Source organism: Rhinolophus hipposideros, assembly GCF_964194185.1.
Source record: "Rhinolophus hipposideros genome assembly, chromosome: 6".
Lineage (NCBI taxonomy): Eukaryota > Metazoa > Chordata > Mammalia > Chiroptera > Rhinolophidae > Rhinolophus > Rhinolophus hipposideros.
The window spans coordinates 20,352,345-20,496,523 of record NC_138052.1 but is presented as its reverse complement, the minus strand read 5'-3'; the positions used below and the strand labels follow the sequence as shown (position 1 = coordinate 20,496,523).

The 144,179-nt window shown below is 35.9% G+C and overlaps 1 protein-coding gene and 1 long non-coding RNA gene across 3 annotated transcripts; one reads left to right on the top strand and one right to left on the bottom strand.

Annotated features, from left to right (window-relative positions):
* Nucleotides 1-55,991: 55,991 nt before the first annotated feature.
* Nucleotides 55,992-114,683, bottom strand: SPOPL (speckle type BTB/POZ protein like). Of its 2 annotated transcripts, XM_081050735.1 has the most exons (11): nucleotides 114,543-114,683; nucleotides 75,759-75,895; nucleotides 75,448-75,569; nucleotides 75,051-75,202; nucleotides 73,056-73,183; nucleotides 67,298-67,475; nucleotides 67,161-67,216; nucleotides 65,638-65,760; nucleotides 64,029-64,171; nucleotides 63,889-63,942; nucleotides 55,992-60,265 (listed from the first exon to the last, which is right to left on the bottom strand). In XM_081050735.1, exons 2-11 carry the CDS (start codon nucleotides 75,834-75,836, stop codon nucleotides 60,121-60,123), a joined length of 1,179 nt encoding a protein of 392 aa, XP_080906861.1. In that variant the 5' UTR covers nucleotides 75,837-75,895; nucleotides 114,543-114,683; the 3' UTR covers nucleotides 55,992-60,120. The 2 variants fall into 2 exon arrangements, with proteins under 2 accessions (XP_080906861.1, XP_080906862.1); XM_081050736.1 differs by lacking the exons at nucleotides 75,759-75,895; nucleotides 114,543-114,683 and adding an exon at nucleotides 71,154-71,250 and having other exon boundaries at nucleotides 75,448-75,541.
* Nucleotides 114,684-114,994: 311 nt separating this feature from the next.
* LOC308498511 lies at nucleotides 114,995-140,329 on the top strand. Its single transcript, XR_013993485.1, has 3 exons — nucleotides 114,995-115,388; nucleotides 131,952-132,108; nucleotides 138,378-140,329. It is a non-coding gene; the product is annotated as an uncharacterized lncRNA (long non-coding RNA).
* The last annotated feature ends 3,850 nt before the right edge of the window (nucleotides 140,330-144,179 follow it).

Genomic DNA, 144,179 nt, shown 5'->3' with positions numbered 1-144,179 from the left:
CTACTAACAGAACTAAAGGGAGAAATTGACCAAAACACAATTATACTAGGGGACTTAAATACATCATTGACAGCTATGGATAGATCATCCAAACAGAAGATAAATAACGAAATCACAGCCCTAAATGACACATTAGATGAATTGGACATAATTGACATATATAGAGCACTTCATCCTAAAACATCAGACTATACATTCTTTTCTAGTGTACATGGAACATTCTCAAGGATAGACCATATATTGGGACACAAAATCAGCCTCAGCAAATTTAAGAAGATTGAAATCATACCAAGCATATTCTCTGATCACAAAGCTTTGAAATTGGATATCAACTGCAAAAAGAAAGCAGGAAAAAACACAAATACATGGAGATTAAACAACATACTTTTAAAGAACGACTGGGTCAAAGAAGAAATTAGAGGAGAGCTCAAAAGATACATAGAAACAAATGACAATGAAAATACATCCTACCAAAATTTTTGGGATGCCGCGAAAGCAGTTTTAAGAGGGAAATTTATATCATTACAGGCCTATCTCAAGAAACAAGAAAAATCCCAAATAAATAACCTCATGTTACACCTTAAAAAACTAGAAAAAGAAGAACAAGCGAAACCCAAGGTCAGCAGAAGAAAGGAAATAACAAAAATCAGAGCAGAACTAAATGAAATAGAGAACAAAAAGACAATAGAAAAAATTAATGTGACAAAAAGCTGGTTCTTTGAAAAGATTAACAAAATCGACAAACCCTTGGCTAGACTCACTAAGATAAAAAGAGAGAAGACACTAATTAACAAAATCAGAAATGAAAAAGGGGAAGTTATCACGGACACCACAGAAATACAAAGGATTATCCAAGAATACTATGAAGGACTATATGCCACCAAATTTAATAACTTAGAAGAAATGGACAAGTTCTTAGAAACATATAGCCTTCCAAGGCTGAATCATGAAGAACTGGAAAATCTTAACAGGCCGATCACCAGTAAGGAAATTGAATCAGTCATCAAAAACCTTCCCAAAATCAAAAGTCCTGGACCAGATGGCTTCACCAGTGAATTCTACCAAACCTTCAAAGAGGATCTAATACCAATCCTGCTCAAACTCTTCCAAAAAATTGAAGAAGAGTCAGTACTCCCTAACTCATTTTATGAGGCCAACATTACCCTGATACCAAAACCTGGTAAGGACAACACAAAAAAAGAAAACTACAGACCTATATCTCTGATGAATACAGATGCTAAAATCCTAAACAAAATTCTAGCAAATCGAATACAACAATGCATTAAAAAGATTATTCATCACGACCAAGTGGGGTTCATCCCCGGGGCACAAGGATGGTTCAACATTCGCAAATCCATCAATGTGATACATCACATAAACAAAATAAAGGACAAAAATCATATGATTCTATCAATTGATGCAGAAAAAGCATTTGATAAGATACAACATCCATTTATGATTAAAACACTTACTAAAATTGGTATAGAAGGAAAATACCTCAACATAATAAAGGCCATATACGACAAGCCCTCAGCTAACCTCATAATTAATGGTGAAAAGCTGAAGCCCTTTGCTCTACGTTCAGGAACACGACAAGGTTGTCCCCTATCACCTCTGCTTTTCAACATAGTGTTAGAAGTCCTCGCCAGAGCTATCAGGCAAGAGAAAGAAATAAAAGGCATCCAAATTGGAAATGAAGAAGTTAAATTGTCACTCTTTGCAGATGACATGATGCTATACATAGAAAACCCTAAAGACTCCACCAAAAAGCTATTAGAAACAATCAATGAATATAGTAAAGTTGCTGGCTACAAAATCAATGTACAAAAGTCCATTGCTTTCCTATATACCAACAATGAAATCTCAGAAAAAGAGATAGAAAAAACAATTCCTTTTGCAATTGCAGCAAAAAGAATAAAATACCTAGGAATAAACTTAACCAAGGATGTGAAGTATTTATATGCTGAAAACTATAAGACATTTTTGAAAGAAATTGAAGAAGACACAAAGAAATGGAAAGACATTCCGTGCTCATGGATTGGAAGAATCAACATAGTTAAAATGGCCATATTACCCAAAGCCATATACAGATTTAATGCAATCCCCATTAAAATCCCAATGGCATTTTTTAAAGAAATAGAACAAAAAATCATCAGATTTGGTTGGAACCACAAAAGACCCCGAATAGCCAAAGCAATATTAAAAAAAAAGAACAATACTGGAGGTATCACACTCCCTGATTTTTCCTCGTACTACAGGGCTACAATAATCAAAACAGCTTGGTATTGGCGGAAAAACAGACACATAGACCAATGGAATAGAATTGAGAACCCAGAAATAAAACCACATAAATATGGACAGATAATTTTTGACAAAGAAGCTAAAAACATACAATGGAGGAAAGACAGCCTCTTCAATAAATGGTGCTGGCAGAATTGGATAGCTACATGCAAAAGAATGAAACTGGACTGCTATCTGTCACCATGTACCAAAATTAATTCAAAATGGATCAAAGACTTAAGCATAAGACCTGACACAATAAACTGCATTGAAGAAAACATAGGTACTAAACTTATGGACCTTGGGTTCAAAGAGCATTTTATGAATTTGACTCCAAAGGCAATGGAAGTAAAAACTAAAATAAACAAATGGGATTATATGAAACTGAAAAGCTTCTGCACAGCAAAAGAAACTATTGACAAAATAATGAGGCAACCAACTGAATGGGAGAAGATTTTCGCAAACAGTTCCTCTGATAAGGGGCTAATATCCAAAATATACAAGGAACTCATGAAACTCAACAACAAAAAAACAAACAACCCAATTGAAAAATGGACTGAGGACCTGAAGAGACATTTCTCCAAAGAGGATATACAAATGGCAAATAGACATATGAAAAAATGCTCAACATCGCTAATCATCAGAGAAATGCAAATGAAAACCACAATGAGATATCACCTCACCCCAGTCAGAATGGCTTTCATCAACAAAACAAATAGTAACAAGTGTTGGAGAGGCTGTGGAGAAAAAGGAACTCTCATACACTGTTGGTGGGAATGCAGACTGGTGCAGCCGCTATGGAAGGCAGTGTGGAGGTTCCTCAAGAAATTACGAATAGAATTACCATATGACCCAGCAATCGCTCTCCTGGGTATCTACCCCAAAAATATAAAAGCATTTCTCTATAGAGACACGTGTACGCCAATGTTCATTGCAGCTTTGTTTACGGTGGCCAAGACATGGAAACAACCAAAATGTCCTTCGATAGATGAATGGATAAAGAAGTTGTGGTACATATACACAATGGAATACTATTCGGCGTTAAGGAAAGGTGATATAGGAACATTTGTGACAACATGGATGGATCTCGAGAGAATAATGCTAAGTGAAACAAGTCAGACAGAAAAAGCAGAGAACCCTATGATTTCACTGATATGTGGTATATAAACCAAAAAGAACAAGACAAACAAATGAGAAACAAAAACTCATAGACACAGACAATAATTTAGTGGTTACCAGAGGGTGAGGGGGTGGGGGGTGGGTGATGAGGGTAAAGGGGATCAAATATATGGTGATGGAAGGAGAACTGACTCTGGGTGGTGAACACACAATGGGATTTGTAGACGATGTGGTGCAGAGTTGTACACCTGAAATCTATGTAAATTTGCTGACAGTTGTCACCCCAATAAAATTAATTAAAAAAAAAAAAAAAAAAAAAAAAAAAAAAAAAAAAAAAACAAGAGCCTGCCAAAAGTTAACCTGAATGGAAAAAACCATGACTCAGCAGAGCTCAGTAGGAACTTCAAGGGTCCTTCTGATGTATAATCGGCCCAGTTAAAAAAAAAAAAAAAAGACTATCCAATACTACAACTAGAAAGTACAGAATTCATAGAATTTCACATATTTTCAGGAGAAAAAAGTACTGCCTTTTTTCAGAGTTTGCATTTTCCAAGTGATTTCTAAGTGCTTTTAATATGGAGGGCAATAACTTGGGCTTTTTTTTTAATAGTACATAGCTAATTACCAGACATTCCAGTACTGCAAGCATTTAATGCCTACATAAAACATGGGGCCATAATGAAGATAATTGAAAGTATGACTTTCATCAATATTTAATTAGCATTTGGTACTAACTCATTATTTTGGTACAATTAATTTGACATTCATTATATGTACTGAACAGATTTCAATCCAGAGGGTTGTTTTATTGACGAGACGTGTAAAATCACATGTCCAAAGGTAACAGTATGAAATATGGGGGAGATGATTGACAGTGTAATCTAGTTCTGAATAGCAAAGCCTAATACATTAAAACCAAATAAGCATGTTTATTTTACAAGGCAAATCCAGTACTAATAAAAATCCTGACCTTGCTCAATCAAGTCAGGGATGGGACCCCACTGTTTCAGCACAAGTTTCGGGGTGTCAGCTGTTGCACTAGTGTGATGAAACATTCAGAGTAAGGGCATATTATTGGTCACCTGAGATCAGAAAGTTAAAGAGCTTGCAGGTCTGTACCATCTAAGAAGCTCAAGGTATTAGCCTGCCACAGACAAGGGATTCTGCAGCAGGAGAGCAAAGAACACAGGGCTAGGATCCAGGATGGTATGTCAGTTGCAGAGGTACAAAAAAAATAAAATTTAAAAAACTTTTCTCCCATCGTCTATGTTCTTCTAGCTGGACTAATAATCAAATTGAACGCAGACAGATTATCAGGAGAAAGTGTCCAAAGTTTATTATACGGATATACATTTGGGGTGCCATACGAATAGAGACCCAATTGAGGCATTGGACAGTTGAGGTTTGCATGCCATTCTGAAGCTAAGAAGAAGGGGTAGGGTTGTGGTTTGGGGTTCAGGAAAGTAATTCACATGGAGAAGGAAAAGCAAATATTTGGTAAATAAGTGTCTGTGGGGCCATCTTTAACAATGGGAACAAATGGGTGCTGCTTGGTTTATCTCTGTTTATCACACACTAGTTTGTATTAAATTATAGTTATATCTGGAACAATATCTCCCTTCCTGGAGCAGCTCCTCTTTCTAAATTCCTTTAGGCAGGAAAGGGGGAGGATCAAATTTCTTTCTGAGTCTTTTGTTCTTTAATAACCAGCTTAAAATCAATATCCCAAAAGGCATGTATTGAGGTGGTAAACTCTACTTCCCTTCATAGTCCTGTGATATAACCACTCGTTAGCCTTTGGGCAAGTCATCCAATGTCCCCATGGCTCAGTTTCCACACATGTGGAAATGGTAACTAAACCCCATAAACCACTGTCTCTCAAACCATCTGTGGTGAAGGGCCAGTTTTGTGTCTTTCATTTGATTTTGTTTTTTAATGTTCAATTGGCTGTGAATGGATAGGTCTTTAAAATATGATTTTTTTTAAAAAAGAAGAACTGAAAGTACTACTTGCTTAACACTGTTCTGGGCACTGATGTGAAGACACAGCAAATAAAAACACAACCAAGTTTCCTGAGTCAATGAACCTTATACTGTAGAGGAAAGAAACAGAAAAAAAAAAAAAAAAAGTAGATAGGTAAGCCAATAAAGAAAAAAGATAATTTGGGGTAGTGATAACGAATGTGAGGAAAATAAACCAGGTCATGAGTCAGGGGCATGATAGGGAATGATGAGCAGCTTTTAACTGGATGGTCCTGATGGGGTCTTGAGGCACGGACTTTGAAAGTTGAGCTTGGATGGCAAGAAGAGCCAGGCTCACCTAAATCTCAGGGACGAGTGCTCCAGGCATCTTTATGGAGTGCGCATTACATGTATCTACACTAGGGTTGCAAAGATTGATATGATACAGCACCTGCCTTTGAAAAGGTCATTTCTAATTAATATTCATAAATAATTAGAATATCTTAATGTAAGGGAATCTAGATATTGTATTGCCCTCTGGATTTGATTATTTAAAAAAATATTGACAGCACCTTTGTTGAGAACAGACATAAGAAACACCCAAACCTGTAGAGAATTTTTATGTTTGTTTGGCCCATATGATGACATATGCCAGGGAACAAGATCTCTGATACTCTAAAGAATAAGAATTTTGCAGCTTCTTTTATGCTTTTAAAATTAAGGAGGGAACGTAAGGAAGATTACATGGAGGTAGGAGAAGCAAGACAAGGATTGGATTACAGGATAGTTAACCGGATTATGTGCTCTTTTGAGTGTTGTTAGGGCTTATTTCAAAGGGGTGTTAACCTAAATGCACAGAAACAATGGACAAGGCTGCTTCAGGCAAACACTCAAACTTTTAGTAAAAATGTTATAGGCCTGGGGTGTGACTATCCACCATGACCTGCCTAGTTCCGAGTTTATGATCAAATCATGCTGTGAGGTTACTTTCCACAGAACCCCCCCCTTTTTTTTTTGTCCACAGCACCTACTATGTACCATGTCCTCCTCTAAGCAATTTTCATATATTCATAGAGACCCTACAAGCAGGTTTGATAATGACTATTACAATATTATTATTACTGAACAGTTAATAAAAAGGCACAGAGTAGGTAATTTCCAAAATTCACAGTTAGTAAGTGGGAGAGACAGAACTGAAACCCCAATAGCCTGATGTCAGACCCAGCACACTTGACCTTTTGTATGATACTGAAACTACTCTTTACTGTGTTAGTAAATAAATCCTTCCTGTGTGGAATTCAGAGATCAATATGTAAACAAAACAAAACAAAACAAAACAAACAAAAAAAAAAAAAACGAGGTGCTTTTTTTATTTTGTAACCACATTTTCTATGCCAAGAGAGTATTTTCTAAATATTCTCTTTAACAATTTTACAAAATAAGTTATATATTCCTCATTAAAATAATTTCTAACTTAAAAATAGAATAAACAAATAAAATGAAAAGGCATATAAAATAGAGGTCCAATTTTCTTATGATTAGATTTAATAGATGTAAAATTACTCTCTCAAATTGCAGTAACAGTTTCTATACCCTTATTCTCATTTTTTGTCTTTATCTTGTTGTGTATTGGTAAACATTTGTGGACCACACTTGAGGTGCACTGCTTTAGACTTCTCTCAGGAAGAACTAATGTAATGGAATCGATTTTAAAAAGAATTTGAAAAAAAAGTAAAAAGCATTCAATGAACATGAGATGCTACTTCTAGAAAAGAAAGCTGTAGTAGCTTTTGGGTGCAGGGAGGAGACCGTGGCTTTTCTTATCCTTTAAGTAAGAAACAACAATGGTCCCCAATTTTGAGTCAGTCTCCTGTCTGAGATTTCCTGGGTCACATGTTCAAGAAAAACACAATTATTTTATGTTGAGTCCTCTTGTAAACAGAAGGGGAATAAACTAAATGAACGAATTGGTATGCTAATTATATGTACATATATCAAAACCTTTGAAAAGCAGAGAGAAGTCTGCTTTATAATATTCTAAGCTAGATGTTGTGTGTTTTTTTGTGATTGTTTTGAGTTTAAATTGACATAAAACAAACGGCACATGTTTCAAGTGCATAGTATAAATTTTGCCATATGTATATACCCATGAAACCATCACCACAATCATCATAATGAACATACGCGTCACCCCCAAAAGTTTCCTCAAATTTTCTTTAATCCCTCCCTTGCTGCCCCATTCCCTCACCTCCACCCCATCCCCCAACCCTGTGGTTTTGCTTTCAACACTATAGATTAGTATGCATTTTATAGAAATTTATATATTTGGAATCAAAATATCCACTTTTTAAAAATCTGGCTTCTTTTACTCAGCATAATTATGTTGAGATTTTTCCATGTTATGAGATTATATATATATATATATATATATATATATATATATATATATGTATATATATACACATATATATACATATATATATACATATACTCATATATACATATATATTTATATATCTACCATATATATATGATAGATATATTAATACAAGTCATTAGCTCCTGGGAGCTCTAACTCCCAGAGCTCTAGTCTGCCCCTTGCTCTGGCCAAGAGAAAGATGTAAAGCAGAGCATCTTAGGCGCTTGCAATGGGATGCTGACCCACCATGTGACCTGGAAAGGTGACTGCTGAGGCATAAAGTGAGGATTCCTATGTTGTCTACTACAACCTTGAAGGATTCACCAGCATTTATCAAGTACACATAAAAAAAAGAGTCACTCTCTTTACGGAGTCAACTGGGAGGCTGGTTTTATATAGTAGAAAGCGCATGAAATTTGGATTTGGAAAGAGCAGACTTGAATGTCGTCTCCAGACTTTACTGGTTGTATGGATTGGACAAATCTCTTGAAGTCTTTGGTTCATCTGTATGTTTCCTCATCTGTGCAATGAGTGAAATAACAACAAAACTGACTTCAGAGCAATGCAATGAGGATCAAATGAGGCATATAATTGAAGAAAATACCTTTAACCAACTAAATTTAGTGGGTTTTTTTGTTTGTTTTGTTTTTTGTTAGGTGGTCTTAGAAAAGAAGTTCCACGTTGCAAGGTATTCAAACATTAACTGAAGAGCTTATTAAAAATACAACACTCAGGGACCCACAACTAGAGTTTCTGATTAGGGGCACCTAGAGTGTGACCCAAGACTGTGATTATTTAAAATTTCTGTTACTCTAAGGCAAGTGGTCTGTGACTCATACTGAGAAATGCTGCAACAGCAGAGACTATGTGGAGGGAGAGAGTAACTGAAAAATGGGCCTGAGTAAGGAGGCTAAGGTCATACAAGAATCTAAGGGAAACTTGGATTTACTCTATGGACAAAGAAGCAACACGCAAAGGTTTTAAATTGGGGAATGATGTGATTAGTACAGTTGTGTAAAAAAAAAAAAATGCCTCTGACAGCAGCATTGAGGATAAATTAGAGGGGTGAGAAGGTGAAGACTGAGAAAACTATCAGTAGGGAGGCTACTGTAATAAACTGAAAGAGAGTAAATGAGATCCGGAATTGGCGTATTGAATGTGAGAACAGAGAAGGACATAGGGAACAAAGAAACAAATGTTAATAATAGATTTTAAGAAATTAAAGCAAAACAAAAATGTATATGTATACTGTATGCTCTTATTTTGCTGATCGACTTGTGTGTATATATGTATAAATACACACACACACACACACACACACACACACACACACACACACATTTACATAGAGAAAAGAGAAAAGGAAATGCAACCAAATAGCAAGTTGTCTCTAAATGATAGGCTATAATAATGATTTTAAATAATTCTTTAATATACATTTTTCTTCTAAAATGCTCTATAATAAACATGTAGTACTTTTATGATTATATACATCAAAAAGTAATATAAAGGGGAAACTTCATTATAATGATGAACAGCTAAAGGAAAACCTATGAAAAAACAAGCCATTCTTCTTGAGGATTTAGTAGCAAATTCTGATGAACCCTATGACACTATTAGTTAACTATGATGTGACTATTTAGGCTTTTTTTCAATTACCTCTCTCACCCTATATGTCTTTAAAATACAATTAACTAAAAGTTACCACAGGCTGATTGATGGCTGGAATCTCGCTTGCTTGCAAAACGAGTAGACCATGAACTATATATTTATTGTACATTCCAGAGGTTAAATGCTTTTCTGTTTCTTTAATGATTTCTAACTTTAGGTTACAATCAGATATTCACAAAGGAGGGGAAAAAATCCATCGTTTTCAAAATTGACAGGAAAATGTGTAAAGCTTAGCCAAAATCATGCTAAGTACCATGATATGGTAATATACCTAAGAAGAAACCAGTATACCAAATAATTCTCCTTAGCTTAGCCTTAGATATGTTAATTTTGGTTGAATGAAACTTTCTCGTTGATTGGAGGTGAAAAAGAGTAAATGTAATCCGTGACCACAGACTGGGATAACACAGCACGGAACATTCAGGATTGGCAATTTCCCTAGCTTTAATGAACTTCTGATGAAGTTCTCATTTCATACTGTCATTTTATGGAAGAGGCCCAAAGATTTTCTGGGCTGTCTAAAGCAACCTGTAGTCCTGAAAATTCCTCACAGTGATTCCCCAATGACATCCAACACAAGGGAATCAGGAGACCTCTTGATCTTTACCTTCAAAGATAAAAGTCACACTGGCTTCAATAATTTAAAGGGCTAGTTACCTCACAATGCTAACAAGAGTGCAGAGAGAAATTTTCACTAACAATTAGGTTGAGCTGGGATGTATTCGTGATGGAGAAACATTAGATCAGAAAGAGAGAGGGTTCATACTCAGCCATGACTCCAAGCAAAGGAAATGACCCCTGCAAAGTTACCAAGAGAGAAGAGCCAGGAGCATATTTAGGCAAAGCTTGTAAATAAGATTCCAAATGGCAGAGTTTGTGTTCTAGAGAATATTGGGACATGGGTAGAAATTTAAACAAAACAATCACAAAAACAAGCAGATCTCAAGTCAACACAAACATCAGCTGTTTGTTGTCTATTGTCTAAGAGCTCAAAATGTCTCCCTATAGTCTTGTCCAGGAAAAGCAATTCCCAATTTCAGGGGTTTCAACTTTGTAGACTGTGGAATTCTGGGGGACTGGGAATTTTGCAAGGGGCCTTCATACCTGTAGATATATAAATGAGATTATAAGAATGTAGAATTACCTGTAAAAAGCATTGATATTGCTTCTCACCTATATTTATATATCTACTATTCTAAAAATTTGTAAAATTTTATTGACATTAATCCATAGTAACTTTGGACATTTGATATTTCCTCTGTCAATATCTACCAAAAATATGTTATCTGTGGTGTGAGGGACTGTGAAAATTTTTCACATTCAAGAAGCCCTTCCCTGCTCAAAAAGCCAGAAATGCCTGCCTTAAATAATTTACAATTATCAATATAGGATAGTAAAAGAGTTTCTGATAATAGCTTAGAGCAGTGGTTATTAGTCTTGGCTGTACATTCTAATTACCCACGGAGCTTTCAAAAATCCCAATGCCCAGGTCACACTCCAGACCCATTAAGTCAGCATCTGTGAGGTGAGATCCCAGAGTCAGTATGGTTAAAGCATGTGTATTTGAATTTTAATTTTTTTGAAAACTGAAAAAATGCATATGGTAAAAGTTTCTACACATAAATAAGGACGTACAAAGAAAAGTCAGTCTTTTTCCCACCTCTTACTCCAAACCCTATTATCTTTCTCAGACAATACCACTATTACCAGCTTCTTGGCAACGATGCAGAGATATACTAAGCATATATAAGCTTAAAAATTGGTATTCCTATTGTCATTATATGAATTATTAACAACTATCCTCACCAAATACAGGACAGTCTGTACTGCACGGATGGATGGAGCATAAAGCCATGAGCCCATGAGTCCACAAAGAAAAAAGCTGCTAAACCGAGCAGGATCAGTTGCTTCTAAGTTTTGCATAAATACTCCTTTGCTATATGTTCGTTGATTTTGCCATCTGTTGGCTATCAGTGACAGACAAGCAGCAGCAGACACCAAAGGTTAAGACATTTTTTGGGAGACAGATTTCAGTTTGTGAAAAATCTATCAATTATCTTAATTTTTACGAAAATGCACGCTAATCTTAGAATTTAAACTTGGAACTAGTTTGAGAGCCATTGATTGCTTTGAAAGATTTGGAGCAGTGCTTGGGTGGAGAAGAAAGAAAGGGGTAGAACAGAGAAAGGATGGTTTGTCCTGATTCCGTCCATTTAACTATCCAGTCCCTAAAGAAGAGGGAGAGCCAAGCACAGAAGTAATTTCCTTGGAGTTGTCCAAGATCAATTAGAATTTACTCTAAAATCCATGTCTTTACCTTTTTATTCCTCTGGCTTTCCCCTTTTCAACCCACTGCACTCTGCTCCCCCTTCAGTTCAGGGACAATGTCTTGTCCCCAATGCACCCCTAATGTCTTGCACAGTGGCTGGGCCTGGAAACTAAGACCACATAAACAGAGTAATCCCAGCAGCTCTACTAGCAAAAGTAGCTGTCCTTTCAGCTGCTATAAGAAGTAGATGGGAATGAGGCAGAAAGAAATCTATAAACATCACCAAAGAAAATGTTGCCCCAGGAATTTTTCAAGGAAGTAACATAGAAATCAGAAGGCCTGGGTTAAAATTTCAGTGCTCGTACTATCTATGTGGCCTGCAGTTAGCCAAATTTTGTGGTCCCTGAACTTTGTTGTTTGAAGCCTGGTTTTCCTTGGAGGCATGGAGTGGGTGAGAGTATTGTGAGAAAATATATGAGGCTTGGCGATCTTGCCCCATGTGAGTCAAAACAGTTCTGTTTTATTCTGGTTGGGGGTCCTCTATATCATCTTATTTGAACAAAGAGTTTTCTTGCTCTAAATTTGGTTAAAATCTAATAGACAGATCACTTCTGAGATTTCCTCCAGTTCAAACATTCTAGGATACAACCATCTCTAGATTTAGAGGCTATGAAATTAATATTTTGGACTCCTGAATTTTAAAATTCATTTCTTCTTTGACCTGAAAGTGAATCATTTTCTATAAGTACCATCTGAAATATTATAGTAACAGTCTTACACTGGCACTCTACATACATGTAAGCATAAATGCATTAATGGCATTTCATTCTTTCCCAAGAAAATCAACAATTCTTTTTTCTGGTCAGATTTGTGTAACAGCAAGTAGGATTTGTTTGGTATAAAAGTGGCCCACAAAGACTTATCTCTTCCAGTGAAAATTTCCAGTGAAAATCAAAACGTGGAAAATATTTTTGCTTCCTTCCAACTTCCCAAAAAGCTGAGGAAGAAGCACCACTTTTCTGATAGTGCCCACTTCACTTCATTTAAAGATAACAAATGAGAGATGCTATCCTAATAGGAATCAGAGGACTGGAAGATTAATTATTTTCCCTGGAGCTGACTCTCCCCACACTGTCAGAGGGCTGGTTTTTCCTCCAGGGAGCTCCTCTGCATCACTGATAATGCCATCTTATGCAGTGGCAATTGAATTTTCAAATTCTCAGGGCCTAAGCTTTAGTAAAACTTAGATTCCTGAGTGTATTGGACTAGCATCTAGGAAAACTGAGTTCTGGTCTTAGAATCACCATGTGACTTGCCTGAGTCCACATATCTCATCTCAGAGATGGGAATGATTCCTGTTCTACAAATCTGAAGGGGTCTTCATGAGACAAGATTCATGGAAGTTCTTTATTGAAGGTTGCCTTATGCTGAGACTATTGTAACAAAATATCATAGACTAGGTGGCTTAAACAACAGACATTTACTTTTCACAGTTCTAGAGGTTGGAGAGCCCAAGATCAAGGTACCGGCAGATTCAGTTCTCAATAAGGGCTCTCTTCCTGACTTGCAGGCGGCCACCTTCTTCTTGTATCCTCACATGACAGGGAGAAAAAAAAGGAGAGGGGGGATGGAAAGAGAGAGAGAGAGAACGAGAGGGAGAGAGAGAGAGAGAGAGAGAGAGAGAGAGAGAGAGAGAAAGAGAGAGAACCTCTCTGGTCTCTTCCTCTTTTTATGAGGACACTAATCTCATCATGGTGACCCACCTGATCAACTCATCTAAATGTAATTGTCTCCTAAATGCCCCACCTCCAAATACCATTACATTAATGATTGGGCTTCAACATATGAGTTGGGGCTGAGGGGCACAAACACTCAGTCCATAACAAAGGTGAAGCACTATAGAAATTAATAAACTATGTGCTGTTGGAGAGTACAGAATGATATGATCAGCATTTATTCCAACCTCTTTCTAAGATGTCTTCCTGTATTGTAGTACATAGAAGTTTAAAAAGAAATTTCTCAGAAGACCTTGCAACTGGTGGTCTTGGTTTAATTTGGCTTTTGCCAATCATATTTGTTTATGAGCAACTTGAGTATGCAACTGGATGTAGGGAACAACCCTGATTTTGCTGATGCCAACCGTAACAGAAGCGGCATGGTCTAACATTGGGCAGCTACAGAGGCTACCTCTGGACTGGAAAGGCAGGTTCGTGGTTATGGTTGCAGCAATAGCACCCTTGTCCAGTTCTGGGGCATGGCCCTGGGAGTCTTCCCTGGATGCTTTGCCTACAGTTAGTTCCCTCCATCCTCCCAATGACTCTGTAAACCATTTAATAATCATTAGCCTACATTGGCTGCAAAAATCTCAAAAATCTCACTAGCTTAACATAACAGAGGTTTCTTTCTTGCTCACAAAAGTCTGCTGTGGGTCTATATAACTCTTTAGAGCAATTTTCTTCCATGTCTGAATAAGCAACCCAAGATGTGCATCTCAACACAAGTCCAATTCAGGTGCTACGGCAGCTCATCCATGCCTTGACCTGGAAATGCAATAATCGTTCTCCCACAGCCCATTAGCCAAAACCAATCAGGCAACCCTGCCTACTGGTGAGATGCTGGCAAATGTGGGAAAGCAACTGGATATTTGTCTCTCCCACACTAGTCACGAAGGGTATCAAAGAAAGAACACAGAAAGAAGGAGGTTTCATGCACCCAGGGAGCCTGGTTGTTGCCTGCCTTACTCTTCTACCAACACCAACATGGGGGATCTTGGAAGGTTTTTCTACAATTTTACACAACATGTAGAATTAGTTGGAAAGTATACCTGGAAATGTATCTCACTTTCCCCTAGTTTCTGCCACCACCACCATCCCCATTTGTGGCAACGGTTATAAGAATCTCTTCTTGAAGTTGTAATTTCCAAAAGATAGCTTACCCAAAATATTAATATTCCCCCAAAACAGGAAAAATACTTTCATAACAAGTTCTGGAAATAGAGCCAAAAACATTTGTGAGTAACCTGTTTCAATCATTACGTGAGATGGGTATAATTGTAGGCACTTTTATTTCTATTACATTTAACATTTTGCGCAAATCCCAAGGACTGGAAGCCATTATTTAATTTTCACCTTGGAAAACAGGAGCGGGGTATCTGACCAATTTTCCACAGATTCTGTTGTGAGAACAGGCTCTGCAGACTGCAAAAGATCTTCCTCGGGGCCCTGCTCTTGAGACTGAGGGAAGATAAAGGAAGTGTGTGTGTGTGTGTGTGTGTGTGTGTGTGTGTAGAATGTGGACAATTAGCATCACGGTCCTCTTTTCTTTATTTGATTCTCTCAACAACACACCTCCAAATTAAGATGGTAAGTCCTAATTAGAAACTTCTGCAAAATGATATGGGAGAAGATGGGAGAAAGTATGCCTGTTCTCGAGCAGCTGGCCAAAATGTTTACAGATCATTTTTTCCCGTTATTAGTTACTCTTACATGTCATTTATTCATTTTCATTCAACAAATATGAAGAACCAATATTAGTACCTATGGAAAGCACTGAGGAATCAATAGCCAATAGAATTGACGCAGCCCTCACTCAAGTTGCTCACTCTAGTATGGGAAAGAAGCAGTATATAAATAACTCCATAAACACATATGTAACTTGCCAGTCATGGGTCTAGGCTTGTTTGCTCTCAGAGTCATTTCCTGCTCTTCCCTGGGTGGTTCAGCCAACCGTCCATTTAACTATCCAGTCCCACAGAAGGTAGTGTCAGGATTAGAGGATGGGAGGAGGGAAAACACCTGAGATGGTTCTCCTCCCTCAATATGTATCCTGGGGACAGCCCTGGCTGTAGCTCTGTCTCCCACTATGTGGCTTCTCTCCAAAATTCCAGCATCCACCTTGTATCCCCTTATCTTGGGCTCTGATAACACTTTCTCCTCATCGTCCCTCCTGTCCCAGGGATGGTAGTAGTGTTCAACCTCTGCTTCCCACATAGCCAGCGTCTCTGTAACCAACTTCCTTCATGAAGTTCCCTCTAGCATGGGCTTCCTTCCTAGGGAATCACATAATGGTAAAAACTGTGATGAGGGCCAAAAGAGAAAAGTGTACTGTGCCAAGAGAGTCAACAATGAGGAATCTGTCATAGTCTTCGTGGCCAGAGAAAGGTTCCCTGAGGAAGTGACATTTGAGCTGAGATAGGAGGCTGAAGTGACATAGGCATAGTATATGGTTAAGAGGTTTCCTAGGAGAGAGAACAGCATAGGAAAAGGCCCTGAGCAGTCAAGGAACTCATCTGAGAGTAGTGGTACATGAGCATAGGGACATGGAGGGAGAGCGTTATAGAACAAGGCAGCAGTTAGGAACAGATTGAATCATGCCACGTTAAGGACTTCAATGGCTGTCATGAGGACAATGGAAAGAAACTGAAGGTCTTTAAGCAAAAGAAAAAGATGATGCGCATTTCTGAATGATCATGCTGTCTATAGTGCAAAGGGTATAATAGAAGTGGGTGAGAATGGATTTGAAGAGTCAGTTAGGATGCACTATCATGGCTCAAGCAAAAGGAGATGGCAGCTCCGGCAAAGGATAGTATTAGAAATGAACAAATGTTCATGGACCCAAGAGAAATTTACTAGATAAATCAATAGGACTTGGTGATTGATTAGTTAGGGAGGGGTGATGGAGAGAGGAATGCCAAGGACCACTTCTGGGATTGGGCTCACACAGGTGGGTGGATGGATGATGGTGTCATTGATCAAGACAGAAAACAGTAGAGGAGGAATGGTTTGTGTGTGCAGCATGTATGAGGTAAGGAGGAGATGGATCAGAGGTTTGGTTTAGCTCATGTTGAATTTAAAGTGCCTTAGAGGTATCCAAATGCATTTGTCTTTAGTAGGCAGCTGGACAGATGAGGCTAGAGCTCTGTGGCAGAATGGATTATTGTTCCCAATTCCTCACTCCCCCGTAATAAGATTTTATATCCACACCCTTTGCCATGTAACTTTGCAGTGACTCTCACCAGTGGGAGGAGCATATTCCCCTATTTGATCTTGGCATTGGCCATGTTACTTTCTTTGATCGGTATAATATTAGTGGACAAAATATAAACAGACACTTTAAATATGCTTTCATGTTTGGTTTGTGCTCTTTTGATCTTCCATTAAAAGAGTGTTTCAGGTAGCTACTGGCCCTCAAATTTAAAGCCCCAAAATGAAGACATGTGGAGCTGACATGAACATAACATGAAGCCTGGGTCCAACCTGACCCAGCTGAGCATGGTTTTACTTAGCAGGTCTGCATACCTGTAAGCATCATTGTAAACTGAGCTTTGGAAGTTGTTACGCATCAGAAACCAAGGCATTTTGCTCAATGGAAAGGACCAGACAATAGACTTAAATGTGTGTCATTGACATGTAAATGGTAATTATAACTCTGGTATAGATGAGACCTCCCAGGGATCACATTCATTATGGAATTTTTGGACACATTCACTTAAGATAAGGCTGGACAAAGTTTTTTTTGGACCATCCCTCTGTCTCTGACCCAGACAGTTCCTCCTTCTATGGCACTCCAACAGGCTGATAATCAGGGACTCAGGTCCAAACCTGTATCACTGAATTCACACCCAAACTCTTCTTTCTCTATCCATCTTTTGACGTACATTTCTATGGTGAACTCTGGTTTGGTATGTCTTTGAATGACAATGGCTTATGCAGCTCAAACATTTGTGTTTTTGAATAGGATCTTCAATGTCTTGGGCCAGAGTCAACCAGAATACCTAAGTGGAGCTGACATCTTTGCCAAAGGAAGCCTCCATCTACAACACAAGGGTGACTGCCTACATCCATCAATGTAGAACACCATTAAATTTTCTCCAAATGCAAGGGACTGGGGAGGGACGGGGGGGGGGGGCGACTTGACAAGGGATCCTTTCTGAAGTCTCAATTTGGATTTCTTGACAGGAGGAAGGGAAGGTGAATATTTATAGTATGAGTATTGCTTCATGGTTTGTCCAATAATTAAGAAATTTACATGATTGCTCCAGCTTAGAGATACCTCATATTCTCTCCCTCTTTCTTTCTCTTTCTCACTGTCTTAGTCCCTTTTTTCTCTCTCCATATGCTACATCCATTAATCAAAACTCTATAAAGGAAACACATCAAAATATTTAGGTAAATCTCCTTGCCTGTTCCCTGTGATAATTCCCCTAGCTTATTCACTACGGTAATAGAAGTTATTATTCATTTTCTTCCATTCCTCTACCTCTCTTTGTGTTTGAAGAATCCTCTTTCATATCCATTACATTCAGTAATCTAACTCTCTCTATTCCATGAATGACTCCTTTTATCTTTCAGAGGACTCTTTCTAATGAATTTTCACCTTTCTCCATCTTAAATCAACCTGTGGTGATGTTCAAGCCCCACAACGGTGCTAATGAAAAGATCAGGAAAGACCCTGAAGCTTTCACAGCTTATTCAGTGAGTGTTTTAAAGACCACCCAGGCAGGAGTGGGGTTCCAGCTCCAGGTCTTGGAATTGGTAGCTTTGTCCCCATAGGTAGTATTCTTCTTATCTTTAAAACGGAGACAATATTGTGTTATTTACTGTATGTGATTGTTGAGCTCATCAAACTGAAAGAGCAAAATTTCAAATATAATTAAATATCAGGAGTTGTAGCCATTAGGAGTGTATTTGGGTAAAAGAAACAACTCAACGTAACTTTAAGAATGGGATTTATTTTTCTCATAGAACAAGCCTAGAATAGGTGATTACTGAGGTTAGTTCAGGAATCAACAGTCTCTTCTTCCCCCTTTATCAGGAGAGCAAAGCTTTCTGAGAGCATACTCCTAAAAGACTTGCATTTATATTTCATGAGCTAGAGGTAGGTCATATAGCCTCACCTAACTCAAGGAAAACTGGAAAATCAAATATATGAAAGTAAGCAAGTGGCAAGAAGAAGAGAGTTGGAAATATTTGGAGTGGAGGCACAGTTCCTTTGGAATTACCTGCCACAGGAAACTTTGAATTAAAGTCACATTAAATATTATACCTGCAATTCCAGTACCAGTTCCAATGTATGGGGTTTTTCCCCCATACCAAGCAATCCCTCTTTGCTACCAGCTGGGTGTCTTGCAATTCAACTTGGTTCTGACACTATCTGCCTGGAGAGAGCATCAGGTCCCACACGATTAGGGCTCAGTCCCACAAGACTGATGCCCCCCACCCACTTTAGCTGCCAATCGCAAGTCAAGATTACCACCTGTGTTTCTGACCAACCAGCCATAGATTGGAAGTTACAAGAGCCTCCTCCTTGGGCTTCATTCATTTGCTAGAGCAGCTCACAGAACTCAGAAAAAAACATTTTACTCGCTACATTATCAGTTTGTTATAAAAGAATATAACTCAGGAACAGCAAAATGGAAGATATGCGTAAGGCAAGGCATGTGAGAAGGGATGTGGAGCTACCATGCCCTCTCCAGGCTTGCCACTCTTCCAAATCTTCACATGTTCACCAACCCAGAAGTACTTTAAATCCCTTCCTTTTCTGTTTTTATATCTTCATTACATAGGCACGACTGATTAAATGATTAGGTGATTAGTTCAACCTCCAGCCCGTTACCCCAGTATGGAAGGGACTGAAAATTCCAACCCTCTAATCATATGCTTGACTCCTCTGGCAACAAGCCCCCATCCTTAGGTACTTTCCAAAAGTCACCTTATCAATATAAACTCAGGTGTGGTGGAAAAGACTCTGTTAGGAGTATTAAAACACCTTTATCACTCTCTTCACTTAGGAAATTCCAAGGGTTTTAGTAGCTCTGTGCCAGGAATGGGAACGAAGACTGAACATACATTTCTTATTATAAATCACAGTATCATACACCTAACCCCTTCCTTTCGTAAAGGTGCAGTGCTTCCATAGGTATAAAACTTCTATTTGTTCAGATAGAGGAGAAACCAGAAAGAAAAAGTTATCAATCCTGAGAGCCAAATGCAATTCCTCAGGGCTGTCATTTCCCTACGTCTAGATTCCGGTTCCAAGAGAATCAGGTAACGCAGTGAGCTTCCTAAACAGAAGTTCTTCACACAGATGGTCTTCTCTGTATCTGAGATATTTCACCCAGCGACTAAAACGTGCAGCCTCTAGAGTCAGATAGTCATAGGTTGAATTCTAGCCCTTGATCTTGGATAAGTTAATGTTTACAACCCTCATGTTACTCATTTGATATGGAAATAACAGTATTACTTATCTCCTTGTATCACTATGAGGATTAAATGAAAAATACTTAATACAATAGCTGCCATATAGTAACCACTTAGTATACAGTAACTGCTTTTAACATTATATTAATAGTAAAACTTTTCTTTTTTTTTTCTTTTTTTTTTTTTTATTAATTAATTTATTTATTAGTTTCAGGTGTACAAAACAAGGTAATACTTAGACGTTCATCATTTATATCCCTCATACTGTGAACCCCCCTCCCCCCATCCACTATCCCTCCAGCAACATGGATGGATCTAGAGAACATTATGTTAAGTGAAATAAGTCAGAAAGAGAAAGACAAGTACCATATGATCTCACTTATATATGGAATCTAAAGAAAAGACTATGTGAATGAACTAATCAGAGTCAGTTTTGGGGACGCAGAAACTTTTCAAAATTACAGATTCTCCAATTCTATCCCAACTTTATCCACCAAATCAAAGTTAACAATAAAAGTTATGCTGATTAATGATTTCCTTTCATTTGTGTATAAAATTGAAGCACATGATCTCTTGCTGGAATGTGTCCTAAATTCTCTGTAACTATTAGTGTTTGAATAACTAACTCTCCCATACATTTGCTAAAGCTTGTAAAGAAAACGATGCCATTCCTGAGTTTGGTGATCAGTCTTGATAATGTAACTACCAAGCTCATTAATTGCCTGTGGTAGTATCTTGCCCAATTCAGTTTGCAAAGACAATAGTTTTATAGCCATTTCTTTTCATCTTGTTTGTAATATTGTCCATTAAACAGAAGACATACAATGCCAGATCTTTTTCATTTCAAACAAATTATAGGAGGTGACTAAACTGTGCACGAGGAGAAAGAGTCCCATGTTTCACCAGCAGGGCCACAAAATCAGACATCTGCTTTATGATGAACTGACAGATCCAAAGAATTGAAACTTGATGAATCTTAATGCTGTCTGTCATGTACACAATGTTCTTCAATTATTTCTTTGTGGAAAAAATGACTAATGATAATTTCTACTAGAGGATCATTTGCATATTCAAGTTCAAGTGTTTTACAGAGAAGAGAATGTCGATTTGTTGAGAGGGCAAACTCCTTCCTTCCAGAGTAAAATGTTTCTTTTCTACACACTGCTACATTAGGCTTGCTATTGAAACCCAGGGAGAGATAACATATAATTCACGAGCTGAGTCCAAATCTATTTTCTCATTTCCAAGAAAAATAAAAACAGTGTCTTTTCCTCATAGTTTAGACCACATTTTTCAAAAACATGGTTGACAGCTGTCATTGTTCATAAGGAAAAAGTGATCTGGATACAATTGGCCTAATCAACTCTTAATCTGAGAACATAAGTGGATAATTATACCTAGTGTTATCCATGCAAGCAGCTGCTGACAGCAGGGTCCTTTTGAAAATACTGCTCTTGGAATAAATGCCAGGTAGGTGGCACTGGAGACTTCAGGCTCTCAGGCTCAGAGAAGCAAAGCCATTGCATCTAGTGGACCCATCCACAGGCTAAAAGCCTCTATCATCTAGATGAATGACTGTCAAGGTGGCTGTCCCTGTTAGACCACAAGCAGCTGCTTACCAAGGTTGCCACCTTCAAAAAGGGTAGAGTTAGAAGGAATCAACCATGGCACGTGAAGGACAAAAGAGGAGAGAGTATTTCTGGTAGAAAGAACCTCATGACTCAGGCACACAGGCTTGAAACACCGTGATGTTTGTATCAGTTTCCTAGGGCATCTGTGACAAAGTATTGCAAACTACATAGCTTAAGAGAACAGAAATGTATTGCCCTGCAGTTCTGGAGGCTAGAAGAAGTCTGATATCAAGGTGTTCTCGGGGCCATGCTCCTTCTTACGACTATAGGGAAGAATCCTTTCTTGCCTCTTCCTGCTTCTTGCGATTCCTGGTATTCCTTGGCTTCTGACAGGATAACCCCACTCTCTGCCTCCACCCCATATGGCCTCTTTCACTGTGTCTCTCATGGCTTTGTGATAAGGACACCAGTCACTGGATTTAGGGCACACCCTAATTTAGTATGAGCTCATCTTACTTTGATCACATTAGAAAAGACCTTATTTCCAAATACGATAACATTCCCACATACCAGGAGTTAGGACTTCAACATATCTTTTGGGAGACACAAGTCAACCTACAACATTGCCACATGAAGAAGAAATAGGAAGCATGTAAGTGAATAAAGAGGAAAGGGTCTTTCTAGTAGAAAGAATATCACAAGTCAGGCCCATGGCTCTTGAAACACCATGGTGCTTGTGCAGAAAAACAAGCAGTGCAGTTTTCTGTATTCCGCCCTCCCCTTACTTTTCACTCCCATCAGACCCCTTCATTCCCCTGTGATAAGACCTGTAACATGTATGATTACTTGTTCCTGGCATAGAAAGGTCGCTAATGTAATCACAATAGACCATCCTGCCCTTAACATATGCAAGGCTGAGGATAAGAACACAAATGGAGACCCACACAGCATATGTGTAATTGTTTTAAAGTTATATTTCATGCTACAAATTGTTAAATATATTCCGTTCTCCTATTTTGTCAAACATACCTCCATTACTACAAAATTTAAAGAGAAATTGGAAAGCTATGGTTTTGATTTAATGAAAGTCATAAAATATCAAAGATGATCCATTTGGATGCTCTGTGAAAGGGTTGGTGATGTTAGGATAAGTAATAACATAAAGACATACATAATCCATAAATTACCCTGTATTTATTTCATAAAATTTATTTTTCTTGCTTTAACTTCAGAAAATGTACTAATTATGTTGTTGTTATCAACCTTTTCACATAACTTGGGTTTTATTGACAGCATTGCCAAATTAGACCAAAGTCCTTGAGTAATTATTGTTTGTAGGTAGTTCTTATTAATTTTAATCTTAAGAAACTTTGCTTTGCTGAGTCAAGAGCACCTGGTACTTTCAATAAAATACTTAAAGCAATACCTAGATTCAGATATGGCTCATGAATGTTTATAGATCATATTCAAACAATTCATTTATATATAAAATTTTATCATTATCACAGAAAATGTTATAATATATTTAATTTCATCATAAAAATTGTTGTCAATTATATCATAGTTTTGGCCATTAAAGTAATTATCTAGAGCCATTTCACCTTTCTTGTGTTTTTCTTATTTCAAATATTTCAATTATTGAGATTTTTACAAAGAAAACTGAAAATAGCAGTATATTATAAGATGTGTTCAATATCTCATCAAATAGAAATATATTTTAATCTATAATAGCCAGAAAACACTCTTCTTAAAAATTAGTTTTAGGACTATTTGCACATATCATTTGCTTCTCCTTAAAGTCACTTTTGTTTTTAACTTCTAGTTAATTGTCTTATATTTTGTTCACATGTCACTTTGGTTAGTAACTCACAGGTAGTTTTCTTTTGATTATAAAACTACAATCTATAATTTTAAATATATATATTGCTTTAAGTATATATATATACATATATATATATATGTATATATATATATATATGTATATACACACATACACACACAAACACACATATATATATACTGGGGTTGCCAAAAAAATGTATACAAGTGGACACTTTGGTCAACGTTGCTCAAGCAGTAGTTTGCCGTAATCAGAAGTGTCTGGACGCTGAAGGTAACCACTTTGAGCATCTCTCGTAATTGCAGTAATCAAACATGGCTTGTATTCATCTTTTGTTGTCGATATATATTGAGTATTACAATTTTAATCATGTTTTCCTTTCTTAAAATGTGTATACATTTTTTGACACTCTCTGTATATATGCATGTGTATAAAGTATTTGTATTTCTTTTATATTACAAAATGTTCCTCTGTCACAATGTGAAGTATGGTGGATTCCATGCTAATTCATGTCTCCTTTCTGAACTACAAATTGGAACACACAGAAAAACAAGAAAATGAATGTTAGGTTCGACGAGGCCACCAGTCATTGGATTTAGGGCACACCCTAATTCAGAATGATCTCATCTTACTTTGATTACATTTGAAAAGACATTTTGGTAGGCAAAATCCAGTGCATCCAGGCCATCAGAGAGGGAATACTGGGCAAATTAACTTATGTGCCTTTTATCTCAATACTCCTCAAATCCAAATCCTCCTGAAACTCCAAATTAGTGTCTGACTCCAATCCCAAAATTTTGGCAGTGACTCAATCCCAAAATTTTCACAATCATCTATCGTTCAAGGATACAGCGTAAGAAATTTGGTGTCTCAGGGGCCTGATAATATGGGCCTCTAACAGAAGACTCGGAGCAGAGACAGCTCTTGCCCAGCTGTAAGGGCGATAGTGCAAACAGTCATCAGTTCCCTGGGATTCTTGTTTAACATAGCTTGCTGGTTCACTGGCTCAGTACCATAGGAATCTGACAGACAAAAGTGGCCTTTAGAGTCACATTCATAAAATAAGACCTGTAAATAGCACATGTGCATGTACATACACACACACGCACACTCTGGTATGGTGACTTTAAAAAGTTCATTGTATACCTTAATTATAATCATTTTCAAATGATGCTAATGATGTTAATAATAATAAAACCAAGGAGAAAAAGGAAAAGGCAGGTACTATTAAACAAAGAATTCCTATGCCCCAAATATTATCCTATATACCTTAAGCATATTATCTCATTCAAATATCATTATCCTTATTTTACAGATGAAAAATGAAGACCCAGAGAAGTTACATAACTTATACAAAGGTACAGCTGGTAGGTATTCAAATAACATTTGGATCACAGATTAGTCTGACTATAAAGTTTATGTTCTTACCCAATATAGCACATAACATTGAATTTAATAGGGCAAGAGAGCATTGTCAATCATTATTTCATTTTTTCCTCTATATTTTAATGATCAAAATGAAAATAGTTACACGAGTAATAAAAGACAACATTCTCATATTAAATGATTCAAAACACACAATCGTGTATACAGCAAAAGGCTAAGGTCACCTTTTAGCTTCCCCCATGATCCTTTTCTCCTTACTAGGGAAGCATAGAGTGTAGCTTAGTGAACATAAGACACATATAAAGTTTCCTTTCACTTCAGTTAAGTCAAGAACTATGTGTTATCCTGTGACTGGCCTTTTATTAACATAGCAATATGTTTTGAAGTATTTTTACATGTATATCTCTAGATTTACCATATTTTCAATGGCCAGCATTTTAACTATCCCTCTATCAATTGGAATTTCGACCATTTATGTATTTTGCTATTACAAAAATGCTGCACTAAACAGCCTTATACACCCATCTCAGAGTGTATTAGGTGGGTGCAAAAGTAATTGTGGTTTAAAAGATTAAAAGTAATTGCAAAAAACACAATTATTTTTGCACCCACCTAATACATTGATTTTGAAGAATTCATGGAAAGGATTTGAATTGCGAGGTTCCAAAGTATACTCATTTTTCGCATTTTGATAGAAATTACCAAATTGACTTCCAACATTACATATCCATACTCACACTAAGACCATACATGATTTTTTTTCTCCCATCATAGATGGCTTTATTTAAGGGAGTATATTTGCAACTTTGTTTTTTTCTAAATTGTTTCCAACTTTCTTGAAGTATGATTTACAAATAAAAATTGCATGTATTTAGATTATACAACGTGACTTTTTTCTAAGGTGTACAATGTGATGATTTAATATACATATACATTGTGAAATGATTAGTACAATCAGGTTAATACATCCATCACCTCACATAGTTACTTTTGGTGTGTATGTGTGTGGTGGGAACAGTTAAGATATACTCTCTTAGCAAATTTCAAGTATTTAATACAGTATTATTAACCATAATCACCATTCTGTATTTTAGACCCTCAGGACTTATTCATCTCTTAACTGAAAGTTTATACCCTTTAACCAACATCTCTCTATTCACCCTACTCCCTTCCCCCCAGTCCCTGGAAACCACTATTCTATTCTCTGGTTCTATGAGTTCAATATTTTTAGGTTCCTGAGGGTGTGGAGAAAAAGGAACCCTTGCATACTATTGGTGGGAATGTAAATTAGTACAGCCATTGTGGCAAACAGTATGGAGGTTCCTCAAAAAATTAAAAATATAACTACCATATTATTCAGCAATCCCACATCTGGCTATGTATCCAAGGAAATAACATCAGTATCTCAAAGAGATATCTGTTCTCCCATGTTCATTGCAGCATTATTCATAACAGTCAAGATATGAAAACAGTCCAAGTGTCCATCAATGAATGAATGGATAAAGAATTCCATTGTGTGTACAGTAAAATATTATTTAACCATAAAATGAAGGAAATCCTGACATTTGCAACAACACAGATGAATCTGGAGGACATTACGCTAAGTGAAATAAGCCAGGCACAGAAAGACAAATACTACATGATCTCTCTTGTATATGTTTTTTTACTTTCATATATTTCGTTTCCTTCACAAAGTCATAGAATTTTAAACATAAAAATAATCTTATGTTTTATTGGACTTGGCTCTCTATGTATTTAGAGATGCTTCCTGGTCAACATTAGGGACTCTTGTTATTCATCACGGTTTCCCCTTAGCTTTGCACTGTTTGACATTTGGGAAGCAGATAAATAAAAGACCCAGGCTCAAGCGTTCTTTTGAACAGAGCCTGGGGAGTTTGAGTTACCAGCCCAAGGACATGGAGTTTCCTAGTGGCAGAATCTGAAGTCTTAGCAGCTAAAATTGCAACACTGATTGGCCACAGGGTCATGTCTTCTGCTGTGGATACCCAGCAGCTCACATCTGTAAACTTCACCCATAACTAACACTCATCACCTGGTTTGAAAACTAAGAGCTCTTCTGAGTATATTTTCCACTTTCCACCTGTGTGCTGAATATAAGGTTTCTGTTTGGTTCATTTTTTTTTCTAATTTACAAATCAAAAGCATCTAGTAAAATAAGTAGAAAAAACAACCTATCTAGGTAACCACATGGTTTTCCCTACAGAACCACTTGAAATACTTCATTCTTTTTCCCCCCTCTCTTCCCTTGCCCCCTTGATTTACATTTTCATTTTGGATTTTATGCTAACTAGAGATTGGTGGGGAAAAAGCATACACATCAACCTGAATTTCCTAATATCTTTAAGGGAGGAGTCTGACTTAAGGGAAGGTAGACAGCAATATAGAGCCGAAGCAGGTACAGTCTGTCTTGGAAGCTTTGACCTGAAGTTTTTCTCATAGGTAGGCACACTGCAGGTGGTGACACTGTCTGACCTGGCTGGGTCTCCTGAGCAGAGAAAATCCTGCATATATGCCTCTCCACTGCCTTTTTAACATGGGGCTTCCACTGCCAGTCCACAAGAACTTACTCTTATTTAAAAGGTTTCAGATTCAGCTGGTTCTCGAGCGAAAAGCAGTGTCAAATAGGCCACATCCTTCTCCAGGGGAGAAAAGCAACATCAGTGCTTGGAATCCCTAGCATTGCCCCTGCTTGTCTTCTGGAAATCCAGATGACTTAATCACTCTTCTTCCCAAGTGCTAAAGCAGTGAGCCTGGCAGAGTAACAGCTACAAAGGTGATTAAAGCATGGTTTCTGTCCCCAGAAGAAAGATTTTCATAGACCACGTAGGCTGTGTCTCTGAATAACAGTGCAAATCAGTGGGTCTCTGAATAACAGTGCAAATCCATATGTGATCGACATCCTAAGAGAGAAGTTCTAAGCACTCTAAGAGGGAATCATTTGTTGTAGCCAGGTGGCTCAGTAAAAGACAAAACAGCCAGAGTAAACACTTGTCTGTCATCCCACACGCCTCACATCCTTCCCCAAACAACCAGCACCACTTAGTAATACCTCATCTCTCAGGGGAACAGAGCTGTCAACTCACTGTGAACCTCTCAGAGATACACCCAGTTAAAAAGGACAAGATCTTCCAAGGGAACATGTCACAACTTAATTAATAGTTAAGCCACAGGAAGAGTCTAGCACCCCAAATAATATGTTTTTTCAGGAGTTAAGAAAAAATATCAGCAAGTCAAGCCAATTCAAATGACTTGATAAGGTTGAGCATTTATGTAGTACAAGTCATACTTTCTCTAAAAGGGCACAGTCCCTGACAGTTATTTCTTCGTCATTTGTTGCATCGCCAGCTTGCTGTGGAAGGATTTTAAGCACTGCCCTAAATGTATGGAATCAGTTTATGTTTAGAACATATATAAAATAGAATATATAGACTATATATAAAATAGGCTAGGATACTATAGAGACACAGAAAGGAACTATAATAGTGTTCATGAATTACATCTATTCAGAAATTTACTTCTAGTGATTAATTGGTGGGACTACAGTTGTTTATGTCAGTTCTCGTATTAGGTAATTGTGTACCTGACCGTCAGAAGTAATATTGAAGTCAAGAATAGTCTCTGTCATGTAAAAGGTGGCATATCAAATCAACTGTGATGGATATTAAAATAATTGGCTATACAATTGAAAAAAATTAGATTCTTATTTCTTATGATATATAAAAAATAAATTTATATGTATGAAGTATCTAAGGAATAGGCTGTTAAAATGTCTAAGTTAAGCCCAAGATGGCACCGCTGATGCTAAAGTCCATGCCAGCAAATCAAAACTTAACTAAGTTTCTGTATGTGGCTCCCCAGAAAAGAAAAGCCTGGCCCAACTATTCACTGCTTGTCTGCTCATCACAGGTTACCTAACCCTGTTCCGCTTCAATCCGCCAGCAAATGCCCAGTATAGTATCCTTTTTCCTGCTCACTTTGGTCTAAAAAAATCTCTTGTCTTGGGCAGCTGTTCAGAGCTCCTTTCTATCAGTTAGGTTAGACGCTGTGCAATTCATGGAGCACTGAATAAAAGCCTATTAGTAAACTGTCTGTGGAAAATTTTCTTTTACCAAGACCAACTTAACAGTTTGGTTTGTTGAATGCTACACTCATCATAGAACACTACACTCAAGGCATTTTATTTTAGGTAAGGTATATCTCAGTTAAAATTATCAGAAAACAAAAGCTATTTGAAAAACATCTGCAATTTCTAAACAAAACTCAAAAATCAATGAGGCCTATATGAAAAGATGAATAGATCAATCCTCTTAAAGTGAAAAAAATATATATGCATATAGATACACCTATCTATCTATATATGTGTATATATATATACACACATATATATATATTAAAGACACCATAAACAATAAAACGACAAATGGCAAACTAAAAAATAGTGAGTTGCAACATATGAAACAAACTAGATATTCTTAATAAACAAGAGTTCATTCGAATCAGTAAGAAAAATATAAGCAGTTTGAAAGAAAACCTGTCAAACATACTAACTAAAATAAAATATCAATAATATCCTTCAATCAAGAAATTCCACTTTCCATTTTCTACACAGAAATACACACGAAGAGGCAATATGTACAAGATATCTATTGTTTATGACATTGAAAAATTCAAGACGTCAAGTGGTATATATATATTTTACCATTCCTCTATTGATGAGCTACAGTATAGCCATATTATAGAATTCATCAAGGTAATTTAAAAAGAATAAACTAGATATATAAGGTACACTCACACTGAAAGATCTCCAATACGTACATTAAGTAAAATCATCAGCAAATGGAAATCAAAATTGATTTTGATTTCAAAATTGATATTTGGGTTATTTTTCAATAAAAAAATTTTGAAGATATCTAGCTCTACTTTTTGTTCCCCTACTCCTTCCTGTACAACTCAGTTCTGAAGCCATTATTAAGTAGGGTGGAACAAGATAGGTGCCTACACCAGAGAATGGAAGAGCTGCAGTGGTCCAGGGTAGGATGTCAGAGTACAACAGGCTGCGGAGGACGCCCATATGAACTTGGACGTGGTGGTGGAAGTAAGAGATTGATGTCACTCAGGAAAGCTGAGCAAATAACTAAATATATTAAGGATAAAGGGAGCCAGTTTTATCACTAGCAAAGAAGGGATCTATAACTATGAAAAGAACATTTAACTGTGTGTGATTTATATTGAATTTGCAAGTATAGATTTAAACTTGTGGTTTTCAATATACAGATGGACATAGAATAAATATATATATAAATATATATATATATATATATATATATATATATATATATATATATATATATATATATATAAAATATTTCCTAGCTCTGTCTATTAAAAGGATTTGGAAACAGATATTGCAGTAGCAATAAGCATACCAAGTACCCAGATCCTGGCTTCTAAATACCATTCTCCACTAAAAGGAACTGGGATTCCTTGACAAAATGACTGATTTTAGAGGTAAGATAGAAGAAATATAAGTCTGAATAAAGCATCTTCCTGTATCAATCAGGAAGCACGGAAGTGCTTAATGCATATCAGGAGATAAGACAAAAGGACACACAACTCAGCTTGATGAAGACCTCAGTGGCCAAATCAGGGACAATTTGACCATCAGAAGAAATTATAGGAATACATTATAACCCATTGACTAAAATAGACAAATCACTGTTCATACAGATATAAATAAACACATAAACAAATAAAAAGTTTCATGAAGAGTGGATCCTTACATGGTTTCAAAGCAACATCCTCACAAAATGCTTATTACAACTGACCATTGAACAACTTGGGGGTAGGGGGTTAGGGGTGCTAACACCATGGTCCCCACGCAGTCGAAAACCGAAGTATAACTTTTGACTCTAGTTGGTCTTTTGCACCCACACCCATACCTGCAGATTCAATCATTCCTAAATTAAAAAAAAAAAAAGTATTTTCCTGTGGTTGGGAATGCAAAAATACAGTTTCTATCCCTGTTAGGTTGAATCCATGGATTGGAAACCGGTTGATATGAAGAACCACCTATATTTATTGAAAATAATCTGCAAGTAAGTGGACCCATGCAGTTCACACTCGTGTTGTTCAAGGGTCAACTGTGAATACAAGAGGAAAAAGAGTAACATTACAGTGGAAAAGCCCTGCAGACAGCACCTTAATTAAATGATCAAAGTGAATATAATCAGTAATGGGACAAATGGAAATCACGGGTCACCCAGTAAGATACAGTAAGAACACACATTTACTTCTGACATTCTGCTAGTGCATTCCTATGTGTAACCTGAATTTAATCATGAGCAAAAATAATAATAATAATAATCAAACCAACCCAAATTGAGGGATATTGTACAAAATAATTCACGAATTATCTTCAAAATTGTCAAGGTTATGAAAGTCAAAGAAAGGACAAAGGAGATTAAAGGGAAATTACAACTAAATCCAACATGTGATGCTGAATGGATCCTTTGGCCATAAAGAACGTTATTGTGACAATTGGCAAAGTGAGAATGTGGTCTTAGATTAGATGGTTTTAATGTATTGATGTTAGTTACCTGATCTTGATCATTCTATTGGATTACATCCCTGTATGTAGGAATTTCACACTGAAGCATTCAGGGTTATGGAGTATCAGGCCAGTAATTTCCTCTCAAATGATTCGGGAAAGGAAATTCTTTGTTCTGTACATGTGGCTTCTAAGTTTGAAATTGTTTAAAAAATATAGTTTTAAAGATAACCATGTAAAATACTAGTATATAAAGTACATTCCAAATATGAAAATAGGAAAAACAAAACTATGTGCAGCTTTACATACAGACCTATGGAAACATGCAGAAAGAGCTTTAGATGAACAGTGGTTACATTTGGGAAAGATAGTTGTTTGGAGAAGTTAGGAAGGATTCTTGTTTGTGAGTCAAAATATTTCTGTATTGTTTTCATTTATATACAATGATAATATATTCATATATTGCTTCTATAAAATGGGAAGGGAGAGATAAAACTATCACTATTTGCACATGGTATGATTATATACTTGGAAAATAAAATCAACTTGAAAACTACTACAAGCGGTAAGACAATTCAATAAGGTAGCAGAGTAGAAAATTAATATGCACAAATCAATAGACTTCATATATACCAGAAACAAGTTGTACAAAGAAATAGAAGAGGAAAAAATCCCGTTACTAATTGCAATTTAAAAACGCCATATAATTTCTAGGGGGAAAAATAACAAGATATCAGTTATCTCTAAATTAATTTAGAAATGTAATGTAACCTCAAAAGTACCAATGGGATACTTTTTAAAAAACTTTTTAAAAAGGTGTTTGTAAAGTTTATATGGAAAAGTAAACAACAAAAATAGCTTGGAAATTTTTTTAAAAAAAAGGAACATTAAAAAGGTTCTAGAATTATCAGATGTTAAAAAAGATAATAAACCTTTCATAATGAAATTAGTGAGGTGTAGGTGCAAGGATAGACAATGGAACAAAATAAATACGGAACAAACTAAATATCCGGAGACAGACCTATATATAACAGTGGCATCTGAAATGATAGGGGACATGATGGGCTTTTCAGTAAGTGATATTGGAAAAAGTAGATAGCCATCAAAAAAATAATGATGATTTAAATCTTACATTCTACAATACAATAAATTTCATAAGGATCAAAAAATTAAATATTTAAAAAAATAAAGTACTAAAAGAAAACTTGAGCAAAATCCTTTACAAACTTGTAGTAAAGCTTTTCTATGATTCAAAATCTAGTTGCTATTAAGGATGGATAAGTGGATAGAACACCTCCATAAAAATAAAAAATTTCTACACAATAAAAAACCCAAAAATATAAGCAAAGTCAAAATATTAACATAAGTGATTAACTGGGAAAAACATTATAATTTATGTTAGAAGTATAGTGCTAGTCTTCCTAATATATAAAGAGTTTCTAGAAGATGATAATAACAAGACTCACAACTTAACAGTAAAGGTAAAAAAGAGATGAAAAGGCTCTTTATGGGAAAAAATTGTTCCTTAAATGGAAAAAAAAAAAAAAACATGCTAAGGTTTATTCATACTAACAGAAATACAAATAAAATGCTACTTTCCTCTTATGTTGGCAAAATTTTTAACCATTTAACAACATATCCTGTTGGTGAGGCTATAGGAAAATGGGATTCTCATTCATTGCTTGGCAGGAACACAAACTGCCCTTGTGGAGGCAAGTGCCTTAATTATCAAAAGTGAAAATACATTTGCCATTTGACTCAGCAATTTCATTTCTGGGAATGCATCTTCATTTTTAAAAGAATGTATATTAGTCATACATATGCACACATAGGCCATAATGGTGGTCTTATTATTTACAACAATGTTTATAACAACAAAAAATTCACCTGATGATATTAACAGTCATCTTAAAAATACCATCAACCTGGAAAATCCATCAATTGGCGCTGATAAAATAAGTCATATTACACTCTTACAATGGAATACTTATACACTTGTTTGGGCTTTCTTTTTTTTTTTTTAAAGAAAGGCAAGGAGGATAATCTACTGATATATAAAATATGTTGTTAAATGTTTTTAAATAACAAGGTACAATACAGTGAATATGATATACACACTTTTTTTGCAAGAAAAGGAAAAATAAAGAATAAGTATTTTTATTTGCTTATATTCATCTAAAGGTATTCTGGAAGGAGACACAATAAACCAGATAAAGGGTTATCCCATATGAAATTGGTAATATGTAACTATTTGACCTGAAAAATAGTAATTTCTAATAGTTACTATTACTATTGCCATTTTACAGATTTTGAATGTATGATAGAGTATTAAAGAACATGGGAGATGCTGATATTTGTTGGAATGTTGTAATCTGATCAATTGCATTAAGAAGTCAACATTAAGAAAGATGTCATCTAGGAATTGGTATGTTTCCTTTCACGGGATAGTATTAATTCAGCAGCTTTCTCTTTTTGCTTTGACGTTAAATGTATTGACATTTAATGGTTGTCATGTTTTCTTTTGCCCTTTTCTTCTTAACTTTTGGTTATGCTTTAAAATTTTTTTCTGTAGTATTTTTATTTGTAAAAGGTATAGTATAAAAATAATTGTAGTTGGTAAAACTGATGATCTCCTTATCTAGGAAAAATGGAAGAACTAAATAGTAGTTGGATATACCCCAATAAATTAAACCTTGAGTTCAGACAGTCTCATAAGAGGTATGGTAGACACCCATTATTCACAGGGCATTTGTTCCTAGACCCCCAGTGGATGCCTGAAACCACAGATAGTACGAACCTTTTATATTATATATTTTCCAATACATGCATACCCATGATAAAGTTTCATTTATAAATTAGTCAATTTAATGGACACAAGTCATTCTTACTGCAGATCTTAGCAACCTCAGCACTCAATTTTTTTTCTTTCCTTATTGAGAGAGAAGTTTTACCTTTTCACTTAAAGGAAGCAGTTTACAAAGGCTTCCCTTTGGAATATATGAATTGCCAGTATCACTACTTTCGCACTTTAGGGACATTAAGCAAAGCAAGGGTGACTTGAGCACAAGACGCTACCAAGACAGTTGATCTGATAACCTAGATGGCTACTAACTGACTAACTCTACTGTGTGGAGACACTGGACAAAGGGATGATCCACATCCTGGGAGGGATGGAGTGGGACTGCACAAGATTTTATCACACTACTCGGAACGATGCACAATTTTAGACATATGCATTCTTATTTCTGGCATTTTCCATTTAATATTTTTGAATCACGGTTAACTGCAGGTAACTGAAACCATGAAAATCAAAATCATAGATAAAGGGGAAACACTGTACTGGGAGTTATGGCGTGCACTGTAGTTAAAGAGTCAAGATAAACACAAAATTATTTGTTGCCACTTGGACCTCTGAAGATAAAGGGTAATACGATGACAGCTCATAGTGGCAGTAAGGACAGGAAGACACAGCAGATAAATTATTAAAGAGAACCCTGGGGACAAAGTGAGGAATGTGGATTAAACATAAAATAAAAATGCAGGTTGGACCTCAGATTCAGGGGGCTGGAGAGACATACAAGGTCTGACAATTAAGTTTGCGAACATATTGCAACAATATTGCTAACCTTTTTTGATATCAGAGGGATCATTCATTGTGAATTTGTACCAACTGGACAAATAGTTAACCAAGTTTACTATTTCAAAGTGCTGAAAAGGCTGGGTAAAAAAGTTAGATGAAAGCGACCTCAACTTTTCACCAACAATTCATGGCTCTTGCATCATGACAATACACCAGCTCACACGGCACTGTTTGAGGAAGTTTTTAGCCAGTAAACAATTAACTGTATTGGAACACCCTCCCTATTCACCTGATTGGACCCCCAATGACATCTTTCTTTACCCAAAGATAAAGAAAATATTGAAAGGAAGACCGTTTGATGACATTCGGGACATCAAGGGTAATACGATGACAGCTCTGATGGCCATTCCAGAAGAGTTCCAGAATTGCTTTGAAGGGTGAGCTAGGTGCTGGCATCAATGCATAGCTTCCCAAGGGGAGTACTTCGAAGGTGACCACAGTGATATTCAGCAATGAGGTATGTAGCGCTTTTTCTAGGATGCATTTGTGAACTTAATTGTCCAAACTTGTATGATCTAATCCAAGATTTGCCAAGGTTTTTCTGTGCCATGAGTGAATATTTTCTCAAAAAGTTATCTTATGGCAGATTTGGGGTGGTATATCTACCAGAAACAGAGAGATAAATATCCATTTCACAATTCTGAGTAATACTTCCTCCTCTAAGTCCACAATTACTTGTATCGGCAGCTCATGAAGTCTCATTTCCTTATTATGATGTTCTGATTTTACCATTGGTTGTATCCCAGTATTGGATCCACATGGTTTCCAGGCAGAAGTTGTCCCCTAGGGACAGCTGTCTCCTGCCTAGATATTATCAGTAGTCACCTTTTCGGGGTGGCCTGAGTCCCCCTTAGGTACCAGTAGAGAGTATGAGAACCAATGAGTCATTTCTCACTCTCTCAGTCTTTCTTGAATGACAATGAAATTAAGAGGAAGGAGCCAGGGAGAAAAGGAAATGACAGAGAAGTGGAGAGAAAAGAAGTAGGGGAGAATCAGCTAAAAAACATAAGCCTGAAGACTATACGTAGAAGGTTGCTTAACCTGAGACAATTTTAGGAAGAGGTTCTCAGCATCCTTTTCACAAAACAAACTTAAAACCCTGAAGGGTACAGACTTTGATCAGAAAGATGGGAAATCACTAAATTTAAATGTAGATGAGAGGCAGAGATGCATTTTATTACAACCAAGAATTACAAAAGGAATAAATACAGCCATCACTTAAAGCCCTTCCTACAAATCTGAAAATAAAGAAATATTTTAGAGAGGAAGGGAAGGAATGAAACACTGCCTGATTGGAAAATGCAAACAAACATGTCTGATCCAGGCAGAAGGAATATAGACCATGTGAGGAACATTTAATTTACAGATTAACAAGATGCTGCAGTTTCATCTGTCTGCTCTCCTAGCTTTTCATCCCCATGGCTTCTATCTTAGAAAGTTGGTTCAACATGCTTTTTAGAGAGTTGAGAAACCAGAGCATTCTTATTAATATCGGTCTTCTTACTAAAAAGATGATTGTTTCAGCTTCCATAAAAATGAAAGTCAAATTTAAAATAATTAGATCTTCCTTAAGTTGATCTGATCTTGTCCATCTACATTTTATTTACTATTTATGGTATTAAAAGTCATTTTTCTCACAGAAAATATGAACGGATTTGCCCTTAGGAAGTCGGACACTGATCTGCAAAACTTTGAGTGTAGGAGATCACAGGAAACTACACGAGGCACGATAACAACAGTACCTTAAATGAGAACTGATCTTATTATAAATCAGTCTATTGGGCTGGCTTTCTCTACAATTCTATGAGAAAAAAAAAAGATCACAGCGAAAAAGTAGTTGGCTCCTAACTTTCAATTTTCAATGTGCAATTAATGACAAAATTTGTAGATATTTACAGGGATTCTTGACGGCTAGGAACAAAAATGAGTTCAATGGATTCTTAATAGTAGTTTGCATTGAAAGTGTTACATTGTGAATATCCACAATATAAACATTTCGTATGTAATCACTGCACAGTCTCAGAAACAATTCAAGCCCAATTTCTGATTTGTAAGACATAAAGATTTCCTAGATTTACCCTTCATAAAAGAAAGAGAGAGAGAGAGAGAGAATTTAAGATAAACTTTACTTAGAGCAACATCAGAAAATCACAAACTTTTCTTTTGGTATCTCAGGGTCCTGTGTCCTGGCTGCCCCATTTTGCTGGGAGGAAACAAGAAGGCTTGAGAGGTCTCATGCTAATTTGAAAGAGAAAGTCATTAGGCACAAGGATACCCAAAGGCTTTGGCCAACATCTGCTCTAGGATGGAGCTGATCCATTATGGAGAATTAAGAATCCATAGCTAGGTACTAAAAGAACATAAGTCAATTTCTAAGAGTAGCCCCGTCTGTGGAATGATTCATTCAAGTTTAGTGATTAACTGTAAGCTATTAGGAGCATTAAGAGTGAACTAATGTCCCTTTTTGGGAAAACTGTTCTATCCTACAATATCTCACTGTTTGGGGTGGTGTCAGGTTTTGTGAGGTGTGTAGTTTTATACAATTGGAGGGGGGGCATTTTTAGGGGGGGAAAACTAAATTACTATTAATACAAAATTTGTTAGAAAAGTGAATATTTATTTTGAATGAGAAACTGCAATCAATTACAAACTTATAAAAGCTGATAAATATAGACATCATAAAATCCATATAAACACAATGTTTTTGTTAATTAATTGCTAGACACACACTCAACTTCTTTTTCCTACAAGTTTTATAACCTTTGACCATTTCTTCATATTGACAATTTTGTAATATACTATCTCTAGAAATAACAGACACAAATTCAGCCTGAGACATGGCTGATGAAATTTGTGTTCTAGTACTAATGTTTTTTTAAAACAACATTTAGCGTCACAACTTGTTATTGGCAATGAGATGAGGTATGTTGGGAGGCATAAAACATGCCTTCACACTCAGTTACACCACATCTGTAATACTGCTACAGATCTTGTGTCCTACACACATAGAAATTTTGATAAACTTCACAGAAATTCTATCACAAAAGAAAAAACGATTGTGCACTGATAATTATATATGGTGCATTATTGAGTATATGCTTACAGAACACAACTTCCATTTTTTTCTAGGTATTAATGAGAACTGAGTTCACCTCTTACAAATTTATGTATCTGAGGGTTGGAAGTTTCCCACAGGCCACTTGACTCTACATTTCAAACATTGTTTCTCATTACCTAGAGTCTTCAATGCCAGGCACAGTGGGGCATGTTTACATAGTAATACAAAATCTGGTCCTGCATCTTTTTTACATGTTTTCAGAAAGTTGGCATGGTTGGCAGTAGGATTATTCCTGGAAATGATTCCTACATGAGAACAGCTAGCAACGTACATAGGTCCTACAAGACCCAAATTAAATTCCCAACTCACCTTTGCTTGGTTGGAGCTTCAAAATGCCTTTAGGCACTCCAGTATTTCCCCAATATGATGAAAAGAGTGACAGAGGGATGAAGTGAAAAGAGGCAAGTTGTAACCCATTGCAATCAAAACACTTCATTTTGCAAATTTTACAAAAACATGAATATGCCAACACGTTACCAGAATCTCTTCCAGAGCCTTGGAAAGAGCTCATCTGTGCAAGTGAGGGGCTTTGAAGTGAAAGCCTTGTTAGTTTCATGGTAGCCCAAGTTTACACACTGGTCACATTAGCATTGTTTGAAAATATTGGGTCTGCTCCTACGTCCAGTCTCACGGCCATAAACCTTAGGACCTCAGCATGTTTGACTGCAGTTGTTCCCCAACTCTCCCTTCTGTCTCCAACTCCAACCTCTCCCTTTCCCTAAATTTCCACATTAGCCTCATCGTTCTCCACTTTGTTTTCACACTTCCCATATCAGAACCTTAAACTAACTGCCAGTTCCCTCACAGAAAGGTGAAAACTGCTGATCCTCTAGAGAGCAGGTTTCCTTAGTTTAGGAGAGCTGGTGTTTAGTTTAACTACTGACTGATCAGGTTACAGTGGTGGTAGGTAATGTGACCATACGTATGGCATTCATGTCCACTCTGTCATCCAATCCCTCACAACATTCCGATAAGATAATAAAGTTATCACCATTTTAAAAAAAAGGCAATAAACTCAGAGTTTAAGTAATTTGCCCAAGCACACACAGGTAGTAAGTAGTGGAGGATCTGATTACAGTGATACCAACTCTGAGTTACTTAATTAAATCTGTGTGCGGAGAGCAGGACAATACAGCTGGCTGGTGGACCCGCGTTCTAATCACGTGGCTTAGATTCGGGATCCCTTCAATGGCTATGCGCTAGCTCCAGTAATATTAACAGGCATACTAAATCCTTCCTTGAGGCCCCAAGCACATCTGTCTGGCTCTTCAGGACAAAGTTATGCATAGGAGTAGATTTTGTTTTACACCATTTGATTTTAAGCATCTTGACAGTATGCTGTCCAAAGCAGGACGTCAGAAATTATAGCGATGGTATGGACATTTGATACCGGAACTCAGATATTCATAAATAAAGCTTATTTTGGTTATCCAGAGAGCAGAAAAAGAACACATCTCCAAAGGACTGCCAATGTCTTTTCAGTGGGGGAAACCTGAGACTAAGTAGAAGAAAAAGAAAAATTACAGAAGGAAATACATTATAAAATAAAGTAAGAAGTAAAGTATAAGAATAAACATGACAACAAAAAGAAAAAGAAAATTAACGGAAATTTAAATGATTAAAAATATCCTCTCATCTTCATCACTGTGAAGCCTCAAGGAGAGACAACTGACACTCTGCTTCCATTTTAGTCTCATGCTGATCTCTTTGTAAAGAAAATAGAATCAGACCACCCTTCAGTTTCCTACCACCAAACATATAAACCTGTCTTCATCAGCTCTGATCCTATTATCCTTCCCTCTTGTTAAACAGACCAGAGCAACTGTCTTTTCTACTACTTAAGGACACTTACTTTATTGAATATCATCCCAATGTGTATACTCAGAAATAGACAGTCCATTAGTCTATTTCTTATATACTCATGTTTTCCCTCTCACTGGGATATTCCCATTAGCTTAATAATTGTTTTTGTTATCAGAGTTGTACATGAACATAATATAAAAAGTCCACAGTAAAACTAAACCTATTATGAGAAAGAGCAGCCCACTATTTTACTGCAATTTCTGCTTCTCAGAGGCACACTCTGCCAACTCTGAACTCTTCCCTCTGGAATTACCTTCTTCTATCCAAACTCCAAATTACTGTTATGGATATTTATTTATTTATTTATTTATTTTACTTTTTAGTTCAGACATTATCTATTGATTTCCCAGTGAGAAAGACTAAGAGTGTAAAATCACAATTTGTGGTTATGGCAATATTTAGTGTTTATACTATCATGCTAGTATAAAAACATTGTTCCCGGCTGAGCCATATCCTATGATCTGATTGAATTTCCTCTCTGAAGAACATTTTTGTTCCCTGGAGTCAACAAATGTTTTTGTTTGTATATTTGCTTAGTTTTCTAATTATCCATCATTAACTTATCCACAAACTCTGTGCCAGAGCTCTTTAAATAAATGCAAAACATCTCATGGAAACTCAAATCTATGGGAACAAATGTATTTATTTGTTCTGAAATAGTACTGAATTGTACTGTTCTGAATAGCACTGAAATAGTAAATACGTGGGTAAACAGAATATATTTTCTTTCGTTTTTCTTCTCTTAATTTCTTTAAAAGATAGTTTACTACAATATAACATATTATAGAGCTCATAATGCATGAAGAAATAAGGTATTTAACAAGAGTGACACAAAGGATGGGGAAGCAATAAATAAAATTAAACAGTTGTGCTTTTTTAATAGTTTACATGAAATGATGGAACATTAATTATAAGTAGACTAAGTTAAGGATACATATTACAATGTCTAGAACAACTAACAGAAGTGCAAAAAATTATAGCTAAAAGTAAAAGTTGGAAATAAAAAGAATATTAAAAACATTTTAAAAAACAAACACAAAAAGAACAGAAAAGGAGCAACAGAGCAACAACAACAGCAACAACAACAAAAAATAATGGAAGGAAAACACACAAAAGAAATATTAAGATAGAAGATGTAAATTCATTCATATCAGTAATGACATAATTAAATTTACATAATGTACTTATAGTCTATACACACCAATTAAAAGGCATAACTTATTAGTCTGGATCAAAAAGTAAGACATAACTGTGTCTACAAAACACTAACTTGTTTTGTGTAAAAACACAAAGGGTTGAAAATAGAAGGGTAGAAATATATGTACCATACTATGTAAGCTTTAAAAAGCTGGTGTAGTTATGCTAACATTACTAAAGTAGACTTCAAGACAAAGAGAATATTATCAGATATAAGAGGAACTATTTTATTATGATGAAAAGATTAAGTCATTAGAAAAACATATAAGTCCTAAGTGTGTGCATATCTAATTAAAAGTGCCTCAAATACAAGACTTAAACATTGACAAGGACTGAAAGGAGAAATAAACAAATCCACAATTAGAATTGGTGAGATTGAGATTAGCATCCTTCTCTCAGTAACAGATAAAAAAGTAGATAAAATTTTGTAAAAGTATAGATTTGAATAGCATTTTCAACCAATTTGACCTAACAGGCATTTATAGATTGCTACACAAGACAACTAAAGAATACACGTTCTTTCCCATGCACATGAAACATTTACCAAGATAGACTATATGCTGAGTAATAAAACAAGTATCAAAACATCAATGGACAAAGTATTATCCTCTGGCCGTAACAGAATTAAGATATATATATATATGTGTGTGTGTGTGTGTGTGTGTGTGTGTGTGTGTGTGTGTGTATATATATGTATATATATATATTAATTCCTATTTAGATCAAGATAAAACACTTCTGAAAAAACGCGTTGTTTAAATAAAAAATCACAGGAAAATTAGAAAATTATTCAAATGCAACAATAATGAAACACAAAAAGCAATTTGTAAGATGCAGTTATAAGATTTTGTAAGAGGACAAGTTATGGCTTTAAATGATTGTGATATGAAAGAATAAAGGTATAAAATGCATGATCTAAGTTTCTACCTTAAAAAGCTAGAAAACAATGAGCAAATTATAGTAACTAAAAAGAAGGAAATAGTCAACAAGCTGGAGATCGATGAACTAAAAAATAAACAACAGAAAAAGAAATTCACAAGGAGATTAAAAAAACAAAATTTGACATTTGGTAAAATTAATGAAAGCTGATAAACTCCTATCAGACCAGTCAAGAAAAAAAAGAAAAAAGAAAAAAATACCAACAACATCAGGAATGAAAAATGGTTATCACTGTAGGTGCTACAAACATTAAAAGCATAAAAAAAGGCAATATTATGAAACAACTTCATGTCAATTAAGTTTGACAACATATATAAAATGGTCATAAGTGAAAAACACAACTTACCAAATGAACACAAGAAGTACAAAATCTGAATAGCCTTATATTACTAAAGAAATTGCGAGAACATCCTTATTGAGAACATTTCTGGTCTATATAACTTAACTGATGAGCTTTTTTCAAGCATTTAAGAAGACAATAATGCCATATTACACAATCTCTTTCGGAAAACAGAGGACAAGGGAACATTACCCAACTCACTTAGAACAATTTAGCTAGAATAATTGCATTTACCAAAGCCTAATACAACTATTACAAGAAAATACACACACACACACACACACACACACACACACAGAACAATATACTTCATGAACATACACACGTATATTAGCCAATTCAATCTAGTTATACAGTGAAAGACTAATACATCATGGCCAAGTTGGGTTTATTCCAGAAATTCAAGGTTGGTTTAAAATTTTTAAATTGCTCAGTGTAATCCACCACATTAAAAGAATAAAAGACATGTAATCATGTCAATACATTAAAAAAAAGAGAATTTGACTAAATTGAACACCTACTTATGAGAAAACTGACAAAAGCAGGAATAGAAGGGAACATCTTCAATTTAGTAAAGGCATCTATGATAAACTGAAGGTATCATCATACTTAATGGAAAAATGGTAAACATTTTCCTCCTTACTTCAATAACACACATCACTTCTATTTAACATTGCACCAGAGATCCTAGACAATGAAGTAAGGCATAAATAAATAAAATAAATAAATAAATAAATAAATAAATAGCAAAGAATAGGATTTCCAGTCAAGATGGCAGAGTAGGTAAATGCTGTGCTCATCTCCTCTCAGGACCACATCAATTACAACTAAACCACAGAAAAACCATTACTGAGAATCACCTGAAGTCTAGCTGAACCACAGCCCTACATCTACTGACATATAAAAGAAGCCAACTCAAAACCGGAAGAAAGGGCAGAGATGCAGAACAGCCTGAACACACACCAGGATGTGACAATTAAAAACTGAATCAGAAGGAATCTCTCGGCTGTGGAGATCGACCTCTGAGTAGCAAGGGGTCCCAGCCTCAGCCCAGCCCAGCCCAGCCCAGGGTTTCAATGCCTGAGAGAGAAGTCCCCACAACTTCTGGTTACGAAAAGCAGCAGAGATTGTGCCTGAATGACATGGAGGGCAGCTGCACTCCCAGGTGCTCCTCTTAATGGGACCGCGCACAAACTTACTCGTTGATGGACTCACTCGCTCTGAGCTCCAGGGTGGGGGCAGCAGCTCCAAAGGTGTCAGGGACATATGGGGAAGAACCGAATTGTCTAGCTTCAGGGTGTAATCTGGAGGGGCAGCTTTCTCTCGGATGGAGGAGCTGGGGGAAGCCACTGTTTCTTTGTTGAGCCCTCCCACTTCTTGGCGTGCTGACGCACACTGGCAGATGCCTTATCTGAGTCTCCATCAAACTGACTATCACCATTCTCTGCCCCGCCCCAGTGATTTCCTGAGACCACGCCCCACCCAACTTTCAGGCACACCAAAGCTGCTTCCAGTGGCTTTTCCATATAAATGGGTTGCCCTAGCAAATCCTGCATACTTTCCTAAAATCTCTCAAAGGTTCACAAAATCCAAACAAGCAGCATCTGGCTTCGTTGTGTTCTGTACCTCTGGCTGATCAGCTCTAAGCCCAGCACTAGTGGCTTTTGTTGATGGCTTGGATTCTCAAGTCACCTCCAAGCACAGAATGGGCAGTGGCCATTTCTAGATTACTTTGTGGCTCATGCCAGGTGGCCCTAGTCAGGGCAAGGACAGAAGCTGAACTTGGCGTCCCAGGAGTCCCCGGGGCTGGTAGACCCAGTGTCTAGCTTTGGACTAGCCAGAGCATTCCCAGCCACCTCCATGGAGACACACCCAAAGAGCAGAATGGGCAGGAACCAGAGCCCTGCTGAAGTGAACCCTGCTCTATAGGGTCAGCCCCTGCACAACAGCTCCACCACTGTAGTCACAGCCAGTCCTCACAACCAATCAGCCTGAGGGCCAATCCCTCCTATTAATGTGCAAATAGCAATCAAGTTTCAACTATACCAGGAGGGCACACACAACCCACACAGGGACACACCTGGAGCACCTGGCTCTGGTGACCAGGGAGACTGCACCACTATGTCCCACAAGACACCAATTATATAAGGCAACTCTACCAGACTGGGAAGCACAGCAGCTCTACCTAATACATAGAAACAAACACAGGGAGGTAGCCAAAGTTTGGAGACAAACAAACATTTCCCAAATGAAAAAAACAGAACAAAACTCCAGAAAAAGAACTAAATAAAATGGAGACAAGCAATCTATCAGATGCAAAGTTCCAAACACTGGTTATAATGATACTCAGTGATCTCAGAGAGAACTTCTACAAAATGATAGGAAACAGAAGTGGAGATAGAAAACAAAAAAGAACTAGTCAGAAATGAAGACAATAATTGAAATGAAGAATACATTAGAGGGAATCAACAGTAGACTAGATGAAGCAGAGAATCAAATCAGCGATTTAGAAAATAAGGTAGCAGAAAACAATCAAAACAGCAAAAAGAGGCTTTGGCTCAAGCTGCAGACTTTCCTAAGTTCTCTCAAAGGTTTGTGGAACCCAAGACACATCATAATTAAAATGTCAAAGGTTAAATACAAAGCGAGAATCTTAAAAGCAGTAAGAGAAAAGCAGTTAGTTACCTAAAAGGAAGCCCCCATAAGACTGTCAGCTGATTTCACAACAGAAACTTTGCAGGCAAGAAGGGAGTGGCAGGAAATATTTCAAGTGATGAAAAGCAACAACATACAACTAAGATTGCTCTACCCAGCAAGGTTGCCATTTAGAATTGAAGGACAGATAAAGAGCTTCCCAGACAAGGAAAAGCTAAAGGAGTTCATTGCCACCAAACCAGTATTAACGATGGAAAAAAAAAAAAGTTGGAAAATATGAACAATAAAATGGCAATAACTATATATCTATCAACAATTACTTTAACTGTAAATGGATTAAATGCTCCAATCAAAAGATAGGATTCCCGAATAGATAAGAAAACAAGACCCTTACATATGCTGCCTACACATCATTTCTGATCAAAAGGCACACACAAACTGAAAGTAAAGCATGGAAAAAAAGATATTTCATGAAAATAAAAACAAAACAAAAAACTGTGGCAGCAATACTTATACCAGACAAAACAGAGTTTAAAATAAAAATCATAACAAGTGACAAAGAAGGACCCAGTAATCCCACTTGTGGGTAATTATCAGAAAAACCCAAAACACTATTTCAGGGACCATGTGCATTCATATGTTCATTAAAGCAGCCTGGGTGTTTTTCGAAGGATGAATGGGTACAGAGGAGGTGGTACACATACATAATGGAATACTGTTTGACCATGAAAGGGAATGGGTCCTTGCAATCTGCAGTGGCATGGATGGACCTGGAGGGTATTGTGCTAAGTGAAGTATGTCACACAGCAAAAGACAGATGCAATGTGATTTTGTTTATATTTGGAATCTAGAGAAGAAAATAAACAAACAGAACAGAAACAAACTCATAGATACAGAGAATATTTTGAAGGTTGCCAGATGGGCCAGGTATTTGGGGGTAGCATTAAAAAGGGGAAAGGATTAAGAAGTACAAATTGATTGCTACAAAGTAATCATGGACATGTGGGCTATAGCATAGAATATAGTCAAAATATTATAATAACTATGTATGGTGTCAGATGGGTACTAGATTTATTGGGGTGATAGATGGGAGGAGGGCTGGGAGACAGGGTGAAAAGATGAAGTCATTAAGAAATACAAATTGGTAGTTTCAATATAGTCACGGGAATGTGAAGCATAGGGAATATAGTCAATAATATGGTAATAATTATGTATAGTGCCAGGCGGGTACTAGACTAGTTGGGGCGGGGGTCACTTCTTAAAGTATATAAATGCCTAATCACCATGTCATACACCTGAAATTAATGTAACATTGAATGTCAACTGTAGTTGTAATATTAAAAATGGGAGAAAAAGGTGAAGGGGGACGTAGGTTCAAATTTCCAGGTAGAAAATAAATAAGTCATGGGGATATAATTTACAGCATGGGCAATATAGTCAATAATATAGTGATAGCATAGTATGATGTCAGATGGTTCCTGGACTTATGGTGATCACTACTTTAGGTATAGAAATGCTGAATACTTATTGTGTACACTTAAAACTAATATAATAGTTTGTTAGCTGTATTTAAATAAAAATCTTTTTAAAAAGTATAAAGAATAGAAAGGAAGAAGTAAAACTTTCTTTTGTCACACAGGACAAAAATTTATGTAGCAAATCACAAGGAATATACAAAAACCAAAACAAAATCCCTAGTACAGTTAATAAATGAATACAGAAGTTCATAAGTACAAAAGCAATAAAAGAATAATTGTACATCTTTATCTTAGAAGCAAACAGTGAAAAATAAAAAAAATTAAAGTACCAAGATTCCCAGTTCCATTTAGTATTTAGATGGTTGCAAGAGCCTCTCACTTTCACCCTAACCATCAAAATAAGCCAGAGGAGGTACAATACCATATTTTTTTCTAAATCCATCAAGAACTGCTCATGCAAAACAAAAAACAAAAACAAAACAAACAAACAAAAAAAACAAAACAAAACAAAACAACACCCAAGTAATGAAAACTCCAGAAAGTAACTAACTCTTCATAAGGGAGAAGAAACCCATGGCTATTCTCACCTCTGGTGAGACAGCAGGGTAAAGCAGAATCTATCATAGGTGTAAGGTGAAACTAACCCATTTTTTAGACTACTTAATGGTTGTGCATGGATTGGTATGACAAATTAGAATTCTGAAAAGCCACAATCACAGAGCAAGTCAGGCACCAACCTGCCAAACCTTTCCTATGGCACTTTACAGAGTACTAGGAACCATATACTAAATCTGAGGGCAGGGCAGGGCAGGTCAGGGCAGGGAGGGAAAGACACCCTCTGACATGCAGAGCCTCTCTCTAAGGTAAGACAGCCACTCAGTGAATTGAATAAGTAGAGCAAATAGAATAAGAGAAATCGACTCAAGGTACTTAGGACTTTTACCTATGAAATGTAGGTGTCAGAGCCTTAGAACTGAGAGAGTATCTCTCACCCCCCATCACTCTAGGCACTCTAGACTCTCATCTTCCGAGGTATGGGGATGAAGACATATGAGGTGTGATAAAAAAAAATGTGGGGTGTTTAAATTCTAAAAAAATTATTACAGTAAAAGACATATTGCCATTAACCCCCCTCAAAAAACTCCCCCTCGCTTCAAACACACTTATCTCATCATTCTTGTCACTTTCTGAAGTAGTTCTGGAAGTCCTCTTTCATGTCTTTAGTTGCATTGTCGTGGCTGCTTTGATGTCCTGAATCTATTCAAAACATTTTCCTTTCATGGTCATTTCGACTTTGAGGAAGAGCCAGAAGTTGCACAGTGCCAGATCAGTGAATAAGGTGGAGGAGGACACACTGTAATGTTTTTCACAGAAATTGCTGTATCAGAAGTGATACGTGACATGGAGTGTTGTCATAATGGAGGATGAAGTAAAGAAACTCACACGAAAGAGGATTTCGAGAACTGCTTCAGAAAGTGGCAAGTACGATGGAATAAGTGTGTTTGATGCATAGGGGAGTATTTTGAGGGGGATTAATGGCAATGTGTCTTTTACTGTATTTTTTTTTAAACATTCACCTTTTTTTTTTTTTTTTTAAATCAGACCTTGTATATCTCCAATGCATTCTTGGTGGAAAGAGATCTCCCAAGAATTGAAAGCCTGGAACAAGACTAAAGAGCACATAAAACTTCTTGGCTGATAGCATGGCTATAAAACAAGATACATCGGAACATTGCCAGTGATCAGAAGGGAAAATCTTGATCTTGTTTCAAAGTATTTGAAGCCATTGGTGAAATGCATTAACCCAAAGCTGCAACAAAACCCAAGACAGAATTACTACGTATCATATTGACTCAGCCTCATTTTAGAGGCATGACACAAGAAAGAGCACGCACTTGTGGGGAAACAAATAGTATTTACTTTAGTTTCTATTGCTTTTTGTGCATGTGTGCCATAAAATCGAACATTAGGGAAAAAATTGAGGGGAAAAAATGTCAAGAAAAATGTCAAGAAAAAAATGTCCTTGTCAAGAAAAGTAATAGGCAATAAAAGCAGATTCAGCTATATCCAAGTAGTCAGAATTAACACGTAGGGACTTGAAACAATAATACAAATGCTGAAGGAAATGAAAAGCTAAACAATATACAAGAAAAGAATAAGAAACTTTAGAAGACACACTAAAACATTGAAAGAATTAAAGTTCACAAATTCCCTAAGTGAAAATTACATCATTAGGTGAGATTAATAGCAGATGGAATTCCACTTAGGAAAGAATCCATGAACTTGAAAACAGCCATTAGATAGTACCCAAACTAGGAAATAAAAAATAGAATAAAGAATGGAAAACAACAACAACAACAAAAAAAAAAAACAGAGCATTTGAGATGTTAGGCAATATTAAATGGTTTAACATACATAATTGGAGTCACAAAAACAGAAGAGAGAATGGAAAAGATGAAATATGTAAAAAAAATAATGACTGAGAATCTTTCAAACTTGATGAAAGACATCAATCTGTATATTTCAAAAAGCTCAAGAAACCCCAAAAGGGATTAAGGCAGAGAAAAACATGCCTAGATATTTTACTGTCAAAACTGCTGAAAACTAAAGATAAACAGCAATTTTAAAAGTAAATGGGGGATGTGGGTGGGAGTTGGGGAGAAGACATATTACATACAGGGAAATAATAATAGAAATCACCAGAAACAAAAGAGACAAAATGCAAAGCAATAACATCTTCGTGTTGAAAGAAAACAAACTACCAACTTAGTATTCTACATCCCGTGAAATGGTAATTTAAAAGTAAAGGAGGGGGCTGGCCCGGTGGCTCAGGAAGTTAGAACTCCATGTTCCTAACTCTGAAGGCTGCTGGTTCAATTCCCACATGGGCCAGTGGGCTCTCAACCACAAGGTTGCCGGTTCCACTACTGGAGTCCCGCAAGGGGGATGGTGGGCTGTGCCCCCTGCAACTAGAAACTGCAACTGGACCAGGCACTGAGCTGCGCCCTCCACAACTAAGACTGAAATAACAACAACTTGAAGCTGAACGGCACCCTCCACAACTAAGATTGAAAGGACAACAACTTGATTTGGAAAAAAGGCCCGGAAGTACACTGTTCCCCAATAAAGTTCTATTCCCCTTCCCCGATAAAATCTTTAAAAAAAGAGAAATAGAAACCATTTTTAGGCATACAAAAGCTCAAAGAATTTGAAATGCGATTAGAAGCTCTTCAGACTAAATGTAAATGATACCAGTTATAGATAACTGAAGGAACAAAGAACACTGAAAAAGATAAATACTGGGGTAAGTGAAAATAACTTCTAAAAAAAGTCCACACACATGTAATAATTTAATTGTATTTAATTGTGTTTATATACTGTGAGATTTGAGCATGTATACATATAATATATAAGCAGATAAAAGCACAAAAGGTGGAATTGACTTATACTACTATATGTGAAATATTATATAGTTGAAGGTAGACTGTGATAAAGATGCATATTATAGTCTTTAGGGCACTCACTTGAAAACAGATCGAAGGAACTACATAGCAAGAATTTCAATATAATGAAATTATAATGAAGGTATAATGAAATATTTAAAAAAACCCACACACACAAAAAAACATGTGATTCACTCCATAGAAAGCAGGAAAGGAGAAACAGAAAACAAATGGATGGGATAAACACCAGATATCAAGATGGGAGAATTAAACTCAAACATACGAATGATGACATTAATTGGAAATGGACCAAACACTCCAAGTAAAATGCAGAGATGTTCACACTGGATAAAAAGCTAGACCCAACTATATGCTATTTATAAGAAATATATTTCAAATATAAAGACAGAGTCAGACTGAAAGTAAAAGAATGGGAAAATATATACTGAAAACAGTATAAGAAAGCTGATATGACAATATTAACCATCAAAGTGACCTCAAAATGAAGAGTATCACTAGAGATAAAGAAACGTCTTTCATGAAGATAAAAGGACCAACTTACCAAGAAGATATAACAACTCTAAATATGTGTGCCCTTAAAAACAAAGTTTCAAAATACACAAAGACAGAAATTAACAGACAAGGGAGAAGCAGAACAATCTACAGATCAAGTTGGAGATTTTAACATTCATTGTTCCGTAATTGCTAGAACAAAGTAGAGAAATATTAGTGAACATATAGAAAATTTGAACAGCACTATCAATCAGCCTGACCTAATCATTATTGCTAGCACACAATACTCAACAATTGCGCAAAACATTCTTTTCAAGTGCATATTAGAACCTTTACCAAGATAGACCATTTTCTGTGTCATACAACAAATATCAATAAATGTCAACTGACTGAAATGATACAGATCATATTCTCTAATCACCATAGATTTAATTTGAACTAGTGATAATGAACATACACCATACAAAAACATTGTGGGATATAAATAAGGCTGCACTTAGAAAAAAAATCAATAGCTTTACATGATTATTAGAAAAGAAATGTGTAAAAATCAATCATCTAAGCTTCCACCTTAAGCCAGGAGATGATGAGTAATAGTGAAGTAGGACATCAATAAAATAGAAAATAGACTAACAGCAGAGAAAATCAAGTGTTTTTGATACACATCTAGCAAGATTGATCATTACTGATTAATGACAGTTCCTCTACTAGTCCGTGAGCAAGGTGCATGAGAGTAAGGGGCCTATCTTTGCTTGTATTCATTTTGTTTTGTTTTACCATCACTGTATTCCCAGCATTTTGCCCAGAATAAGGGCTCAATTGTATAGCTGTAACTAAAGGAAACACCCCTTCTTTCTGTCTAAAGCAGGGGTGTCAAAACTGCGGCCCACGGGCCAACTGCGGCCTGCAATCATTTTTAATTGGCCCACAGCAAATTCCAAAAATATGTTTAGTTTACTTAAATAAACCAGGTGAGGCAATACGTACTTCACCTCGAGTGAGTGGCCCGGCTGTTTGTGTATTTTCCCGCATATGGCCCTTGGTAAAAAATGTTGAAAAAAGTTTGGACACCCCTGGTCTAAGGCCTTAAATCTCAAGAGGAATGGATCAGGTCAAGACTCCCATGTGCTAAATTCTCCCACGTTTGTTACCAGTTTTCGTTTTTAAAAGATCAGTATTTAATGATCATCCATTTTATGGAAAATGCAAAAAAATAGGTCTATGAAAAAATGTGTCTTTTTAAAATAAGAATTTACATTATCCTAGCACTTGCATGTCACTTTATTCCCAAATGATTACAAACAATCTCAGTTAAGTACAAACTATTAGGTTGGTGCAAAAGTAATTGCGGTTTTTGCCCTTATTTTTCATTTTTTAAACCGCAATTACTTTTGCATCAACCTAATAGCAAATCGACCACATGACCTGTAATATTACGTTCCGCAAGCTGGGGAGTCATTAGTCTCACTAATTTCTCTTGATTTTACCACCTTTGCCATTCTGGATAGCTTTAAAAAAAAACTGATTTATTGACTTTCCCAGAATGTACATTTTTTTTAATGTTTACTCTTTATTCTAATAATGTAGTACACATTTGTTTTATGGAAATTTTGGAAAATACAGTCCATTAGGACAAATGATTCACAGTATTACATAACCCAAAGACAAATATTTTTAGTGTTCTTATATTTTTATTAAAGTATCAAGTATATGTTTATTAAATATTGGTACATAATAGTATGATTTATCTTACTTTTTTTCCCTACAATTCTTTTCCTATCCTTTGGTAAAAATTTGTAGGATATTTTCCCATGTTGTAATACTCTTACTTCTAAACCTAAGATCATTCCTAGGCCTTTTCATTTTCTGCTGTGCTTGAGATGTTATTTCTCATAAAAGGTTTCCGCCAGTATGTATATCTTGCATATTATCTCTAGATTTCCCTAGCCATTTTACTAAATTAGCATCAAATTTTAAATTTAATTTGGGTCTTATAGGAAAATTGTATATAATTTTCAAATATAGGCCTTTCCCAAACTTGTACTGCATATTTGTTTCATGTTTATTTCATGGATTAAAATTCCTGGAATTTTAAATAATAAACATTTTGTCAAGCTATCTGTGTTTTAGTTTTGATTTTAATGGGAACTATAATGTGTTATGATGTTGTCTAATGGTGAGTGATGTTTTTTATGGTGTTAAATAATTAACTCCCATAGTTTGTAAAGACACCTTGGGTGAAATGAATGTGGTTTTGTAGAACTTAACTAGATGATAGTGGCTTTTAGTTTACCTTTTGATGTGGTGTAAAACTGATATCCTAAATTAGCAACTAAACTACCCTCAAGAGTACCAGGTTAACCTTAGGTGACTTGTTTTTTTCCATTACTGAATTTTAGTTATTACCATTTTATTTAAGATTCTATCTTTAATATTTTAAAAGAAATGGGCCCATAAATCTCACTTTTTGGTTACTTGCTTAGCAAAAAAGTGAATGGGACTGGGAGCAAACATTTATGAAGTCACTGCTACCTCTTGGACATTGCATTAGTGTCTTGATTTCATTTATTTTTTGCAATTTTCTAACATCTGGTTTATACTAGCTTGATTAAAAGTGATTGTTTAATTTTTCAGTATTTACTTCAATTCCTGTACCATGGAATTATCAGTTCCTATCAAGTTTAAAATAATTTCCATATAAAACCAACCTAGTCCCAAGCCTTCTGTGGAGGTTATTATTTTTATATTTGTTTTCGTTGTTTTCCTTGATTGATTCAGTTTGGACAATTTAGAATTTAAAAGGGCTTCCCTGACTTAGTCTGACCAGAGTTCTCTCACTTGGATTCCTATCCCCTTTAAAACAAAAAAGATGCAGAGACACTGCACGTCAACAAAAAGCTGACCTTTCAGCTCTACTGCATTTTCAGTAAAATCACCTCCCCCTTGGCGGAGCCTTTACACTTGTTCCTGAGCCTCTAAGTGTTCCGTTACACTTGTTCCTAGCCAGGCAGAGAGGAGAAAGGAGGAAAAACACTTTCTCCTCTCTGTCTGGCTAGCAATTATGTACTACTGAGATGTACTACACAACACCACCCTCTACTTCCCCTTTCATAAGGCTTATATTTTGTTATGGGTATTATTAAATTCCATCAGAACAGGGTGTCTCTCTATTACATACCCAGCAGGTACAATCTGATGAATGAGATCATTGCTGAATAAGTTTTTCTTCGAGTAGGTGTGCTTAACCTACTCCATTTGTCATACTAGTTCTACTAGAGTTTTGCAGTATTATCTTTGCCTTCTCCTTTTATGGTGTCCTAATTGTCCCCCCCCCCCCTTTGCCACACACACAATGTTTTGTTTGTGCTTTGGAGGATATACAAAGTCTATTTCAAATTCTACTAGTGGATACAGCTTAACGATTTAAAAATCTTTAAATGTTTGTACCTCAAAGTTTAAAAATCAGTAAGAAAACATTTTAATTTTTGTTTATGGAAGAGGAAGAATTTTGCACTTTTATTTCCCAATCCGTTTCCCATCTTCCTCTTGTCTAGTTTCATTTTTATATATAATACATGGTCACCTTTACATTTATATTTGTAACATTTATAATTTTACATTTTGTTTTTTCTAATTATCCAGGGCCTCTCAGAAAGGCAAGACAGAGCGTCTCTGCAGGGAAGATAGTAACTGTTTCCATATGTACTCCTGAGGGGTGGGAGAATGAGTGGGTGGGGAACCGGAAGTTGGGGTGAGGGAGTTGTGATCAATCTTCACATTTACATTTGTAAATAATGTTCCAATAAGTTAGACTTCCCTCTATCAGTTTAATATTCATTGTCAATCCTTTTAAGACTCAACTTCTATGCTTGTATTAATTTTGATCAATTTTCAGCATTCCCTATGCTTTGGGTACTATGTTAACATACTTCTATGTAATTTAAATGTTAACTTTAGAAATGAATCGCTAAGCAGCTAAGCGTCCTTGAGTCAATTTTACAATTTTCTTTCTTGCTTGGATGCTCACGAGGATCATTTATACCTTATCACTGGACACATCTTCAGCGCAGTGCCTGGCACTCCATTTAATTCACTGATAGAAATTAAAGCGAATCACCTTTCTTTCCATCTCTATTCTTGTCTTTGTGATCTGGGAGCATTTCTGAACCTTGTCTTCTACTGACTCAAATTTCTGTTATCATTTCTGGTAATTATGAAGTTCAATGCATCTAATTTTACTCTTTTTCAATTGTACATTATTTTCATTTACTTCATTATGCCTTATTTTTATAATGTCCTGAAGACCTTTTTAGCACTCTAGCAGTATATATTCTACAAACGTTCTATTATGGTAGTGAATCTATTTCAGAGCAAAGTGAATAGCAGAGTCATCAAGACACTGATTGTTTTTTGTTTTGTTTTGTTTTTGGTACTGTAATTAGTATTCTTAAATTCCACATTTTTCTTTCTTTGCTCTTTGTCTTTGCTCTTTGTCTATTAAGGCCCAGTTTGAATTTGGGCAAAAGGGTAAGATTGGATACTATAGGAACTGTTTGGCTATTATGTTACAGACTGGCACAAGACTACACCTGAATCCTTCACAAAAAGATTAAGGGTGGAGGACAAGAAGCAGAAGAAGAGCTGAAAAGGAAGCTCTCCTAAGAGGAACGACAAACCTTTTTGCCACTATCCACTGCACACGCTGCAAACCTCCCTGGGGCCAAGAAAAGAAAAAAAATAAGAGCAACATATTATATGAAAGATTTCTACTAATGTTTTCTATTTAAAAATAGTGACCAAAACAAATGTCACTTTTGGCCTTCTCTTAGATACAAATGACTCTGAGTGGTAGAACGGAGAAGACTCAACATTTCAATGTTCTAAAAGTGTTATGAGCGCTGCTTGCTGCAGAGTGGAAGGGAAAAAGTTATTCAGTTCACTTGAAGTTTAGAATATAACTGCTTGTCCTGTTTTACTATAATCACACAATGTTCTTGTGTTTTTCAACCTTCCTCTTATGTTTCTAAGGCGAATTCAGTGTGCATGCACATGTATATGTGCATGTTGGGTGTATGAAAGGTTTTCCACTGTGCACTTCTACTGCCACTTTGGCCATCATTTTCTAGCAGTCAGTTGTGTTACTGTTACTAGGCTGGTCCAGGAAAGCACTGCCCGAAATCTGCTCTTTTTGATAGGAGCAAATGATTAAGTTGCCAGTTGAAATTAAGAAGGGATGGGAGGACTAGGGAAAGGTGATTTTTAACGGCTATATTAAAGTTACAGGACATTAGCATAAGTCATTTAATACTGATGATATTCATGTTAAATACATGTGCAATACCTCAGTTAAGGAATACGTTTTTAGTAGATTTCAAAAAAATACTAGATTTCCTATGTAGAAAAGACAACTACTCTGCATAATTTTGAAAGCTATCATATCAAATACATGGCTCTTACATAAATCATAGTCACCTAAGAAAGAAGAGTTTCGTATTTTCAAATAAACACAAAATAAACCAATTAATTCTGAATAAGTAATAACTTTATTTTAATGCAACGTGCTGAAATGCAAAAGTATTTTCAGCAACAAGATACCAAAAGTATGTATCTCATCATTAACATGAGTTGATTAAAATTGAGGCTGAAAAGTTCAATATAAGTCTTTATACATTTGAAATTTGAAAATCAACTTCCCCCAGAACTAATTTTTAAATAATTTTAGCAGAATTTTATTTTCAAAAGTGGGGCTCACTTAAGTTTTACCTTTATTCTAAAAGAATGAATGCAAAAATTAACTGGGTTACAGTATACTATGATAAACTAACAACAGAAAAAAATTAAATATAAGAATTCCTTTTCAAATATAAAGTCCAGATATTGCAAGCAGAAGACACGGTATGGTGATTTAATTCCTAGTGAAGAAGAAGTCTTGCATACGGTAGGCACTCAGTATTTGTTTAACTGAACCTAAAACTTACATCATTCCATGAACAATTAAAGTAAGCTCATACTCTGTATAAAAGAGGTTTGCAAAATACTCTTGTGTGAAAGTGCTATCTTTATAATCTGAAAACACTGAAACCCACCCACCCACTTTATTTTGCAGGAATACACTGAATATTTTTATTTTATCCACCAATGAGCATTAAAGTCCAACTCGAAATAATTCACCACTTGAAGTATACTTGGCTATGAGAAAAGCTTGTGTGTTGAATTTTAACAAAACAACTTACCGAAGTCCCTAGTGTTCTATTTTAGTAATACTGGATAGCATCTATGATCCACATTTTCATAAAGAATTCGGCTTAGGTTTCAAATTTATGCACAAAATTTAAATGGCTAAATTAGTAATTAAAATTTTAGCAATTTAAGCTCTAACTTAGGTATAGTTTAAAATTAAGCCAATAACGTTCATGATATTATGAGATCTTTGTTAACATTTTAACATTAATTTTAAAATTAATGGTGTCCTAAAAAGGCACTGTTTTCAGTCCATCATGCAGTAAATTGGTCACATTTTTGAGAATTATAATTTCCTTTGTCAATCATTTGTCCCCCTAAGTAAAGCACATTTAAATGAAATATTTCAACTAGCCTGAAATTTCAATATTTAACTGTGTCCTATTTTCAAAAGTTCACTCTTTTGAATATACCACACACAAGTCCAAGCAAAAACAAATACACGTACACTCACGCACACACATGCATGCACGCAAGCACACAGACACCCAAAGGACCACATAATACATGCAAGGCTCCTCAATTACTATTTCAAGACAATGACATACGAATATTCAAGGAGGTAACAATGGCAAGCCATAATATTATGGCACCTTCATATTTGTGCTCCAAATACCAATACACATTAATATTCAGAAACAAAAAAGGCACAAATATAGTGTTTCTGTATCTGAACCTAAAGAACAGTATTCCAATGGTTCTTTTTGTAATATGTAACATTTAAAACCAGTCACTAATTTACTAAGGAGAAGTTCTGTTTAGGTGACAAAAGGGAAACAGGAGCAGGTTGATAATCAAAAACAGAACAGAAATCTGTGCCTACTGAAAACAATGTATTTTAAAAATGAAATAAAAAGGCTATTTGAGCACTTACATCAGAATACATTAACAGTTTTTTATCATTGCCTCAAGAACCCACAATACCAAAAATATACATAATAAATAAAAAAAAATAAATCAACTACATACAATTCTGTTAGTATAAAGGTAGGCATTATATTATCTGAAAAGTGGACATTTCTACAAACGTGGATATTCTTACAGCACAGTGTTTGACGTTTTTGGTACAAAATGTGCTATCAAACTAAAAATATCTTTATAATAAAACCCTTAAGATTTGCAATAAACATGAAAACAAGTTAAGTAAAGGCAAGCTGAAATGTTCATTATATGGTGTTATTACTGAAGTCACTATGGTTAGAAACGTAGATTCAAGCAGTAAATTCACAATGTGCCTGTGTGCCTTTGATATAAATGTGTATACCAGTACTGTTTTTGACATGACAACAAAATTCTACAGCCTGAGGAAGGAATTTTTGTTTTCTTATTAGAGCCTGGCAAAATTTAAATTAACATCTTCAGTTTATATGTATGTGTTTTTAAACTGTACATTGTAAATTCAGTCTCATGGCAGAGTTAAGGAAATAAGCTTCTGTTCCCTGTTGTATTGTTACATAGGGTGGAGTCCATTCACACGTAAGAATCTTCTATCCCAAGGGATTCTTCCAACTTCAAATTTAAGGTAACACAACAAAGACTCAATGAAACTACATAGAAAGACATGAAGATATCTGAAACTATGATCCTTTCAAATTCCAGTTTGTTATGGACAACAATTGTTCATTTGACAGTGTTGTTTAACATAAATATGAATCAGTCTTAATATATTAGAATTGTTTCAGTGAATACCTAACAAAGAGATAACAACAAAAAAATCTATTTTAAAACCTCAGGCTTAATTTTTTTCCCTTCCTTCCTAAATTCAAAAACTAAATAAACAAATTATACAAATTTTAATCTGGAGAATAAAATTATATATGCAAATTTATAGGTGTATGCAATTTTCCACTTGTGGTCAAATATAAATCTTTCCTAAGAAGCATACTGTCACTGTTACAGGAAATGCGATGCAGTGACTTGACACTGACAGCTCCTCCTTCTCCAGGACAATGCACCAGAACAGACCTCCATTGTGAACAGAGCTATCAAACACTGAACACGTGTATGTTTAAAGCTAAGATTCATTTATAATAAAGAACTGGCCCATGAAAAGCAGTTTATAAATAGTTTATCCTGTTCACATTACGAAGAATTTCAGTATCGTCCACAATGTTTAGTATAGTAACTGAAACAGAAAGAAGTTGGGGGTGAGGGGAGCGGGGAGAAGCAGAAAAGGTTCAGAGTGTGGCCTGACATTTCTAAGGGTTCTCTCCTTTAATCTGTGAATAGTATCAATTCATTGTTTTTAGAAGGGAGTAGACTGTACAGGATTTATTTATTATTCAGGTGCCTTCTCCAAAATGTGATAAAGCAGGAATAAATTCAATGATGAATATCTGAAATCGAAACCAATTTAACTATAATAAAGGATATCTTTCTTATCAATTATTACAAACATCCCAGTTGTCTCCATCTGTCTTAAAAAATTCTGTCAAAAGTTAAGACACAATTAATTATACCTTATTAATTCCTCAAAAGCAAAAAAAAATATATGTACCATTCAGCATACAAAAGTTACGCATTAAAAGTGCATATATATCTTTCTTAATTGGCCCACTCATTAAATTTACATTTGGTCATTCTTACTTTTAACATGTACAGAATTCTTATAAATGCAGGTCACTGTAAATTAAAATTAAAAAATACAGCACAAAACATGCTTTCTTCTCATTGAAATCTTAACCTCAATCAGTTCTAAATCATTTTAAACTTGGATAAACCCACAAAGAAATACAAGCAAAGGTTTGTTACGCTTCTCTTAGTTTGCTGAACAGTTGACATACAGACAAACATCACAAATTTTACTAAAAATTCGGGCCAACTCATTGCATATTTGCCCCCTGAAATGAAAAATAAATTAGAATTGAAGCAGTGTATTGCCATAACTTACCTCGGAGGTAAGCAGGTTCTCCTGTATTTATAGAACTTAGAGCGGAGACATTACCAGTTATCTCCAATGCAAGTGCTTTTAAGGACAACCTAGTTTTAAACTTTGAGATAGCACAGCACAAACCCTATAAAATTAATTTTGCTCTTCAAGCAATGGAAGATCCTTTTGAAACTTAATTATCTTCACTTATCAATATTACTGCATTATGGAGCTAGTGCAATCCTGCATAGCCTTGGTCAAAAAGACAAGGCACAATAAAAAAATTAAAGTATTATATGAACAAGAGAAGTCACTGGAGATAATTTAAGGCCTTGAAGTGAATTAGAGTATAGTCCGTCTAATTTAAAGCTGAAGAATAAACCATAAATTATCCACCTGAAACGTAAGCAATATGCTTTTTTCAGCTTCTGTTCTGTGGACAAGACAACAGAAACAACTCTTGCTTATGGTTTGTCTACTAGAATCCTTCTGGACCTGGAGGAATAAAAGTCAGTTCCATTTTTCTACAGTTCATGGAAGGTTTCAGGACTGCTTTAGCCGTTTGCGTGGAATGCCAAACTGTGGACACTGTGCAGATGCTAGCGCTCGGAAGGCCTCTGCTACTAAATGGGGGTGCGACTGAATCATGGACTTCCACCCTGATGTTTCCATTATGTCTGTCGCTTGGCTGAAAAATAAAATGAAGAGATGTTCATTAAAGAGTACTTTTCAAAATGCACTGTCAATTTTTTTATTGACAGATTTCAAAACGTTTTGAACACTTGGCCTTTGTATGTATTCAAACCATCTGAATTCACTAAAATATCACCGTTACCTTACTAGTATTTTTTGTTGCAATTGAAATTATCAAATTTTTCCGGGAGGTCTACTCTCCTGAAGTATGTATGTGACACTTGTCCGCACAGGCCCACTGCCCGTGTTATCATTTTCATAGCAGCTCTTTGAGCTCTTTTCCCTACTTTACATGCAGGTTTTCTCCAGAGTTCCAACTCTTGCTCTCTACTCTTCTCCCTTAACATTCATTATTTATTCTATCTCATCCATTCTTCATAATTTTACTGTCATGTTCAATGATAAAAACTACTGATTCGCTCAATCTTAAGCCTCCCACAATGTTCATTCCCAAAACCACTTGTTCTCTTTATTTGGATGTGCTTCAAGACTCATAAATTCAGGTTTGTTAGATAAGAATTCAACATGTTTTTCCTGAAGCTCCAAATTCTTCCTCCCTCATTCCCATTCTGCATTTTGCTTCCACCATTAGCCAGTGATTCAAGTCAGAAACCTTGGAGTCATCCTAGACCCTATGCTTTCCAATCAATCATCAAAGCCCTACTTTAATTCCCCAAAACACCCTGAATCCCTAGCTAAGGCCCATATCATTTCATGTACGGTTATTACGACAGTCCCCTAATTGGTCTTCTAGTCGCCTATCTTGCTCCTCTCACAACCAGCTTCCATGCTTCCTTCGTAATATAAGTATGACTACATTAGGTCCTTTTCCATTGTTCTCCAGTGCCTGTAATCAAGTTCTTTAGAAAGAGAAACAGGTTTTCTACTTCCTCTCTTTAGCTTTCCACCTCCCACTTCCATGCTCAGGAATTTTGTATACTGATACTGAACTGCTTATTTTATTCTATGTACAACATGCTCTCACTGAGCAATCAGAGTAAATACCTAATTGCTAAAATACCTAATTGCTAGTTACCCTTCCATATCTCCTATCTTCTCTCCCTTATATCAATCCTGCATCCAAATAATACCCAGATCTTATAGATTGTTCCATCAAAATACTATAGCCGGTCATTTCTCTCTGGTCCCTCTGTCACCCCCAATCAAGTCTAATATCACCCTTCATCTCTTGCCAAAACTACTCCAATAACTTTCCAATGGGTCTACCTATATTTATTTAACCTTGCTCCTCAATTACCACACTACCTCAACCTCCCCACAATCTATTCCCTACTCTGCATGAAATCAGAGTGCGAAAAATGCAAACCTGATTAGGCCATGCTCTAAATTAAAACCTTTTACTAGATGCCCTTACTCTTCAAGTAATGTCTAAAAGCCCTGATGTTATTCACATGGCTTTCCAGAATCTGATCCCTGCTGGCTTTCTCTAGCTTCTTCTCATAACCTCTCTCTCTCTCTCATACTCTATACTCTTCTTTCTTATCACCAAAACTTTACATACCTGATTCCCTTTTTCTGGGGAATCAGAAGAAGGGATACACTTTCCCACTCTTGCCTCTTCTTCACCAGGGTACTTCCTATTAATGCTTTAGGCCTTTATACAAACTTCCCTTGAAAGGGCTTTCTATGACCCCTAGATTAGGTTAGGTTCCTTTGCGATATGCTCAGATGGGCATGCTATCCTTTATCATCACAGTTTCAATTACCTGTTTAATTCTTATTTATCTCCTGCTAAACTATAAACTCCATGAAGCTAGGGAACACATCTGTCATGTTCACCATTATATTCTTGATTCTGAGCACAGTGCCTTGGGTATTTACTGGATAATAAATATAAGTATGTGTAAAATGACAGACTATTGTTTCATGCTTTCATACTTGATTCAAACTATCCTTTCTGTCTGCAATGCCTGTTAGTTCCTTTTTAGTTCTGCTAATTCTTACCCATGTTTTAAGACAGCTCAGTCATCTCCAGAAAGGCATCCCTAAACCTCCAGCCTTTGTTAAGTACCCTCCTTCATCACATTACTTACCATATTATAACAAAACATTCCCGCATTTGTTTCTTTCACTAAATTTCTATCTATATTTCTATCTATATATGAATGATATATGCATGTATTTGTTTCTTTCATTAGATACATTTCTCAAAACCAAGGATTTTTCCTCATAGTTGTTTTTATAGGAAGCAGCCTAGCATGGTATTTGAGACACAACAGGTACTAGGTAAATATTTGTTGAACTAAACAGTAGCTAATAATAAAACAATCCCTTTTATTTGCCTGACATCAAACTACAAGTTTGTCATTATGTTTATAATTTCAAATAGTTGTTTGGAATCATATAGATATCTCTTAATATACCTGACGTTTTTTCATTTAATTCAACAAATAGCTACTGAACATCTGCACATACAACAGCTTATTCAGAGGATATAAAATAAGCTGATATTTTTTGACATTGAAAAAGTCAAAACGACATTGAAAAAAGTCAAAATACAATGTAAAACATTTTCTTAACACAATAAAACTGGAGCTTGAAAATGGCTAAGTGCAATACAAAGGATCACAAAATTGTCTTTTGCTTCAAATACATTGTATTATAAATTCAAATTGATATTTTTCTAGGGTCCTATACCATCATGATAATGTATTATCATACACTGACCAATATACAGAACCAATAACTTAAAAGTAGATACTAATTTTCACTTTTAGAAAAGAAAATTTACAATTGAGAGGAATTCAGTTAACCAACTTCATATATACCAAAACAGATCAAAGCAACGGTAAATAATTAAGTCCAACATTCATTTAATTGTCGCTAACACTGTCTTTTTTTGACTTTTTGTAAACTTGTCTTTTTTGACATATCAAGTTTTGATAATTTGCGAAAACAGAATTTAAGGGTTTAGAAACAAAAACTAATCAAAAGCAGATACAAATTTTCAACCTATCAACTCTCCCTTTTTCATTTTGAATAATTACAAAGAGTAGAAAAGTGTCTCTAAAAATGAGAAAACGGAAAATAATAGTTCTAATAGCTCATATTCAGAAAGTCCAGGCTTAGAAAGATGTGACAACTATGCCACCTCTTACTAGTTTTACCAGGGCAAGTAAAGATCAAATTGCTCCCATTTTTGGAATGTTAGGCAGCTACCCTAATATAGTATTTGATGCAAGGTACTTGGCTGAAGCAATGGGTTAGCATTCAAATGTAAAGACTTCCTAGGCAAATTTGGAGGGTACATTCCTCAAAGGATAAAATGAGTTATTTTCCATATTTTTAGAAATCCTTTCTGAGGGTACAAAGAAAGGAATTCTAGTAGCCACTGAAATACCTAGACTCAGCTATATATTATGTGAGCATATGTGCTTAAGCTATTACAGCATCCATCCCATTACATTAACAGCTGATCTACAAGGACGCATAGCCTCAAGAATCCACTAAGTACTCAAATTATATTAATTTTTTTTTTAAACAACCAGCAGCTTTCTTCAGATAACTAATATCTGGATCCATATTTATTGCAGATGAACAAAAGGCAATTTTATGTAAGCAGATCAACTTTTAAGTCAGAAACAGAAGTCATCTTACTTGCTGTTCCAGTTTTTCCCATCTTTACATCCAAGCTGTCGAAGAACACTGCACCTGCGTTGAAGATTTAAACACACTTAAAAAAGTCCAGTGAAAAAAGTTGAAGGTGTCATGCCCACTGAAATACAAACATAACTCACCTATTAATAAAGTCTATGGCTTGTGCTTTCAACTGTTCTGCACTGTGCAAATCTGCAAGAACAAGGGTATCAGCAACATTTTCTACTGAGAGGTTACTACACAAAGCTTCTTCACACATGACCTTCAGCCGTTCCAGTGCATACTATCCAAAAGGAAAACATAACCATTAAACATTTACTCAAACTACCAAGTTTTAAATACATATTTGTGACTTAAAAAATGAAGTTAAAAGTACATTATACTTTGAATTGAAGATACTGTAAAAGTCTCCAAGTTATTTTAAACCTAATATGAAGAAAACAGGAACACATTCGAGAGCACAACCAATTTTCTTAAGAAAATTTCAATTTGCATAAGTGTAAAATAATGTATATTTTAACAGAGTTTTAGTCTTAAAAAAAACAAACCTTATTTATTCTTTAAAAAAACACACCGTATTACTCAACACTCTTAATGAGTGTACTTCTCTTCTCTACTATTTTGAACATGAGTGTACCGACCAGTACACCACATGTTGTTACAACTCAATCTTGAAGAACAAATTATAAAACGAATCATATTCACAACCACCAAAAATCTTAGTGTGTATGTTTATTAGAACATCTTAGGCAGCTTTATTGAGGTCTAATTGGCATACAACAAACTACACATATTTAAAGTTTACACTTTGATTTATACAGCCATATATAACCACCATTAAATGAAGGACAGTGAACACGTTCATCATGACCAAGAGTTTCCTCCTGTCCTGTCATCCTTTCTTTCACCCTACCCCCAGCAACACTTATGATATGCTTTCTGCTGCTATAGTATGCATTTTCTGGAGTCTTCCTTAATTGGAATCATTTAATTTATACTCATTTTTGTCTGGATTCTTCAATTCTTCAACTCAATACAATTATTTTGAGATTCAAACATGAGATTTACCTATTTTGTTTAGGTCTACCTGAATTTCACTTAGCAATATAATTTTCAGTATGTAGATCCTGAACATTTTTGACAGATTTATGCCTATGTATTTGATATTTTTGATGCCAATGTGCTTTCAGGAATAAAAACTACTGGCTTCAATATTTCCTGGTATTTTTGCACTGTTTCCTCACCATCATAAAAGAGTATTATAAAATTAACATTATTTTTTTTCTCTTTCTATTCTATCATATTAAAAAATAAATCTATGAATACAAAGAATTAAATTAGACACAATACCCAATATTTCTTCCTTTCTTTAAACAGAAGTCAGGCACTGTATCTTAAAACTAAGAATAACTGAAAATTGCCATACATTACATACGCTATTGTGTGTTTTTATAAAACAGAGTAAAGATACACTCAAACCTACTGAGTTCACAGTTTAATCTCCCATGAAAAATTCACTTTCTCCAAATACTGGCTCAAGATATTTTTATGTCTTATTGATTGAAAAAAAAATCTCATTTCCTTATTATTCCACTGTATGCTATTTCATAATATTCTCAAGAGCCATCTACAAATAGTATAAATTAGTTCAATATCTCAAGTTATTTGGGGTTTTCATTTAATGACAGCTTTCTAGATGCATCAAAACCTTGAGGACATTTTTTGGCTCTTCAAGGCCCAATTACTTACTTTGTCTGCAGCTGCCAACAAGTTGTCAGCCATTTTGTCAAGGTTTGGTGCTTTCCCTGTATAAACGAATCTCATCATTTCTTTAAAAACGTCAGGGTCTACATCATTTATTTCCACTCGATTCTGATATTAAAAACACAAAAAAGTTATACTTAAAGAACATACACACACAAATGAACCAAGGGGAAACTCTGATAGCAATTTAAAAGCCCTAAATCTGCACTCAAGTACTGTACAACTCAAATATACATTAAAGTCTTTTAAAATTGAGGTAAGTAAATATTCAGTAAGCTAAGGAGGCAAAGTAAACAGGCAGGTCTAACAGGACAAGTATACCCCAGCCTAATACTAACACATAGGAATATAAACCCCAACTTCTCAATTAAAAAGAGTAAAACAAAAAACTTGTAGGCCTGACAAAATATGTCTGTGTTCGGTTTCTAACCTCTACCTTAGAGGAAGATGTCTATTAACTTTTTTTTTGCTAAATTCTTAAGTTGTAATGCCTAAGATCCTATGACTAATGGTTCTGTTCCTAGCTTTAAGCAAAACAGGGTCAGGTATATGAGATAATTCTAGAGCCCACTATACCTCAGAACTCTCCCTTTTGCAAAATGCCATGTAATATTATCTATGGACACCTCACTTCTTTGCTTGACACATACTTAAGTCCAAAAAAGACTAGTTCCTTTTTTGCTCTCTGTAAATTGGGTACCTCTCCTGAAATCAATCAAGCGAAATATCTAATACTAAACGATACCAAACTTTTTGGACCCTTTGTAGACAATACCACTTGACATCACTGATGTCTCCTTAGTTGGAAGTGATAAGAAGGCTCATCATAGTACCTGCCCAGACCAACAATCAAAAGAAAAAAAGCAGCTATTTTGTTGCAGCCTCTACTCTGCAGAAAGAATAAAGCTGAGCCACACAAACAAACTCTGGAGTCGGAGCACTAAGGATCACTAATACCACCAGCAAAGAATCAGCCTCTGATCTTTAATCTGACAACATTTTAAGATGACATGTGACAGAAATGTCTGGGAAAACCAAATAGGTAATACCTTGATTACAATTAATGTACAATAACGTATGCCATTTTTGTTAAATCTAATAAATATCCTCTTACTTTCATGGTAAAAAGAATGTAGACATTGTTTTTGTTCTAGAAAACAAATTCCAGAATTAACTCATAAAGTCTTGACAGGATAAATACACACCTTAACCAGAGAACTCTGAAACAGCTATGGACCAGAACAGTCCTTTGGATATATAGTCATTTGGAAAACAACTACCCATTTATTTTCTGACCAAGTGGGAATCAAAATAACTGTTATTTGGAATATTCACCCACATTGGGTTACATCTATTGTTCTACTATGGAATACATTTCCCTATCTTTGTATTTTTTTCCAAAATCAGAGTATAAAAATGAGAACATGTACTGTTCCATTTAAAATATGCATTCCACTATTCTACATTTATACAAATTCAGTATTAGCTTTTAAACCATATTTTCTTACCTTTTTGCTTTCTTCCATTTCATGTTCAAACATTGCATTAAAAACTGGGGATCGAGCTGTAACAAGATTAAGCATCATTATTTAATGCACAAACTTATGAAAAAAAATGTACTATATTACCCAAAAGTAGAAAGTACCTGCAAGTACAGATTTATGAGCTTTAAATTCTTGTCCTCTCACAAAAAAACTGCAATCTGTAAATCTTGTGTTTTCCCAGAGATTACCTAAATCTTCTGCTAGTCGACATTCAGGCACCTTCAAAGTATTTGTATTAGTATGCCCTGATATATTTACTGAATCTTGGACCACACTCACCTAATAAAAAAGGGACAGTAAGAAAAACACTTTTATAATTTACAAGAATTAGTTACTAAAACTATATTTAAATTTCTTATCATTAAAATGATTTGAGTAATTCAATGTAATCCTGATCAAAAATGCTAACACCTAAGAATTGAATTTACAGACACAATTTAAAGAGAAATAATACAGAAAAAAATCTGAAACAAACTAGAACATTTTCAAGTGACACTATATATGAATAAAAGGGTTATCAATTGATTAGAATGCTTGGTTATTGAAGTAATTACAAAAACTATTTCTCAACGTGAAATAAGTCATAATGTGATGTCAAATTCAAACAAGGAGAAGACACGTTTGTGAGGTGGAGGGAGAAATTTCTTTAGTTTTTATTTTCTTACACTACAGAACTATCAATATTTCAAGTTTATTATACATACAGTAACCATAGTATCACACTCATAATGGCTTTTACAGTTGTAGTTTACAAAAGGATGTAAAACTACAGTCTATGATATGCAATTTGGGAAGTATTTCAAGTGCTGCTTCTACATGTTTCAACTCTAGTAAAATTGATTCAAATATTTAATTAAATTGATTTAAATTTTAAAAGTACAAGAATTCTCACAAAAGCAATTGTAGTTATTGAAGCTTATGGTATCTTTCATAAAAAAATCAACAGTAAGAATAATATAAATATAATTTAGTCTGATTTTCAGATGTTTTATTGCCTATTAACTAATCAATAAATCAAAGTTGATATAGTTACATTCCTTTTACAGACTCCAATATAATATGAATAAAATCATCTCTCATTAAAGATGACCACTATCTACTGAATACAATCTTAAAACACTAATTACCAAGTCTTGCACACCACTTTTAAGAAAAGGCATTCTACTATTAGAAATTTCACATTACATTTAATAAAATATAGAAAAATACTACCTCAACAAGCAAAGCATATGTTTCAGAGTAAATGAACCATTTTTTATGAAAGTGCTACCATGTTTCCCTGAAACTAAGACCTAGCAGGACCATCAGCTCTAATCTTTTGGAGCAAAAATTAATATAAGACCGAGTCTTTGTAACATAATGTATAATAAATATAATGTAATGTAATGTAATGTAATGTATTATAATGTAATATAACATATAACATATAACATATAACATAACATAACATAATATAATATAATACAATATAATACTGGGTCTTATATAATTTTTGCTCCAAAAGACTTATTAGAGCTGATGGTCCGGCTACGTCTTATTTTGGGGGAAACAAAATAAGCTGTTTTAAACTGCTCGGTTTTGTGGTCATTTCTTATGCAGCAATAGATAACCGTGCTCATTTAAAAAACATACTTCATAAAGCTTTTATCAAATAAAAGTAGGTATAAATAAGGAAATGTATAAATGTAGTAAACTATGTAGGAAATGTAAATTGCATATGGGTAAATTGAACCAAACTACTAACACACTAACACAGAAAGTATAATAATGGTCCAGCATAAAATATTTGGAGAATTAAATCTCAGAAGTCCTCATTCATCCAGATGCATGCGTATATCTCATGTGAATGAATGGATACTTCTAAAGAAAAATTTTATTTTCTAAGTATATTTTTATGAATCACTTTGTTTTTGCCAACTTGCATTAACCTTCTGGAATCATGTCCCTTAGAAATCATCTAATCCAATTACTTTGTTTTGTAAAATGTTTTCAAAGTGAGATCAAGAGACAGTAACTAAAGTGTCCTAAATTACACTGCTAGTCAGTAGCAGAGGAAGATTAGACCTATATCTCCAGATTCCTTTTTTGTTTAGCACTCTTTCCATTACACAATATTTCTTTGGATATTTTTTTTAAATTAGTAGTACTTTTAATACAATTATGATTCATAAAGGGGATTAATCACAACAATCTTTTTAGATGCTTTTCGAAACACAGGAGCCAAAAAATACTGTGTACATAAATAAGTCTCCTACTGAGTTTTTAATTATTCAAATAATTTCTAAAATTTTAATAACTACAAAACAGAAAAAAGCTTCTCTAATCCTTACTTGATTGCCCCATTACACCATACATTGTAACTTAATGATACATAAACCAAGTATGTTGGTGTTAATATTCAAGGTTTAGTTAGGGATCAGTTTTTTATCATTTAGACAGTATTTACTTGTTCTGAAGAAACATTTCTGTTGAAATTTCTAGAGAGCAAGAACTGAACCAATTCAATTACTTGCATGAAGTATGCAAATGGAGTTATAAAAATGTGATGATATATTTAATTTAGAAATGGATTTCTTAAATTCTATTCATTGCCTATTATCCTAACCCAAACTAGTATATTTAATGTAAAAACCTGGCAAAAATCAGGTAACAAGAAATAAAACCATCAAAAAATAAAGCCATTAGTATCAGGCATAAAGAATATCTTAGCAACAGAAAAGTAAGATGGGAAAAACGGTATTTGTATTTTGTATGTGTAATCATAATTCAGAAGTATTTATATTATTGACATACATATCTATATAGTAGTGTCATAGCAACCACAAATTTTTAACGGAGACATTTCATACTCCAAAGAATATTCAAGTGACTATTTCTAGTTAATGATCTAATTAAACATTGACATGCAATGAATACCTATAATTAAGAAATTACTAAATTTTTAGTTTTTTCTAGTACATATTCAAATATAGATAATGAACATTCCTGCTGAATAGAACCTAAAGTAAAAAATTCAGAAAAAAGGCTGAGATTCTTTCCTCAGGTTAAATTGTTGCTCTTTCAAAGTAAAAAGGCAAGTGAACAATACTCAAAATTGACAAATGCTGCAATGCAGCACCTCAAACTCATTTGGCTGTTCTTTTTCCAATTTGCCGTTGGCTTACCTCTGAGAATTCAATTAGGACTACCAATGAACATGCACAGGCTCTAATCAACTATAATGACTCTAGAAATCTGGGTCTCCTCCAGTGTGGTGACAACTGGTTCCAATTTTTAAAAATCTCAGTTCTCCACAAACTAATTCTGAAAGCTAGGAATTTACAAAGGTGCATAGTACTACAAATTTTGCCACTCTAATCAACAACTTAACCATTCCTCATACTGGCTCCAAAGTGAGAAACTTTTAACAGTACGATTTCACATCATCCTAGAGAATAGTGGGTCTCAAGACTTTTCACTTTCATAGATAGGTATCCTATTTCTATCATTTGAGTGATAACAATAGGATTGTCAAGTTTTTCAGTTTGCCATAAAAGGACTTTTTAGAGAATAAAACCCAACTTCCATCCATTACCACAAGTAGTATAAAACAGAAAGAATATCTTAGCAACAGAAAAGTAGGATGGAAAAAAAGGTATTTTTCTAAATGAAATAATTTAATGAAAAACTCATTATCTATCCATCCATCCATCCATTTTTCTATGTATCATGGAATGGCATGGGGCTGTAGACTATGAGATTATTTAAAATCTGTTGGATTCAAAAGATGAATTAATCTAACCAATTTTCTATTTTTCCTACTTATTCCTCAAGTCCTTTCTTCTGTATCACCTTGGGAGAGAGGCAGAGCTGTTTACATGGCTAGAAATCTCTACCTCTGGCTATTGGGTTCATAGTATGGAACTTGCAAGATTAAGTTATGTCTTGCACAAAAAGGGTAGCACCAAACTGCCTTACCTGTCTACAGCACCACTTGCAGGGGAGGGGGAGGAGGCAGTTCTTTACGGAGGGCAGTGCAATGCTTCCTCCTCTTCTGCAAGCAGTGCTGGAGATGCTGTAGAAGGAAGGGCATCAATGAGAGGTATGGAAGAAACGGTGGAGGGCATGAGGAATGTTTGCTCAAGTTTTTTTGCCTATCTATGCCAAATACGGTACCCAGGGTATAAATGTCTAGATCGATAAAAAGGTACATATTACAATCTCCAAAACTGAATCTGATCAATGACAACTTAAAATGCATATCATGGTGGGTTCTATTTTAGGGTCACTAGTGTGTATAATCTAGCTTGTAGATAAAGTGTACTTGAAAAAACATAAAATCTTTATTTCAGCCTTTATTCTGAATTTCTTGGTTGTCTAGGTTCTAATACAATATGTTTAGAAAAATATCTGTAAATAGCATTTCAATGCTAAAATATATATTATCTTTTAAAAGTTTATCCATGAAAGACTTTTAGCTACAGTAGTTTTCTTAAATTGTATTCACAGCTTGAAAGGTCCTTTAAATTCTAAGATTACATGATTTTTAAAAATTAACATGCTGAAATTTAAGATAAGTGCTAAAATTCTACAAGATTGTATATTAAGGGTGTTAAAATTTTTAAATAACATGACCTATATTTATTTAGACTACTACTTAGAATACCTATTTATTGACAATAAATGTCTGTTATTTAAAAAAAAAAATTAATGATAAGCTCTGCTCAAGACACTGTAGTATGTGCTTTACCAAGCAAATGATTGTATTTATAACAAATTCATTAGACAGTTCATTTAACTTGTCTAAGTGAAAATAAATGCACTATATTTGCACTATGTAGTCTCTAGAGCCATATTTCAATTATTCTTCTGACACAGCATAATGACATACAATTAGTCTGTAATCTTGCCAAGAAATTTTGCATATTTTCTATAAAGAAATTAAAGCTAACTTAGTAGCACGTTAAGGAAGTTATCAAGCTTCTAAGACACTCATCTATCTATAATAACCTATTGAAATATAATTAACATTGAGTTTACTTGATCATAACCTTTTCAAGTGGCTTTCCTATGAAAATTATCAACTACAATAAACATTTTTGATAAAATTATGTTACTGATGCATATTCTCTAGAAAATGTACTGCTAACACTATATCCTTGAATTCATTCCAAAGATGAATCTCAGCAGTTTGTATAGATAAAATTACAAAATGATAACAAAGACAGAAGCAAATCCCAACTTCAAATTAAAGTAAATCATAAGTTTAAATTATTGGCAGAAGCAATGCTGGTAACTTCCAAACTATAGTATTTTATGCATTTAAATATACCTCCTAAGTATGTCTGCAGACACGGGCACACTTTAAGATTTGAAATGCTATTGCTTATAATTTTAACATTTGATTAAATAAACTCAACTGTTTGAATAAATAAAAAGTGTCCCAATCTTTTTCAGGCACTCACTGTTTAAGTATGGATTCAAACTGATAAACTACTAATAATACCTAATATGATCAATCTGAATATAACAAAAAATATTGACCATCTATGTCAGAATTATTCAGGATGAAGGTATTTAACATTTTTATATAAAGATGTACATATCGATAGTATTCCTAAAAGGAAGAAATATTTAGTATGTGTTAGTATAACTACATATACAATTTATAAATAAAGATGTGACTGAAATTTTTTATAGTGAGCTACTACTGATTTCTAAGACAATCTAGTCAGCTTTCACTGGTGAAACATTTACAAATGAAATCTTATCAATTATACCAACTATTAATTTTACAGAATACCCAATATTATTGTAGTTTGTTTCTCCCTTATCGCTAAAAATAACCGTGGAGTTCCTTGAAATAAAAAATGTACCCACCTCACAAAATAACGTAAGCTTGTCATCTGGTAAAAGACCATTAGTTTCATCAAGCAAAAAGTCCCTTCGAATGAATTTTTTAAAACCCCAGTCCTTCCCTTGTACAAATCGATATGCTCTTTGGCTTTCTGGTGGGAAACAGAACAAAAGTTTAAATAAAACAAGTATCCAAAAAATAGTTTGTTAATGATAACATAGTTAAATTGATATGCAAAAATGACTTGGTCAATATATCCATCATAAAAAGTACAGATAATTGTGTTCCTAAATAAAATGTCATAAGAGTTACATAAGATAGAACCAGATCATCCCACAGTAACTACACAAATTTTAGCCATCAAATGAGCTCACTTTCAAATTTCTGGTTATCTAAGTAGAAGAAAAGCCAGATGAAAATTGTGGAGAAGATTTAGGCCCTATAATAATAAAGCAGGATCAAAACACACTGGTATAAAAATATACCTCTCATTTCCCACTTTTCCCTTAAAAATTGATGCTCTAAATCACCAGGGCATCCTTTAGGCTTTCCTGGGACATCCATCCCACTGACTTTAGTTTTACTGAATTAAAAAAAAAAAAAATCCATTAACTGGTGAAAAAGGTAAATAAAGTCCCTTATCATTCCTAGGTCTTTAGACATAATCCCCTCACCCCTAAAAACAACTTTCAGAAAAGTGCAAAAGACAGTGATCAGTATAATTTCTAAAAGATTTAATAAATAAATGCCTGAAGTGAATGTTTCAAATGCCTATCATACTGTATAACAACCATATTCTATGAAGTAAGATCCTCCACAGTAAGAATTCACTATGTTATACAAAGAATTAATTGGAGGCAGAAACCAGCAGTAAATCTAATAAAAATACTCCATGTTACGGACTGAATGTCTGGATCCCATCAAATTTCTTATGTTGAAACAATACTTCCCAATGTGATGGTAGTAAGAAGTCATGAAGGGGTTAGATGGGGTCATGAGGGCTTCCCCCTCATGGGAATGTTGCTCTTATAAAAGACACCCCACAAAGCTCCTTAACCCCTCCCACCATGTGAAGACACAGTGAGAAGTACGCAGTCCACACCCCAGGAAGTGTCTTCATGAGAACCTGACCATGATGATGCCCTGATCTTGGACTTCGCAGCCTCCAGATCTGTGAGAAATGAATTTCTGTTGTTTATAAGCTACCCAGTCTGTAGTATTTTGTTATGGCAGTCTGACCTATTAAGATGCTCCACTATCTTAAATGCCAGACAATGTAAAAATATATGTATGAAACTATGTATTACTTCAGCAATAAAATATATTATTTAAACATGAGTATTTGGAGGTTATTTTGTAATAATGTTACTTGATTCTGTGATTAACTTTTACAAAACACTTAAAATTTAATGTGACGGTTCACTATATCTTGTCCTACTATGCACTCTGTACATCTCCTACAATGCTCCTATTATGAAGCTCTAGGCTATATGGTATCAGTTGGCTCTATGTGTGAAGCTTGAACTGAATTTACCAGGTCTTGAGACTAAGAGAAACTGATTTATTTTCAGTCAGTGTTGTCTATTGTTCAAAAAAATTTCTAGAGACAAGATATTTAATCTCCTTTCAGAGTATTCTTTGATTGTATTATCTGGCAAAAACAGTAAGGGAGAAGACAAATATTTCCTGAACACCTGTTATATATTTCAGGCATTGAATGAAACACCTTGCCCTTAACAGGTACTGTTTTTCCAAGTGACAAGTGAATGTTGTTTTAGGAAATGAGAAAGTTGAATTTTAATATTACTTTTTAAAAATTTTACATGTCTATTAAGTCCAAGATTTAGTACAACTATAGTTCTACAATAGGATTTAAAATTAAATAATGGCCAAAGTTAATGTTTTAGGTTAAGCATATTTTAGTAGGAAAAGAATATCCTAAATTTTTCTAGGTAAAAGTGCAGAAGTCACAGTATGTAGTTACACAGACTTCTTCACTCAGTTTGCAAATCACTTACCCATTGCTTTTGTTTCTTCCCTTTTAGCATTCAGAAGGGAAAATTTGAATTTTGCTCGAACTTCACTTTTTGGGCAGCTGACTAAAAGCAAATATAAGGACAAGTAGTCTTTACTTTCATCATCTAATCCCTTTGGATTTACCCTCAGGCACCTAAAATAAAACAATAGGCTCACATGGAGAAATAAAATACTTTAAACATTCAAGAAAGAGGCAATATTAAAGTCATTTGTCAATATCCCATCAACATCCCAACAGCTCTTTACAATTCTCTGTATTATTAGGAACTTCTTACAAATCAAGTATAAAACAGACAAATATCCATTCAGGAACAATAACAACAAAACCATAAAGTAGCTGAAACTCCAAACAAAACTCCAAACAATCAAAACTCTTACCATTTCATTTTATCACTTGGGCTAGATGAGAAAGTTGAACTTTTTAACACTTCACCCATTTCTTCTCGACAAAAACTGAAGTTATTAATGGTCCACATGTAGGAAAATTTTACTACTTTAACCTAAGAGATTCAGAAAAACAATTTTATAATGACTTTTATGCTTTTTAACCTGTCACATGTTAAACATTCTGTAACCCACTCTCCTAACTTTTCTAATAACTATGCCATTTCTATAACTATACTTCACAATATCCTTAAAATACTACAAAATTTATAAGTGACATAAAGTAAGGCATTTTCAACATGTACCTGTGTATAACACCAGCTCTCTGCTATAGGCCCAGTAGACATATCTCCAGAGAGAGGCGGGGTGGGTTCCCGAGACATTGCCACTTTATTGCAGTCTTCCAAGATTTATGCAATATCCCACAGAGTTGAGTACTTTACTACAAAGAAAAAAAGTTTCATTTACTGATTGAAAGGTTTAAGTGATTGCATCAAGAGAAGACAAGTTAAATAGTTATAAAACTTCTTTCCCAAATTAGATTATATGGGAACATGAAGATTTCATTATCTTTTTTCAGTCTTTAAGAAATAAAATCAGCCTTTGTAATGTAACACTTGAAATCTAAACAAACCTAATACTTGTAGATAAGGCATTATTTTATAAAGGCAGACTTACCAAAATACCATAAATCATAAACTTACATAGCTTAATAGTACGATCATAAAAATCACAAAATAACATGGCAACAATATCTGATTCACCTTCTTTCATATTTTCATTGGCATAGTCACAAAAACCAAAAGGTTTGAAAAGGAGAGCACTGGAAATTACATATATTAGTCACTCACCTGTTAGCCCCAAAGTTCTGATCAACTGAAACACAGATGGGACCTAATGGGTAATGTTGTGTAAGAAGAATTACGTAGATTTCCACAAACTCTAACTCCATCTCAGATAAACCTGTTCTCTGCTAAGACTTCATCCCTATCATATTGCTCCCCACCAGATAATATGTACCATACCAGCAACTTTCCTCCCAGGTAGCTGTTCTCATACTACATCCATTTGGATATATAATTAATTCCTCATAACCTGGCCAGGACATTAGTAACTGTATGATGATGCTTTGCAACTTGGAAAGTCTATAAAAGAGGCAAAATACAAAAGAGCTACATATGTAGGGTACTTTGCAAGAATATAGGTAGGGGGCGTTTCAAGATTACATTCTAACACAGTGACTCGGGTCTGCAGAACCCTCTTTTCATTTAAGAATACGAGAAAAAAACTACATGACTCCTATAAAAATAAACCACTATGGCAAAAAGGGTAGGATTCCATCCAAATGGAAAAGAAAATGTTTGCTCTATGTCTATACCCAATGAAACAGTATAAAATGAGAAAACAAAGATTGAAGAAAAACACCTGGAAGATATACATAGAAACAAAAGGATCTATAAAAGGTATGAAAAACTTTAAAACTACAAATGAAGAAGCACATTAAAAATCTGCACTAGACTTGACGTAGTGGCCTCAGTAGGAGATGATTCATGTTGTTCAACTTTGCCCTAGCTCTTGGTTGTCTCTCAAACCTTTGTGCTTGTCTAAGCAACCTATTACATTTTTAATAGCACCCAGCAGTTAAGCATATGCCAAGACTTGTCAGTGTCCCAAACAGGAGGATGTCAGTATCTAGATGCAGGCTGAATGACAGCCAGACTTTCGGGCAACTTTTAAAAGTATGCAAATACATAGAGTCCTATGGGACCACAAGAGTAAGTCATGCTATCCACCAGAGCCAGGTGTCCCTTGGGTGGCTGCTGCAAAAATAGGGGCTCCAGTTGTGCATACAAGCTCTTTTCTGGGTGATAGCAGCAAGCTGGAGCAAGGCAGAGAGACAGCACCTAGATGGTGTCCACAGCCTACATGCCCTGAGAGCAGCTATGCAGGATGCTAGATGTGTGCCAAACCCTCGGGCCAAACAAAGAGCTTTGTTTCACAGAAAGACTGGGAGATGTGCCTCAGTTTGCTGCCTGTTCATGCACTGAGAGTGGTAGCATGCCAACACCCAGCTCTCCAATTGCCATAGTCTTGTGAATGCAAGCCCCGTTGGCCACCAGAGTCAGATTATCAAGGGGTATCCCCTGGCCAATAAGCACAAAAATTAGAGCACCACATGTGTGTGTGCATAGCTTCCTTTTGGGGGAAACCAGCCTAGGAGATGCAGATTTTTCACCTACTGCATAGATACCAACACAGAAAGTGAAACAAAGTGAAGAAACAAAGAAATATGTTCCAAATGAAATAATAATCATAAAAAAAAACTTAATGAAATGAAAACAGGTAATTTACCTGATAAAGAGTTAAAAGTAATGGTCACAAAAATGTTCACCGAACTACAGAGAAGAATGGAATAACGCAGTGAGAACTTCAACAAAAAAAGTACCAAATAGAAGTCACAGAGCTGTAGAATACAATAACTGAACTGGAAAATACACTAAAGGGGTTCAACAACAGACTACATGAAGCAAATAAATGATTAGTCAATTTGAAGACAAGGCAATGGAACTCACCCAAACCAGCTCAGCAAATAGGAAAACTAATTTTAAAAAGTAAAGATAGCTTAAGGGACTTAGGTGACGTCAAACAAACTAAATTCTCATGATACTGCTTCTAGAAGGAGAAGAGAGAAAAAGGGACACAATTCTTATTTGAAGAAATAATGGCTAAAAATTTCCCTAACCTGGGGTTAGAAAACAGACAACAATATTCAGGAAGACAGTGAGTTCCAAATAGGATGAACCCAAAGGGACCCACACCAAGACATGTTATAATTAAAATGCAAAATTTAAAGACAAGGAGAGAATGTTAAAAGCAGAAAGAGAAATATAACTTGTTATGTACAAGGAAACCCCCATAAGACTATGAGCAGATTTTTTCGGCATAAACGTAGTAGACCAGAAGGGATGGTGTAATATATTCAAAGTGTTGAAAGGAAAATGAAAAATCCAACCAAGAATACTGTACCCAGCAAAGTTGTCATTCAGATTTGAAGGAGAGATAAAGAGTTTTCAGACAAGCAACTGCTAAAGGATTTCATCATGACTAAATCAGACTTACAAGAACTATTAAAGAAATTTCTTTAAGCTGAAAAGAAACAGCATCAGTTAGTAACAAGAAAACGTGACAAAATAAAATTCACTGGAAAAGTAAATATAGAGTAAAGGTAGTGGACTAATCACTTATAAAGCTAGCATGAAGATTAAAAGAGAAAAGTAGTAAAAACTATGAGTACAGTAATTACTCGAGGAAATACACAAGATAAAAAGATGTTTAAGATGTGACAAAAAAAAAAAAAATACACACACACAACCCAAAACATTGAGAGTTAAAATGTTGAGTTTTAAAATGTGATCAAATTTAAGTTGTTATCAACTTAAAACAGACCGTTATAGAAACAAGTTGATATATGTAAGTCTCATGATAACCACAAAGCAAAACCCTATGGTAAGTACACAAAAGATAAAGAGAAAGGAATCTAAGCATAGAGCCAAAGAAAGTAATAAAATCACAAAGAAAAAGAGCAAAAGAAGACAAGACACTGAGAGAAATCATAAAACAGACAGAAAAACAATTACATACCTATCAATAATTACTTTAACTATAAATGGACTAAATTCTCCAGTCAAGAGATACAGAGAGGTGAATGGATAGGGGAAAAGAAAAAACACCCAAGACCCACCTATATGCTGCCTATGAGAGACTCACTTTAAATGTAAGTACACACACAGACTGAAAGTGAAGGATGGAAAAAAAGATATTCCATGCAAATGGAAGCCAAAAGAAAGCTGGGGTAGCTGTACCTGTATCAGACAAAATCAACTTTAAAACAAAGACTGTAATAAGAGACAAAGAAGGGCATTACATAATGATAAATACAACGAGAATATAACACTTGATAATCTAATAAGAGGATATAACATTTGTAAGTATGTATGCACCCAAAATAGGGGAACCTAATTTTATAAAGCAAGTATTGATAGATCTGAAGGGAGAAATACACAGCAATACAATAACAGTATGGGACTTTAACACCCCACTTACATTAATGGATAGGTCATCCAGAAAGAAAATCAATAAGGAAATAATCAGCCTTAACTGATATCCTAGACTAGATGAAACCTAACATACATATTCTACCCAAGAGCAACAGAATATACATTCTTCTCAAGTGCACATGGAACATTCTACAGGATAGATCACATGTTAAGCGACAAAACAAGCCTTAGTAAATTTAAGAGGACTGGAATCCTATCAAGGATCTTTTCCAACCACAATAGTGCTAAACTAGAACTCAATTACATGAAGCAAACTGGAAAATTCAAATATGCGCAGATTTAAACAACTTGGTACTGAACAATCAATGGGTCAAAGAAATCAAAAGAGAAATTAAAAAATATCTTGAGACAAACGAAAATGGAAATATGACAAAAAATTATGGGATACAGCAAAAGCAGTTATAAGTGTAAAGTTTACAGTGATAAATGCCTCCATCAAGAAACAAGAAGTCTCAAATAAACAACCTAATTTTACACCCCTACACCCAAGGAACTAGAAAAAGAACAAATGAAACCCAAAGTTAGGAAAAGGAAAGAAATAAGAAGAATAGAGCAAAATAAATGAAATAAGGTTTAAAAAGATAGAAAAGCACAATGAAAGTAATAGCTGGTTCTTTGAAAAGATAAATGGAACTGACAAAACTTTAGCTATACTCACCAAGAAAAAACAGAGGACTCAAATAAATCAGAAATGACAGAGGAGCTATTATAATTGATACCACAGAAATACAAAGGATTACTATGTACTGTATGTAAACACATAACAGACTACTATGCTAACAAATTGGACAACCTAAAAGAAAAGGGTAAGTTCCTAGAAACGTTCAACCTACCAAAAGTGAATCATGAAGAAATAAAAAATCTGATCAGACTAATTAGTAGTAAGGACATCGAATCAGTAAATAAAAAAGTCCCAACAAACAAAAGTCCAGGACCAGATGGCTTCACTGGTGAATTCTACTAAGTATTCGGAGAAGAATTAATACCAGTCCTTCTCAAAATCTTCCAAAATATTGAAGGACAGAACTCTTTCAAAATTATTTTATAAGGACATCATTACCCTGATAACAAAACCAGACAAGGACACCACAAGAAAAGAAAATTACAGGTCAACATTCCTGATGGACAGATGCAAAAATCCTCAACAAATACTAGCAAGCAGAATTCAATAATACACTAAAAGAATCATATGCCATGACCAAGTGAGATGTATTCCAGGGATGCAACGCTGGTTCAACATCTGCAAATCAGTCAATGTGATACACCAAATTAACAAGATGAAGGATAAACATCATATGATCATCTCAATAAATGCAGAAAAAGCATGACAAAATTCAACATCCATTCACGATAAAAACTCTCAATAAAACAGGTATAGAGGGAATGTACCTCCGTAAAGGTCATATATAACAAGCCGACAACCAGCATCATACTCAATGATGAAAACTGAAAGGAAAATTTCAAATGGAACAATTTTTCAATTAATCATTAGTTTATGTAATTTCCCTTTTCAATAATGGTGTCTATATTAATATTCACCCAAATGAATTTATGTAGGTTCCTCACATACACAAATTCCTATCATGTAATATACTTGTAGCACAACATAAGGAACTGAGAAATCAGCATGGCAGCCAGGTAAGAAAGTCAGGATGGTAACACTGGAAATATTCCATCAGAAGCACTTACAAATCACAATCAGCATTAAAGGAGAGGTGAAAAAGAATGGGTGTTCCTTAATTAAACAAGCAAGAATACAGTAGATGAATGATGGAAAAAAATAAGAATGCCTCAAAGAATAATGTTTAAACAATTTAAGAGCATTACATAGTGTCACTTGAACAAAACTTTTTAACCTCTACATAAAAATTAGGTATTGCTTTTTTAAGTACTTCCAGCTGTTATCTTCAATTACCTTCATAAACCACAAATGGTTACTTTTATGTAAAAATAGAATAGCAAACACATATATGTAGTCACAACAGTTAGTTATGACCATTAATAGAGTACTGTCATTTTAAAGATGTTGGTTCCCCCTCCATGTCTAACAGCATTACTGAGGTACAATTTACGTATCATCACTCATTTTAAATGTATAGATCAATGATATTTAGTGAATTCATAAAGTTGTGCACAATATAGTTTTAGAATACTCCCATCACTCCACAAGAGCCTTCCCACACCCAAAATTAGGCAACCACTAATCTGCTTTCTGTAGTTATACCTTATCTAGAAACTTCCAGTAAATAAAATTGTATAATATATAGTTTTATGCCTGGCTTCTGCTTTTTTGCCTGAATATGTGTTATAGTTTCCCTTTTTTTTTTTCATGTCTCATAACTTTTGCATTAAAGCTGGACATTTTAGTTAATATACTACAGCAACTCTGGATTCTGATTTGTTTCTCTATGGACAATTTTCTTTTACAGTAAATTGCCTGCCTCCACAATACTGTGTGACTGCTGATGTTTCTGACTTTTTATACTTACTTACTTTATTTTTTTTTCTGCCTGGTTAGCAAAACTGCAGGCTGTCCCCTTTCCTTCAAAGTGAGTTTGCTACTTTTAGTGACAAATACCGTGTTTCCCTGAAAATAAGACCTAGCAGGACCATCAGCTCTAATGTATCTTTTGGAGCAAAAATTAATATAAGACCTGGTATTATATTATACTACATTACATTATAACCGGTGTTTTATGTTATGTCATGTCATGTCATATATTATGTTATGTTATGTTATACCCGGCTTATATTATATTAAGACTGGGTCTTATATTAATTTTTGCTCTAAAAGACACATTAGAGCTGATAGTCCGGCTAGGTCTTATTTTGGGGGAAACATGGTACATAGGTTCCACACTCCCAGCCCCAAGTCTAATTCACCTTACCTGGCAGCAAAGCTACTGTTTTTCTAGGCTAGCCCCAGGCTGGTAAAACTGGGTTGGGGTGGAAATAGGAGCAAAAATACAAGTTGGATATTTCTCTTAAGCAAATTCATAGTTAATAAATATACTGAAAAAGTAATGACTCATTTAATAGGCAGGAATATGTGAAAGGACTGTGTCCTAGTCAATACGTGTGTCAGTGGCTCTGAAGCAAGCTGATAAAATAAACCATCACGATCGATTTTAAAAACAATGAACCAAGGAAGTATTTGCAATACATACAACACATAAAGGTTCGTTTTCCTAATATATAAAGAACTTCTAAAAATTAGAAAGAAAAAGTAAAAACTTCAAACAAATAATTCACATAAAAAGAACTTTACCCATAATTAGAGTAATACAAATTAAAACTAAATTAAGAAGCCTTTTTTGAATCTATCAGATTGGCAACAATCCAAAAGATTGGTGACAACATAAGAACAAGCCCTCTCATACATTTCTACTGGGAACATAAATTGTAAAGTTGTCTTAATAATCACCCTGCTCATTTTTTATGGTGAAATTTCTGGCAAAAAAGGAAGGGAATGATGATAATAAGCTCCTAATTTTATATAAAAATGCCAGTGGAGTTATCTGATGTCCATGAGAATCATTTACATAGTCTGTGGCAACTAAGAATAATTTCAAAAACATTCAGAAAGAGGTATTGAGATGAACAAGCAATTTGTAGAAAAACAGCTACAAAAGCTACAAACCTCATTTGTAATCAATGAAATACAGAAAGAACCCACAGCATTTTTCACCTACAGTATCATCAAAGATTATTTTAAACTGTCAATCTGTCAGCAAAATTGCACAGAAGCAGATATTATTGGTAAGAATTTTCTGTAGGACAATTTTACAATTAGTATGAACAGAAATTCTGTCAGATTCATCCTAGAAATTCATCTTGGGAAAAGTATTACAACTGTGATAATTAAGTATAAACACAGTGTGTTTTTGTGATATATTTATACACGAAGAACTATAATTATTATTACAATTATAATTATTACAATTATAATTTATACATTTATAAATTACACACATATATATATATATATATATATATATATATATATATATATCAAGAGTGTATAACATTTTCTCAATGAAGAATTCAAGATAAGTTGTATATAAACAAATCACACAAAAAGTATGCCTGAAAGGACCTCACTTTTATAAACGTAGTAGAGATTGAGATGTTAGGTCAGAGAATATGGTAAGTCAAAGAAAAGCTTTATAAGACACTATTCAATTTAATCCTAATAAAATACATAAATAACAAGTAAGTTTTAAAAACCTGGAGAAGAGACAATTCTTTAACAACTCTGTAAGCGTTATTACCTTTCTCAAGTGTAACTCACAAAATAATTTACATATAAAAGCAAATTAAATAAAAGGTTACAAAGATTTTTGTTTTCTTTCCAGCTACTCCTTCAAATGATATAGTTATGGGATGGGGATATGGAGAATGCTGGTGAGCAGTTACCTTTGTGAGCACTTACAGGTCATATGTACCAACATTGTTTATTCTTCAGCAACTCATGCGAGATGGGTGGTAATAATGTCATCTTAACCATGAGAAAAGTATTAGATCAGTTAGAAGGCTTACTTTACACTGTAAGTAACCAGAAAGTGACAAATTTACCTGGCTCCACTCTCTATGCCCATCCCTTCCAAATAATCATGCTGCCCCTCCTGGTATTACAGAGCTGAAATAGCCGTTATCTATCTGATGCAATTCTTATTTTACAATTGAGAACCAAGATGAGAGAAATGGATTAGACTAGAGAAATAAACCATCCAAGTTTACACTGTGAGATAAATATTAGAAGAAAGACAAAGATCTCCCAATGTTCATTTCAGTGATATTTCTAGTATTCTATTTTTTTCTTCTCTTCAAAAGAAAAAAAAAGATAGTAAACTATCAGTTACAATCATGATATTCTGGACTTCCTATTCTTGTTCTCGCGGAAAAGCTTGCAGAAAGAGAGCACAACCAAAATCTGGGGAACAATTTAAGACAAGCAATCTATACCAATTAGCAAATAAATAAAGGCTTCTTCCATATCTAAATATGTTACTTTTAAAAATGGTAAGTGTGCCTAGTTTTACTTATTAAAGGAAGACTCTTCTTACTTTTTGTTGGAATAAACACATGCAATTTTCTACTTTAACAAAATGTCTGTGTGTCAGACTTAATGTTTTGCATGTCATAGACATACTCACAGCTACATGAACTATAAAGAATTTCAAATATTCAGAATATATAGTCACATGTCAAACAACCATCTTCCCACCATTCTAGTGTATCCATTTTCCCACCATCATCAAATCTCCTCCTCTACCAGAAGTTATCTGTACCCTGAATGTGTTATGATATCAATGCACTCCTTCACACTCTTATCATACGAGTTGTGACCAGAAAGTATGGTGAATGTTTAAAGACACAAAATATATATTTTTTAATTAAAAGCTGCCTTTTAAAAAAATTTTATTGGGGGAATATTAGGGAACAGTGTGTTTCTCCAGGGCCCGTTAGCTCCAAGTCGTTGTCCTTTAATCTAATTGTGGAGGGTGCAGCTCAGCTCCACATCCAGTTTTCTACCTTTAGTTGCAGGGGGCAGAGCCCACCATCCCATGCAGGAATTGAACCGGCAACCTTGTTGTTGAGAGCTCGTGCTCTAACCAACTGAGTCATTCGGCCACCCCTCTTGAAGCTCAGTGCCAGCTCATTGTCTTCAATCTAGTTGTGGAGGGCGCAGCTCACTGGCCCATGTGGGAATCGAACCAGCAACCCTGCTGTTCAGAGTTCGCACTGTAACCAACTGAACCGCCCGGCCACCAAAAAAAAAATTTATTACAGTAAAAGATACATTACCATTAATCCCCCTCAAAATACTCCTCCTCACTTCAAACACACTTACCCCATCGCTCTGCCCACTTTCTGAAGCAGTTCTGGAAGTCCTCTTTCGTGAGTATCTTTAGCTGTGCTACCGTGGCTGCCTTGATGTCCTGAATTGATTCAAAATGTTTACCTTTCATGGTCATTTTGACTTTGGGAAAGAGCCAGAAGTCGCATGGTACCAGATCCGGTGAATAAGGTTAATGAGGACACACTGTAAAGTTTTTACTTGACAGAAATTGTCATACCAGAAGCGATGTGTGACACCGAGCCTTGCTTGTCATGATAGAGGATGAAGGAAAGACACTCACGAAAGAGGACTTCCAGAACTGCTTCAGAAAGTGGCAAGAATGATGGGATAAGTGTGTTCGAAGCGAGGGGGGATATTTTGAGGGGGATTAATGGCAATGTGTCTTTTACTGTAATAAATATTTTTTTAAAAATTTACCATATCTTTTGATCACACCTTGTATGTATATCTGTGAATCTTATACTAGAGAAATAGAAGTTCACAGATATGTACTATAGTATATGCACAAAGACGTCACAGAAAATGGCAAAGTGGGGAAGTCCAAAACTCTATCCCTCCACAAAAGCAATAAATAGGCTGGCAAAAACTGTCAGAATCAATTTTTTCGGAACTCTGGAATTAAAACAACACTTACAACCAGGGGAATGCTTAATGACGAATGCAGCTGTTGAATTTCAGGGAGAAACTGTCATTTTAACATACTCATCGGGCCCCCTTCCCAGTTTAGCAGCAGGCATGAAGACATCAGTCCACATTCCTGGTGCAGGTTGCTGGTACCAGAGGGAGCTATATGGACCTATTCTAAAAGAACTGTGTGGCTGTGTGCTTTGCCCAGTCTAGTAACTCCCTGAAGGGCCAGCTAGCTCAAGGGCTTACCTTATTTCACCTGCCTTGGAGCTTCCCCATGGTAGAGGCTGCATTCTGGATGGCACCATTTGTCAAAAGCATTTAAAGGCAAATGTATTAGCCGCAAGGCATAAGAGTTGGGGCTAGCAAGAGCTAGACAAGAAAGCCTGGGACAAAAGAGACTGAGAAAGACAGTTGGGGGAAAGGAGCTTTGAAGAGTTCCCAGACCAGGGGAACTAGAAAACACACATGCATACTTGGAAAATATGTGAGAAGACCCTGAACTATCAACTTTGGCTGACCTTTAGGTGCCTAGCAAGCAGAAAGTGAAGACTAAGGGTGAGTTGTAAAGGACCTCACTAAGAGTTTAAGGAGTATTCCAACATAAAATTGTTCTCTACAGACTAGAAAATGTTTTTAGCGTTTTTAATTTTTTTTGGGGGGCGGGTGGTTCCACACATTTATGGAAATCAAAAATAAACTGAAAGTGAAAAGACAGAAAAAGATATTTCATGCAAATATAACCAAAAAAGAACTGGTTGGCTATACTGACAAAATAGACATTCGTAAAAAAATTCATCAAGATATAACAACTATAAATAAATATGCACCAAATAACAGAGCTCTAAACTGTATCAAACAAAACTTAACAGAATTAAAAAGAAAAATACAGTTCTATAATAATAGTTGGCGATACCAATATCTGACTTTCAATAATGCACAGAACCAAGAAGCTCAATAGCAATAGAGGACTTGAACAATATTAAAAAACAATCTAGCCCTAACAAACATTCACCAGTCAACAGTAGAACATACATTCTTTTCAAGTGCACATGAAACACTCTATTTAGACCATATGCTAGGCCACAAAACAAGTCTAAAAATGTATGAAAGATTGAAATCATACAAAGTATCTTCTCTGATTGCAATGGAATTAGAAATCAACAACAAAAAACTGGAAAATTTACAAATATGTGGAAATTAAACACATTCTTAAACAACCAATGGGCAAAAAAGAAATCACAAGAAAAAATACAATATATGTTGAGACAAAAGAAAATGAGAACATAATATACCAAAATTTATAGGAAGCAATGAAAACAGTACTAACAGGGAAATGTGTGGTCGTAAACACCTAAATTTAAAAAGAACAAAGATCTCAAGTTAGTAAGATAACTTTATACCTAAGATTCTAGAAAAAGAATAGCAAACTAAACTCAAAGCTTATAGAAGGGAGGAAATTACAAAGATAGAGAACTTTATAAAGTTCTCAATAAAGCAGAGAACAGAAAAAATAAAATCAAATAAAAATGGTTCTTTAAAAAAGATCAACAAAACTAACAAACCTTTAACTTGACTGACAAAGAAAAAAAACCTCAAGTGACTAAAATCATAAGAGAGTAGTGCATTACTACCAACCTTACAAAAATAAAAAGGATTATAAGAGAATACTATGAATTATTGCACACCAACAAGTTAAATAACCTAGAGGAAATGGACAAATTCCTAAAAAGCACAAATTATCAAGATTGACTTGAGAAGAGACAGAAAATCTGAACATACCTATAACCAGTAAAGAGACAGAATCAAAAGGAAAACTTGCAGCATGACACCTTGAGGAACTCCATGGATTTGGTCTACAGTGAAACACGTGAAAATTGTAAAAGAACAACCATTGAAAGTCTCTGCAAATGGTTCTGGAGGCATAGAGCAAATGAAGAAACTATATTCAAGAAAATCTACTAGGGACTTTAAAGAAAAGTGAGATTCTATAGTGTTTGAAGTGGGACCTGTCCTTCCTCAGACCTTCCAGCTCAGGGAGGCAGGAACTCCATTCCAGACTGGTATAACCAAGGGCACAGCGCTCCCTCTTCCCCCAGGGGATGCAAGGGTCTATCTTATCGGGAGGGGCAGGATGTCAATATTTCTCCTCCTGCCTCCAGCTACCTGCGTTGAAGCTAACTTCCCACAAGAATGTGGCCAAGAGGTGTGAGTGTGTTGAGGGGTAGGGGTCTCCCTTCTTCCATGAAGCCCCCATTGGTGTGGTGTAGGCTCTTCCTTACGTGCGGTGCTGCTCAGGTGCTGACTGCTATTGTTCTAGTTTGTAAGGTGGGAGCTCCACAGTGGGAGCCAAGCCAAGAAGACCTGAGGGTACTGTTCACTTCCCCTCTCCCCATTCCACCATGTGCTCAGCTCCTACAGCAGAGATATCAATGGAGAGCAACATATCATCACCACTCCATATTCCAGAGACAAGGCTTGGAGATATTGCCTGTAGGGGGAAGGGAGACTATAAAACAGATAGTTCCAAATCTCTTCTCAGAGAAATACTGACTTCATTTGCAACAGAAGGACAAGGGTACTCTAAAAAACAATCAAAGTCCTGGTGAAAGGCAATTGAGAGAAGACTGGAGAAATCTTTAGACAAAAAGCCTAATCTATAGTGTAGTTTGTTTGCCAAGAGAGAACAAGGAAGGGAGCTAGCTAGGAGGAGCCTGCCTGGGGTCAGAACCAATCTCAAAGTACTGACTTAGGAAACTATCCCTCCAAAGGAACTCAAATTTGATGATTCTGTGGAGCAACTGATACTTCAAAGCATTGCTGAAAACAACAGAGAAATTAGCACTGGACTGGTGGAGCTTAATAGTTGCACATAGTTAGGGAAAGAGATTTTGAAAGAGAGCCTTGCCCAAACCAATGTGACCCCAGGGTAACTGGGAAAACCCAAGGCTGTGCCTCTGAGAAGCAACATGGAGGCTTAGGACTGGGTGTGTGATAAATCGGTGATGTAGTATAGAACTGTACCCTTGAAACCTATGGGATTTTACTAACCATTGCCATCCCAATAAATTTAATTTTTAAAAAAGCGTCTCTGTGAGTGTGTGTGTGTGTGTGTGTGTAAAGAAGGGAGGAGGGTGGAAGGAGAAAAAAACAGACTGCACTAACTCAGCCTTTCACTAAACAAATAAAGAAGCAAGAAACAGTAACACATACTGGAAGGGAGAAACTAGTTCCAATAATTTCTACATTACAGGCATGCCTTGTTTTATTGCACTTCGCTTTACTGTGCTTCACAGATGTTGACTTTTTACAAATTGAAGGCAAGACACTCCACCAGCAAAAAAATTGTGACTTGCTTTATGGCAATACTTGCTCTATTGGAGTGGACTGGAACCAAACCAGAAACATCTCCAACGTATACCTGTATGTTCAGTTTTGATCAAAAAATTCTGAAATATGCAAAGGAACAGGAAATTATGACCTATATATTGGGGGAAAAGTAGGTAACAGAAACTGTCTATAATTGCAAAATGTTGGATTTAACAGACAAAGCGTTCAAAGTAGCCACTGTAAATATGTAAATATGTGTTTAAGTAGAGGAACGTATGCTGATAATGTCTCAAAAAATAGTGAATATCAATAAAGAGGTAAAAATTGTTTTAAAAATAAAGGAAATTCTCAAGTTCAAAAACATAACTGAAAAATGAAAAAAATCATTCAATTCATAACGGGCTATATTCATATATAGTAGATATGAACTGGTGGAATTATTAAGCTTTCTAAGAGATCAATAAAAATTATACAATAAGCGACAAAAGTGAACAGAGCCTCGGGGAAACAAACATTATTACACATATTAATGTAAATATAATGAGAGTACAAAAAAGAGAGGAGTGACAAAAAAGGAGCAGAAAAAAATTTAAATAATGGCTGAAAAACATTACTGAACATTTATTGAAAAAACATTATAAAAACATTTATTGAAAAACAATATAGGAGAACTGACTCTGGGTGGTGAACACACAATGGGATTTATAGATGATGTAACACAGAATTGTACACCTGAAATTATGTAATTTCATTAACAATTGTCATCACAATAAATAAATTTTAAAGAAAAAGAAAAACAATATAGGTAAATTTTAAAAGCTCGACTAACTCTAAGTAGGATATATGCAAACAGATTCACAAATACATCACAGTAAAAATGATGAAAGTCAAAGAAAAGGAAAACATAGTCACTAAGATGGGTGTAATAAAAAAAAATTACCAGTGTTGGCAAGGATACAGAGAAACTGGAAAACTTGTATACTGCTGGTGAAATGTAAAATGGTTCAGTCACTGTGGAAAACAGATTGGCAGTTCCTCAAAAAGTTAAACATAGAATTACCATCCAGCAATTCCACTCCTAAGTATATATCTAAAATAATAAAAAACAGGTGTTCAAACAAAAACTTGTATATGAATGTTCATAGCAGCACTATTTAAAACAGTTAAAAGGTTATTGGATAATAATCAATCCACAGATAGACACTTCAAATAACCATCAACAAAGGAATGGATAAACAAAATGTGGTATATCCACACATGGAATATTATGCAGCAATAAAAAGTAATAAAGTACTGACATGCTACACATGGATGACCCTCAAAATGTCATGTAAAGTGAAAAATGACAGACATAAAATACCACACATTTCATTTATATGAAACATCTAGAATAGGCAGCTACATAGAAACAGAAAACATATTAGTGGTTGCCAAGGGCTGGAGGGAAGGAGGGGAGTGAGTGTTCAATGGATATGAGGTTTCCTTTTGAAGTAATAAAATGTTCTGGTACTAGACAATGGTGCTGGTTGAATAGCACTGTCAATGTACTAAACACCGCTCAATTATACACTTTAAAACTGTTAAAATGGTGAATTTTGTTTTATGAATTTTACCTCACTAAAAAATACGTATGCACATACATTACTCATATCTACACACATATTTCTTTTGTGATTGAAAAAGGAATGGAAGCAATTATAGTTTCTTCACTAACCACTGAGTCTAAATTGCCCACTATTACAGAATAAAGTACTAAACAGATTATTTTTAGTAACTCTCAAAATAAAAACTATTAAGCTTTTTGAACAACTGTTTTGAATTGTGCAGTATTCCTAACATGTTGCCATGTTTCCCCGAAAATAAGATCTAACCGGACAATAAGCCCTCGCATGATTTCTCAGGATGACATCCCCCGAACATAAGCCCTAATGTGTCTTTTGGAGCAAAAATTAATATAAGACCCCGACTTATTTTCGAGGAAACACAGTGGCTACTGAGCTTCCAGACAAAAGAAATATATGAATTATCCAGCGAAGCAGTTTTTCTAAATGACTCTCTGAAGAATATTATCAAAATTCTATCCAGTTATAAAATGTGATTATCATGTTTATGAGATCATCTGTAACCTCTTTAGTAGTGTCATCTGTAGTCAGTGCTAGTCTTCCAGGAGCTAGCTTAATCAATTGCAATGTTAATCATACAGTATATTTTTGTTTAGTAATTCTTCAACTAACAAAATGTAAATCACTCTCCAACTGTAAAACACTACCATACTTATGTTGAAAGTTATCTGAACTGCTTCATGAAGTTATAACTAAAAATACTGTCTGAGGTCAAAGCGATTTTATATAGCTAATGACTATGATTACATAATGAAAGGAAATGAATTAATATGTAACAATATATAACCTTCAACAGTTTTGCAAAGACTGTTATCAGGAAGAATAATTAGACCACAATAAATGTTTACAAAGGTGATAATACATGTATCATAAATTTCTTAAATGTCTTTGAATTAAGCATATGACTTCATGTCAGTGCAATAAACATTTATTATATGCTAGATATATTATGCAATCTAATGGATCTTAAAGTACAAAGATGAATGAATTATAGTCCCTACTCTGGAAAAGATTATAAAATAGCAGGAGAGACAATCCATGCTAGGATACTTTCAATATAATAGGACAGTGGACTGCATGGAGTAATGAAGCACTGTCAGGACAGAAAGCATGTCCTGAAGATAGTCCGAGCTAGATTCTAAAGGAAGCAAATGAATTATAAGAAGACTACAAACTAAAGCACAGATTTTAATACCAAGTATAGAAATAGTGGGAGCAACCTGAATCCTTGTTTTGTCATGAACTCTGTAATCTTATAGACACTGGGCCTTTCCTTTGTCTATTCTTTGACTGTAGCATCTCATTTCTCGAATATGGTTAGCAATTGAATTAACATCAAATAATATATAAACACACATAGCAAAAAGTGAGTACTAGAAAAGACATATAGCAAGGAAAACTTCACAGGTGACACATGAGGATAAATAATTTGGGTAGTGGTGGTAAGGGTGGTAATAATCACGTCAAATTAATGTATATTAAAAAGTACTTAAAAATTATCATGAGGTCTTCTGAGTAGGATGGTATAGTTGGCAGGTGAATTAAGTTCTGCTGTCAAGTAGAAAAACTTGGATAAAAATAACTATCTATTTAAAGGCATCTAGAGCTGCTCAAGCAATCAGGGTAGGGGTCCCAAAATTCCAGAGAAGAGGGAATAATCTAAAGGTAAACTGATATACTATAGCTACTTTGTTCCGTAAGACTATTTGCTGATTCTAGTTACAAAGCAAAATGAGAATCCAGGTTTTGTCCTGGCTGAGTGAGGGCTGCTGCCAAGGAGTAGAAATAAGTATCAGTGAAGATTTTGTGGGCCTTATAGGTAGAAAACAAAAGTAAGATAGCTGAGGAGCTAAGATCCTAATGCAAAATGCCCTTTAATATTTCTGCTGAATGTTGACCCTGCATGGAGCAAGATGCCAGAAGGAAGCCTTCAAAAAGCACAGCAACATTTTCATATATCTCATATTGCTGAGGAGACAAGGATTAGAGTTCAAGATCCGACAGAAAGAGAGGTTCAAGTAGAACATCAGGCTCTCATTTGAAGGCCTGGAAAGCCAGGCTGCATGAGGACAAACCTAATGGACAAATAGCCTAATTCAGTCTTGATTCACACAGTCCCTGCTTATCTCAAAGTTACCAGCCCCTATGCTTTATATCTAGGAGGGGAAATCATGAATCCTCTATGAAAGAAGATACCATCTGGAGCCTTTACAATTTTCATAATGGACGGTATTCAATTAATAATTACCAGGGTGTCAAAACACAGATGCCTATGACTGAAAACTAGGAGAGAAAAAAACAGCACCAAAAACAGACCCACAGAACTTTCAGACAGAAGTAAGAAGACAAGAACTCTGAAATAACTGTGATTAATATGTTGTAGTAGAGAGGAAAAAGATGGGAAAAATAGGTGAAAATTTTATCAAGAATTTAATTCTTTAAGAAAGAATCAAGTAGAAATTCAAGAACTGGAAAATGGAAATTAACAATCTAATATATGTTTAACAGCATACTGAACAGACTATAAACTTTAAAGGTCAATAGATATCTGCACTAAAGTAGAAAAAAATTATGAAAAATGCAAAAGGAACCTAAGACAAATGTGAGACACAAAGTATAACCTAGTGTGAATGGAGTTGCAATAAGAAAAGGTAAATAAATGAGAATTTCCCCAAATTGTCAACAAAACAATAATTGTAATGTCATGTGGAGCTTAAATATGTGTACAATTAAAATGCATGACAACAATAATGTAAAAGGCATGGGGGTAAATGGAATGAAAAGTGTTTCAAGGGTCTATCATTCTTGGGGAAGTGGCAAGTCTAAGAATTAGTATTAGCTGTAAGTCAATGAAGCATACTATAATCACTAGGGTAACCACTAAAAGAAAAGTGAGACAGCATAACAAAATATAATAGATAAAAACAATTACACTTACATGTAAAGAGGCTACACACTCCACTTATCAGACTGGATTAAATAACGAGATAACCAAAGGCATACCAACTAAGTGCAATGAAAGGTTTGAGAATAGTAAAAAAAAACAGTAGTGGGAAAACTGGTAAAAAATCTGATTTAAGTCTTCAGTTAGTTAACAGTATTATACCAATGTTAATTTCTTGGTTTCAACAAGTTTAATATTGTTATATTATTTAATATAATAACAAGGTTTTTCTATTTATGGGTGTTTAATATGGGTTCAATGTGGTGTTAACATTATGGGAAGCTCTGTGAAGAAAAAGCCACGCAAGTATTTACTGTCTGGGAAGACTTAAATATAATGATATAGAAAGGTTTAAGTAAAAAGGACGGGAAATAGATACCTTACAAATCCTAGCCAAAATAAAGCAAGTACACCTATACCACGATCAGACAAAACACACTTTAAAGCAAGCAATAGAAAAGGTAAAAAGGAACACAATAAAATGAGAAAAAAAGACTAATTGTGAAAACATAATCCTAAATCTGTCTGTATGCAGTAACACTGGTTCCAAAAACCACAGGAGACTTTAATTCACTCCTCTCAATGATTAAAAGAACAGCCTAGATATCCATATACATTTTAAGAAAGGAAAACTATTAAAATTGTAATACTCAATGTATACCAGTAACAAAAGATGAATACAAGTCACACGTGACTTCTGCAATTACAAGAGGTGCTCAAAGTAAGTGGTTACCATCAGCGTCCAGACACTTCTGATCACGGTGAACTACTGAGTGAGCAACGATGACCAAAGTGTCCCTTTGTAGACATTTTTTTGGCAACCCCTGGTATATATACCGTGTTTTCTCGAAAATAAGACCTAGCTGGACCCAGTCTTACCAATTTTTGCTCCAAAAGATGCATTAGAGCTGATTGTCCAGCTAGGTCCTATTTTTGGGGAAACACAGTAGAGAGACAAGATGGTGCCCAACAGCAAAAGAATGCAAATTCTTCTCAACTACACAGAAAACATTTACCAAAACCAACCATATTATTACATGATAAAGAAAACCTTGCAAACAAATTTCCTTAATCACAGTGGAATTAAATTAAAATCAATAAGCAAAAGATAGCTACAAAATATCTAAGTCTCCAGAAATTAAATAGTATACTAAATAATAATCTATGGGTAAAAAAAAGAAATCACAATGGGAATCAGAAATATTTTCAACTGAATGATATTAAAGATAAAAAATTTCCAAACTTGTAAGTCATTGCGATATCAATGCTTAGGAAATATACAACCTTTCATGAATGTAGCAAAAAAGGAAAGCTAATCAAACACTTGAGCTTCCATTTAAAGAAGCAAGGAGGAGAAAAAAAAAGTCAAACCCAAAGAAAGTAGAAGAAATAATAAAGGTATGAACAGAAACCAATGATTGGTGGTGGGGGCTGGGGAGGTGGAAATGTACAAGACAAAGTACAAAGCCAAAAGCTGACTGTGAAAAAATAGTAAAATTAACAGGTTTGGTCAGACTAAGCAAAGGAAAACAGAGAGGACACAATTTTACACCACCAAAAATGATGCCCTAAAAAATAATGAGACAATCATGAAAACGTTGCACTAATTTAATTGATAGCTTAGAGGAAATGAGAAAATTACTTGAAAAATATAACTTACCAAAACTAATACACCGTATGAAAGAAAATCATAAATAGTCCTACTTTGATTAAAATTAAAATTATTTATTAAAAGCCTCCTTCAAAGAAAACTTACAGATAGCTTCACTGCACAAGCTCTCCCACAAACTGGAAAACAAAAACAAACTTCGAAGCTTGTTTTACGAAACCAATGTGACTTTTATACCAAAACCTGTCAAGCACATTACAAGAAAAGTAAAATATAGGAAAGTCTTTTTCATGAACACAGGAGTAAAAATCCTACACAAAATAATAGCAAGTAAAACTTAGCATTGCATAAAACGTATAATGCATGACCAATGAGGTTTTATTCGAGTAATGCAAGGCTGATTAACATCAGAATCTAATAATGTAATTTATCTTATCAACCAAAAAAGGGGGAAAAGGATCTCCCTGATAGATGCAGAAAATGTTTGATAAAACTCAATACCAATTCAGGACAAAATCTCTTTACAAACTGGAAGCAAAAAAGAACTTTCTTAATTTTATAAAAAGTGTCTTAAAACACATCTCTACAGTAAGAGTTCCCAGTCAAATGAGACAAGAAAGACCACTATCAGCACTTGAATTCAGCATTGTACTGTAAGTTTTAGCCAGTACCTGAAGGCAAGAAAAACAAAAGGCATAGAATTGAAAGAGAGAGAAATGATTATTATTCACAGATAATATGAATGTATAAATTAATAGAATTAACAGGTAATTTTGTCTAGGTTGCTGTATAAAAGGTCAACATACAAAAATCCATTGCATTTCTATATGTTAGCAACAATCAGAAAATAAAAAATTTAAAAGATACCATTTTCAGTATTTAAAAATCCAATTCTAGAAACAAATCTAATGAAGGATGTTCACAATCTCTACACGGAAAACTACAAAATGATACTCAGAGAAAGTAAAGGTAAGCTAAATTAATGGAGGAATATACCATGTTCATGAAATTGAAAATTTATCTAATAAAGGATTGCCCCCGGATTGATATATAAATTCAACACAATCACAATCAAAATCTTCATAGTGCTTTTTGTGGAAATTGGCAGGTTATTCTTAAATTATTTTACAATGAATAAAAGGGTGAAAAATACCCAAAGTAATCTTGAACAACAAAGCTGAAGGATTTTAAGTATATCAGGTATATGACATCAAGACTCAAATATAAGAAATAAGTATAAAGTATCAAGACTTAAAATACAGTCATTGAAATTAACAGTGTGTGGTATTGGTGTAAAAAATGGAGAAACTGGTCAATGAGTAGAAGAACAACATAAACAGGCCAGAAACAGACACACACATTTTCATCAGTTCACCCATGACAAAGGTAGTAATAAAGTGCAGTACAGAAGGGATGGTCTTTTAATAAATGGGGCTGGGTCAAATGGATAGTCATACAGAAAAATAAAATCTTGACTCCTACTTCACATCATATACAATGGTCAATTCTAGATGTACTGCAGATATAAATATGAAAGTAAACCAGTACTGTTTTGGGGGGAGAAATGAGAGAATATCTTTATAACTCTGGGGTAGGCAAATATTTCTTAAGCAGAACACAGGTAGAAGAAATTTGCAATACAGGTATCCAACACAGTACTTATATCCAAAATATAAATAGAATTCCTGCAAATTACTATAAAACATGCAGGCAATCCAACAGATTTGGCCAAAAACTAACATAAATTTGGCCACAGACTAACATAAAAAGTAAAAAAGGATATCCACAAGGTCACTTAACGTATGAAAAGGTATTCATCAGTCTTTAGGCAAATACATTAAGACAAAAATGTGATGCCACTACTCACACAACACAATAGCTAAAATTAAAAAATAAAATAAAATAAATGTTGACAGATATTGACAAGTGAATATCTAAAATTACACTAATAGTGAAAGTATAAATTAGTATAGCCACTTTGGAAAACTATATGTAGTATCTATTAAAGCCAAACAAATGGATACAACCCATCAATTCCACTCCTGAGTATATATCCAATAGCATACATTCACATGTACAGGAATATAATTTGTACAAAAGATGTGTACAAGAATGTTCATAGATGGACTCCATATATAAACATGAAAATAAAGCAATAAAGTACTTGTGATAACCAAAAACAAAAAACTACACAAATGTCCATCAACAACATAATGGATAAATTGTGATACATTCATATAATCAAATACTACACATTCATATAATCAAGTACTATACAGCCATGAGAATGAACAATCTATTAAAACATGCAACTTGGATGTATTTCATAGACATAACGTTAAGCCAAAAAATGCAGACATGCTGTATGATTCCATTCAGACAAATTTTTAAAACAGGTAAAACTAACTTATAAGAAGTCAGAATAGCAGAGGTCCAAGTGACAAGATTTTGAGGAATTATGGATATCGAGATTTGTACTTTAGAAAACAGACTTAGTTCAGTAATAAAGGGAATTCATGTAAAAGACAATAAGAAGTTGGGTTTTGGGACAATTTCGGAGTTTGAGATCCAAGTAGGAGAAGTGGGGAGGTGGTGGGTAGGGTGCTACATGGTCTTTTAAAAAGACCATAAAAGTATACATCATATTTATCACAGCTTTACAGAAGTGCACACACAGAAATGATACAATGAGATGAGTGTTATTTACTGGCTTTCTGTGAGCCCAATTATGCAAAGAGCTATACTACTCCAGTCAGTGCTTCCTAATAAGGGAACAACAATCTCTAGTAGCCAAACCCCTGCAAGTATGCTTGCTACTGACTCCAACAAACCACCAACAAACTTCTTCACCAAGTTTTCAACTCACATAGCAAGAGGATTTTCCTCTGCAAATGCACCTTCAGTATTACAAAGAGAATCGTGAGATTTTATTTTATAATAAACTACTTCATAGTCAACTTTGAAGAAACTTACCTGTTCTGTAAGGAAAGCTATCAAAATTCATAACTAACATTTCATGAATAGAAGCAATTTAATAATACCAAGAATATATATTTTTAATGACTTTTTATATGCCAGGCTTAAGTATTTATCTGATTTGATTCCTAAAATAACTCTATGAAGAAAGTAATAACTGTCTCTGCCAATATTATATATGGATGCAAGCCTGAGTACAAAGAGGCTGTATCACCTGCCCAAAATTATAACACTAAGATTTGGTAACACCTGCCTAGATTTCAGCCTAAATTTACACTAACAACATATAAGTTCTTAAGGACATCCTTTTCAGCACATTAGTAACAGGGAAAAGAAAGAAAAAGATGTCTGGTTTAAAAAACCCACAAAGGGATTCAAACCCTCTCCCAAACTTATGTGACAGTTATATAGCCTTCCATCAATTTTCTAATTTCTAGATAACTACATCAGATATTGCACCCAAGATGGAATTTTGAAAACAAGCCATGGCTCAAGGCAATGAAGCGAGGACATGTCTCTTATACTTTCCAACATAGCAATGAGATAACAAAACAGTTTTACAAAAGAATGAAGGCATGATAAGGCTGGAAAATAAGAAATGGTAATGTTAGTGTAACAGAAATTTTGAGAAATTCAAGGCAGATAAATGAGAACAAATTAGTAGAGAAATCAATTAGATGGAAACAAATTAGCAGAGAAATGAAGAGAGAAACAATCACAATCCAACACACTAGAAGTATTCAGTTCTTTCAAGGAGGCCCAAATAAGAACCACCCCTTCATCAAATACAAACAGCAGGAAAAGGACAATGACAATCCCCAGGTTAATTATTTTGGAAACAGCATTTGGACTAGCTGAGAAGGTAGGGCCCTCCCCTTTCCCAAGGCTGGCAGTTGTGGGTTTTACCATCATGCCAAAGCCCAAGACTTGCCCTCTAAAGGAAGCAGGCCACCTGTCTGGGCACATTCCTTATGAGAGTGTCAGTGACTGAGAGACAAAACAGAATAGAGATTGGAGTTCACTGAGTATCATAACAGACATTAGGGACAAGGTAGTGAGAAGAGATCATTCCCAACAGACATTAAATATTAAAGCACTCTACCACACAAAATAAAGCCCTCCTTACTGTGACATGTATACAGGTTCGCAACTTACACACACAACCTACAGGTCACTGGTGAAACACTGCCCACCTACACCAAACACATTCATAATCTTCCTTTTTCAGGGGAGAGGCCTGCCAGGGAACAGACCTAACAACTTCAGGAAAAAACCCTATCAGCCAGATACCGTTATTCATCAACTTACTTCTTCATCTCAAAACATTAACGGATATTTACAAAAAGATCCAAAAATATAAAACAAACCAAATAATCCTAGTAGAAATGAAAATAATTCAGGGAACAGAAAGGTAAGCTTAAATTTTTTTCTCATAAAAATATACTTGAATAAAACAAGAACAAGCTGCTTTGAAAAGGTGGTCAGAAAACAAGAAAGAATTCTTGTTAAAAATACAAATTATAAAATAAATTCAACTTCCATCTCCTTTTTAATGCAAGGAATGTGGAGGTAGAGTGGGAAAGGGACAGACTGATGTCCAAAACTTCTCAAAGGAATTGGGTAACCTTCAAGGGAACTTTCTGGCGTAACAGACATCATCTATATTTGATTGGGCTGTTGTAATACAGGTGAACACATCTGTTAAAACTGCTGAAATGTACCTGTAAGATCTGTGTATATAACAATACAATTTTAAACATATATATACTGGGGTGCCAAAAAAATGTATACACGACTTGTATTCACCTTTTGTTATCGGTGTATATTGAGTATTACAATTTGAATAGTTTTTTTTTTCTTTTCTTAAAATGTGTATACCTTTTTTGGCACACTGTGTGTGTGTGTGTGTGTGTGTGTGTACACACACATATGCATACATACATATATATATTAGGTTTCATAACCCTTGAACAAGTTACTTTCCTTTTCTGGCCTTCAGCTTCCTCATCTTCAGAAAGGGGATAATTCCTCACTCAGAAAGATGACAGTATTAAAAGAGATACCCACTTACAGTAGTGTCTGTGCCAATTCTGGATCCACTAATATTAACCCTGGGCATTTTTCAAATTTACTGAGTCCTAAAGCATTCATCCACAATAAAAGCTATATTCTGTCCCTCTCTTTTCTCCTACTCTCCCCCAAAATCTTTTTTAGGAAAATATGGGTAAACATTTGTTTAAACCTTTTGATTTTTGACCCCCATAGTTTTACTTTTACAGAATTGTTAAGTCTTTCACTTTCATTCTTCATCTCTTGCTCATTTAGCAATGGCTAAAAATTTTACCTTAAATCACTGAAGACTTTTTATCTATCTTGCCCAAAATTAATGTGCTACAATACCTCCCTCAAGAGCCTAACGTGCCAATGAAATGGAACAACAAAATAAGGAATTGATGGAGATCAGAGCTGTAATAATCGTTGAAAGGTCTGAAAGATATGCATCAATTTTGCAATATCCTCTTGTCAACCTGTAAAAATCAAGAATAATCCCCAAATATCCTAGCTACCCTTAATAACCCATTGTGAAACTACTATCCACTAATTTATGTAAAATGTTATATAATTCATTTCCTGTATTACCTTTTGAAATACAAACATGTCTAATTAAAATTGGGGTAATTAATTCTGTACTTTGAAAATACAATTGTTAAAGTAACAGTTCCTTTTACTAGTTTTCAAATCACTTTTTTAAAGTGTCTAAGCAATACTCTGTTCTAGAATTCCAGGACACTGAAAGAATTTCACACTCTAGCATTTACTGAACAAACATTTATTAGGTACCTAAATAATTCAGGCACTGGAGAAACAAAGATAAGCACAGAGAGGCAAATACCTAAAGTAGAATTACTAAAATAATACTGTCCTTATACCTGTGAAGGATTTAGGGAAAAAAAGTTGAAGTAGAGTTCTTCCAACTCTTCATTGTTCTCCCAGATTACTTTTCCACCCTTCCAAAAATGGCAATTTCATGAGTCCAATGTTATTAATATATTCTCTTACCAGCTTCCCCTGTGCTAACTCCTCTCTTCCAGTTATGCTCCCTGATGGAGGACTTTCGCACTTGTCTCCATTGCCTTCTTCACTATTCCTGCCATCACCTTGGATAACTTCACTTCTGTGGATTCTGACCTACCAACAAAGTTCCTTACCTTCCTGAATGATCTCATCCACTTAACGTTTTGGCAATTTTTTCCCAAAGATTCTGAGTTGGAACGTATTACCTGGAATAGCTTAACCAACTATGAAGATAAACCTCAGTATATCATTTTTATAACAGAACTTATTCCTGTTGTTATCAATTTAATCCTCAATACTTATTATCAACACTTAATTTAGCCCTTCTCATTCTTAAGTCATTATCCCCATACAGCTTCCCTTCCTTATCAGAATTAAAATCCACAATGCATCATTTCAAACACTCTCTAGCAAGCATGCTTAACATTTCACTTTTTTTTTTTTTTAACCACAACCATCCTGTAAACCCTCCTTCACTCCATATCAATCTAACCACCCACTGTCTACTCCTTTATTTTGGCTGCTGAGCAATGGTATAGAAAAATCTTAAAAAAACAAAATAGCAATTGCTTAAGTGTATTCTTTCATTAAATACATACTTGTTTTTTTTAACTAATTGTTGTCAGAAGGATTTGTTGCAAAATAAAAGTCTTACCAAATAACGAAATAAATTAAAAATTCAGTTCCTTAATTGTACTAGACTCATTTTAAGTACTTAGTAGACACAAGTGGTTAGTGCCTATGAAAATGGAAAGTGGAACATATAGAACATTTCTATCACCGCACAAAGCTTTAGTAAACAGTGCTGCTCTACATATTCTATGGCAGGACTGCCCAGCCACTATTTCCGCTCACAAACCTGAAATTTCCCACTGATAGCACCTACTGCCATCCTTGTGACTTCGTGAATCTTTCAAGCTGCAATAAGGAACATCAAACAACAGGCTGGTACCAAAGTGGTCAGTAAGAGCAGTGGCATCAAACCTCTCTCTTACCATCATCACCTAATACCAAAATTAGTTGCTTCTAATCGTTTGTGTCCTAGCCCATGTCCAATCGTGGAGATCCCTGCCCCAAAACTGTCATTAAAGGAATATGATCCAGGAAGAGCAATGTGTGAGGAGACCCTGGATTTTAATCCAGTCTTTTCTGAAATGAAGTTAACACGTGGTCAAACTAGACTTAATAAGGAATCTATTGCCATCCACCTACTAATCCTACCTCTCTAACAAGGAAATGTTTTGCAAAATAAACTGAGTTCTTCTCGTACCTCATAGGGACACTTGACGGACATGAATGCCATCTCAGCTCCTCTGATGATGAGCCAGTAATTCCAAGGTAGTTCCCCCCACTCCCCAAGGTTCTTATAACTAGTAAAAATCAATAATTGCACGTGAATATGTAGAGCACAAGTATTTATCAAACTGTCCTACCTTGCAGTTGTACTTTGCAGCAATAATAAATGAAGATATAAAAATATTAGCTACAAAAAGGCATACAAAAGGTTAAAAAGGAAAAATTATGGGCTTATCTGCAATTATGCCTCTATATGTGTGTCTACATAGAAGTCAACAATGAATTACGATGCCCAAAATGTACAAGAATGGTGCTTCCCCACATATGATTCTAAAATGATCGACATTCATTGAAGAATGAGAAGAGACTAACCATAATCCTAATACTGAAAGAATACGCAGGCTGAAATATTTTTTGCATCCTTGATTTTCACTACACAATTTGAAAATGAAAAATACTATTAGCAACACTGCCTTTTGTGACACAAGAAAAAAAACTCCATGAATAACAAGAAATTAAACATAAAACAATACACAGCTTGTTGTGGGCATATGGTAAATTTTTCTCAATTTGACTTTCAAGTTTTGAAAACTGAGTAAGCTCTGCTGTATAGGCAGTATTTTCCTTATTCAAGAGGTAGCAAAACCTCACAAAATAATGAATGAATACAACGTACAATCTGGGTAGACAGTCAAGTAACAGCAAGTGCATTCCAGCACTATGTAATTATAGCTGTGGGCCAATGTTGCAAACTCACTCAATAAAAGAGCCTACAAAACTTTTCACCAGCTTGCAAAATCTTAAAACCTTTCTCATGTTTAGTAATAGGCAGACGTGCACCACTTGTCTGAAAAATCAGTGAACTATACAGTGAAGCTATAATTTTCATGACGGTCTCATTTTCCTTAAATTATACTTAAATGTGTTTTATAGTCTGCATCTTACCAACTGAAAAGGCAACCAGTATAATCCAATGGGTTTTGTGAAAATAAGCATGTCTCTATTGTACTTTCTGTTGGTGTGCACATGGGAGGGATGTGTAAGTATGAGTGGGGAAAATGGAATCATGTTTATTTTGAAAAAATACCCTCTCCACAATGCAATACCACTTTATACTCACTAGAATTGCCAAATAAATGAGATAAGTATCAAGCAAATGTTGCAGAGTATGTGGAACAAGCAGAACTCTCATTCACTACAGATTAGACTATAAACTGATGCAATCATTTTGGAAAACACTGGGTAATTTATACTAAAACTGAACATAAACACATACCATGGCCAAACAACTTCACTACAAGGTACAGAATGTGCTAGACAGAAATGTATTCATGTGTACCAAAAGTTATGTAGAAGAGTATTCCATAGGGGCACTATTCATTGTGGCTCAAAATTGGCAACAGCCTAGCAGTTCACCAACAGTGGAATGGATAAATCATGGTGTATTTATAGTCATACAATGGAAGAAAACATGACAGAACAATGAGAATGAATAAGCTCCTGCTACTCACTACATGGATAGACCACATACAAATGTTCAGGGTAAGAAGCCAGACACAAAGGTGTACATGCTGTATGATGCTATGTGCATGTCTTTGAACATGTTATATTTCAATAAAAGTTTAACTAAAACAAAAAGAAGCAAATAAATATCTAATAAATACGCAACCTTGATGCCTACATGTTTATAATAAAAATCCTCTTCCCAGTGCCACGTTACTTCCACCCTAAAATTGGGACAGAACACTTTTTTGAATCTTCCCTGAAGCTAATTTAAAACATTTTTATATTAAAACAAAGAAGGCTATATTAAGGTAATAGAATACAAAAGTGAAATCCTGTTTAGGAAAAAATATTAATTTGAAAAGAATTTTAACAACAAAGTTCTCTCCAGAAAATATTGGATACATTTATGTGCCTCTTTAAAAACAGTCCTTTGGCCAACAGGAAATACTGGCTGAAGATGGAAAGTTATTACTAAAAAAGTTCTATGATTTCAGAGTCCTGTTCTTAATGCCCCACTTCCCCAAAACTCAAATTCAAGATATGTAGACCCGGATTGGTTCTGTGGCCTTAAGATGTTAGTTTTGAAGAACTCAGTTGGCTGGTTGATAACTAAGAATGGACCATTTGAATCTAAGATGATGAAAGCCTATCCATTTTCAGCCTCTAAAATTAACAATGACACACTGCCAAGCAGAACACTTCCTGATGGGTTTTAATTTTAAGAGGCTGGGTAAAAGCCACTCAAAACATTCTGAGGCCACATAACATTTGATGAGTTAGAATGTGTTTAAGAATATATAGTAGAACAAAACATACTATTAACCAATATCTGTTTATAAAGGAGTAATTTTAATTTTAAAAAAGAAGTGTGTATATAAAGATTTCAGCACTGTGCCTAAGAACTCAATGACCGGACAGTATTAATAAATTCTAAATAGTGAGTCTTTCAGGTCAAGGGCTATTTCCAATTCACCAATGTAAACACAAAATAGTTGGTCAATAAATATTTGCAGGTAAATGATGTAAGCACAAAACAAAACAAAAAAAAGAACAAACTGATAGAAGGCAAAAGTGGGAATGAGGAATGAGAGAAAAATCAAGGTCAAAGGAAGACCTTAACCTATCTTTGTTATCAGGGTATATGACAAAATTTTTAAATCTCAATTATGAAGCAATGAAACCATATACACATAAAACCATTAAAATAAACAAAAACTGCCTCAGCATTAATTTTCCTCCATAGAGTGGGATGTTGATTCTGAAATTACTGCCCATTCCTTTCCAAACATTACCAAACTGCAACACTACAACCTCCAGCACCTGTTCCCTGCTACAGAGCTTGAAATAAACGTGCCTTTAGGCACCCACAGCAAATTCCATACTTCAATCAGTGAAGAGGTATATGCTTCTATGAAGCTGTTTCTGTGAAACTGGAAGTTGAGGAAGGATTGAAGAAATATTAGAAGTGGAAAAGAGATTGACGTGGTGCGGGAAATGGTATGAGGCAAGTTTGACTTCCAGGTTCCTGGTTTGAGCAGCCAGTTGTGGTGCCATTATCCAAAATGGGGAAAGTAAGAGGAGCAGGGTGAATGAAGAAAAAAATTGATTCTGAACATTTGTGATATGAATGAAATAGCAATGCCACCTGCAAATTAAAAAAATAAATACACGGTTAATACTGAAACCCTTTAAAATATTTCTGAATGAATTCCTTGTAAGATTGACAGGAATCGTAAGTATATTACAGGTTATTTTCAAGACATCCATCTTATTCGCAATCGATATTATGACTAAATGTAGTAACAGAGGTGAAAGAAAAGCAGATTTCAGCTGATCCTTTGTAAGTATCATTTTTATGAAAATAAAAATGCAATTTAGATATCAAAACTTGCCAAGACTGCAATCTTACATTAGCTTTCAGAGACAAATCAATAAAATAATTTAATCTTCATTGTATGCACAAAATATCAATGAACCATTTGACAAGGCCCCTTTTCCCTCCCTTTTAAGTACATCATCAACTTATATAGCGTAGATCAAAAATAGCATTACTGCTTTTATTTAACCAACATCTATACAAAGCACTTAACTATGAGGAAAGTATTATTCTAAATGTAAATATAACTCATTTAGTTCTCACAACAACTCGAGGTAGGTACTATTATCATTTCCATTTTACAGATGAGAACATTGAGGCAAAGATGCTAAGCAACTTGCCTAAAATAACAAAGCTAAAGCTATGAAATAGCAGTCTGCATGCACACTCAACCTCTATGCTATGCCTCCTGAAGAACTCTGAAATTAAGCAGAACTAAATTTATCCTGACTTTACTTGATATTAGAAGGTTAGTTATTTTGAAGAGTGGGTGGTAACCATAAAGCGAGGCAGCACTAATGCCACATTTCACTAATTCTAAGATACCCAGTTTTTCCCCGTATTTTAACATTTCTGAAATTGATGGTATTTTATAATTGTGATTTACAGTGCTCTCTCTCTCGCTCTCTCTCTCGGGTACATAAAATAATGGTTCATCTGGTAATTGATGGCAACTGCAATTAAAAACTTATGGTATTATCCACATCTCATAGGTTAGTAATAAGTAAATGAGATAAAATAACTAAAGTACTGACACTGTCTGGTACAAGTACCTTTAAAAAGGGTAGTGTCTTTAAACCAAAATGATCTACGAAGAAATTCCATGTCATGGTATCTTTACATTATAGTAAATGTCAAGTTTCTCAGGCCCAAGTTCAAATAATCCTGGTTATACTCTGCTAGGAAAAAAAATACTGGTTTCATTACATAATTTGATGAAGAAACTTTTCTGATGAAGGACTTGGGGTGGGGGGGAAGCAGACGGACAAAACAGTGGAAATAAAACACCTGAGGAAAAAAATACCAACAGTGAAGCATGCATCAAGATACCTCCAAAATACTGATTCAAGCCAATTCTCAAATGCCGTTGATAAAATGCTCACATGAAAAAGTATTTTCACATAAATAATTAAATAAGTAAATAAATAATTAAATAAATCTCTAAATGGAATCAGAAATGACCAAATCGATTTCATATGTGCTCACGCCCCACTTGATCTTCTCTAACAAAACTGGACATATTAAACTTAACTGCCATGTTGAAGAACTGGCTAATAAAGGTTTTAAATGATCCTAAGAGTTGCCACCAAAAAAATTTAGCTAAATAAAATTCATGTACCTATTTGATAGTTTCCTGTGCTAATACTGATACTAGCCTTGACAATTTCAGGATGAATTTATATTCACTAATACTCTGTGTTTGGTTTTTTTGTTTTCATTTTATAGGATGAAAACTATTTACCTTTCAGGGGAATTGCCCACTAAAACACCAGAAATTGTATCCAAATTACAATGAAAACAAATGCCGTAAGACTACTGCACTGTACCTTAAAAACCACTTAATTATGGTGGTGGGGGTGGGCAACACAGGAAAGGAGAAATAGAATTGAATTTTACATAGGGAAAACTTTAAATTTGCTTCAGAAAACATACCCACACAGGAAACATTTTTATCTTCTTAGTTAACAAATCTCAAACAATATTAAAAAAGCACCACACTACTTTTCAGTTACACTACAACCTTTGAGATCTTGCTTTATCTAATATGAGCGAAAACCTTTTTTTTGCTTTGAATTGTTATTCCCAATTATTTTTATTCATGTATTTGATAAAGGATGAAAGCAAATATGACAACCCCAAAGGAGTTTGGGGGGAAGGCGGTATTTTCTAAGCACATTCGTATTACACAGATGAATTATATTTCCATCATTCTTTCACTTCGGGTATATAAACAACCTGTCCCAACCAGAGTTGAGGTAATGCAAATTTATATTTGTAGATCAAATTTTTTTTTAATCTGCTATTTTTAACCTATGAAAAGTTGTTTTACATAGTTATGTAACACAATTCAGAATACAATGCTAATAATTATTCTGTCCTCCTTCGGAACACGTAGGCAAATCTGAAGAATATCACAGAAGGGCTTTACTTATTTATTTATTTATATAAATAAAAAGCCTGGAAAAGAGTGCCTGTAAAAACCATAATAATATATGAAAAGCATATATTACACAAAAATGTAGTAAGATTTAAAAAAACAAAAACCAGGGAGAAGGCAAGAGCAAGAAATATTAAAGCAAGTTAAGAACTAATAAAAATAAATTTTAAAGTTACCATTTTCTTAATACAAAATTTAAGGAAGACAGCCTTCAAAATAACACGTTTCCACAATCATCTCACGAAGGTATGTCAGAAGCAAGTGTTGATATAGCCCATTCCCTTTTATTTTAAAGCAGGTATCTTCTAGAACCTTTACTGCATTTTTAAAATCCATTATAACATCATTTCCCCTTCTAATACACTATTTCCTTTGAGGCTTTGATGATGCCAATTAAGATTTTCCAACTACAATATTCTTCAGAAGGTAATCCCCGCAGATGGACTGTGTTTTATGGTGCAAGAGGTAAGTTCAAGGATGTTTAGACAACTACTTTAAATAACATTTAAGGTATCAGGGGATTGTTCTTACTCTACTGAGTGCAAAAGCACCATCATTGACCATCTACCTGAGGTTTAGTACTAAATTCTTAGCAATCCTTCTCCAGGCCTTCATTTTCAACTCTCAAAATTTGATAACAAGTTATATGTATAAAATTTCTCTAATTAAAAAAAAATCACTAAAGCATAACTCAAATATTTAAGTTATACTATCAGTTACTTAATAATTCTATAAGTATAGGTATAATATATAAAATATAAAGCTAACCAGCAAACACAAAACACTACCGTGGACAATAAATACTACAACAAAGACAACCTTTAATTTCTTAAGGTATTCAGAGATATTTCCATGGTTGGTGACGACACGGGTGGTGATATTAATCAAACAGCAAACAGAAAGAGGTATTAATTGAAGAGGAAAACTTCTGAATGGCATGGCCAACCTAACCTACCACTGGTATGCTAGAGCCATAATTCCTTGTTCTTGCCTTCGCATGCTTTCAAACTACTACTTAAATATAATTTCCTTAGCCTCCTCTACCACTGTATTGCCTTCTCCACCACTCCACTTGTCTTTTAGAAACACTCTGCCCCAGTGTCATTTTCCTTAGAAAGCCTTCGCTGATGCCCCATCTCTGTGCTTCCAAGGCAACCTGAATAAACTGCTGACAGCTCTAATCATACTATAACAACAGTATTGAATTGTCCATTGCCCCTAGTCTCTGAGGTCTAATTGCATTCCTAAAAGTCTAGTATTCAATGCCGGATAAATAGTACTTAAAATAACATATTCTGTTGGACTATGTTGTGAATGAATGAGTTACAGAATAGAGTTTAAGATGCTTATAGAACATCCAGATGGTGACAAACAGAAACATGGGTCTGAGCTCAGGAAGGAAGATATGGCTCATGCTACAGATATGATAATTTTATTCTAAATTTAGGATTGTTGTTTTGGCAGATTAAAACAAAATTCATCATCAAATAATTTATGGATGGACTTATTGAGACATGCATAATTTCCTTCAGGTTGTTAAATACAATGTATACTTTGTAGTTCCCAACTTACTTGATTTCTCAGTTTCATTCAACATTGATTAGCCACTCCCTCCTTTTATAGTCTCTCGCCTTACTGGTAGCCTCAGTAACGACCAGGAAAATTCCCTCCAACCTCTGGCTACACCTTCTCAGTCTCCTTTGCTTCATTTCTTTTTCCCAATGTTTAAATGTTGAAGATTTATAGAGGACTATGTCCCTATATCTTCTCTCTATATACAGTCTCCTTAGGCAACCTCATCCCACACTAAGACATCAATTATAAGCAATATACTGAGTATTCCCAACTGTATTATGATCAATATTCCATGCCTTCCCAGAAACTAACAAAAAACTGCTCTTCCCCCAGTATTCCCCATGTTAGACACAAGAACCACTAACTCTGGAAATCAGACTTCTCTCTGGATCTCCAAATCTAATCCATCACCCAATCCTATCAATTTTACTTTCCAAATATTTGTCAAATCCACCTGCATTTCTCTATCACTGCCATCCTGGACAAAGACTCCATTATCTCTTGTCTAAATTACTATAATAGCTGAACTCAATACTACTCAGTATGGTCTGTGGACCAATACTGGTCCGTGAACTATTGCTACTGGTCTGAGACTAGGTAAATACAGAAACTGAGAGAGGAAGCATTTAGAAATTTTTATCGCAGTTTGACACTTCCACAACATCAATTTTATTGTGTGTTACTAAAGTACAGTACAGATTAGAAACTAAAACAAAACAAGTCCTTCACCACAGATGAGTTTCAGAAGCACTGGGCTAACTGGTCTCCCAGGATTTATGCTCCCTCTCTCCAATTCGTCCTCCACAGAGCAGCCAAGTGATGTTTTTAAAACAAAATGTAAGTAACTTATTCAGCCGTTTAACATTCTCCAGCGGTTTCCCATTGCTCTTAGGATTAAGTACAAAATGCTTAGCAATGATTGACCATTGTGATCCATTACAGTCTCATTTTATATCACCCAGGTGCACGTGCTAAGGTCCAGCCCCTACAGGACTTTTCAGTTCCAGAAAGCTGAAATCACCATCACTTGGATAACTCCAGTTCATCCTTCAGGTTTCAGGCTCAAAGTCCTTTTTTAGAGAACTATTCACTGATATATTAGTGCGCTTTCACTGCTTACAATAATTTTCCTTTGAGGCAGTTATTGTTTTTGAAATTATTGTTTTTGTAATTGTTTAGTTTTTTTATTCCCCAACAGACTTTTGCCTCCATGAATACAGACAGGTACACTCTTTCCGTTAGCATGTGTCAGCAGAGCCTAGCACAGTGCCTAGCACAGATCAGTTTAACAAACTTTTCCTAAATAATAAATCTAAGTCAGGAAACAAAACAGTGGCTGGAACACCAAATTGAAATGACTTCAATATCTAGTCATACATAAATAAGACTTGGGATAAGTCTGTGTACCAGGTGCCTTACAAAGTTAACTTTTTTTACTTCCCTAAACAACTAAAGACAGGGAAACTATTGTGATTTAACGAGAGAGAGAGAGAGAGAGAGAGAGAGAGAGAGAGAGAGAGAGAGAGAGAGAGACAGAGACAGACAGAGAGAGAGAGAGGATTTTTCAGAAAGGTGGAGAACCTTGTCTTAGGTAACCAACAAGAAATTGGAATATCTGAGAGGCAACAAAAGGTTGTAAGACTGTAAAACCATATTTCCTGGCTCCACTGCTTACTTAGCTAAATGATTTTTGCGGAAGTAATCTCTGTTTCTCAGGTTCCTCATTTGTGAAATGGAGATACAATGAATACTTCTTTAAAGGACTGTTACGAAGTTTAAACAATATATATAAGATATTTGAAACAGTGCTGGGCACAGTGTTTTATAAGTGTTAGTGATTATCAATATCTTTAATACTACCAGTGCTCTCTTATAAAATAATTGTATCTGCTTATTTCCTTTTTGTCTATCAGTGCCACTAAAATATAAATTACACAAGAATAGAGTCTGTATTATTATTCTCTGATGAAGCTTTTGTCAACCAAGGTTCTGTAGGAATTAAACACTACAGTAATTGAATTAAGTGACTATTTCCTTAGTTCTCTCTCTCAGGGCTGGTACATAGCTAGTACCACTTTAGGTGCATAGGAGTGGAGTTAATTCACTGCATACCTTGGATGCCTTAGAGAATTAGGGCTTGATACTCACTGAGACCGCAGTTGAGAAGGGCTGCTCTTGTGTATCCCCAAGGCCTGGCACAAAGTAGGTGTTCATTAAATATTTTTGGAAATAATGAGTATTGACAAAACCAAAGGAATAGTGCTTAGTACAGAGTAGAGGCAAAATGTCAATTTTATTCCACCCCTTCAAAGTTCCCCTAAATTTTAAAAGTCTGATTCTAGGGGAGTCATTTTTCTTGAACCAGAGCTGCCTGTACTATTCAAAGCCAAAAATACACAATACAGAAAGTAGGAGAGCCAAGAAACAACAACAAAAAAACCAATGTTGGCAGGAAGTATGTGGATATAGTAAGAGATGGAAGGAAGATAGGTAGATTGGATATGCAGGAGAAATGGCAAAGGTTATTCTAGACCAGGAAATAGCATAAGCAAAAGCAGTGTCACCCGAAGTTTGGAGTACATTCTGTTGTTGACACAAAAAGCTATTAATGAGCAAACATTTAAGCTATACATACATGAGCAAAGATCTTTATTCTGATAGTTGCATATGCAAATAATTTTACATAATTTTGCTATTTGTAACAACATTAAACAGTACCTATTTGGATTGTTTAAGGGAGTTGTTTCAAAAATATATATTAAGAAAATAATAACGCATAGGACATAAGCAAATATGACAAAAATTGTCAGAGTATTGACAATTTGGGAAACACCAAGGCATGGCCATGTGACCGAACGTAACATGTTAAGAGAAAAAAACCACTAGTCTTCTGAATGAAGACAAAGCTCCATCTTGAGCAGCAATTCAACATAAAGGACACATGGGTGTGAAGAATACCACCAGTTTTGAGTAGTTAATCTGTAAAATCATAGTATCTGTGAAATCCTCATTTTCCACTATGATAAATCTACTACACTTTCAACTTTAATCTCACAACAAAGATAGAAATTTAAAATTTCCAGACAACTGCCATTGGGACTGACCTGCTTCTAGCCTCGTAACTTAGCTGAAAATAGGGAACTAAAACTCTGTCTTTTTCACACCAGAAGGAATTAACTTATACAGTAACAAAATATGAATCATATCCACATCAAAAAGGGTGTTAAATGAAAAAGAGCAAAAAGGTAGCTTCTGATTGCCACCTGCCTCTCTCAAAATTAACCTACCAACAGCCAAACCAAGTCAAGAGGCAATGAACATTCACTTGACGCTTAGCACGTGCCGGGCACTGTTGCGTTTTACCTGCATTAAGTTATGCAATCATCACCACCTGCTCATGAGGTGTATCAGTACCCCGATTTTACAGCTCTAAGAATAAAGGCACCGAGGGCTCTTGGCCGAGGCCAGAGCTGGTAGACGGCAAGGCTGATGTTCAGCTCGGGGCAGGTGGGCTGCCGTCTGAGCTCTTAAACACCGGGCACCGTTTCTCTCAAGAATACCAGGATGATAATCTGAAATATTCCACGATTCCCATTATGGCAAAAGAGATGTAATTTCCCAAGGCATGAACCTTTCATTACTTAAGTTTCCAGTCTAAGAAAAACAGTCGATTCAAGTGTAAGGGAAAACTGGGAAGACGAGTGTGATAATGGAACCGTCTAGGCCCAGGATTGCAGACACAACATCAGAAGTGTGGCTGAATGACACCATTCGCAGAGAAAGAAGCCCAAAGTTGGGAAAAGCACAGGGTGACTCTCATTTCTACTGGATCGACGTCGGGGGAGACGCCGCCCTCCTCCCTGTACGTGATTCCCTACACGGGTACAGAGACTCAAGCACCGAGGAGAAATGACAGCAGAAGGCACGGGAACGGGGGAGACCGAGTCCTGGACTCCGCACCACCAAGTTGGCCTGATGCTCCCCGGTGAGGGAGGCTCTGCGTGGGCAGCGTGCGCCCGGCGGCCGGGAGGCGGGGGGCAGGAGCGCGGGGCGGAGGCACCGGATGTCGGCCTGGGGCGCCGAGAAGTTCCAGACGGGTGCCGGGTGCGGGGCTCCGCACGGGGCCGTGCGCGGGGAGGGCGGGAGCGACGGGGCGTCACGGCGCGGGCGTGGAGGTCCACAGGGAGAGGGGACTGAACAGCGCACCGGGAAGTCAGGGGGTGTCCCGGCAGGTGGCGGCGGGGACCCCGATGGGGGGGCGGCGCCCCCAGGGGAAGCGGAGACTCCCGGCGAGGGCGGGCCGGGGGGCGGAGGGTGGGGCGAGGGGCGGGGGCGGAAGGCAGTCCGAGGCGGGAGCAGGCGAGCCGCCGGGGCCGGGGTCCCGGACGACGCGGGACGGGGGCGCGGTGAGCGCGGCCAGGAGGCCGCCCGGCTCCGACGCGAGCGCGGCCGGGTGTGGGGGCGGCGGGCGCGGCCGGGCCGCGGCAGGGACCCCGGGGGGGACGGGCACCTACCCGTGCGTGCGCAACTGCGGCGGCCAGTCCCGGCCGCGGCTCCTGTCCGGCGGAGGTGGCGGCTGCGGCGGCCCCGGGAGCCCGAGGCTGAGGCGGCCGCGACGGCTGAGGTGATGGCGGCGAGTCCCTGTGGCGGCCGCCTCCGCCGAACCGCATCCCTCCTCCCCGACCCGCCCTCCTTCCCTATCTCCCGCTCCTAAACTTCTTCCCCGGGATAAACAAACCCGCCGCCAGGGGCGGCCGCTCCCGCCCCCGCGCAGCCCCCCCACCCCCCGCCCGGGGCCCGTCCGGGCTCCGGCTTCCGAGTTGCGACTCCAGCCCCGGCCCCAGCCCGCGAGGGCGCGTGCGCGCGGCGGCGGCGGCTCGCGAGGCTCATCCTCACTCCCTCCCGCGCCGGGCACTTCCGGGCCGACCCGGATCCGCCGCCGGGTTTTGGAAGCGTCCGCCGCTGCCTGCGCCGGGCGCGGGGCTCGGGTCGGGGCCGCTGCGCAGAGGCCGAGCGCGTACGTCGCTTCGAGGGGACCCGGCTCGGGCCGACAGAAAACTTTCCTTACCTCAGAGGCCCATGGATGACGCCTCCTAACTGGTCTGAGGGATGCACGTCGGGTGCGGACGGCGGCCACCGTGTCTGCGCACGATTTCCCTGGGGCCGTAACCAGGCTAAAAAGCCGGGGTACAACTTTGACGGAGCCCCCGTTTCCCGCCCAGACCTATATGAACTGACAAAACGAATACATCGGTATATACAGTCTGCAACGAGAAAGACTTAGAAAGCAGTTCGACTAGACAAAGGAAGTGCCACAGTGGAATGGTTTTCCTTTGGAGAAGGATGAGCCTCAAAGGGAAGTAAGTCTCCGGCCGAGGAGCGGAGGGGGCCGCCGAAGGACCTCAGGGATGCTTGGGAAGCTTGGAGAGGGAGAGCGGGCTTTTTCCCGAGACCAGACGTCGGTAAATAAAGCTCTCAGGAAACGTCCGGAGAGTTGCGGGGACTGCCTCAGGGCGTTTAGAGAAACAGGTGACAAAGAACAGAACTTTACTCAGCACGCCCATTGGGCAAGACATAATTGCTCTAGGTGCTAAGAATATTCTCCTAGAAGAGGTTTGGGGGACTCACAATTCAGGCTTTGCCAAAGCAGGCAGGAATGTCATTTAAGGACCCCAGCCCCTTTCACTGAAACTATGCATCAATGAAATGACTTGACTGCTCACCTGGTTTTCCAAGAAAAGGAGGAGGGAGGGGATGGACGAAAACTTCTGTTGTTTTACTGTGTGTTCAGCACTGTAAGCACAGACTTCAATGATCTTCTTTAAATCCTTTCAACTTCTGAGGATCGGAAAGGATAATTCATCCCAGGGTTCCTGGGATTTGCAATCTGGAAAAACAGATCCCCCTCACTTCAAATTAATACTACATTGGCAATCTTATTCGTGTATTGAACACACAAAATATGCCAAGAAATAGTAGAAAAAAACAAGCTCAGCCTAACCATAGAGTTCAAAGTGGCCTTAGGACAAGAGTTTAAAAACAAGTGAAAGTGAGCATTGGTGCAAGTGGGGGGGGGGAAATATTAGCATAAAATTTCACTTTCTAACCATGAACAAAGAACAGTTAAAACTATTTGCTATATTCATTGTGGGCCTGTGTTAACTTTATGATATGTAACAGAGACAGTGAAAATTATAGGTAAGTTTTGCCCAGGCCTCTTAGTTGTTTCAACCCGTTCATATTATACCATGCCCTCTCTTCCACTAGTCAGTCGTTAGGCACTAATACATGTAATACGCTCAAGGAGTCAAATTATAATCAATCCTTTAAGCAGTTTGTCAATTGGGAGTTAAGCAATGAGTGTTACTTGGTGACCCTTGACACTTGACTGGGTTCTAGTCAGGCAGTGGTTCAATAAACTAGTCTATTACAATAGGCTTTAGTTTATTGTTCCTGTAAGTGACTCAAAAATAAATAAGAACTTTATCACTGGTGTAGAGCATAGTATACTTCCACCAGTCCTGTATCAGGCTTACACTTTTATGGTACTAACCATTAGGATCATCCAAATCCTTAGACACCAAGAAACTTGATGATACTCATTTTGCTGCTCTTTTGTCAATTTTTTTTAGTAGGAAACCATTCAGACTCCTCAATGGATGTGGCTCACTTGGAAGTTCTACTTATTGTAATTAATAGGTTGGCAGTTAGTAAAGATCAGAAGAGCCATCCTTTGAGCTTAATGAGCTCAGAGGAGGACCAGACTTGGCATCTTTTTGACCTAACACTATTATAAGGCTCTGTCTGGAGAGCCAACTAAGCATTCCACTTTGATAATTTAGGGACTGCAGCATCTTATTCCCCTTTTCTAAATTAAACCACAGACACTCCCATTTCGTGGCTGGGTATGCACAATGGACTCAGCACTGCCTTCCGTACCACCACCAATTTTGTATTATTTTCCAATTCTAGTTGTCAAAACGAAAGCATGCAGTGACCAAAATTCACAAATCCACTATTACCTTCTGTTTAGAGGTTAAAACACCGTAGTAATATGCTTGTTAGCAAAGATGACATACTTCGTGAACCTTAGGTGATGACTCTGAGATTCCCTGGACATTTTGCTCATACCCCTACCCTTTTTAATGAGGTCCATTCTTAAGAAGTGTGGTCACACTTAAGAAGTGTGGTCACTTCTTAAGGATCCAAAAATTTCAGAACTCTAGCATTATACCGACAACCCTTGTATGGTGATATCTCTAGGAAAAAAAGCACCAGCAAGTTTGATACACTTATCACTCAAAAATCATTCCCAGAAAACAGAAAAGGGCCCACCCAGAATTCTGAGAACAGGATAATTTTTATTTCCTTTGTTTAGGTTCTTCATTGATAACCTATATTTTCATATCCCAGCCACATTATGTCAAATATTTCAGGATGCTCCCTTGTTTCAAATTAAATACACATTCATGTATTTAATATTTTGGTCCTTTGGATAATCTGTCAAGTCTACTGTAAGATAGGTGATTTTTGTTTCTTTTATCACCAGGTGAAGAGAGAGGGTTGAGTTATAGTTCACTTGTTGGCATACTGTTAACATTTTATAGCAGTTGAGTTAAATATTAATTTTAATCAGGTTTGAAATATTTTTGAGGTTCGTAAAACGTTAGTAATCACTAGATTCTGGATCAACAATGTCCAGTGAATAGGAAGTAGCAATGCTTCTACCCAGGTAATATAACATCTTAGAAAACTCTTGGTCAGCTACCTGCAAGTCCTCTACTTACAATATAATAGAAGGAAAACAAGATTATCCAAAGGCCCTACAGCATCAGTCCAGGCATGCCCTGAGAACTCTCATTCAAGCTCACTTACAGTTGTTGGAAACCTTTTACTGTGTGGGGATCCAGGCTGTCTCTGCAGCCATGATCTAGTAGTCTGTAATGACCTCTCTCTTCTTCAGCTTGGCCTGCTAAGCTCACTGTCCTCTGGGGGTGCGCTGGCCCTGCTCCTTCTCTGCTCTCAGGTAACCAGAGAAGTTGTAGTTGGCTCTGGAACCTGCAGAGAATCCCAGGTGAAACCTAGAGCTCTCCTCTGTGCTCTCTAGCCAGAGGTCACCAATCTCTGCAGCAGCCCCAAATGGCTCTAGAATTGCAGCTGCTCAGTCTCCTCCTCTTTTATCTCTGTTCAGTTATCACAGTGTCTCCGGGTCAGGGTCTTTGATCCCCTCCCAGGGAGACACACCCTTCTGCCTATCAGGGCAATTTCTGGCTAGAGGAGTTTATTTAAACGTCTGCCCCTGCAACAGCCAGTGGGTGGTTCCCATTACTCTAGACTTCTCTCTGAAAATTGGGGTCACTTCATTCCACTCTTCTCTGACCCTGACTCAAGAAATGGCAATTCCAAGGCTGTTTTCTCTGGCTATTTTGAGGGGCCCTTCCTGCAGCAGAAACAGGCCTCCTGTTTCACTCTGACTAAGGCACACCTCCTCCCAAGGAGGAGGAATATAGAATTGGGCCCTGCATTTAGAAGAGCAATCTAGAAGTCCCAGAAGGTCCACTGGGTAGCCTTGGAACCTCTGGGCCTCAGTGTTCCTTGACTCGCTAATATTCCACGGCTCTGCTGCCTCAGAAGGACTGAGTTCTCCTGCTCAGTCCTTCCTTCCCTTCTGCCACCTCCCCACTTTGGAAGCTAAGCCCAGCTATCTAGCTGTTACCAATTCTGCATCCATACCCCAGTACAGCAATGAGTGCCCACCTGCCTCCAGATGGTTCTCTCTGCTATTCAGAGCCCTTCTCTGCCAACCTGTCTGCTGTGTTAGAAACCCTGGTATAGCCATTTCCAGAATTACAAGCCAGACGTGCCATCTGCAGGGACACTGCGCTTCTACAGTTTAGCACCTACCTGGTCAAGACCAACCTCTCTAACTGTCCCAGACACCCTCCCCCAAGCCTTCCTCTTCTCCCCTCCCCTACATTTCTATCCTTGGTGATTGGGTTTTTGGGTTTCCCCTCCTTACCTGCCCATCCTTGCCAAAGTTTTTGCATATTCTTGACTTTCTGTGCCTGATCTATGCCAGACTGAAGAAGGACCAACTCAAGGGCTATAGAAACCCTGGATATTCTTTTAGAGGTTTCATCCCACATGCTAGCAAACACTGGAAAATGTAACCATATCTCACACAAAAAATACAATGTTTTGTTATACAAATGAAAGAGAGGTAATTTTCCTTCTGAAATATTTACTAATTTCATATTACAGTTTATGGTTTGTTTTTCATTTTAGAGCAAAGACATTTTATTTTTTAGCTCTCAAGCAATTTGATAAAACCTGGCAAAGCTTATGGGCCTTGGGCATTGTGTCTATAGTGAGAACCTGAGCCTTAAAAGGATTAAAAAAGTCGCTTGGGTGGTAAACACTTACACACTTGATTCAGCCCTTTCCACACCCCAATCATCCCTTAAAGCTTTCTCTTCCCCAGTATTTAATAACCCGGCTTCTCTGTTTGATATCTTGTCTTGGTCACACACCATTTACCCACACTTCTCACACAGATACTCCCTTATTCCAAAAGTCCCCTGCCCTGCCTGGATTTCACAGCATCCTCAACCTCTGGATTCCCTTTCACAGGCTCCTTCCACTGCTTAGGGCCTTTGGTTATTGTCTTAATGCCCCCTGTCCCCAGGAAACTGCAGCTTTGGACTAAGGTATTTGTTTACTTGATCCTGTAGATATGATGATGTTCTCTGCAGACTGGACTCCAGTAAGTCTGCAGCGACATCCAGCTCTCTGCCCTGTCTCCCCTTTCCAAGACAGGTCCACTACTGCATTTTGGATGCTTCAGTCTTACCCTATCTACTGGGACTGACCAGTGAAGTCCACTGTGTCTGAAGCAGGATAGCTACCAGAAATCACTCACACTTTACGTTTTCCTGCTTAAGTGCCTGCTCACATTTCTCTGTGCTTTGGGAGTCTTGTTCTCTAAAGGAGGCCTTTTATGCCTCGGTTATATACAGCATCACTGATGCACTTCTCTGGAGGCTTTCCTGATCACTCATTATGCAAACAGAACATATGCAAGAAAACGAAAATGTCCCCAGAAATTACACCAGATTACATCTCTTCTAAATATTAACCAGTATTTAGTTGAAAAAGCCAATAGAAGTTTGGCTTTTACTTTCCAGATTTCTAGATTTTACACTAGGGATTTTGTAATTTCAATATACTTATTAAAATTGAATTATCCATATCAGAGCACAATGTGTGAGCCAATTTAGAGGGAGAGACTACAGGAGTACAGTATCGCCTCTTTGTCTCCCTTCTCAATTTTTCCCCAGTAGGAATATTAGTCTTGTCCTTTAAAAATCATATTTTGTACAGTCTACAATTTTGAGAGGAAAGGTGATGAACATTTTTATTTTCTTGTTGCCAAGAATCCAGCAAGAATTTGTTTCTGTTTTGAATGTGGAGCCTACTGTGTGCAAAACAGGTGTGACAAAAATCCCACTTTCCTTTCCAAACACCTATTAGAGTTGTTTTCTTTCTTGTTTTCTATTGTTTATTTCTCTCCGTTGTAATCACTTAAACATAAAGGTCTGGATATTTACACAAACTATTATTGTGCTTAATTTGTCAAATTCCTTCTCTAGTCTAAGTTTGGTTTTTATTTTACTTATTTTGTTTGGTCCCAAATAAAGACATGTTTTCCTTGACTTGAAGGAAAACATGATTTAAGTCCCAGAATATTCACTCGATGCCTTAAATTAATTCAGGGTGTCTTTCCATTGGCATAATGCACACAGGATATGTGATGGTTCTGAGCCTGTTTACCTTCACATCCATCCCCTGCCCTTTTCCTTCTTTGTTCCTGCAGGCTGTTTCCCAGGCTCCCATGTCAGCTGGCTTCCTGCTGGGTTAGGCCAATAGAAAGCAATGTCAAGAGCCTGGAGGGAGTGAGGAAGGGGAAATCCGGTTTACTTCTCCAGCTCTTTTCCTGCCTTAGGTATAGTGTGTCTGTTTCCAGGCTCCATTTCCAGCTGGGCAGGCCTACCAGGGATCAGCCGTGGGCCCTGGCAATACCACCTCCTGACTCCTGCCTTGTTAAAGGTGTAATGGCTTCTTGTGGTTTTTAAAGACTGGATTCTTCTCAGTTTTCCTGTGCAATAGAGTTCTTGTATCAAATTCTCTGTTTGAAGTAAACTGTGTGGTTTCTGTTCCTTTGGTTGGACTCAACACGATTATCCATTTAATATTTTCAGAAGAGTCTTACCCTGTTTAAACTGGGAAGGAATGATTTTAACAGGGAAATAGTCGCTTTAAACTTAGGGATCTGTCTATGCTCCTCCATGGGATTTGACTAATGTCATTGTTCTTTCTGCTGCTTACCTCCCATGCTTGCTTCCCGCCTCCCATAATATCCATCCAACCCATGCCCTGCCCTCTCCCACTCTCCATCCTTAGAGCAAATGACATCTGTCTTCTTGAGTCAATATCCCCATAGATGCACAATGATTTGCTTTTCAAATTTTTTAAATGCCTTTTTCTATAATGTTCTTAACAAGAATGTCACAACTGTAGGATAGCAGAAAGGTCACTGGATTTTCCATCCAGAATTTGAATCTATGTGACCTTGCTTGAAACTCTTAGCATCTTTTTGCACAAAAGTGGCTTTGGCAGTAAAACGGGAAAAAGTTTCATCATCAGAGTTATGAGGAGCAAATGAGATTAAAACATGAAAGAATTTTTTGTAAATTGTAAAATGCTAAGCAAATGTAAGAGGTTATTATTTTAAAATAGTAAATAATACCAGTTACTTTTTCTTGAAACAAATGTAATTTTAAAAGTTGGCAGCACAGGTATTTCTCAGTTGGAATTTATATTGAAGTTTAACAGTATCCCATAGCCTTCATATAAAACGGGATTTCTGAACCTCAGTTCTATTGATGTTTGGGACTGGATAATTCTTTGTTGTATGAATTCACCCTGTACATTGTAAAATGTTTAGTGGAATCCCTCCCTTTATCTGCTAGATGCCAGTACCACCCTCCTCCTCAGTCTTGACAACCAAAACATCTCTAAACATTGCCAAATGTCCCCCAAGAGAAAAGCAGGAACAAAATGACCCCCTGGGTTGAGAACAACTGATTTTCTAACCAAACCTACTTGGAAAAATGTCATGTCTTTTAAATTTAAGTTGTTAAAATAAATAAATTTGACTTTCTAAAGAAGATTTTGGAAAAAAATCTTTTTAAAATGCAGTTTAGTCATGAAACATAACCTGCCTTAGAGATCCAGAAACCCAGTGAAAATCAGTGGTTATTATCACAGTAGTGATGTGTTTTACTAAATATTATGTTGGAGAGACTAATATTCCTGCTCAGTATTGTGGTTGGTCCGCCTAACCAAGATGGGCATTCTTCACACAATTAATAGCTTTTGTTATTTTTACTAGATATTTAAAAAAATCACACTAGTACTTTATATATGACTATTATATGTTGATATCTTTTGATGTCATTTAAGGCAAGGAAACTCAGATGAAATATTAGTAGGAGCATATATTACAGTCATAATGTGACTCAGATTTTCCTGGTCTGTACCTGTATAGACTACGTTGGGTAGCAGGAGGAGTTAGAATTTTATGAGCATCACAGCTACCATTGAATTTCTAGGACACTGGAAACCAAACCGCACCCAAAAATCTAGATATTATTTAAAAAGTACTGACCCAGCTCTTCAAACGTGTCTTTGTTAGCTTGTTTTGTCAACAGGTTTCCAAGACCAGTTTCTCATCTCCCTCTGTGTCAGTTAGCTTTCTTCCTTTCTTAAGAAAATATTGACCAAAGCAGATTATAAAACAGGAGAAGCAGGTTGTAATAGTAGGACTACTTTTGCTGGGAAGACAGAAGAGATGTATTCTCCTTGACATGAGTATATTTCTAAGCGTTGTGGACACACAATATCTCCAAGGCTGGTAAAAAGGATACCTACTGTTTTAGGAGAATCAGATTCATTTCCTCACCTATTGATATTATGTGTTGCTCTTCTTTTAAAGATTGTGTTTTCATGTAGTATTTCAGTAGAAACAATCTTATGATTGAGGTAGGTGGTAGGAGGTTAGGATGCAAACAGTGCCTATAAGTTCAGCCAGAAAGTTAGGGCCCTCTTATTTGCTGTCATATTACTCAATTTGAATGACTGTTGACCAGGTCTACCTCTACATTTACTGCCATTTCCCCAGTTCCTCACACATTACATCCGGTCTGTAACTTCCCATCAACTTCCCATCTATCAGACCCCTGGCTTTAAACTCTACCAGAACAAAACTTGGGCTAACATTCACACTATGAGTGTTTTTGTTATATATATACATATATAATTTGAGCCAAATTTACCATTATCATCAAAAAAAAGGAAGAAAAGGCATTGATGATAGGTCATTTCACAGTCCTTCCTGCTACCTCTAAGAAAATCTATACAGCCTAGACGGAGTTACAAGGAATAGATTTATCCCCAAACCTGTAACAAAAAAAAAAAAAAGGAGAAAAAGAAAAAAGGAAAGCAACAGAAACAAAACAGATAAAATGCATGAAGACACTGAAGTGTCTATCAGGCAGTGAAGGATGGTGATTCCTGAAAAACAGGAAACAAAAGACAGGAGAGTTTTCAGGCCATGACATATGGAAAGAAAACTGAGGTGAAGCCCAGTTAGAACCATGAATTGAAGAGATGGAGGTGAGAATCCAGGGAGATCAGGGCCAGAGTTAATATAACGGTGACAAAGAGGAGAAAACTGCACAGAAAGAATGCTGGCAGTCTGTAGAGGGACTCTTGTCAAATATTCAGCAGAGATCTGATCACATGCCTGAAACTACATGAGGCCCTGGAAAGAATCATCTGTAAGGAATAGAGAGAACCTGTGCTTAGGGCACACACAGGGCCAGAGATAGTGCCTGGTTCCACTAGCCAGATGGGAAAAACTCATAATTCTTAAAGCATTGGGTAGATAATTCAAGAAGGTAGTGCCTCATTAGTGGGAAATAATTCACCCTACTAAGAACTGCTTCCAGCCTCCCAAACAAACCATAATGGCAAAACCTGACATAATCAAGCTGTTTGCAGGTAACTTAAGATCATTTCTGAAAAATGGTGAAGATTTATGGAAATTCAAAAGTATCCAGCACCAAACAAAATGCATCCATAAAGCATGCATGTAATCAAAGATTATAAGCATGCAAAGAGATAGGAAAATGCAACACACAATGAGGAGAATAATCAGGCAAAACTGACCCAAAATTGACACAGATAATATAATTACTAGTGAAGGATATTAAAATAATTACTGTAACTATATATTCTATGTATTCAAAAAGTTAAACAGAGATTTAAAAAACAAACCTATCATGTCTAGAGATGAAAACCACAATGTCTGACACAAAAAATACACTGGATGGAAATAACAGCAAATTAGATATAGCAGAAGATAAGATTAGTGAATTTAAAGGTATGAGCAATAGAAACTATCTAAAATGAAACAACAGAAAAAATAATACAAAAAAGATTAGAGTATTAGTGAGATTTGGGACAACTTCAAGTAGCCTATTTGGTGGGTAATTAGAGTCTTCATCAAAAAAAAGGGATAGGGGCAGAAAAACTATTCAAAGAAATATATCCAAAACCTTTCCAAATTTAAAAACTACAAACCCACAAATCTGAGAAGCTCAATGAAACCCAATCACAAGAAACAAAATTCCACCACGTTCGATCATCACCAAATTGTTCAAAAATAGTGCTAACGAGGAAAAAACCTAAAAGTATCCAGAGTTAACGACATACAGAGCAAGAAAGATACGAGTGATGTGAGATATTTTTCTTATTGGAAACAACACAGCAGAGGAACATCTTTAAAGTAATAATAATAATAATAACAATAATTAATAATAATAATAAAAGCTTGTCAGCCTAGAATTATATATCTTGCTAAATTATATATATAATTGGAAAGCAATGGTAAAATAAATATAATTTCAGACATATAAAAGCTGAGAGAATTCATTACCAAGAGATGCATACTATAAGAAATGTTATAAGTGTTATAGAAGCAGAAGAAAAATAATAGCAGATGGAAATATGAATAGACACAAAAGAATAAAGAGCAAAGGAATTGATAACTACATGAGTAAATGCATAAAACATTTTTCTTATTCTTTATATACTCAAGAAGATAATTCACTGTTTAAACTAAAATAATAACAATGTTCTGTGGGGTTAAAATGTATGTGTAAATAAAATGCATGACAACATTAGCATAAAGGCCAGGAGGGAGAAATGGAAGTACAGTATTGTAAAATTATTGTTGTGGAACATAAGTGGTATAATATTACTTGAATATAGATTGTGACAAGGTAAAGCAATCATTAAAATTACACAAGAAAGACTTACAGTGAATAACCCAACAAAGCAGAAAAAATTAGTTCATAAAAAACACTCAGTCCAAAAGACTGTAGGAAAAGAAGAAAGGGTGAACAAAGAACATGTTTGACAAAGATAAGTAGAAAACAAATAGCAAAATGATAGACTCAAACCTAACCATATCAATTATCATATTTAATGTAAATGGTCTAAGCACTGCAGTTTAAACAGTAAAATTGTCACGTTGGATTTAAAGGCAAGATCCAACTACATACTGTCTACATGAAGGATGGAAAAAGTATATACCATGTTAACACTAGTCAAAAGAAAGCTGAGGTGGCCATATAATATTAAATAAGGAAATTTTCAGAGCAAAAATATATTACCAACTATGATACCTTATAATCCTTATGAAATGAGATTTTTTTTTTATTGGAAAAGATCCAAATGAGAACACATCTTTTGTCATTTCATAAGGATTATGATAGTCACTTCATAAGGATCCGTGATCAATTCATCAAGAAGACATGAAAATCCCAAATGTTTATGTACCTATTACAGTGCTTCAAAATATATGAAGTAAAAACTTACAAATCTGCTAGGAAAAATAAACGAATCCATAATTATACTCAGAGATTTTAACACTCCTCTCAATAATAGAACAAGTAGGCGGAAAACCAACAATGAAGGAGGAGACTTGAACAATGCTCATGACCGTCTTTTCCTGACTGATCTTTATATAACACTGCACACAACAAGAGTGGAATGCACATTTTTCTTAAGTTTACACAAAGCATTTACCAAGACAGATTATATTACAGCCCTAAAACAAATCTCAAAAAATTAAAAAAGATTCCAATCATACAGAGTATGTTCTCTGATCACAATGGAATTATATTGGAAATCAGTAATCCAAAGATCATTGGAAAATTCCCAAATATTTCAAAACTAAATATTCCACTTTTAAATCATCCATCATTCAAAGAAGAAGCCAAAAGGGAAATTAGAAATTACTTTGAACTGAGTGAATACAAACACAACATATGAGAATCTGTGGAATGTTTCTCTTAGAAATTTGTTCTGTGAAGTGCCTATGACGGAAAAAAGAAAGGTCTCATGTCAGTGAACTCATTTCCACCATAAGGAAGTAACAAAGTAAAGGAAATTAAACCAAGTAAATAGTAGGCATGAAATAATACAGATCAACGCAGAAATAAAAACTATAAAACAGGGGCTGGCCCGGTGGCTCAGGCAGTTAGAGCTCCATGCTCCTAACTCTGAAGGCTGCCGGTTCGATTCCCACATGGGCCAGTGGGCTCTCAATCACGAGGTTGCCGGTCCAACTCCGGCAAGGGATGGTAGGCTGTGCCCCCTGCAACTAGAAAACAGCAACTGGACCTGGAGTTGAGCTGAGCCCTCCATAACTAAGATTGAAAGGAGAACTTGACTTGGAAAAAAGTCCTGGAAGTACACACTGTCCCCAATAAAGTCCTGTTCCCCTTTCCCAATAAAAATCCTTAAAAAAAAAAAAAAGTGACTGTACCATGCCTGCAAAAAAGTAATTAAAAAAAAAAAGAAATATAACTTTTTAAAAAAAGTATAAAATAAATAATAGAGAAAAAGAAATGAAACTAAAAGATGATTCTTTGAGAAATCAAATGCCCACAGGTAAATTCTTCACAGTTTGGTAAATTCTACTAAACTTTTAAGGAAGAAATAATATAAATTCTACCCAATCTTTTCCAAAAAATTTTTGAAGAGTAGGGACTCCATGATAACTCATTCTCTGAGGTTGGTATTATCTTTTTTTTTTTCAATTAAAGTTTATTGGGGTGGCCATACTCCCTGACTTCAGCTTGTACTACAGGGCAACAATAAGCAAAATAGTATGGTACTGTCAGAAAAACAGACACACAGACCAATGGAATAGAATTGAGAACCCAGAAATAAACCCACATAAATATGGACAGATAATTTTCAAGAAAGAAACCAAAAACATACAATGGAGCAAAAAGACAGCCTCTTCAATAATTGGTGCTGGGAGAATTGGAAAGCCACGTGCAAAAGAATGAAACTAGACTGCTATCTGTCACCGTGTACCAAAATTAACTCAAAATGGATCAAAGACCTAAACATGAGACCTGAAACAAACTGCATAAAGGTCGGTATTATCTTAATATCAAAACTAGATAAACACATTGCACAAATTATTCTGAAAACGAAAACATAAAGATAGAAGGCTAATAGTCCCTGATTTTAAAAATTACTATAATGCCATAGCAATGGTAAATAAGTTCATCTAAGTTTCAGGGTATTAGATTAATACAAAAAAAATCAGTGTGTTTCTATACACTAGCAATGAATAATGTGAAAATTAAGAGAGTAATTCTATTTACAGTAACATCAAAATGATAGTACCACATAACTTATATAAAAATTTACTGAAAACAGACGAAAAAAATATGAGCTGCAGCTTTAATAGGAAACATAGATGTAAATCTTTATGACCTTATTACCTTGGAGGAGCCAATAGTTTTTTAGAAATGATAAGAAAAGCATAAGCAACCAAAGAACATCTAGATACATTTCACTGTATCAAAATTAAAAAATCCTCTTGTGTATTAAAAGACACTATCAGAAAGTGAAAAGACAACCAAAAGGATGGAAGAAAATATTTGCAAATCTTGTGTCTGATACGGTATTTGTATCTAGACTATATAAAGAACTTTTACAGCTCAAAAATAAAAAGGTAAATAACAATTTAAAAATGGACAAAATATATGAATGGGCATTTCTCTAAGGATATACAAATAGTCAACAAGCAATTAAAAGATGTTCAACAATAATCATCTAGGAACTACTCATCAAAACCACAGTGAGCATACAACTCAATAACAAAAGACAAGTAACCCAATTAAAAAAAAAAATGGGCAAAGGGCCTAAATAAGCATTTCTCCAAAGAAGACATACAAGAAGCCAGCCAACAGGTACGTAAAAAGATGCTCAACATCAGTGGTTGTTAGGGAAATGCAAATTTAACTGCAATGAGACATCACCTCATTCATGTTAGAATGTCCATCATACGAAAGACAAGAGATAACAAATGCTGGTGTGCATGCTGAGGAAATCAAACCCTGTGCCCTCCTGGTGGGAATGAAATCGATACAGTCATTATGGAAAATAGTATAGAGGATCCTCAAAAAAAAATTAAGAATAAAACTACCATGCAATCCAGCAATTCTACTTCTGAGAGTATAGCCAAAGGAAACAACACTAACTTAAAAAGATACCTGCACCCCCATGGTCATAAAATTATTTACAATAACTAAGACATGGAAACGAAAATGTCCATCAATGGATATATATATATTTACTTTCTTAATTTAATTTTCACATTATTCATTGCTAGTGTATAGAAACACACTGATTTTTTTATATTAATCTAATACCCTGAAACTTAGATGAACTTATTTACCATTGCTATGGCATTATAATAATTTTTAAAATCAGGGACTATTAGCTTTCTATCTTTATGTTTTCGTTTTCAGAATAATTTGTGCAATGTGTTTATCTAGTTTTGATATTAAGATAATACCGACCTTTATGCAGTTTGTTTCAGGTCTCATGTTTAGGTCTTTGATCCATTTTGAGTTAATTTTGGTACACAGTGACAGATAGCAGTCTAGTTTCATTCTTTTGCACGTGGCTTTCCAATTCTCCCAGCACCAATTATTGAAGAGGCTGTCTTTTTGCTCCATTGTATGTTTTTGGTTTCTTTCTTGAAAATCATCTGTCCATATTTATGTGGGTTTATTTCTGGGTTCTCAATTCTATTCCATTGGTCTGTGTGACTGTTTTTCTGACAGTACCATACTATTTTGCTTATTGTTGCCCTGTAGTACAAGCTGAAGTCAGGGAGTGTGGCCACCCCAATAAACTTTAATTGAAAAAAAAAAAAGATACTACCAACCTCATAGAACGAAGTATCATGTAGTCCCTACTCTTCATTTTTTTTTGGAAAAAACTGAAAAAAAGACAGAGTATATATACACACACACACACACACACACACATATATATAATGGAATAGTACTCAGCCACAAAAACAAATGAGGAAACCCTACTATTTGTGACAACTTGGATGGACCTTGATGGCATTATGCTAAGTGAAATAAATCAGACGGAGAAAGACTGTATGATCTCATTTATATGTGGAACTTAAAACAAACGAAAAAATCCCAGACTCAGATCAGACATGTGGTTATCAGAGGCAGAGGGCGGGGTGAAGGAGAATTGGAAGAAAGTGGCCAAAAGGTATAAATTTCTAGTTATAAGTACTAGGTATTAATGTACAACATGATGACTATAGCTAACACTGCTATATGATGTATAGGAAAGTTGTTAAGGGAGTAATTCCTAAGAGTTCTCATCATGAGAAAAAAAGAATTTCTTCTTTCTTTTCCTTCTATTGTATCTATATGAGATGATGGATGTTAGCTGAACCTATTGCAGTGATCATTTCACAGTATATGTAAATCAAACCATCACGATGCACAGCTTAAATTTATACAGTGATGTATGTCAATTATTTCTCTATAAAACTGGGGCAGGGGGAAGCAGTGAAATGCCACTTCACACCCACTAGTATGGCTGTAATCATAAAGTTAGATAATAAAAAGTGTTAGTGAGGAAGTGGAGAAATACATCCCTGGTACATTGCTGGTGGGAATGTAAATGGCACAGCCTCTTTGGAAAACAGTCTGGCAGTTCCTCAAATTGCCAAACATGTAGTTAGTCACTATATGACCGAGCAATTTCATTTCTAGTTATGTACCCAAGAGAAATAAAAAATATATGTTCACACAGAAACCTGTACATAAATGTTCATAGCAGCATTATTCATGATAGCCAAGAGGTGGAAACAATAAAAATGCCTGTATACTGATGAATAAATAAACAAAATGTGGAATATCCATATAATGGAATAATATTCAGCCATAAAAAGAATGAAGTCCTGACACATACTACAACATAGATAAATCTTGAAAACATGCTAAGTGAAAAAAATGTCACACATTGTATGATTCCATTTGAATGAAATGTTTAGAATAGGCAAATCTATAGAGACAGAAAGTAAACTAATGGTCCCCAGAAGTTGGGGGTTAGACGGTGGGGTGGGGGAGATGGAAAGTGACTGCTAATGAGTATGGGGTTTCTTTTGGGGATATTGAAAATGTCTTGAAATTAGATAGTGGTGATGGTTGCACAACCTTGTGAATATATTAATTACCACTAAATTGTATACTTTAAATTGTAAATTTGTTAATTATATCACAATAAATATATTTCAAAAAAAAAGAATGTAATCAGAAGGGAATCAACTTACCTTCCCACCATCAAGTCAGTTGTATAAACTGTTCTTCATTTAACTCCTCCCATTCTCTCCTTAATCCATCCCACCACTCCAATGACATGATCTTTTCAAGGCCACTAATGATCTGCATTTGTCTAATTCATTGTCAATCTCTGTCTGAATTTTACTCAATCTTAACCACTTAAGTGGTTAAGTTAAACTTAATCATTTACATTCCACTGGGAATGTAAATGGTACAGCCTCTTTGGAAAACAGTCTGGCAGTTCCTCAAATTGCCAAACATGTAGTTAGTCACTATATGACAGAGCAATTTCATTTCTAGTTATGTACCCAAGAGAAATAAATATATATGTTCACACAAAAACCTGTACATAAATGTTCATAGCAGCATTAAGTGGTTAGGTTAAACTTAATTAAAAATAAGTTTATCATTGCCTTCTCTTTGAAACGTTTTCTAGAGTTCCATGAAATCACACTCAGCTAGTTTTCTATTACCAGATTTGTATAACCAGCTGTGTACACATAAATCTTTACTTAGATGTCTAATAGGTGCCTAAAACCTAAAATGTACATGACAGAATTCATATCTATTCACTATAACCCTATTCTACATAAATACATCAAGCCCATGCACTTACTTTTCCCCAGTCTTTCTCATGAAAGTTAATCATTTACCCAGATGCTCAGACCAAAAGCTAATAGGTCATTTACCACATTTAATTGCTCTCTTCCTAATCCTATCACATCTATTTCATTGGCAGGTCTAAATAGTTCTATTCCCAAAATATATGCTTAATCTGTCTGTACTGCTCTTCAATTGTTTATTCAAAGAAATCAGAGTGGACATATGGAACTATACCTGAGGGATTAGATTCTATGTGGTCTTGTGGGCCACCTTTACTCAAATGAAATTTGAGAAATTGATCAAATAGTAACGTGACCTAGCTTAAGTCTTTAAAGATCACTCTGATTTCTGTGTTGAAGTTAAATTATGGTGCAGGGAAAGGGTGGGCAAAAATGAAAATATGGAACTCAGTTAATAGTCTATTACAATTTTAAAAAGAATGATGTTTTGTACAAGAATGTTGGCAATGGCAGAGTAAATGATGGTTGAATTCTGTGCATACTTTTAACGTAGCGCCAAAATAACTTGCTAATAAAGAAGATGTGGAGTATGAGAGAAAAAGAAAAACCAAATAATGATACAAGGAGTATGTCCAAGCAACTGGAAAAATGGGTATGCCGTTTCCTGAGTAGAAGAGAACCACTGAAAGAGCATGTTTGGGTAGGAGGAGGTAAGAATTTGACTTTGAATATTTCCAGTTAAAATTATTTATCAGGTATCCAGGTAGAGATATTAAGTAGGATGTTGGATATAGGAGTCTAGAATTCAGAGGAGAGGGCCCCACTGAAGATTTTAAATTCTGCAGTTGTCAGTATGTGTGTGGAATTTAAAACCACGAAGCTGGATGAAATCACCAATATCAGCAGCATGGATAGAGAAAAGGCCATGCTCTGAGTCCTGGTACTCTCCACTAATTAGAAGTCCTGGGGATAAGGCAGAATCAGCAAGAAAGGCTATAACAAAGTGGCCAGTTAAGTAGGACAAAAACTAGGTGAGTACATAAACATTTTAATACATGTATGGGTGAAATTGCAGCATACTTGAATGCTGGTAATGACCCAGTAGAAAGGGAAAAATTAATGATGGGGGTAAAGAGGTATAATTTGTTGAGGGGATATCCTGAAGCAAGTAAGAATGTGTGAGAATAGGATACTAGAAACCATGTTGGTCTAGATAGGGGCAGAGGCCATTCATTCACACTAACAGAAAGGAAGGCAGTACTGTGGCACAAATACAGAGAAATGGATATTGTGGTGAAACGTTCTCTTTTGAAGGACATATAAGGTCATTGGAAAAGAGAAGAGAGAAGGTCAAGGAACTGAGAGGCCATGGTAAATATTACAGTCCCCAAGAACTATAAGAGTAGTGTTGGATAGAATGACAATGAGCTCGGGGCTGAAATCTTTAAGGAATAAGGAGGAGTCTTCAAGGGGTACTCCTACAATGAGGGGTAGTGGCATTTTGGTAGGAGGAGATGAAGTTCAAAGATGGAGTTTTGGGGAAAGAGGACAGGAAAATGATCTAGAAGCAGTAAAGTAAAAACAGTAAGGAAGACACTTAAGCCCCCACCAGGCCCAGGGTTATTGGACACTAGAGAGAAGAAATTGGCACTATTTGTGAGGGCCACAGAAGAAGCAGTGTGCCCAGGGAAGATAGGGACATGTGGAAATATGGAAAAGCATGGATTAAGTTTTTGGTGGTCATAGTGACTAATGAACTGGAATGCTATAGAAATTAAATGTTCAGGGAAGAGGGATGCTAAAAGTCCCAAGAGGTAGGGGCAAATGCCAACAGCATCCTCACTAGGAAACTAAAGGTGGAAAGCACATTGAGAGAAGAGGCTGAGGATTCTCAGTTGGGTTCCTCCAGGAAGCACCATTGATTGTAAGTGGTTTATTTGGAGGTGCTGGGAAAACTAGTAAAGGAAGAGGAAAATGATTCAGGAAAAGGGGATCAACCAATGGTGCACTATGAAGCCAAGTCCTTCACTGGGTAACTGGAGCTTAACTTTATGGGAATTTAAAATGGAGAAGGCTGAGAAAAGAGCAAAACACTCCTCACAATCTCAAGGGTGAACAATCTCAAGGGTGAAAGAGCTGAGGTAAATACCCAGCATCTGAGAGTCATTGACTGAGGGTTGTGTATCTGAGGGATATGGGCAAAGCACTGACAGCATCTGTTACCAGGATGTAGAATAAAAGTTTATCTGTAGGATAGATTATAACAAGCAGAATTGCTGGGTCTAAGGACAAGTACATTTGTAGTTTTGGTAGACATCTCCAAATTTTCCATCACATAGAGTATACTAATTTCATCATACCAGAAATTTACATTCATGAGTTTATTTTTTCATACCTTCCCCAAGTCTATATTCTAATAAACTCTTTCATTTTGCCAATCTTCTAGATAAACAAGTATTTCAGTGTAATTTTAATTTTCATTTATCTTATCAGGACTGAGGTTGAGCAGCTTAACATATATTTAGAAACCTTTTTTGAATTTCCTTTTATGCAAACTGCATGTTAATATTTCTTGTCCATTTTTTCTTTCAGGCTATCAGTGCTTTCCTTATTGATCTGTATAAAATCAACCTTTTGTGATATGAGGTGAAAATATTTTTCCAGTTCATTTGGTGTATTTGGAATTTCCATAGGGAATCCTGTCCATTTCTCTCCACTCCACTGCTGGTCCAAGCCTCCACCAGCTCCCACCTGACCTAGAGCCTTGGCCTCCTATCAAATCTCTGTTTCCATTCCTGCTCCTGGCTGCTGTTCTTTCTGTACAAGACAGAGTGGCCTTTGTCAAATATGAATCAGATCGTACGTACTACAGCTTTACTCAAAGTACCCCAAGTGCTACTTCTGAGCACACTTCAATCTAAACCCCACGCCATGGCCATTATAAGCTCGCTTGATTGACACCTTTCTTACTACTCTGAACTAATCTACAGCTTTCTGCCCAGAGAATGATCTTCTTTCATACCCTTGAACAAGCTGAACTTGTTCATCCCTTATGGCTTTTGTGCTTTCTGCTTCATGTTCCTTCTCCCTGGAATGTCCTTCCTCCATACCTCACATGGTCCACTTTCTTCCTCATTTGGCCATCAGCATACATGTCACCCTGAGAGAGAGACCTCCCCTTCCTATCAGAGTCAAAATGGTGCACACACACCCATATGCAGTTTTGAGATCTCTCTCTTTGCCCCTTTGTATTACCTTTGTTTCAGTACTTAGCATAATGACTAGAATAACATAGATTAAACTCTTGATATTTTATCCAAAAGTATGCCTCAGAATAAAACGATATTGTCTTACATTTAGATTCTTGTAATTCTTTCATGTTGCAGAGCATTTTCTAAATTACTTTATTTTAAACATGTATTGTTTGGGGAACACAATCAAATTGAAATAGCCAAAATCAATACTAGTTTTAAATGCTTAGACAGGTCATTTGGATGAACTGTTTTATGGAAAAGAAAGCACAGTAATATAGATTTTTGGGGGGGACGGAGCTATGATGTTACAATAATAAAGATAATCATATAAATAAGCCTTTCAAACATCACTTAAAAAGCAATGTAGCAAGTGTAAATACTGTGAAGATAAATGAAGAAAAAAAACTATCCTAACATTATATTAATAGAAACTTGTAGCTTAATAAAAATAAACTAGCATCCTATACACATTTAAAAAATGCTCTCACTTAAATGCTTTTGATAAAAGTTAAAGTGATATGCTCTGAAAACCATTAAATTATAAAATCAGCCTGATTTCTTGAGTCTCCTTATGAAACACGTTTATTGGAAAAGCCACCTTGACTCACAACAGACATAGGAAACAAGAAACAAATTATTGTTTTTATTAAGCTACTAAAATTTGTGTTTATTTTTTAACCAAAGCATAATCCATCTTACATTGGTAAATACAACTATTTATTCTACAATATAAACTTGAATTATAATATATCTAAAGGTAGATTCATATGGTTTATTTATATCTTTTTAATCTCCCCTATATTCTTTATATATATATATACATATATATATATATACATATACATACATATACACACATATATATTTTACATTATATATGTAAATCTGTATATATTGCCCAGAAATATTCTCACCTATTTTCCATATCCCCATTTCCCATTGAATATGAAGATTTCTTAAAGGCTGGCTGGAGATGCCACCCAAATATCTTGAGACTGTGGACATACCACTTCCCTTTTCTGGTGCACGTTGTTCCCTAGGAAAACCAGGATTTTGACTGAGCTATGCTTTGTGGAGACTGACAGCATTCTCTGGAGCAAGGGTAACATAATGTACAGCCCATCACTCCCATTTGGAAAAGTCCAACCCAAGGTAGCCCATATACTTTTTTATTCACCCCTTCTAGATAGACCCAAAAAGGGACAGAGGGACCACGGCAAATTTTTACCTTATTGCACCAGTGTGTGCTACCACCTCTTTCTACATAGCAATTTCATTTGTTTTGTTTGTTTTTCTGATTACAATTCTTGATTCTAGAATTTTATCTCAGACCAGAATATATTCATTATGATATGTAGAAATTCGATAATTGTATACATTGGTATGAAAATCTAAATAATTACCAGTAATACTTCCTAATGTTATTTACTGCTTTATTAAAAAGAAAAAAAAGTATTTTATTGCCCACAGTGTTCACAAAACCTTCGTTTGTTTTAATTATGAAGTTGTTATTGTGAAGATACTCTTTAATCATCGTAATCTAGCTTGGAAATTTCACAGAACTCAATTACTAAGTTAATGTCTGTGCCCTGGTTTATAATAATAATGGCTTAAATCAGCCACTGTTCCAGAAGAGAAACAGCATGGTGTGGTGGTAGATCAATGCCCTTCATGAGAAGCAACTGTCCTGGATTCTCATGCCCTCCTGAGTTGCAGTGAAACTTCAGCATAATACTGAACTGTACTCCATAAAAGTACAACATGGGCATAATTGCATCTCATTGGTTAGAACACAGGGAACAGGGCAAAATGTTCTCTTCAGGCCCCTTTTCATACTAAAACCATTGGCTGACTTAGAATCAGGATCTAATTAAGAACTGAAAGTTGTAGAAATCACTTGACTTTGTTGGGTGGAGATCTATTTATGCAGAAATAATATATCTATCAAAACCCCTACCTAGATAGAAAATAATTACCTATTCTTTTATAAAGGAAAAACAAGTACCCAAATTACCAAAAGATCTTTTAAATTTTGTTGTTAAATACTATGACTCTGGGAAAGAAAAGAAAAGAAAAGCCAATGAATGAATGTTCTGTGAATCAAGACAGCTCTTAAAAGGAGTCACTTCGTATTTTTCCCTTGCAAGTGTAACAGGAGGGTAGCCAATGATTTATTCCAAGTTTTCCATCTCCAGAGTGATATACTGTGGGCTAAAAGGAAAGCAATAGGACGGGATTGCAGAAGAAAGCTTTTTTGGTACTCTAAGGCATGCTTCCACCCACTTTGTTAATGTCATTTCCAAATGAAAATAGAATGACAGCACATTTAGATTTGGAAAAGTACTGATTGATAGAACACCCTGTCACCAACATTCTGGGATCAATTGGGATGGAACAGGGGGAAAAAGTAAAAAAAATAAAGAAACACAAATCCTTCAGCCAGTTCATTAAAAACATTTCTATTTGAAATCTCTTTTTGATTTATGGCCTTTCTTGATGACTTCTCCAGACATCTGCTTTTATTCCCCTACAAGTTATTTCAAAGGATAATGAAAGGTGGGTAAAAAAGATTTTCCCTGCTGTATGGGAAAAATAAAGTATAGATTATTTTTGTCCTTGCTTTGATCATTCTTTCCATGACTTTCTAGTTAGTTTCATAAACTATTACTGAGATCAAAACATAATTTCTGTTATCACTGTGAACAAGTATCTGCCTGAGTAAATGTGCAGATGTTTCTTTTCATTGGCCTGCTCAGGAGCATAGTTTTTAGAAATATATAGCATAGAACTCCCGTAACCCTATTCATTAAAAACTTTGATTCGTCATTGACAAAGGTTTCTTGGACTCTAAGCATATATAACAGGTTTGAAATAAAGACTCAAGTGTCATTTCTTTTTATGTAGCTACTGATGTGTACCGCTCATTCCCAATGATCTCATTTTCTCTACTTTTGTTGTCCCCAGTTTCTGCCAGCTGGAGACAATAATGTCCTTTTCAGGCTGGACCAGACTGACCCCAGTTCTCTAGCAGAGCCTGGTCAGGTCAGGAAGTTAGAGCAGTTTTGTTAGCACCACCTATCAATAGAGCCTAGAACTATTCTTCCTAGTTTGTAATTGGCATGGATGGAGGAAGCTCTTGGATGGGAACATATGAACGTTTGTCGTGGAGGGTTTTTACCCCATTACCCACCATATTAATCCAGCTCATTAATTTGCTCTGCTTTCCTTGCTGGACTTGACATAGTCCCTGAGCTGGAGCTCACTTGGCTGTGACTCCAACTATGTATTTGATGAGCACCAAGCCTTTTTCCTGTGGACCCTGGATCCTGGCAAGAGGCTTGCTGCAAGAGAGTGATAATCAACATCATATGGATTCCTGACGTTGTTCTCTGCCTGACTGATGGGGACCCTTAGTTATTCAGTCTTGAGGTTGTCATGTCCTTTAGCTTTTGGACATTTGACTTCCTGGCTATGTACCCCAAAAGCTAGCGGTCCAAGACTGGTTGGTATTCTCATGCCCTCTTTTTCAGTCCCAGCTTCTCTTCCTTCCTTAGATATACATGTTGCTAAGGTACCAGGATGTCTCATGTCTCAGTCTGCCCAATTTATGGTACTATGGTGTTTTCCCTTATGTGCCCATATAAATGTATTTGTTTCCATTATTTTAAGATAAATTTGTTTCTATTGTTTTAAGATTAAAGCACTGCAACTCTGATTTTCCCTAGAACCCTCAGAAGCTGATATGGAAGAAGACAGTCTTGAAGCCACTTGAAGACCTTGAAGAACTACTCAACTGACCCTAGAGAACTGTACTTACTATTTATAACCTGTCCATCCACTTCAGGATCTGTGACATGCCTGAGTGAAGCTTCATATATCTACCTGAGGCTAAGAGAAACCATTGCTCATAATCCCATTACCTAATGATTTCTGGATTCCCAAGAACTTCAGAGGGCATTCCTTTTCCTAACAATCCAATTCATTCCCGAAGTTACTTTAAATTTAGCCTTTGACCCAGTTGAGCAGAAAACATGATGCTTATATCTAAATAATGTGATTTGATTGTATAGACTCTGGTAGCTGAAAGATATCAAAGTTGTTACTCTGGCACTGGGTGTTTTATTTCCCACAGCTCAACTTTAGTTGTACTGAGTTTCTTCCCATTGACGAAAAGCATTTTTCTATCAACACAAATTTTAATTCTCCTTTGCCTCCTCGAAATCATTTCCTTCCTGGCATCTTTCCCAGATCATTCCTTCAACCTTATGCAGAAAATTTCATTTTCTCTAACACCCCAAATCATGGAAAAGAATTCATTGCTCAGACTTTTTATTTTAACCTTGTCTTTTGTAATGGAAATTAGATTTTTCTTCAGAACACAGAACATAAAGTTGATAATAAGTTCAGGCAAAAGCTAATTATGGCACATTTAGGGCACTGGAAGAGTTTTTGTTGGTGTCTCTACTCCCTGTGCTCAATGAACGGCAGGCAACTTGTATGTTTTTGGCTTGATTACTAAGAACTCCTGTCAACATTGTTTTAAAATCTGTCTGTTTTTTTGTCTTCTTCTCAAGCTTCCAATCTGATACATATTAATAATTTTTTCTTTATGAGTACATGTTCCTATTTCCCTCATGAATATTAGACAGCCTACCTAACATGGTTCACAGCTATTATCAGGGTTTTTTAGTCACCGTCATCCTGGGATTGCCTTTATCTCTCTTTTAAATTGAACTCCCAGTTTGCTTAATTCTAGTCTTCCTTTTTTTGATGAAGTGTGGTCTCTGAGAAAGGTTGTGTAGGAGTATATCAGAGTTCAATCAGAAACAACAGAACCAACAGATCATACATGCTAAGGGATTTGTTTCAAGGAACTAACTTATGTGACTGTGAAAGCTGGTCAGAGAAGTCTGAAATCCGTAGGGTAGGCTGTCAGAAAAGGCAGGTTGGAAGTCTCAGAAAAAGCTGAAGCTGCAGTCCACAGGTGGAATTCTTCGTTTCTTCCAGAAAACCTCAGGTCTGCTCTTAGCTTTCCAACTGATTGAATCAGGCCTATCCAGTATATCTAGAATAATTTCTTTTACTTAAAGTCGACTGATTATAGATATCTATTTTCTCAATTCTTTCTTGAGATCCTAAAAGTTGTTTAAAGGCTATAAGAAAAGCTTGGTGAGGTATCCTTATACAGTGAGAGTTTACCTCAGGTGATTTAGATATAGTATCTCTTCTTCCTAGTTTGAAGACATTTTTATGAATCTTTATTTTTGGTTCCCTGTTTTCTAGCTTCAGTTTAAATTACTGTGCTTCTATAAACACATCCCATTCTTTCTACAGGTAATAAATTAATATAATTGATTAAGTTACTGCTTTTCTCATTTACATTTGATTCCTTGCCTATATTTGGATCTCCTCAGGAAAAAAAAAAATGGTCTCTTGAATGTGGAACTTCTACAGCTGGCTACTTTCATCTTTCGTCTTCCCTTATCTGTGGAGGATATGTCCCAAGAACCACAGTGAATGCCTGAAACTATGGATAGTACCAAACCCTATATATGTATACCATGTTTTTTCTTACATATACATACCTATGATAAAATTTAATTTATAAATTATGTATAGTAAGAGATTAACAGCAATACCCAATAATAAAATAGACCAATTATAATTATTTACTGTGACAAAAGTTATGTGAATGTGGCCTCTCTATCTCTCAAAATATCTTGTTATACTGTACTCACTCTTTGTCTTTTTGGGATAATGGTGACATGATACAGCGCCTATGTTATGAGATGAAGTGAGGTGAATGAAACATTAAGTAAAATACGGGTGCCTGGAACACAAGCACTGTGATACCACAGCCGTCTATCTGATTACCTAGATGGCTATTAAGTGACTAATGGGCAGGGAACGTACACAGTGTGGACACATTGAACAAAGGGATGATTCATGTTCTGAGTGGGACAGCATGAGATTTTATTACTTGATTCAGAACAACTTGCAATTTAAACCTTATGAATTCTTTCTGGAATTTTCAATTTAATATTTTTAGGCCATGGTTGACCATAGGTAACTGAACCTGTGAAATGCAAAACCGTGGATATGGGGAATTACTGTACTGTGTTTTATTTTTGTGTGTTTTTTTTATAAATTTTATTGGGGGATATTGGGGGACAGTGTGTTTCTCCAGGGCCCATCAGCTCCAAGTCGTTGTCCTTTAATCCAGTTGTGGAGTGTGCAGCTCAGCTCCAAGTCCAGTCACCGTTTTCAATCTTAGTTGCAGAGGGTACAGCCCACCATCCCATCGGGAATTGAACCGGCAGTCTTGTTGTGGAGAGCTCGCGGTCTAATCAACTGAGCCATCCGGCCGCCCCTGTACTGTGTAACTCTCGTTACTTTCAGTCTCCCAGTTTGACATTTTTCTGATCTTGCCTAAGCTTCTGAGAGTTTTTCATTATAGCCAGCCGTTCATATAATGTAAGCCATACATAAATTTGAACTGCTAGTATGAAAATTCTAAGAATCTGGACATTCTGTTCTTTAATCATTAGAAAGAAAATTATAAAGTTGAGCACCCAATTCCCTACTGCTATGACAAATTCCACACTAAACAGCATGGGAAAAATGCATTCCAGCTTCATCCACATTAGCAATGAATTCTAATTCATAACTTTCCACAGTTGGCTTTAGAAGTATTAGCGTTCCCTTCCCACATCCTTATCTATAGCTTCAGCCTCCAACAAAGTCCCAGAGACATATGGTTCTGTATTTCTTGGAAGGTTTGCAGCAATTCGTTACTATGTTCAAAATCCCTTGAGTCCAGCTACAATGTTGGATAATTACTGCAATATGGAGAAGAGTCAAATTGCATCTGAACGTGCTTCTCCAATAATTTCTAATTCAAGTCTTCAAAGCAACAACACATATTCTTGCTTAGATTTTAGAATTGTAGAGTGGAAGCTCAGTTACGTGTTGTACATAGTGCTATTTTGTAGAGTACGCATTGGGAGTAAGTACATGAGCCTGATTCAGCTTTAAGCCATTGGTAAGTATTTAAAAATATCTCTACACCAAAGAGAGGACTTCTCTGCATCACTGCTACTGCTCAAAGTAGATTTGTCAACAAGCGAATAGATCAACCAAAGTGAAGTATTCACAGTCAATCAGTAGCTGGGGCAACATTACTTCCTGTCAAACTATTTTTTTTTTATGCTATGTAATCCACTTTACAAGCAATGTTGTGTGGAATCTCAATATATAAAACAGACAAGAAAAGAATTGCTCATGTTGAAGAATACGAGATGCAAGTGAGTTGAGCTTTCCCTTCTATCATAGTGGCCAGCAAAGCACATCTGTAGAATCTCAGAGCTCTGCAGAACAAGCTAAGAAAACCATAAATTTATATTAGTTCCAAGAACTAATTTTGGTTATTTACTTAATAATATATTGATTATTTCTGCTATGTAAGATGTAGCCAATGAGCAGTCAGTGAGCCAACTCTTGGGAGGACTCATTGTACGTAGCCTTAAAATAAACATTCAGGGGAAGAAATTGCCATGGAAAATAAAATTTTTGAGCCTGGAGAGAATCTGAAATGAAAACATAAGAAGGACGCTATTTTGGAAAAAACTTGGAGCACAAGCCGATATTTAAAAACATGCTAAATAAAGCACACCTGATCTCGTTATAGCTAGGAAACTAAGTAGAGCTAATCTTGGTAAGTGTGTAAATAGGAAAAAACCTAGGTTTACCAAAAGCTATCTATACACTAAATCATTGGGGAGCAATGAAGTAGCTGTGCCTACCAGGAACCTATGAAACATAATGCTCTACTCACCAGCACTCTGACACAGTTGTTTTGCTTGCTGGGAATACATACATAGCTGAGACACCCCAAGATCCTAAAGTACTTTTATGAGTCACCAAGAGAAGATTACACTACATCCATTAGAGGTATAGTTATATGACGATAATATAATATAATGTAATATAATAAATGTAACTGTGTTTCATTGTTGGAAACCTTATAGGGTATGTCAGAAGCATAAATTTCCAGTAACCAGAATATTTGTAGGGCTAGGTATTGCATTAACTGTATCATATAAGAGAAGTTCCTGTGTATATGAGCTAAAGAGCAGCTAAAGTCATTGAAGGGAGCAGAATCAAGAATAGGGGGCAAAACAATTTTGAGAACTTTAAAGGTTGAAAGTTTGTCAGAGAAAAGTAGAAGAGGGCATGAATTATAAGATGAATAAGTTCTGGGTGTCTAATATATAGCCTGTGGACTATTGTTAACAATTCTGTACCTTATACGTGAAGTTTCCTAGGAGGATAGAACTTAAATGTTCTCATTAAACGTACAAAGTGGAACTATTTGATGTGAAGGACGTGTTTCACCTTATTGTGGCAATCATTTCACAATATATACATATATCAAATCATCACACTGTACACGTTAAATTTACAAACTGTTGTTTGTCAGTTAGAATTCAAGCTGGAAAAAAAAAATCAAAATTTAAGAAAAGGAGAATCTCCCTTGCTTACATAGGCTTAAATTTACTTTGTTTTTCAATTGACATTTGTCTTCCAAAAGGAGATTTGTATTTCAACAATGGCAATAATGCTTCCTTTGTAGAACTCGTCTATGTGACCATGGCCAAATCAGACTGGGCACAGCAAAAAGCTCACATTTGTTTCTTCTTCCAAACGGTGCTTCATCTTGGTGGCAGTGCCATATGGAAGGCATTCAGATATAACAGTTGTATCTCCATACAGTGGTGAGCCATTCCCCAATGATTCCAAAGGCTGAATGTTTTGATTCTGCAACGAAATAATATAATCATAGAGACGTAGCCTATCCTGGCTAGGCATTCATCCTTTCATTAATCAACATATTCAGTTAGTTTTCTGAGGAGGTTACCTAGGCACCGTATAGCTGCTGTAGGGCACGTAAAGTTTAATACAAGATGGCTCTCCCCCTAAGGATCTTGTTATGGTTATTCTTATATCTTCCCTTCTGCCCATCTCTGAAATTTCTCACTTTTCTTCTTGGAACTCCATACTAGGATTTGATTTGCTTCCAGAGACTGGCCATGGCTTAGAAAAATGAGTCTCTTGCTTGCCAGGATCCCTGTACGGACTCTGCCAAGTCAAATTTAGTGCCAAAGGGAATGTGTGCTTTGTTTGATCAGCAATGATTTCTGAACTGAGGCCTGGAAAAAGAAAACATGGATTTTGTCAGTATCTGTGGAGCCAGAGAAAAGAATCCTGATTGCAATCTGTCCCAATTACAGCTGTGCTGGTACCAAGTATGGCACTCAGAACGTCTACTATGGTCTCATGGCAACCAAACTCCATTTCTGCATGCAGCAAATGCTAGGGACTTTTAAATAGGGCCTTTTATAACTTGTAAAGTATGTATTCAGTTCTTGAGCTGGGAGTGACTTTGTCTTTGATAACTTTGCCTTCCTCATGAAAATCCTCTCCTGACAGGTTCCTCCTGATCCCCATGGTGATCCTTAAAGATCTAC

Coding starts and splice junctions, on each gene's coding strand:
- SPOPL (XM_081050735.1), bottom strand. CDS start 75,836: ATGTCTCGGGAACCCACCCCGCCTCTCTCTGGAGATATGTCTACTGGG. Junction 73,184..75,050: donor GGAAGAAACAAAAGCAATGG/GTAAGTGATTTG, acceptor GTTTCCCACCAG/AAAGCCAAAGAGCATATCGA. Junction 63,943..64,028: donor GCCATAGACTTTATTAATAG/GTGAGTTATGTT, acceptor TCTTCAACGCAG/GTGCAGTGTTCTTCGACAGC.